The sequence below is a fragment of the Cupressus sempervirens genome, chromosome 9, assembly GCF_028749045.1.
Source record: "Cupressus sempervirens isolate cs-2001-9-10 chromosome 9, ASM2874904v1, whole genome shotgun sequence".
NCBI classification, from domain to species: domain Eukaryota; kingdom Viridiplantae; phylum Streptophyta; class Pinopsida; order Cupressales; family Cupressaceae; genus Cupressus; species Cupressus sempervirens.
In genome coordinates, this window is record NC_143126.1 from 308,914,530 (window position 1) to 309,058,708 (window position 144,179).

The window sequence follows — 144,179 nt, forward strand, 5'->3', positions numbered from 1 at the left end:
AATACAAGCAAGCTTTGCATGGTATCTATGTATTATAATTCTATCTCCTATTTCACACTTTTATAGTTTTGAGAATAAATGAGCATGTTTTATATTATTCAAGTAGAATTTGATGAATTGTATGTCATTTTAGAAGTTTCTTTTAATTCAAAGAATTAAGTAAATGCTTCTATTAAATGATAGGATCATGTGGGTGTTAGAATCTGATAAGATTAATAACCCAGAAAACTAGTGCAAAGAGTAAATATCTAAACTATGAATGCAAATGATACAAAATCAAAATAGCATCATAGAGTTAGTCTCCAAGAGAGTAATGCAAATGCTGGAAGCAAAATAGCATTAAGAGGATGCAAAAACAAGAGATGCAAATACAAGCCAGGTAGCATGCTTATATAGGCTAGGAAGAGGGAGGAGGTGGCAACACCAACCAATGAGGAGCAACCATCTATCGGACTAAAGATAGCAAAGTATCTTCCCAAGATAGCTAATGGATGCTCACATGTAGGAAGGTGACACCTCACAACCATTCACCTAATAAGACATGCTTTATTAACCTAAGTGAGATTATTAAAAGTGTAGGAAAAACCTAGCAAAATAGGAAAAATTAAAAACAACACTAACACCCCCCCATAAGCGAAGCTTAGGTGGATGCTAACCTAGCAAAGCTATGAAAGAAGGAAAATGGGTCCCGGTAACAAGGCCTGATCAGGTACCCAATACAAGAAAAAGAACTAGATGAAGGAAACTAAGCCTCCAATCTAGGAAATGTCCCAAAGATTGGAGCTACAAACACTGTTAGAAGAAACTGCTGGAACCCCCATTGAAATAGTGCATGAACAAGTAGAGAAGAAAAAGTTTGAAGAGCTGATCAATCGAAGAGGTGACCTCCAAAGGTAGGAATGAATGAGTGTCTATATAGTAGATGAATCATCTCACTGAAATGCATAAGTGCCTAGCCACTGCATCCACCTAGTACATAGGAACAAAAACTAAATACGTAGATCACTCAATCGAACCAAAGAAGCAACAGAGCCAATAGGTGAACCCCCCCATAATGCTAAATAGGAAGAGGGGTGACAAGAACACTGAAATGCAATGCCAAAAACATCTGCAAGAAGAAGAATCAGGAACACCAATAGTGCAATAGAAGTACAAGCACAGGATAAAGGGCGGTGTCACCAACACACTGCATAGGCTAATGTCATGGAAGAAAAATTCACTTGACAAAGGTGGATGAGCACAAAATGGAAAAACATCATGACCCCCCATGGCACTTTATAACTGAGTGCGAGTACAAACAAACACAAGGTGTACAAGATCCCAGATATGCAAAAGAAGGCACTTTATCTCAGTGTGTTTACAGAAAAAGGAATGCAACAGAATAGAAGCATACAATGCTCAGAATTCAAAAAGAAAAGTGAGCCAAAAGAACAGAAGAAGAGATTCTAGGACCTGTAGAATCCAAGTAATCTACCAGAGTGTGAAAGTGAAAAACTTGAAGGAGAAAGAACCTAGAGCAGAATCTGGATAAAATACCTTTGCAATAGAATAACTCATAGAACCACCTTTCCAACGATATCTAGTGAGCCTAGAAAAGAGTCTGAATGAGCGAGATATGGCTCTCGAAAGGCAAAATAGAACATCTAGCTTTGACTACCAAAATAGGAAACCAGACTGTAGCAAAAATCAAAAAAACCTATACCATCATCTCTGCCTCAGAACCAACTTTCTGACGCATTTTTTGGATCGAAAAAATACGTCCATATGCTCAAGTTACGGAAGAAAAATTGATAGGGCCTCCTCATGAAGAGCATATGCTAAAAGTGAAACTTGGGCAAAATAATCAAAGAAACAAATAGCACCACTGCGATCTACTCAAAAAATCATGCACTTTCAAAACAAGAATTGCCTTGATATGAGGTCGTATGAGAAAGTTTTGATCCTCTGAAGTTTCCAAAATGAGAACTGTGTACAGTCATGGCTGAGAATCTACAATTTCTGAAGAATTCATGCATTAAATCAAAAAACAACTCCACTAGTGGATAGAGCACAAAAAAATAACCAAGTTCATAATAAGAATCATCAAAATTGGAGTCCGTATGAGCAAGAATGAGACATTTGAAAACTGCATTCAAATTTGTGACTACCAGTGGAGAGGGGTATGGCTGTAGCCTTTCATGCTTGATTCTGAAAAATATACACCTTGCATGCAAAATCTAAAAGATACCCAAATGGTTTTTCGGGGCTGTGAACAAAACCCAAAAAACATTTTTCTTTTTGATGTACAGAAGATGTTGTTGTAGTGTAAATTGGACGCCTTTAAAAGTAAAAAATGGCTCCAAAAATTAAAAAGTGACCCCAGCAACCAAAATATGACATGCAAATGCTAGATCAGCTTCCTAAGTCCATCAATGGTATGCTAAAACCTACAATACTGATTGAAAACTTCAAATATACAAGTTGGTTGTCAGATTTGAGATTGAAACTCCAGAGAAAAATCGTTTTTGTCAAAACTTTTTTGATTCTCAGGATCATTCAAAGATGCAAGAGAAGAGCATACTTCATTTTTCAAAAAACTACAATAAAGTTTATTAGCCCCCCGAATCTCTCAAATAAGGAAACTAAAATCTACTCTTGCACATAGAAAAGCTCTGATACCATGTTAGAATATGATAAGATTAATAACCCATAAAACTAGTGCAAAGAATAAATATCTAAACTATGAATGCAAATGATACAAAATCAAAATAGCATCATAGAGTTAGTTTCCAAGAGAGTAATGCAAATGCTGGAAGCAAAATAGCATTAAAAGGATGCAAAAACAAGAGATGCAAATACAAGCCAGGTAGCATGCTTATATAGGCTAGGAAGAGGGAGGAGGTGGCAACACCAACCAATGAGGAGCAACCATCTATCGAACTAAAGATAGCAAAGTATCTTCCCAAGATAGCTAATGGATGCTCACATGTAGGAAGGTGACACCTCACAACCATTCACCTAATAAGACATGCTTTATTAACCTAAGTGAGATTATTAAAAGTGTAGAAAAAACCTAGCAAAATAGGAAAAATAAAAAACTACACTAATAGTGGGATATGAAAGGTATTTGATAAGAATAGGATTTGAGGATTTATAGATGATACATTTAATTTCAATTCAATTAAATGGATCTAAAAGATAACTGATATGACTCTATTTTGATAATGGATTAAGGCACTTGTCTTTAGGTTGAAGAATTCAAGCAATATTAATCTTGTCTTAGAATGAACACATTTTTTAATTAAAGTCATAATGGAATATAAAGTTTGTCATTAATTATTGCAAAAATCTATCAAGTTAATTATTAGCTCCAATTGACTTGTAATTTTTTTTGTAATTTTCAAGAATTTTTCAAGACCAAATCTACTGTGAAGGATCTATATTACAAAGTATTATTCTTAACTGGTTGTCAGATCCTTAGGTTAACTTGGCTTGGTTTAGTAGAAACTAATGTGTAGCAAGCCTTATGGCTTTGTTAAGTTGGTTATATGTCTAAATAGGTTGTACTAGTCATGAGAAGTAGCTAAGCCCTAAGTAGTATACTATTTATTATAGGGTAAAAGTACAAAGTTGTGTCGCCTTTCAGGTTGACTTATTGGAATGAATAAATTTGAGAATTTTTATCTAAGAATTAAAACAATTAAAACATATGATCTAGATAAATTAATTATAACTAAATTATATATGGTCTCACACATTTCCAATTGGAAATGTCTATTAAATGCATGTTTAATAGTAGTTTACATCCAATTACTAAAGAAATAAAATTATTTCAGAAAATAGACATTTCAATAACTCTTACCACTTTTTTATGATATATTTTTAATAACATATAAACAACATTTTATAGATCTCAAAGTCAATAATATCATCATATAGAATTTATGGTGTTTTAATTATATATAGTATATTTTAATTAAATAGTTCTACAAGTATTTTAACACTTGAAAAGATGTTAGTTTTGAGAAAGAAAAAAAAAATTATATTAAAAAAATTCAAAAATCATATGAAGTTCTAGAGGAGATAGTCCTCTTCTAGAATGTATAATTTTTCTTTTGGTTAGAATAGATTTGTTTTGAAAAATTTGGTGGGAGGTGAAAACTATCAATTTCAAGTGAGTTAAAATTTGAATCATTATAAAATATAAAATTTAGGTCTAAAGCCACCTTTTAATTTTTAGTGTTCTACCTATATATTTTATCTATAAAGTAAACTAATATCAAAGGGAAATAAGTTTATTTCAATATAGTTTTGTGGTGGGAACAAGACCCCCAATTTTCAACATTTTTCAGCAACTAAAAAACTATCATTAATAATTAGAAAAATATATCAATTCTTATTCCAAATAATTATTAAAAATTATTATCCTAAACTCCATCCATTTCTACACATTTCACTAGTTTATTTCATTTTCAAATTCTAAATAATACTACTAGTTTTAAGTCATTGAATGTGAACAATTATACTTTTTCTAGCCTTTTCCTTTATAAAAGGGTGATACAAGTTTGTGCTTTGACCCTATTTCCCTAGTTTTAAGTGCAAATATTTTAAGTCAAAACCCAATACTGTAACGCCCCGCTCGGGAACCCAAGAGAATTAAACCTAACATGTTACAATGTTTACTGAACTATTTTTTTTTTTTGAAGTTTAAACAACATCAAGATAACATTAATGCGGAAGCAATAAGAACATACATATCAAATACACATTTGCAATTACAGATACAGTTTCAATTCCTCAAGGATTCCTTTACGTTGAGTCACATTTAATAATTTTAAATTAATTAGTTTAAGTTCCAAGTACAATGTCTCAAGATCATAAAGAAATAATAGATACATAATCACATAAGCAAATGCATAAGTATAAACAATACAATGAAAGTACATCCAATCAATAACATCCACTGCACATGTCGCAGGGTATGTGAGAAAAGATACAATACATCAGAATACATGATAACATATATACATCATCTGAAAAGAAGTCTCTGTGATAAGAAATAAGAATGATAAAGGTACATCTTCTGCAACAAACATCCAACAGCTAGCAATGTGAAGGGGAACCCAAATGGTAAGAAGACACTACCTCCCGACCGCGTGGTTACCTAGTCAGGCTTCCACTCCCACCGTGCAGGGAAGATAATGAACGATCCACATACGGCTAATCAAACGTAAAAAATTCCTAGGCAAGGTACCCCTAATAGCCAAAACTACCTCAAAGGTAACACATCCTACTCAAGAAGATAAAATAATTCAAAAGTAAAAACACTCAATCCAATACCGACACCACATAACCAAACATCATACACAAACCAAGTATAAACCAAATACCAAGATCATAAGATAAAGTCAATGAAAGATAATCATCTCAAGTCAAAAGCCACATGTCAAAAGTACATCATCCATGAATCCCCAATCATCATCAATGAAAATAAATAACCATAATAAACACATCCAACAATAAGTACACCACCAATAATAAGTACACCACTAGAGATACACAAAATCTATAGAGGAGACTCAGGCTACATACTAGGGAGTGTCATCACATGGCTGCTTGAGTTACCCTGGACTGATCTCTAAATAGACCCCGGACCCTCAAGCGTTGAGTTACCCTGGACTGGTTACTCTGAACCCTAGACCCTCAACATCACACATATGAAAAACTAGAAAGCCCTCTTCAAGAAGACAAAGCACTCATCTCATTACCATCCTTAGTCTATACAAGCACTCAAGGCATGCGTAGATCAAAAATCTCTAACTTGTCTTTTTAGTGTGTTTCCCCCCAAAAGTTTTAATTACTAGATTATCACTTATTACATAACTTGCATTAGGTTACCCTGGCACTGACCACTTTGGGTCCCAGACCCCTATGCAAGCCACTCCCAAAGTCATGTCCCTAGACAACCTCTCCTAAGCACATAATCCACAGTTGTTTTCCATACCACAACACTCATAAAGATCAAACTCGGTTCCTTAACAGGCAACCTGATAATAAGAAGGTTCTCCCACCTAAGTACACATAATTTCTCCACAAGATAAACCTCATAAATATAATCTCCAATATGAATCACAAAACACATCACAACATCTAGTCCCATAAATAGTATACAAGAAATTTCACAAAACCTCTGGTGTACATCCTAGACTGGTCAACACCTACTCGACTCCAAAATCTGAATGCATAGATATTACAAACAAACAATACAGTTCATAGTTGGGTTTGATTTGAAAAGACATAATAGAGTTAAAAATAATATTTTCAATTTGCATTTCAATGAATGTTTAAGTGTATAAGATTCTCAGTTTATCCCACCCAATAACCCATTCAACTATTCGACTCAAATATATAAAGTTACGCTCATGATAAAAGTCAATTTTCCTAAAAGCATAGTCTGAGTGTGCCCATTTATATCTTCAAGTTATAAAAGTAACACTTAACTAATTTTAATCAAATCATGATCATTAACAATAATAAATAAGTTTACACATTCGTTCAATAGCTCTTGATATTAATAATCCTTAATTAGATCCAATTTAATTAAGTCAATTATTAATTTTATTTTATTTTTAAAACATCTTTCAATTATTAATAATTAATTAATTTATTAATAAAAATTAATGATAATATAATTTTAAATTTTAATAATTAAAGTTTTATGTAATTTACATTTAATAATTTAAAAGTTTAATACTATTAAAATTTTAATAACCCTAAATTATAATAAAAATACAATTTAAAATAAATTTATATATATATATATATATATATATATATATATATATATATATATATATATATATATATATATATATATATATATATATATATATATATATATATATATATATATATATATATTAATGCGTTTTAAGCCCGCCGACTTTTAACACCGGCTGCAGCCTTAACTCTGCGGTAGCTTCTATCGTAGCAGGCTGCTGCCGCAGCAATCACTGCTGCGACAGCAACAGACTGCCGCATACGGAGGACACGGGGGTAGGGGGTGGGTAAAACCCGCCCCTCCCTAGATTTTTTTTATATAATTTTTTTTTTTATAATAATTAAATCGCCAACTTCAGCGATAGATCTTTTCAAATTATTATATTTGAAAAATTTAACAACTATTTTTATAATTTGATAATTTCCTATTTCATTAAAATTTATGATATCCATTTCAAACAAACTTTACAATAAAAATATATATATATATATATAATAACATTTACATTATTAGTCTGATAGGAAAACTAAGTTTGACCATTCAAATTTCTAATTCAAATTTTCTTTTTATTTCAAACTTTTTTCCAATTAATTTTTGTTCTTAGAATCTATTGAAAAAGGACGTTTATCTTTTAAATCTCAATCTTGATTTCAATGTCCTATGGATTCTCATATTTAACTAATTTCTGATTCAAATACCATCCTCAAAAATAAACTCAACGAAGTATTCATCTAAGCCATGTACAGATATTTCTCAAACAAGAACAATATTGTATACCAGAAAAACAACACATGCAAAAGACACGGAGCAAACAGAAACTTGAAGAGTGAAACCCACTATACAGTCAAGCCACGAGATCCTACTTGGATCTGATGCTAACCTCTGACAACTAGATGAAAATTCCTACTGCAAGCAAAATCTTTCAACCTACGTACAATTCTTTTCTTTCCAAACCCTTCGAGTTGCTCTCCATAAACCTGTGTGTGCCCTAAAAACCTGTGTTCCTAATAATGACCCGAAAACCCCTAATATAGAATCTAATTACCTTTTAGGGTTTCTGTCTCCACAACTCTAAAATTATAATTATTTTATTTAATTCATTCTTTCATGCACAATTAATTCGTATTTAATTAAAATATTATTTTATTATTCCTTCATGCACTTTAAGTGAATTATTAAATCACTTTATTTAATCTTTCCACTAGACTTTACTTTAATAAATTTGTAACTTTAATCTCATGCGCACTTTATTAAAATATCTTAATCATGTGCACATATTTTATCTTTTAATTAATTTCTTATATTTTAAACTCATTCATGCGAACTTAAATCTTTTTCATAATTTAATATCTTTCTCCTTTTAATATAGTTTTGAACGTTTAATTTGATAAATATTTATTAACTTAAATAACAATAATATTTAGCATTTATTTAAAAATGAAATCTAAATATATTATTATTAAATTAAATAAATATTATCATGTTCTAAATTTAATCTTATAGCTTTTATCTTCGAATTCAATTCTTTTTATTTAATTAATTTCTCAATTAATTAAATATAATTAAATATTCAAAAAGTCATAATAATTTTCACTAAATTAAATCATTAATTTAATCTTTTAATTAGACTTAATTAACAGAAAATTCATCAAAGACTCACAAAACAACATACGCACAAAAATACTAACGGGTTTTAAAAAGGTAGACAGTCTGTTACGATTCCTCCTTGTAGGACAAGTATTATAGGCTTATGGCTAGGATTGGACCTGATCATTATCTTCCCATTCTCACCATTTGAGTATTTGTAATAGGGCATGCTCATCCTGGCAATTCAGGGAAGTCGATGCCCGGTACCTGCATCCTACATAAAAGACGAGCATGTACATGCATATAATTATATCTAAACTAAACAGGCAATGGCAGGGAGTGGTTCATCGTGTAGATCTTGACTAGCAGGTGACTACGACTCCCTCCCTTAACCACATCAAACACTTCAGACAGAAAGATAAAATAAACATGCGCACCATACACATGCAAGTATGGGGTAAGTATCATCAAATGCATACATATAATAATGCATCTCTATCAATACAACATAATCATCATTAAAGACATCATGTTAACATTTTTATAAAAAGAAACCACATTTACTAACTAGGAATCATCAAAACATCATTAACAACACATGAATGAAATCAACTAAGCAATAATAACTAATACATTTGTAATCAAAGTCATGAAATAATATCATAATATTACAAATCTAGTATCTCTAAAACTAATCAAAGCATAAAATCAACCTAAAAGAATTTGACAATGATAACAGAAATGCGATCTAGGGGCAAGCACTACAAATACCTTGTATGCCATGATCCATTGCATTCCATTTTTCATATCAAAATAAAGATCCTTTGACATATAGTGTACTTTATGAAATCAAAAATTCTTAACCTCATACTAACTAGTCCTCATCTCATCCCCTCTGTCTTCTAAATCCATCTCTTCCAAAAACAACATGATCTAGTACTCAGATACACCAAAAGAATCCTCATCTAACATTCCTACATATGTAATTTGTTGTGGGTTTGTCTCTTTGTCGTTAATAAATTAACCTATCATATGTATTTTTCAGTCAATTTCTTAAGGGGGAGCCCATATATACCACCCCTATTGGGACATGCTTTTATGATTTTTTCATCAGTTATTCTTTGACACATTACTCTAAATTGCATTGTATCAAAGAGGGAAAAATGTAGATGCTCAAAATGGTTTGCATTTACTATTTAATCGCATTTTCTTACTAGCATGTCCCATTTTATCATTTTACTAATATTGATCTTTTGGCCAGCTTGATTATCATTCAATCATATTTCAACATTATCCTTCATCATTTGCACCACTTTTTAAATCACCTACAGATCATTTCATAATCAGTTCTTATGTTATCTAAACAATTTAGAACTGACTCTAAACCATTTCAACATCATCATAATCTCATCTAATCAATCCTAAACCATTTCACTATCATTGTAATCCTTTCTAATCAACCCAAAATTGTCCCTAATCAACCCTAAACCATCCCAATCAACCCTAAACCAATATGAAAATATCAAATTTCCCTAAATAATTGTCATTTATCCAACCCTAACCATTTTCATGTCCCTCAATTCCTTGAAAATTTATCAAACCTATCAAATCTAATCTTAGGATTTTCATTTCCATTGGTGCTAGCTCAAACTATCAGTTTCATCATTGGATCATCGACATTGTCGAGTCCCTCAATATCATATTGTGACCCTATCCAATCAATTTAATAACATTGATGATGCCTATTGATGTTATTACGATAAATATTATCAATCAACTTCAATCTTGTGGCATTTACAATGTCTGTTAAATGTCACATGCCCTTAATCCATGTCATATGTCCTTGGCATGTTATCAATCTTAATCACTCAAACAATTTGATGATGGATTTGATCTACCCACCATCATCCTAATTGATTTGATTTGCGTGATCATCACATTTTATGAAATGGTTAATCTGACATGTATTTCATCAAATTGGAAAGTCATTTACTACTTTTTCCTATAGGATTAGTTAACCTATAATATATTCCTAATAATTTCAACCATTTTTCATCTAGCTTTACTAATTATTCTTATTAACCAATTTACTCTATTAATTAATATTTATAATTAATTGGTTCATCTTTGCAAACTATGGGAGTTCTCAAACTCCTAAACCCTATTTCTAATTTTGAATTTAGTAATTTCTATTTGTGTGGAATTATGAATTTTTAATTCAAATATTGCACCTAGTCTTTCCACATGGCCATAATATGTCATAGATCCTCTCTTTACAGTTGACTAATATGTATCATATTTGACGTAAATTATTCCTTGCGGATGGCTATAATAAGAGACATTCATCATAGAGTATTTTCTACAAGTGGTTTTGATGTGTCTTGAGCTTGTCATAGATTCTCTTCCACTTTTAGCCATGTTGACTTGTATGTGTCATAAAATCCTATATGTAGAATATTGTACCATATTTTTCATAGATTGTTGAAGGAATATTGTGCCAATTTACACACTTGAATTGATAAATGTCCATGAGCTCCTCATTCATGTCTAACCTTTTAAATTTTGGCTATAAATTGAGCCATCTTGCACTCATTTTTTGTCTTCAATTCATATCCTTAACAACCCATCTTTAAGGATATCAGTGAGGATATCCCAAGAGACTCAGTTGTTTGGAATGGTTTCTTAAAAGCTAGGGACTTGTCTAATTCTAAAGTCTCCTAGAAGCTGGTTAATGGGGAGAATATTATGTTCTGGTCTGACTGCTGGCTTTCTTAGGGCCCCCTCATAAATAACCCCATCTATGGAGTATGGGCTAATGATTGCATCAACCTTTTTGGGCACAAAGTCAGCAATTACAGGATCGAATAAGGATGGAAGGACCTTTCCATTATCTCAGAGGACCTCAAACCAATCATGATCATGCTTAATTCCTTATCCCTTGGCAACAATAAGGATGAATTGGTTTGGAGGGATAACACCAATGGGCTCTATTCGATCACCTCTGGGTACTCTACTTTATGGAGCTTAAAAGTGTCTCCCCCTTGGTTGAGGGTCTAGCTCTCGAGCCTAATGCCAAAAATCAACATGCTTTTTTGGTTGGCTCTTTAGGAAAAGACTCTCACCTAGGAAAATCTCATTAAAAGAGGTCATATCATGCCTAGCAGATGTGTTTTGTCAAAGAAGAGTCAAAGACAGGTAATCATTTGTTCATTTTATGCTCTTACTCCATGACAGTTTGGGGCTTCCTCACCTAGGATCTTGGCCATAGTTGGTGCTTTCCTTCCAACCTTTTGGACTTTTTCTATCAATGGCATGGCATGTTAAATGGGTCTACCTTGTAGGAAATTAGCTCCTAGCTCCTACCCCATTTTTGTTGGAGCATATGGAAGGAGAGAAAGAATCGGATTTTCAGAGATATAGAGGAGCCAACTTTAGTTGTTGGAAGGAAGATCTTCAGTAACATAAAGGATAATTTTTTCGTGAGGAAGGGGGGAGTTTTTGAGATAGGAGGTAGGAAAAAGGAGAAGGTAAAAGATAAAGTGAGGAAAAAATAGGAAGCCAAGTGGCTTCTCCCCCCTGAAGGTTGGCACAAAGCCAACTCCGATAGAACCTTCAAAGGCAACCCTAGATCCTTGGGTAGTGGAGGTGTGGTAAGGAATGCTAATGAAGATAGTATTGCAGCTTTTTCTCTCCCATTGGGTTTCCAAACAAATCATTTTGCGAAAGCCAATGCAGCGTGCAATGTTGTAAAACTGCCTTTTGAAATAGGGGTCACCAATTTATGGCTTGAAGGGGACTCGAATAACATTATAATCCATCTTGGATGATTGCAAATCTTATTGATGCGACTAGAGAGACCCTTGCCAAATTTAAAAAATTCCACATCACCCATACTTTCTAGGAAGCAAACCCGGTTGCGGATAGGTTTGCAAATATAGGGGTCAGTACAGACCAAAAAATGACTTGGCTTCTCGAAACTTGTTTACCAGCAGACGTTAAAAGTCTGATCGACTTGGATAAAATCCAAGGAAGTATAGATGAAATCAAGTTTTAATTATGAATATGAAAGGGTTAAGAAATAAGGGTACTTTTCATAATAGAAGCATGGGAAATCGTAAATGCAGTAATCCTTTATTGATTAATTGCCATGCTTTGTGGGTTATCTATCACAATCATTTCAGGGGCAACATCATGGTTATTTTTCTCTATTCTTTGCTTAGTCTCGGTGGTCCATTTTAGTCACAAAGTGAAGAGCACATGAGTAAAGTGGGTGTGCAGTGTGCAGAAATGGTGGGCGAGAGATGTAGAAAGGAGCCTGTGGGGGACTTTGAGAAATGGAGAAGTAGGCCAAAAGTGTGGGAAAAGCTTAAAGAGGGTGGGGTTATCAATTATATCATGAAGCTACATGGTTTTGATTAGGAGCTGACCAAAAGTATGGTGGGGTCCTAGAAGGATGGCAGGGTTAAGGTGAATGGTATCTACTTTCGAATAACGGAAGAGTTGATTGCAGCTATCACCAAAATCCCTATCGAGGGTTTTAAATTCTTCAAGGATAAGAAGCTCTTTGCCAATTCAATTAGGTACTTTGTGGAGAGTGAGAAGGAATTGAAGGCGTTGAAAAAGATTGACACCTACTATGTCCTCGACTCCATGAAGAAGCGATGGAGGTATGTTCTGAAAGCTGTTATTGAGTACATTACATTGGACCCTAGGTTTGATAGAGCCCGAACCCACCACTTTGACATTTTGAATCATTTCCAGAATAAAGCCAAAATTTACTTCCCTTATTATCTATTAACCTCAATGAGCAAGGTGGTGGACAACTTAAAAAAGAAGCCCATTGCAAACTCGGCTCTGCACGAGGGGCTATTGTTGCTTATCCATGAGCATTTCAAAGCTCAGACTATAAGCATCACCCCCCCTTAGATAGAGAATGTGGAGTATGGAAGTTCTAGTTACTCCTCTAACTTAGATAAAATTCAGAGCCCTCTGAGAAAGGTGGGATCTCTTCTTTGGGGAAATCAGTGACTTACCATGCTAAAAAAATCCCCCTCCCCCATAACCCCAAGCAAAAAAATCCCTAGGGATCTCAGATAGAAGCCTGCTAAGAAGGCTGAGGAGGGATATAGTTATGATGAGGAGGAACCAAAGCCTAAGGAGGTGGTTAAGGAGATGTAGGAGGAAATTAAGGAGGAAAGTGGAAGGAAGAAACGCAAGAGGGAGAGTTTGGAGGTAGTGTACTCTCAATTTGAGGAGGCATCAGTGCTGCCCCTTCCTCCTATCCATCTCCATCCTAAGGAGCAGAAAGAGGAGAAAGCTGGGTATGCAGAAGGGGAAGTGTAGACCAATGATAGGAGGAAAGCATGGATCAACTTCAATGTCAAGACTTCCAAGATGGGCATCTTGAGGGAGGCCATGAATCCCCAAATCCTTGTGGATAATCAAGAAGAGCAGCAGATGGAAGAACTAATTGATCTAGTGATTGTGGCTATTTCGAATAGAGCCAAGGAGACACGGATGAACCTCTTAAATAATACTCACAATAGTATGATTGATAATTTTAGATCAATCAAATGGCTTTTCCACAACCTTAAGGAGGTTAAAGATCATGTGAAACATATTGAGGCAACAAGGAAAGGGATGGATGCCAACATGAGGATGAATTTGGCTAATAGGCTTAGTCTAGCAAAAAAAAGGATACACAACCTAGAAAACTACAATCACAACCTTGTGAATCAAATGTTCTCCTTGTTAAGCTCCATTAACAACAACATTAGTTCTCTCATGGACTGGATCAAAGATAGAGAAATGCATGAAGACTAGGATGGAAAAGACAGGGATGAGGCCAAAACAAAGGATGACTCTGCTAAGGACAACTCCATTCCTGATCAAGACCAGGGGAATCAAAGGGCACAACAAATGGAAATGGAGGAGAATCAACTGGCCTTTGAGGCTGCTCAGGTTATGCATGATCTAGAGCAAAAGAATGAGGAATAACTCTCACCTATTCTTTTGTTTATCATTGTCTTTTGGCTTTTTGTTCTGGCTTTAGGTCATGGCTTTGCTTGTTTTTTTCCTATTCTATTCTTAGAACTCTTTCCTTTGGCTGGGCTTAATGCTTATTATCAGCCTATGAACTTAAAAAATTTTGGCTAGGCTTTCACGCTTATTATCAGCCTATTTTCTAGTCCTACAAATAGAACCCTCACTAAGAACCTTAGGTTAGAAGCCATCATTTTATTCCTAAAAGTATTATTATCTTTGTTCAAGGATTGATCCTTGTGGACTACCCGAGTAACCTAAAGATGTTACATTCACCATTTGTACTCCATTGTACACAAAAATGGATGGGGTGTCTTTGGACCTGAGGGCCACTCTCTCTCCAATATGGGAAAAGGTTTTGAGATTAGTCATGTCTTTTAGGTAGAAATTTATTGGCATGTTACAGTATGAGAAGACAATACCTAATATGATACCTAGGGTTTAGCTTACTTCCATGACTGGCACATATTACTTGGATTTGGACCAACTAACAAGGAAATGATGCCTTCTACACTTTAGGTTCTCCTAACCAAGGTGGGGTTATGTTAGATTATGGTGAATGATCAGGAAAGTATTGTACATACTTCATAAATTTTTTGGGTCGTGGCCGACATGGTAGTCGACATATTATGGCCAACATATGGCTGACATGTTATAACCCTAAAACAATTTAATACTTGTATAAAAGGGTTTAGGGTTGGGTATTTTTAATTATGTTCTGATGTGAAATTGGTTCTTGTGGTGGTATTGAGCTGTAAGGGATTACAGATTGTAATCAGGTTGTAATCACTGGATTGTAATAAGATTAGACTTACTGTTTGGTGGACATAGCCCAGGGATTGGGTGAACCATGTTACATCCTGGTGCCTTGTGTTCATTTTTGTGTGATCTATTATTTTATTTTATTGGTTATATTTTCATGTAGTTTTTATTTCTGTCCGTGGTTTATCCTAACAAGTGGTATCAGAGTCTAGTTGTCTTTTAGTTATCCTCTGCAGGAAAGTCTCACGGTTAAGTGGGAGTCTCACGGTTGAGTGGGAGCGATGGTAGATGAGGGTAAGCTGAGGGTTGACAGGTTTAATGGGTAGAACTTCCAGTTATGGAAGATGAAAATGGAAGACTATCTATATCAGAAGGATTTATGAAAGTCGTTGGAAGGCAAAGCAAAGAATAAGGGAACTATGTCAGAGGCTGAATGGGATTCTTTGGATAGAAAGGCACTTAGAAGCATTCGGTTATGCTTGGCACCATCGGTGGCATTTAATATTACAAAAGAAAAGATGACAGAAGATTTGATGAAAACCCTAGTGACACTGTATGAAAAGCCCTCCGCTTCAAACAAGGTATTTCTCATGAAGTATTTATTTAATATGAAAATGGTAGAAGGTGGATCTATTGCAGATCATTTAAATGAGTTTAATACTATTACTAGTCAGTTATCTTCTGTGGGTATCAATTTTGATGAAGAAATTAGGGCTCTCTTGATTTTGTGTTCTTTGCCTGAAAACTGGAATGGCTTGGTAATGGTGGTGAGTAATTCTATTCTTGGATCTAGTACCCTAAAATATGATGATGTGATTAGTGTTTTTTTGAGTGAGGAAACTCATAGGAAATCCTCAGGTGGATCTACATCAGGAAGTGCTTTGAATGTACAAAGCAAGGACAGAATGACTAAAAGAGGAAGTAACTCTAGAAATCATGGGAAATCAAGAGGAAAGTCAAAGGGGAAGAGGTCTCAATCGAGAGGACCAAATGATTACAGATACTGTGGGAAATCAGCGCACAAAAAGAAAGATTGCTGGAATCGAAAGAAAAATGAAGGAGATAAATCAGATGGAGACAATGAGGCAAATGTGGTAGTAACAAATCCGAAGAGGATGCTTTTCTTCTGTCTTTAGAGAGTGTTGATGATTCATGGGTTTTAGATTTTGGTGCTTCATTTCATGCTACACCTCATAGAGGTTATTTCATTGATTATGTCCAAGGGGATTTTGGGCTTGTTTATTTGGGGGATAATGAACCCTGTCAGATTGTTGGAAAGGGAAAAATTAAGATTAAGTTGCAGAATGGGAATCATTGGCTACTACATGAGGTAAGACATGTTCCAAAACTAAGTAAGAATTTAATTTCAGTAGGGCAACTCGGTGATGAGGGTTGCATAGTTACTTTTAATGATAAAAATTGGAAGGTTTCAAAAGGTTCCCTTGTAGTAGAAAAAGGTGTGAAAGTAGGCACCTTATATCTTTGTACAGGTCATATTGTTCCTACTACTTTGATTGTTTCAGAGAAAAATGAATGTTCAGGAACAATTGCTACAGTTGAGCAGGGAGAACAAATAGCTGCTATAGATTTTGATACAGTGTTGTGGCACAATAGACTTGGGCACATGAGTGAGAACGATATGAATGTACTTCATTCAAAGAAAGTTTTACTAGCTCTAAAATGTGTGAATATGGATTTCTGTGAAAGTTGTCTGTATGGAAAACAAAAGAGAGTGAGTTTTCTAAAGACCGGGAAGGAAAACAAAAAGGAGAAATTAGAGCTTGTGCATATAGATGTATGGGGACCAGCTCAGGTATCTTCCCTTGGTGACTTTCATTATTATGTTACATTTATTGATGATGCAACTAGAAAAGTATGGGTTTATTTTCTTAGACAAAAATCTGATGTATTTCAAACTTTTAAGAAATGGAAATGCTTGGTTGAAAATGAGACTGGTAAGAAATTAAAATGTCTCAGATCTGATAATGGTGGTGAGTATTGCAGTCATGAATTTGAAGATTATTTCTCTGCTAATGGTATTCGTAGACAAAAAACTATTCCAAGGACTCCACAGGAAAATGGAGTGGCTGAACGCATGAACAGGACTATAATGGAGTGCGCAAGGAGCATGAGGTTGCATGCTGGGTTGCCCTTACACATGTGGGAAGAGGTTGTCAATACTGTAGTATATTTGATTAATAGAGGTCCCTCTACTCCTTTGGGTTGTGGTATTCCAAAGGAAGCATGGACTGGTAAGAAGGTGAGTTATTCTTTTCTCAAGACCTTCGATTGTGAAGCTTTTGCTCATATAGACTCTGAAAATAGAACCAAGCTAGAAGCTAAATCAAAGAAATGTGTCTTTGTTGGATATGGAATTAATGAATTTGGTTATAGACTTTGGGATTTTGAAAATCTTAAAATTGTTAGAAGTCAAGATGTCATATTCAATGAGAAAGTGTTGTACAAAGATCTGTTGCAGCAACATGAGAAGAAAGAAGATGATTATGTAGTGTTGGATGATACTCTAAATGCTGATGTTCCATCCATTCCTCATGATGTGCAAAAACTGCAACAAAAAATACCACACACACCAGTAAATGTTAGATGGTCAATGAGGCAAATTACACCTCCACAAAGGTTTTCTCCCTCTTTGTGTTCTATTTTACTTACTGATGCTAGTGAACCTAAAAGTTATGATGAAGCTGTGTAGGTGGATACTAAGATTCAGTGGGAGTCTGCAATGAAAGATGAAATGGACTCTTTGCTGAAAAATTAGGCATGGGATTTGTGCAAGTTGCTTGCAGGTAAAAAGGCTTTATAGAGTAAGTGGTATCAAAGCCTAGTTGTCTTTCAGTTATCCTTTACAAGAAAGTCTCACGGTTAAGTGGGAGTCTCACGGTTGAGTGGGAGCGATGGCAAACGAGGGTAAGCTGCGGGTTGAGAGGTTTAATGGGAAAAACTTCCTGTTAGGGAAGATGCAAATGGAAGACTATCTATATCAAAAGGATTTATGGAAGCCATTGGAAGGCAAAGCCAAGAATCAGGGATTGGGTGAACCATGTTAAATCTTGGTGCCTTGTGTTCATTTCTATGTAATCTATTATTTTTTGTTATTGGTTATATTTGCATGTAGTTTTTATTTGAGAAAAACACCCAAAAAGTGTTTACACTTTGGGGGCTCTACTACTGATTTACAGGGCTATGTTGACTTGGATTTGGCTAGGGATATTGATACCAAGTGGAGTACTATAGGTTATGTCTTTACTTTTGGTGCGGCATCCGTGAGCTGGGTTTCCAGGTTACAGAAGATTAATGCTCTATCCACTATAGAGGCAGAGTATGTTGTTGCTACAAAGGCAGCCAAGGAGATGATATGGCTTCAGTTCTTCTTGGAAGAATTGGGACATCCTCAGAAGGATAATTATTTGTTCACAGATAGTCAGAGTGCAATTCATCTTGCTAAGAATTCAGCTCTGTATTCTAAGACTAAACACATACAGTTGCGGTACCATTTCATTCGGTCAATTTTGGAGGATGGATAGTTAAAGTTGGAGAAGATACATACCAATGACAATCTAGTAGATATGTTGATCAAGGTTGTAACATGCGAGAAGTTGAAATCCTCTTCAGCTTCAATTGGTCTTTTAGACTGAACATGCATAAAAGAATAGTAGAGTCCAGGGTGGTTTGATCTAGTGGGAGTCCCATGTGGTAGTATTATCGGTACAGGATCCACCTCCAAGTGGGAGATTGTTGTTTAGTGTGGAGCCTGATCAGTCCCCAAGTGGGAGATTGTTAGATTATGGTGACTGATCAAGAAATTACTGTACATACTTCATAAATAGTATGTAGCCATGGCTGACATGGTAGCTGACATATTATGGCTGACATATGGCCACCATGTTATAACCCTAAAGCAGTTTAATACTTGTATAAAAGGGTTTAGGGTTGGGTATTTTTCATTATGTTGTGATGTGAAATTGATTCTTGCAGCAGTATTGAGCTGTAAGGGATTATGGATTGGTATTAGGTTGAAATCACTAGATTGTAATAAGATCAAACTTGTTGTTTGGTGGACGCAGCCCAGGGATTGGATGAACCGCGTTAAATCTTGGTGCCTTGTGTTCATTTTTGTGTGATCTATTATTTTCTGTTATTGCTTATATTTGCATGTAGTTTTTATTTCTATCCGTGGTTTATCCTAACAGGTTAACCTAGGGATTTCTACCATTTCTAAACACTATCACACTACAAATCCCTTATTAAAGATTTGGTTTCTAAGACTTCTTGAAATTGCAATTGATAACAAACTTACATTAGCCAACTAAAACCTATTAAAATTCTTCAATAATTGATGATTAACATTGAACTTCAATGCAATAAAAATTGCAAATTGATTTTGATTTAAAATGAATAATTCAATGAAAATTATGACTATCTTGCTTGATTTTCAAATCTTGACCAATGCCTTAATCCATTGTTACGATAAAGTCATGTCAATGAAATAGATCTATTTAATTAACATGCAATTAAATGTATCATTTTTTGAACCCTAAATCCCATACTTATAATCTCCCTTCCACACATCAATAACCCTATCAATTCATAGAAACATTTACTTAATTCATTGATTTTAAAGCATAAATGAAGTAATATACAACTCATTCTAATTTTATTCAAATAAAATGATCTTTTTTAATCTACTATTAAAGTCATAGACATAAAATGGAGAAAAAAATAAGAAAGTATAGATATCCTACAACTGCTCTTTGTAATAATTTTCTTGAGAATGATAAATATCTTGGATATATGACTCGAAATATAACAATAAACAAAAACCAATCTTTCATTCAACTTCTAAAATTCTAAGAACACAAGCTAGAATATCAACACTAAGCATAAACCATGGACCCACCCAAAATGATATTATCATCAAAAAATGACTCAAAATTTGAAACCTCACTCCACATCTTGGAAATCCTTTTATAGAATAAGGATTGCAACAAACTTTAGATGGGATGACACATATAAACACATGATTCTGCAAGTAGATATGGAGAAAGATAAAATATTCTCCTTACAACAAAATTCTTTGCACTTGAAAAAAAAAAGGAGAAGAAATAGTCTAAAATCTAATATTTGGAATGAAATATTCAGGTACAATCTTGATTTGTTCCATGGGTATATCCATAGCATAATACAATGAGAAAATAACTTGATATGATTTTTTGATCGCTTTATTTTTTCTCTTCTACATCCATCAGTCATCATCTAACTACTTCTCATGGGGAAGGCTTTAATCTCTACAATTACTTCCTACAATAGATTTCTCTTCTTATGGGTCATTTAGTGCCCCTGTCTACTTCCAAATCACCAACGTATTTGTCCCATCTAGAATCTATGATGGCTCTTGACTCTGTTATAAACTTATTAATGACAATTTCCACCTTGTAAAGAGAATCAATCAACTCGCTGAAGGCCACTTCATTAACATCTCCATCAAAAAAAATTGTCACTCTTCCAAGTGTTAGAATTTGATTAAATAAATTTAACCACTCATGCAAATCCTTTAACTTATTGTCATTACCTATAATTGATGGGACAAATTAATCAATTCCTTTCATCATTATTTTTATGTTTCTCTTAATAATTTTCAATTTTCCATTGAAAAATCTAATCAACTCTTTCACAAGTTGTAGCTCATCTTTCGCTGTGAATATCTTATCTAGAAAATCTATCTTCTTAGGCATTAAAATGATCATTTTTTCAAAGAATTATATGTATGGTCCCGATTGGTTGAAAACTTGTGATAACCATGTTAATACTTCTTGACAAGTGTACTCAACATTTTGTAATGAAATAAAAATACTATGTGCCTGCTGAGAAACTCCCCTTAAGAAACCTATCCAGTAATTTACCATATCTTTCAATACATTTATTTTTGATTGATTATTTTTTTGACAATTTTCAATTTCCATTGATACACTTTGAGGCTCAGGATCTATTTGTACTTTTAATATTTTAATTGTTTCTTCTTCAGTCACATTTTTTGGCTCTTCAACTCTCACTTCAGCTTTAGCTTTCTCAATGGCTCTGAGTTTCTCCTTTAATGATGCAACTTATCTTTCCAAACCCTATGTTCTTGCCTCTAGCTCCTTTTATTCTTTGTTCCTACATATAGCTCTTTCTGAGCTCTTGTTCATAGAGCTTCCTTGCATCAGTGTAATCTCTAAAGGTTTGAGCTAGTCTCATTTCAATCTGGTCAACCTTGGCTTCATTCATAAATAAAAAGTATGTAAGAGTACTTGAAATATCTTCACCTATGGTACTATCTAGTGTCTACACTATTGCAATCCCCAATGTTTTATTTTCATATCCATTAACTTTGGTGTAGTTATTTCAGGTGCTATGGTCCATACAACCAAATTTTTTGAATCTATATTGAATCTTGTTTCGCTCTACAACCCTTCAGCAATAAATGCCTCATAATTTATTGATTTTTCCTACCTCCTAATTTGATCTAGCACAAAGGCCTTTTGTAGATCCCAACCAAGTACTAGAATCATACCACTTCTTTATACAAGAACTTTGGCTTTAACAAGGGTCATCTACTAACTTTTAGGGTCATAAGCCAATAACTTTTTATTGCCAACTTTCATTCTATCCCTTGTGAATTTTTATTTGCTGGCACTCCTTGAAATTTTGTTTAGATTGCTTGTCAAAGTTTGGAATTCAAAAGTGTTTAAAAGTGTGAATGCATGGAAGATTTTGAAGATCTAATGATGCAGTAAGGAAGCAAATCAGAAGGATAAGTAGAATATCCTTGTGGAGTTGAAAAGATATATTTGATCAAGAAAGATCAAGTACAAACTAGAATTGAGATCTATAATTAAGAATTCAATTGCATCAAAAATTAGGTCATCTAATTGTTACTCTCTAACCATTGTAGCAATGATCTAAATCTCTTAACAAAGTTGGCTTAACAATTATTTTTAAATCCACTAATAAGGCAGCACTTCTATTGAATTGTCTAAAGACCTCTAACAAGGACACTCCTAATAGGGTCAAACCTAACAGTGTTCTTTGTAACCTTTAATAGGATTGGCTCTTAATAGGGATCACTTTAGAAGAGTGAAAATAGTAACTAGTTGCAGTTGGTGGCTTTTCCCAAATTGGGTTTCCACATTAAATCTTGGTGTCAAATGTGTTCATGCTATTTTCTTGTATGTATTTGCAACTAAGCTAAAGTAATGGTAACCATAGATAACATCTTAAGATTTGCAAGATAAGTAATTATCAAGAAAATATAGTGTTTACTGAGTTACAACATTTCTTTGGTTGCCGAGCTTTAGTAGTATTTAGTTCTCAGAGTTTATTTTTTATTGACATCTAAGGGATCTACAATTTATTTGTGTATTAACTAATTCACCCCTCCCCTCTTAGTTATTCCTCTTATATTTCCAACACTATGATCTCCCCTCCATACACATGAGTTATTGTGTTAATCCTAATTCTAGATCCTAAGATTATAATCAATTTAGCCTACCTCCTAAATTGTTATGCTAAACTTGCTTATATACTACATTGTGTGTTTTAAGTTGTTGATCATACATATTATAGAATGGTTTGGATGAACAATGTGAAGTACATTAATCAATAAAAAAGAGAAATTGATCATTTTTATTCAAATTACATACAAGAACCAAATCAATACACTTTTATTGAAATATGTTTTAGAACTATTTTATAAGGTACAAATTTTCAAATTTTAGAAAGTGGTTGATACAATGCATTCAAATACCAAAAAAGTCATGGCATCTCCTAATACACTATTTGAATAAACACATTTCATGAATAGAAAATTTTTGCAGAGATAAGGGGTAAATCCTTCATTTCTCGAATGGAAGGTCGTTGACCTAAATTTTGAAGAATATTTTAGCCCACACCTCCATCTTTGAATAGACCTACAAAATGTAAAGAGGGGGATTTAGTTCATACGAACTAAGAAATTGAAACCATTCCAAATATCTCTACACTACTTAGTGTTCTTACAACATGATCATTTAGATAAATGCATTAAAAGGTGCAGAAGGCAAGAGAAATATCTGAAAGCAAAGTAGGCTTTATACTAATAAATTTGTTTCATGTGCAAACATACGTATAAAGTTTAAGGTTGTTGAAGGATCATGCATAAGATACATGCATGAATCCTTTCAACTGAGTCATATACGGGTGAAGACCTTCGGAAAAATATTGAGGGGGTATGGATAAATTATAGGCATGGGGCCTTCTAGTTGAACCATAGTAGAAGATTGAAGAAACTGAGGAAATCATAGAAGAGACATGCATAAATTAAAAGTGTGTAGCCTTATGGTTAAATTAAGAAGAGGCAAAGGCTAAAGATAATGAGCATATTTTCAAAGGGACATACACAAGTTTTAGGTATGAAAACTTTCAATTGAATCATAGAGAAATTGAAGATATATTATTGAAAGGGAGGTTAGTGAAGGGACATAGCATTACAACTTTGAAACCTTTTTGGCATACTATATTTTACATTTCAAATAAGGCCAAAACAAAACAAAAAACAAAAAAAAAAAAAAAAAACAAAAAAATTTAGAAAAAGATTTCAACAAAGGTAAGGGATATACATTAATCACAATTGTTGAAGGGACATGACTTCTTGGCATGGAACCTTCAAGCTTTACAAGTTCATCGCAAAGTAATGTCAAATTTTAGATAGAAGGGTTTCAAATGTCATTCATAAAGGTTTAGCTTCTTTAAAAGGCTACAAGTGCATTCATAAAATCCCTACTACATAGAAAGGTACATCATTCGTAACTTTAGATGATGTTTATTTCAGGTTTCAATAGAAAATATTGCATGATATTATGAGGTTTATTCGAACAAAATAATTGATTTATTATTATTCACACTAGAAAAATGTAATTAATATTAATAAATTGATGAAGAATAAATCAATTTGTTAATGTTAAGCTAAGTGTAATATAAAATAAAGGAGATTGATTTATTGAGGGCTATGTTCAGTTGCTATTTTTAGGCTCACAGATTAGACTCATGACTTTGGAGTCAATTATGGAGGATTTTTTGGTATTTTTAGAGTCTTCTTAGACTTGTCTACATGCGTATTTTGTCAAGGCATAGTTTGGAGTGCATGTGGTGTGTTTTTGGAGTAGTTATGGCCATTTATAGTTGTAGTTTATTTTGGAAGGCCTTTTTAGGCATATTTTACATGTTTTTTAGTAGATTGACATATGATATTTTTGGCTTATTTTTCACATTTGACCCAGGGTTTGTACATGATTTTAAGGAGATAAAGGTAGATTTGCAGTTGGCTATCAATTAGGTTGGTGTTTGAGGGAGATTTGATGGGTTTTTTGATAGATTAGAGTAGTTTTGAGACACTTTTTCCATGCATATTTCTAACATCCAAGTTATCACTTTGAGCTCTATTTATTATACATTCACCTCATTAAGAGGAACTCTTCTTTCTTGCTTGTACATTTTTCACATTGCAAATTTTTGAGTTGATTGTAGGAGCATTTTGTGGCAAATATTTTTTTAGCATTAATTATACAAATTCATCAGTTCCTTCTTACTCATTCTTGTTTGCAATATTGTGGGTTCTTTTCTTTTATATTGTGTTAATCCTTCATTCAAGATATACCTCTTATTACATGTTACAATCTTGATACTTGTAATTGCAAGTAGTTTTTTGTGTCTTTATTCTTTTGCAAAAAATTGGTAAAGCTTAGGTTTTCCTTTCAAAATAAAAGATATTGGGTCCTTGCATAGAAATACTTTTGTAATTGCACGCTTGTCTAGGTATTGTGAATCATTCATATTATAGATCATTTGTATTGATTTATTTAAAGTTACATACAAATCATTGGTGTATCGCCTCATTTAGGTTTAGTATTCATTATTTTCATTTACTATTCATCCCTTTTCTCACATACAATTAAGTTTTTAGGTGATCACTATTTAGGAACCAACTGAATCTAGAGATTCATCTCTTGTCTTAGGATAGCCCACCACTCAAGAGAGTTTCCATTTTTCAATAGGATAACTAGATATTTCATCTTACTAAAGGAACAATCCTAATTGACAACAATTTTTGGCATGCCCAGTGGGACCCAGACTACTTCATAGTTTTCTAAATTACAAGATTTTACTCTTTTTTTGGTGTGAACAATAGTACTCCATCCTTTTTGAAGGTTTGGTTCATATATAGTTGTAGTTTTAGTGATTCTTTTAATAAGGATAACTCCCACAAGATCAAACATAGAAGGATTCATATATCAAGAATTCCAGCTAGGTGGAAGAGGAAATCAATCAACAAGAGGAGGAAGAACATCGCAGGCTGCAAGAGGAAGGTCTGCTTCATTATTTGAATCAAATTTCCCTACTTTTGAAAATCCTATATTCAAGAATAAGTCTACAAATTTGGAGGAACCTAAGGTAATTATTGAAGATATTAGTTTTCCTGAAGATTTGAGTGTTCTTGATAATTCCAGATCTAAATTGCACATTTTTGAGGAACTACCAACGGATCAATTTTCTTTAGTAGCATCCATAAGAAGTACTCTAGCTATTGTTCAATGTCTAAAAATATATCAAAAAAAGGTACATTAGTGTAACCAACCTTTGTTACCAATTTTAGTGCAACAACAAGTATCACTAGTTCATCAAATGGACCAAAATTTTCTAGTTGTAGCTTTTAATGTTGGAAGCCCTTTATAAGTTGCTACTCATCATGATATTCTACCATCAACTTTAAAAAGTCTACAATATTTTACTGGTAAAAATATGTTTCAATAGTTGAACATATTAGAGATATAGCCACTCTTTATGGATTGCATCAATTTCACCATGAGGATGTAGCCTTAAAGTTGTTAGCAACTTCTCTTAAAGGTAAAACATTAATTTGGTTATGAAGTTTAGTAGTAAATTCAATTTCCACATGGGATGCATTAGGAACCCTTTTGATTAGCAAGTTTGACAATAAATTTGATAATCTTTTGTTGGTTGGGCAACTAACTAGTATCAAAAGGCATCTTAATGAGCATATTTCTAATTTTAATTTTTGTTTTAAACAAACTTGGGATAGAATTCTAGCATCTGCTAAACCTTCTAATGATTATGCATACTTATTTTATTTGAAGGCTTTTAACAATGATATTTTAGTTATGATACAATCTATGGGAGGGCATACTTTTCTTGATGCATTTGATATACTTGTTAGAGCTAAAAACAACTTGATATAAGTTGATAAGCTACCTCATAGGTCTCTAATGCCTTAGTTTATAGAAATACAACTAGTTGTACCAGTTGTTATACCACCATTAGCTATCATTCCACCTATGCCAGCATTACCAACATTTAATGTGCAAGTTATAAAAGAAGAACATGTTGGTACAACTCCTATTAGAGAGCTAAAAGAGAAAAATTTAGACTTAATAGAGAAAAGAGGCAATATGATGTGAACTTTGCAAAACTATATCCCTTATTGCATGTTAGAATCTTGATACTTGTAATTCTGAGTGATTGTTTGTGCCTTTATTATTTTTCAAAAAACTAGTAAAGCTTAGGTTTTCCTTTCAAAACAAAAGATTTTGGATCCTTTCATAGAATTTATTTTTTAATTGCATGCTTGTTTGGGTATTATGAATCATTCGCATTATAGACAATTTGTATTGATTTAATTAAAGTTACATACAAATCATTGGTGTATCACCTAATTTAGATTTAGTATTCATTGGTTTCATTCACATCTCATTCCTTTTCCTACTTATAATGAAGTGTTTAGGTGATAACTATTTAGGAACCGACCAGATCCAAAGATTCATCTCTCAATTTACAACAACCCACCACCTAAGAGAGTTTCCATGTTTCAATAGGATAGCTAGATCTTTTATCTTGTTAAAGACACAATCTTGATTGACAAAAAAAATAAACAAGTGATTTTCCATTGAACTAAAATCCCCTTGGTTTGGTAAGTGGCTTTTCACCATACCAATTCACCTTAAGTGAAGTAATACGACTTTTGTATTATGAATCTTTATATTCATGGAACCAAAAGTTTTAATTATTTTTTATTATCAAATTTATTGAAAATATTATTGTTATGATCATTGGTTGTGCTTAATTTCCTTCATGTGGTGCCAACATTCAGATTTTTGTATCTATTTCATTGGAATTGCTTCAAACTTGCTTCCTTATTGCTTTAACAACTATTTATTGAGTAGCTACCTCCTCTTTGAAACCATAAGTGAATGACAATTAGAGAAGTAGGTTATGATTGAATTATAGGCTCAGAAAGTGAATTAAAGGATCTCATTGATATTTCATTCATGTTCTATGACTTAGGTGATCTTCACAGAAGGCTTAAATCTTAGTCCACCCACCTGATTACCCAATAATTTAAAGAAAGTGGATTGGTGAGTTTTCCACAGCTATGTAGGCTCTAGAGCTAGTGAGGAAATGCATCAAGATATATAATCTAGAAATAAAGAATATCATGCTTCCTGATTAGTCTATCCTACTCTCAATAAATAAGTCCTTGATGCAATTTAATTTCAACATACCACTAAAGGAAGGGTACTATGATATTTATTTTCACTCCTCTATATCTATGTTTAATGAAAATAAAACCTTGAGAAGAGAGGATATGCAGAGAACCCGGTTCCAAACACTTCATTCCAAGAAGAGAAAAATACCAAAAACTTTATTTGGAGCCAATTTGAAAAGAGAGATCGTTGACATCCTACTATTGAGATTCAAAGGAAAGGAAGAAATTATAGTTTTCATTGAGCATCACTTCTTCTTTGTGCAAGCCATACATTTTGAGGGACTACAAATTGATTGGGCTAAGATCATATGTGGTGAGCTTGCCTCATGGTTGAATTTGGCTAGGGGATTTAAGAAGTTTTATATGTCCTCATATTTAATCTACACCTTAGCCACACATCACCTATGGTGGGGCCTTGCCAACATTGAGGACTACAATGAGAATACAAGGGTGTATGAGTTTTACCCACACCTTCAATTGCAATAGAATTTTTAGGAGTACATGAAAGTGAATGATTCCTACACTATGATATTGTGCCAAGAATTACAAGGCTATCCTGAACAAAGATTCTCACCATAAGCTATTTTAGATATAGTCCAGTTTAAATGCTCTTTCACCTAATTCTTGAGTTTCTCCTACCTACAGATTAGTGGTTTTGATGGTTTTCCCAAAAGGATTCCTAGGTACCTTGAGGAAAAGCTTGTTCTTGTTGAATTGTGTTGACAAATACTAGAAGTGAACACCCTATGTTCAAATGTAAAGAAGATAGTTGGGATCTCCTTCCTAGTAGTGGCTAGACCCTATTTTTGTGCTTCTATATCCAATGCTCAAAATCTAGTTAAAATTTTTTAGAGTAAGATCAAGTTGGTTGATTATGAGGTACTCAGACCTCAATAAGACCTAACAGACTTCATGGGAGATCATTTGAAGCTAGAATATGCACACAGAAATGTTCTAGACATTGAAGATTTTTGGGCTGAATGTCACAATGAATACCAAACCTAGGAGAGGTATTGGTCTAAGCTCACAATTGATGAAATTAAGTTCTATAATGATTCTATTAATTTTTCTAATTTTGTAGATGATGGATCCTATATGCATCCTTCATCCTTTGAGTGGAGATCCTAATGGACAAGATCATTAAAAGGATGGGAAAATAGGTGGGCTAGACCATAGCAAAAAATAAAATAAGGAGAAATACAAGCTCTACTAGTGGAGACACTTCCAAAGCTACTCAATCAACTATAGCTACCTCCACCAATTCCACCACTTTAACATTTGTGGACCCAATCCAATCCATTGGCCAAGACAGAGATCAATCTCTAGATAAGAATGTTTATATTTTCCCTACTTGTGGAGGAGGATCTCTCTCAAACATAAGAAAAGTTGGGGATAAGGGGAAAGATAAAGAGAAGGAGCAAGATAGATTAGTGGCCAAGCATTTCTCCTCTATCCAAGTCATCAATCATAATGGTGACACAGATCCCACGGATGGTCAAGAGATAGATGTTTCTTAGTAGGGTAACACCTTGGCCCTCTTAGTTACTAATGTGACTTCCTTCCCCAAGAGTACTTAGAGCAAGTAGACACCCCCAGTGGCAAGGAAGCTTTTTGATCCCATAATTCTTCAATTAGAGATCAATGTCCTCTCAATTGAGTCATGGTTGGAAGAGACCATTGACCAAAAAAAGAGAAGATACGAGGAAGTTTCCCCATCCAAGGACCTCATCATGCAAGAAAACTCCTCTTATCCACAATTGTAGAAGATGAAGAAGTAGAAGTCTATAGCATCATTGACCACTAATCCCTCAATTGGTCACATGTTAAAGGAGATAACAAAGCCTTAGGAGGGAAAGTTCCATGAACTCACTACCAATGACTTTTAGATTAGAATGGTTGACATTGGTATTCCTATGCATGATTCTATGGTTAATATATGGAAGTCTACCAATGAAAATATAGAGGAAAAACTAGAGGAGTTGAGGGAAGAAAAAAAGGTACTAAAGGCCTCAAACAAAGGATTGGTGGATTATATTAGAACTACACTTGGAAGCACTTCAACTAAGAAATTTGATCCAAATACAAAAGAGAACAAGAACTTTCTTTTGAAGTTGGAACAAGAAAGGAAATTTGGTCAAATTAGTCAATCATCGATAGATCAAATGAAGACTCAAGGTCCACAATTATCAAGAATTTGGGAAATCTCCTATTAGATGTGGACAAGCTAATAGAGGCAGTGTCTAGTAATCAAATCACCATACACAAAAAATATGATAGATTGACAAAGTAATTGGCATTGTTCCAAGAGGTGATCAATATGAATAATAACATTGCCATCACCAATGGGATCCTCAAATCAGGTCAAGAGCCATTTTTTCATTGGAAGCAATCTTTAGAGTTCAAAGTGGAAATCTCTATAAGATCTACAAACAAGCTTAAAGATGTACATAATCTAATGTAGAACGTCATGGAGAAGATTTTTGCATACTTAAAAGTGTTACACATAGAATCATATGTATCCAGTAATGGTTGATTAGTGGACATTGAGAAAATGAAAGCCAAATTCCTAGCTTTTTTTGGTGAGGCAATTGATCTAGTCAGCTTTCAATTGTCAAAGATCTAGGAGCTTTCATTAGTAGATTCCATCTTGAGACTACCATAAAAAATGTTCTAATCAAAGATTACTAGAGTGGATGAATTGATAGAGATGCACAACTACTCAAATATTTGAGCTTATAATATCATAATCCTATGTGTTAATGAATTAGATAAAGTAATACATGCAATGAAAGCTTATAAAAATAAGGCTTTCACCCCAAAGAAAACATGATTCTCTTATATTCTATTAGACATTTATCGCTCTTTGTTCTTTCTCAATTCTCTTTTGTACCCATTTTTGGAATTTTTTGAGCAAGTTTAGACTTTGTAACGGATGATGACCTAGTCCAATCTTATTGTTAGCTTCCTCCATTCAGAGATTCTCTACAATGCAATCCTCAAATGTAACTAACCATTTTGAAGAGGCCTATATTTGTAACTTTTTGAAAAATTGATAAGACAGACAAATAATTTTGTGGGAAAACCACTATAGCCAAGACTACAATGTGTGACCACAAGTTTAAATTTTAAATTTTCCATTCATTTAGTTACTATATAATGCTTGGGGTGAATTTTTTGTAACTGAAAACTGAAATATTGCAAGTAAACTTTATTTTATTTCTTTTATCTAAGTTGATTGTAAGCTTTGTTTTCCTCAGCATAAGTATTATAATTTTCCCTTATGTTGTGTATGATAGTTAATGTGTAGTTTATTGATTCTATAAGAGGTCTAGGATTTGATTAATTAAGTAGCTGAAAGAGGAAAATCCAGGTATTATCAAATATTAGTTAATTCAGCAATCTGGGGATTTCCCAATTAGTCATTCTTTCTCTTCTCATATTGTTGTAGGTAGTCTTACATGTTTTTAGTCATACATCCGAGTTAAAATAGGTTGCATACTAGGTGTTAGTCTTCATTTTAATATTTTCTTGGATTGTCTGTAGTGTTAAACAATCTGGTTGTTGGCCTCTTCTACTCTCTGGTTAAAAACATATGCATAAGACTTAGAAATAAATTCATTTCAAATCTAGCATTTAAAAGGGATACGTACCTTTCAATTTAGGGGTCTTTGATAGATTACTAGACTGACCCATTATGTTGTTAGCTTCTTCTTTTTTTCATTTCATATTGGGCACACTAAGAATCAAGGTGAAAATTGTAGAATTAAGGAAGACAAACTATTTTCACCAACACTTTTCAACAAGATCATTTTTTTTTCCTCTAATTCCCCTAGCTTGAGAGTTAGTGTCAACTCATTATGTTTGAAATTTTATAAGAAACTCTTAAATTCTACAAACTTGATGAATTCACCATCTTCAATAAATTTCTTAGCTTGGATGATTCTATCACTTGCAAGTCAGTTAGAGAATTCTCTGTTGCTACCACTATATCTTGTAAGTAATTTTTCCTCATGTCAACAAAATATTGGATCCTTCCTGGTATCAATTGTATAGTCCTCTCATTCATGTTATTGGGCATCTAGATAACCCTTTGTCTTTTTTGTTCCTTTTCTACCCATGAAGATCTTTCAGGTTCATCTTTCATCACTTTGAGGACAACATCTAGCTTTGCAAAATCAGGATTTACTCTCCCCTCTTCACCCTTAGGCTCTTGTGGAATTTGTGACATGATGTGGGCATAATTCTCAAGTTGTTTATAGAATCTATCAATAAATGATATTTCTATATAAACACCCTTGAAGTCTAGGTTTTTTCTCTTCAGCTCTACTTTCACCCTTAATATATCCTCATACTTTCTCAATCTTTCATCAGCTTCCCCTTAAACTACAATGTTTCTAATAAAATATTCCTATGGAAACTCCTTGCTATTTGGCACTACAACATTTGGATTTGTTTTACGATGGCAATCTATCATAATTGTGATGTATACTCATTGTAATGCCCTGCCTAGAGATCCTTAGAACAAGTATAAATAAAAGACAAATTTTTTTTTTAAAAACAAGTATGAATGCACATGACATACAACATACAAGGATCCCAAAGATCACAACAAAAGACTAAACAAACATCTAATCACCAATGGATCTCTAAATGCCACTACTAACCAAAAATGACAAACCACAAAAGATCGTAAACAATTTTGAATCCAAAACCAAGGGATTCAAGAACATTGCAGAGGGTAGTCAAATCACCTCTTAAGAACTTTCAAAAAATTAAAAAGTGCCCATTGTCCACATGGATAGGTTTTTCCCAAGACTTTGGTGATACTTTCATTCAATACTATGTGATACTTTCCAATATCATATGACCTTTCTCAAGAGGTCGTGTGATACTTTTAGGGTCAAGGCAACATTTCTCAAAAGGCTCTATGATACTTTATAAGTATCATATGATGGTTCCTCAAAGGCTGTGTGATACTTTTGAGTATTGCATGATATTCTTCCTTTAGGCCTATGATGCTTTCTAGTATTGCATGATACTTATTCTATGGGTATGTGATACTTTATAAATATTATAGAGTGTTGCAGCACTATCACCAAGGAAATGCAAGAACTATAGAGTGTTGCAGCACTATAACCAAGGAAATGCAAAAACATTCAAACAAACATTCAAAAAAGTATAAAGAGAGTAAGAACCTTAAAATTAGGGAGTACCAATTCCACAAGTTGAGGTTTCGACATCCGAATGTAAAAACAAGAAGATGGAACACATCTAACCATCACAGTATAAGAAAAACTTATTTAAGGTAACACCACAATGATAAAAATTGAACATAACAAATCTCATGTGTGGTTCCTCCCAACTGTAATATCGTCATGAGACCTCAAAGGTCTTAGCCATCCCCCATGCATAACATCCCACACTACCAACTAGATAGTCAGAGTTGTCTTATGAGGATGATACTACTAAACTATAATAAAATCATAAGAATAAGGAAATCTAACATGCTAACCAACAAGAAATAGATACTCCAACAAAGAAAATAACATCATCTAATCATATGCTAAACATTATAATAAGGGAATGTGCCAAATAAATTAACATCATCTAAACATGATATCCAAGCATTCCAATGAAAGCATAAATCACAAAAAACCATACATTGAAACCCAAAGTATCAAGTGAAAACATCAAGCAATAGTCATATTGGAATGATAGACCATCTCTGTACACCGAACCCCAATAGTGGTGAAGGTATCTATGCCTCCCAGCTATGTGAGACCATAGGTCCACTTTTGACATGTTAATGGAAATAACAATCCAACTACAAAAACACATAAAGAAAATGTCCATGGCTAACACTCACGCCAGATAGTAAGATGACTAAAACTAAGATCATGAGACAATGCAAGTACTACATGTCCTAGTCAGACACTCAATGGATACTATTTAGGGGCTAACAACATGGACAGTTACTTGGCATCATAAATCCCAAGCTCAAATCATGTGGCTCAACTCCCTAATAGAAGGCTTTTTTACTAAACATTTTATTATCTTAAGTTTTATTACTACCTAGTATTTTATTTAGTTATCACTTACTTAAAACTTATGCATGCCAACCCTAAGGAAATAGTCATTGGGCTATGAAAATAGAAGTGCCCTCCATGGTAATACCCTTCCCTACCCATGTTCATGCAATGATGAGTTCTGATAGGCATGCATATTCCCAACCCAACCCAAAATGATCATAAATCCAAGAAATACCACCAAAGATTAGGCCTTGCAAGTCACCCAACAAATGCACGCACATGTTCTTGTGTGTGGCACACCACCATCACAAAGATCATAACACAAGGATTGGGTGAGAATACAAGCACAACATAATACTCAATTGAATAATAGTTTGGGAGGACAACTATGGCATGCATCCCAATGCAACACAAAAATGCAACAATGGTCTTTCTAACATCCCATGGATGATCCAAGTCCACAACCAACATCATGCCAAGAAAACCCAATAAAATAGGGTGACACACAAATTGAGGTAAAAAATCCAAAATTGGAAGACTTAAAAAAGAAAACCTATTTGGTCTTATGGCACAAAAGCCACAAAAATCTACTAAAATTTAGGTTTGGACATCGTATGCAAAAATGGCCATCATAATGGTGTGAAACCCCAAACCCTCTTCCAAAAAATTGGGAAAACATTAATACCTAACCAACTAGGTGGAACTAGAAAACATGATTGTAGGGGAACACTAGTTCTCATCCTCCTAACAAATAGCTACTAGAAACGTTACTAGAAATGGAGCTTAAACACAAAAATTGGATAGCCCTTCCTGGCAACAAAAGGGGTAGAAATAGGAACCAACACGATAAAATAAATAACTCAAAAACTTTTGAAAATCATTGCAACAAAATTTCTCCCTAAGCTAGATCCAATGAGGCTAATCTCGCGAAGATACCACACCATAGCTCTCACAATGAACATAAACACAATCCTCTAGAAGAGGATTTTAGAAAAAGCTCTCAAATTCTCAATTTCAAAAAGTGAGAAGTGAGGAATTAATTTCCTCTTTCAATAATTATTCATTTTTTTAGTGAATAATCCATTAGGGTAAATAACCAGCCCACCTAGTTAAACCCCAAAACAACCCAAATGATAATAGGCTATTCCAAGTAATTGGAATTCATCTATGGAAAAACTGCCAGAAATTAAAATTTATAAAAATTAAAGCCCAAAAAACCCAATAGCATAGAACTTTCATTAACAACATTCATGACAATGCAAACCTCTAAATGTGCATACACATTCACAGGTATAATCACATAATGTAGATGAGTCCAAATTTATTAAATCACTAGAAGGTTTAATTTAAACATTTAAATAAGATACATTGACCACACAGGGATGACATTGGTAAAAATATGAATAGCTTAATCACCAACTCCATGTGCCAATGCCAAAAATATAAATCTTGCACACTGAAACACATGATCAAGTGCAATTTCATAACCAAGACAAAGCAGTAAATGCATTAAATACCTAATTTAACCATTTATTCAATTACACTAAAATAATCTATTTATATCACTCATCTTAACATAAATTATAACAAAGAAAGATTTAAGTAAATCACCATACATTAAATTCAACATATAACATAAGCAGAGATACGTCCAAAAACCAGATAACTAGATATCATCACAAAAGATACTGTCATCTCAAAATGGAATTATCATGCAAATATGATCAATTGAATAGCATAATGACACAAGAAGAAAGGGAAAACTAGGGCCAAAGGAACATTCAACTATCCAAACCACCATGCAAGAGATAACACAATGGAAACACAACACAAAGAACAAAATTAGAGGAGCAGGAAGAAGGGAAAAAACTTTTATTGATTCATCTAAAATTATGATACATGCCCATCTATAAGGCCTTCTAGGTTATGGTAAGATACAAAATATATTCAAATCCATAATCTAGCTTCAAATTTGGATTTTGAGACACATATGATTCCAACTTTTTGATATCCTCTAAGTTCTACCCAAAGCTCAATCCTAAATCTCCTTAGATACTTGTGCAGCCATAGGTTGGCCTATCACAAAATTAAACCTTATATTAAATGCATGAAAAACCATAAGTTAGCTCACATCAAATATTAACTACAAATACCAAAATTAAATATGCATAAGGTCAACCCAAACTAGAACCAAACATAGAAAATTCGGTCATAGAAGGAGTAAGAAAATGTTGAAACTCAGCATCAACATGTTCACTCAGTACATGAAGGAATAATTTGTCAACACAAGATTGCTATAGTAACTCAACACCCACTAGAGCTATAGTAACTCAACATCCACTAGAGCTACAGTAACTGGGCATCCACTAAAGCTATAGTAACTCAACATCCACTAGAACTATAGTAACTCTTCATCCACTAGAGCTATAGTACCTTGACATCTATTAGAGCTATAATAACTCGACATCCATTAGAGCTATAGTAACTCAACATCCATTAGATCTACATTAACTTGACATCCACTAAACAACTCGATAGCCATAGAAAATTAGAGACCACTAGCACTTGACTCCAACATGTAGGATGGACAAAGGTGAGCAAGATAAAAAGATAACCCAGGATGTTCCTGCATCAAACAACCAAGGTTGAAAGAAATGATTCTCGAGAATCATTGATCATTGAGATGTCACAATCTGAGCTAAATCCAACTCAGATTGAAAAATTCATGAAGCATCTTCAATAGGTCTATTGGATTGTGTAATTTCTTTCATGTTACAAAAATGTCATATAAGTTAGCAGTCAGTGTCTACCGATTTTAGTTGGTCAACAAAGAAAATTTTAGAGTCTATCGACCATTCCTGGAAATTACTCTATGGAATCAGGTTCTACTGAACTCACTTGGGCGTCAAAATATTTTATGGTAGAAGTTAGTGTTAATTGAGCTTGTAAGGTTAATGAAGTAAAGTCAATGTTTATCGAGTTCACTCGATCTCCAAAGGATTTTGTAGAGTTTGCAGTGTTAACCAAGCTTCAATTGGTTAACATTGGAAATCAGCTCTAGAACAATGTTTACCAAGCAGGGTCGGCCAATGAAGGATTTTATTATTTTGGGAAATAAAGTTTAATTATCTCATGTAATGATTGTAGCTAATTGATGTAATGATTATTGGTGATTATAACTTGTAAATGAGCTGACTTAACAATCTAAAATGTATATATATGAAAGGTCAAGTTGTGAATTCAAAAGTGTAATGAGCGAACATGCAAGTGTATTGATTGAAAAAGAAAGTGTGAGCAAATTTTGAAGGATGGTCAGATATCCTTGAGGAGTAGCAAAGATTTATTCAATCAGAGAGAATCTATTGGAGAAAAATAGAGATATGTATCATCAATTCAGTTGTATCTCATTCAGGTCTATTCATTTTTATTTCTTAACCATTATAGCAGTGATTTCAAAATCTCTTGGCAGAGTTGGTCTAATAGCCATTTTGTAAATCCTCTAACAAGGTGACAATTCTATTGAATTTTTCTAAAGTCCTCTACCAAGGCCATTCCTAGTAGGGTGATTAAATCCTCTAACAAGGTCACACCTAACAATGTGTATTGTAACCTTTAACTAGGTTGGCTCCTAATAGGGCTCACTTCAAAAGAGTGAAAAATCAGTAGCTAGTTACTTGGTGGTTTTTCCCATATTGGGTTTCCACATTAAATCTGGTGTCTCATGTGTTCATGTTATTTCTTTTATGGTTGCATGTTAATCACCATGAATGCTTAAAGATCAGTAATAAGTTAACGTAAACTGCATCTACCGAGTTACAACATTTTTTTGTATGTTTACCAAGTGACAGCAGCAACTAGTTTTATAAGACATCTAAGGGATCTGTGGATTTGTTTTTGTGGTAACTGATTCACCCCCTCCCCCCCCCACCCCTTGCCTTCAATTACTTCATCTCTATTTCCAACAATTGGTATCATAGCTCTTGGTGCTTGCAAGAAAGGTTTCAAGGACCTAAGCTAAAGATGAGATGTCTTACAAGAGGGAAATTCCAAGGCTTAACAGGGATAACTTTTCAACATGGCAGGAACTAATGAGACGTCATCTAGCTGCCATTGGAGATACAAGATTTAAATACCTTGATGAAGAATATATAACTCCTTTTGGTACATTATCTATTAATGAAATTGCTAAGAAAAAGACTCATAACACCATGATGATAGACATTGCATTTGCTCTAAGCTATGAAGAATTTGATGATATCAAGAACTACAAAACTACCTTTTCTATGTGGAATAATCTAAAAGATATCTATGGAGGTCATGACAATGTGAGGAAAGCCAAAGTAGAAAGCCTAAGAGGAAAATTTGATTAAATGAGAATGAGAGAGGATGAAAACATTGCCAAATATGTTGAGAGAGCCAAAGCAAGTGTTAGTGCTATCAAAGCTTCTAGAGGAGACATCAAAGAGGAAATAGTTGCAAGTAAAGTTCTTAGAACATTGATTCCCATTTTTGCAATTAGAGTATTAACAATTCAAGCAAGAAGATGTGAAGCAAATCATAAGATAAATTTAGAGGCCATAGTAGGAAGATTGACTGCATTTGAGTTAGATAACTATGACAATTATGTCTCAACTTCCAAGAACATTGAATGAGCATTTGAAGCCAAGCTCTCACAAAAAGAAAAAGGGAAGAAAATAAAGGAATCTTAGTCAGAAAGTGAAGAAGAATCAGTGCAAAGTTTTGACAGTGATCTTGAAGTAGTTGAAGCTCTACTTATAAAGAAATATTCTAGAGGTAAAGGAAAATATGAAGGTAAAGTTCCCCTAATCTATTTTTCATGTGAGGAAATTGGTCATATTGCAGCCAGGTGCCTAAACAAGAAAAGAAAGGATGAGAAAAAATGTCATAAGTGCAATGGCAAGAAAGATTTCAAATCATTCAAGGATAAAGGTAAGAAAATATGTTTTATGGCTAAAGATTTTGACAATAGTGAAGATGAAATAGTTTACATGTTTTGTGAAAGATGAATCTGATGATGACAAGGAAGATACGGTGGAACTTATCTCTCATGTAAGCAAAAATGATACATGGATCATAGACAATGGTTGTTCTCATCATATGACTGGTGACAAAACTAAGTTTGAACATTTTGAAGACTATGATGGTGGTAGTGTAAGGTTTGGAAATAATGAACCTTGTTGCATAAAAGGAAGAGGTTGAATCTCATTAACCAAAGAACTTGTATGTGATAATACCTATTGCGTTAAAGGACTAAAACATAATCTATTGAGTGTGGCATAGCTAATCAATATTGGATTCAAGGTGGAATTCATGCATGGAAAGGCAAGACTATTGGATGAAAAAAGGAAAGTTGATTGGATCAGGCATACAAACAAAAGGTAACTTGTTTTATCTTGAACTTGGTGAGTGCTCATGTTTTATTGCTCAAGTTGAAGAAAGTTGGTTATGGCACAAAAGGTTATGTCATGTGAATTTTGATAACATGGTAAAGATAAGCAAATTCAGGAAAGTAAGAGGCATTCCTAGTATAAAGAAACCTAACGTTGGTCTATGTAAGAATTGTTAGATTGGTAAGATGGAAAAGACTAGCTTTAAAAGTAAAAACTATTAGTTTGAAGATATTTTGGAAATTGTGCATACTAATTTGTGTAGACCCATTGGAATTAAGAGCTATACCAGAGAAAAGTTCTTCATTCTTTTTGTTGATAACTACTCTATAATGATGACTATTATGTATCTAAGAGAGAATTTAGAAGCATTTGAGAAATCCAAATGGTATTTGGCCAGAGTAGAAAAGGAAACATGGAAATGACTAAAATGTTTGAGATCGGACAGAGGTGGTGAATTCATCTCCCATGAATTTAATAACTTTTGCATTAAAAGAGGAATCAAAAGACAGGTATCAGTTTCTGGAACTCCTAAACAAAATGGCATAGCTAAAAGGAGAAATAGATCTATCATAGATTGTGCAAGGACTCTAATGATTGAAAAAAATAAAATTTAAAATACTAGAAGGAAGCTATCAGCACTGTAGTTCATACCTTGAATTGGGTATAGCTAAAGAAGGACTCATTCAAAATCCCCTATGAATTATGGTATGGCTATAAACCTAATGTAAGTTACCTGAAAGTATTTGGAAGTAAATGTTACATTTTGAAAGAATCTAGAAAAGGAAAATTTGATGTGAAGGGTGATGAAGGCATATTTTTGGGATATTCTTGCAAGAGTAAGGCATATAGTTATTTGAATTTGCCTACTCACAAAATCATAGAAAGTGCACATGTGAAAGTTGCCGAGTTTGTAGAAAAGACTGAAGAAGAAAACAAAAAAGAACTAGAAGATTACAGGAGATTTGTTTTCATTGAACCTGATATATTTCTAGATACATTTGTTAATCAAGTAACTTCTACTCTTGAGTCTTCAGTCATCGAGTTGCAAGAAGTTCCAACTAAGTCACAAGGACCCAAGTCATAGTCTGAAGCTACCAAGCCAATGTCTACCAAGTTGAAGCAGCCAGAACCTAAAGTTGAAATGGAAGAAGACAAAAATGCAATTCACTCAAGAGGCAAGGAACTTTTATTGGCCAATTATGTCAGAAGACATTATGCACCAAATCAAATTATTGGAGACAAATCTGAAGGTACGATGACAAGAAGTAAGCTAAAAGGCATATGTTTACTTAATGATTTTGAACCTAGAAATGTCAAAGATGCACTAAAAAATGAAAGTTGGATTGAGGCTATGAATGAAGAGATAGAGCAAATAGAGAAGAACAAAATATGGACTCTTGTACCTAAGCCTAAAGATAAAAATGTGATTGGAACAAAGTGGGTATTCATAAATAAGTTGAAAGAAGATGGTAAGGTATCAAGAAACCAAGATAGATTGGTGTGTAAAAGCTACTCTCAAGAAGAAGGAATTGATTATGGAGAGACCTGTTCTCTTGTTGCAAGATTGGAAGGTGTTAAGACCTTACTTGCATATGATGCATACAAAAGATTTAAAGTATATCAGATGGATGTCAAATCAGCATTTCTTAATGGTATTCTTGATGAAAAAGTCTACATTGAGCAACCTAAAAGTTTTTTTGATCCAAACAAGAAGGACATGGTCTGCAAATTACACAAAGCATTGTATGGTTTGAAACAAGCTCCTAGAGCATGGTATGAAAGATTGCATAACTATCTTATTCAGATTGATTTTTATAGAACTAATGATAACAGTAGGTTGTACATCAAGTAAGGACCAAATAACAAGATTGTTTTGGTAGAAATATTTGTGGATGATACTCTATTTACAGGAAATGATGATCTATGCAAAGAGTTTTTAGAACAAATGAACAAGGAATTTGAAATGTGTATGTTTTGAGAAATTAAGTTCTTTGTTGGTCTTCATATACAAAAGAGCAAGAATGATATCTACATTACTCAGTTTAAATAAATCAAGGAGATACTCAAGAAGTTTGGTATGGAAGATTGTAAACCAATTGGAACACCAATGTGTACTAGATTAAAGCTTACAAAAGATGATAAATCAAAAGATGTAGATTAGACCTTGTATAGATCAATGATTAGAAAGTTACAATATGTGGTTCATACAAGACCTAATATTGCTGTTGTAGTTCGTATTGTAGCAAGATTTTCAAAAAAATCAAGAGAAAATCATATGATGGAAATCAAAAGGATCTTGAGATACTTGAAAGGAACTGAAAATTATGGCTTGTGGTATAAATTTGGAGGAAATTTGGACTTGAAAATGTTTACTAATACTGATTGGGTAGGAAACATTGATGAAAAAAAAAGTACAAGTGGAGGTGCATTCTTTCTTGGCAATAGATTGGTATCTTGGACAAGTAAAAAGAAAAATTGCACATACCAATCTACAACTGAAGTAGTGTATGTTGCAGTAGTAGTGAATTGTTCTAATATTGTTTGGTTTAAGTAGTTATTGGAAGGCATGGAGGTTCAGATCAAAGAACCAATTGTCATGTTTTGTGATAATACAAGTGCAATTAACATATCTAAAAATTTAGTGATGCATTCCAAAACCAAGCATGTTTCTATAAAATATCATTTTGTCAGAGAATTGGTGTAGGATAAGGAGATCAAATTGGAATATATCCATACAAAAGAATAGATTTCTGACATATTTACCAAGCCATTACCTAAGGATGCATTCTTGTATCTAAGAGGTAAGTTAGGGGTCATTCCCCTATCTAAAGCTCACTAAAATTAAAGTTTTAGAGATGCATCAACAAGAACCAACTTGAAGATATATCAGTTGATGTAGCATAGTTATGGGAACATTGCATATGAATCAATACTTAAGGTACATTGTTACTCATTTGGTATGTGTTGTCCTTGGCATGTCTTGTCAAAGAGGGAGTGTTTACTATCAAATCTTTTTGAAATTTGAATTTGTATGAGGGAGGTATTACTATTTGAAGAAGAAGCTATGTAATTCCTTCATAGAGGGAGATTACTACATTAGAAAAATTTGTGGCATAAAATCTAAGAGGGAGAAATTTTCTATCAGAAAAAGACTTGTTTTCAAATTTTATTTTGCTATGACATGTTGTGTTGCCATCAATTCCAAAGAGGGAAATTGTTGGATTATGTGTTTTCTTTGATGTTACACAAATGTCATATCAGTTATCAGTCAATGTCTACCAAGTTCAGTTGTTCAGCAAAGCAAATTTTAGAGTTTACTGAGCATTCCTGGAAATTACTCTATGGAAATAGTTTCTACTGAGCTCACTCAGGCATCAAAAGATTTTATGGTAGAAGTCAATATTAACCAAGCTTGTAAGGTTAATGAAGGAAAGTAAATTTTTACTAATTTCACTTAGTCTCCAAAGGATTTTGCAGAGTTCGTAGTGTTAACTGAGCTTCAGCTAGTTAACATTGTAAGTCAGCTCTGGAATAGTGTTTACCGAGTAGGGTTGATCAATGAAGGATTTCATTATTTTGAGAAATAAAGTTTAATTATCCCATGTAATGATTGTAGCCAACTGATGTAATGATTATTGGTGATTGTAACTTGTAAATGAGCCAACTTGACAATCTAAAAGGTATATTGATTGAAAAAGAAAGTGTGAGCAAATTTTGAGGGATGGTCATATATCCTTGAGGAGCAGCAAAGATTTATTCAATCAAAGAGGATCTATTGGAGTAGAATAGAGATTTGTATCAGCAATTCAATTGCATCTTATTTAGGTCTATTCATTGTTACTTTCTCACCATTGTAGCAATGATTTCAAAATTTCTTAATAGAGTTGGTCTAATAGCCATTTTGTAAATCCTCTAACAAGGTGACAATTCTATTGAATTGTTCTAAAGTCCTCTAGCAAGGCCACTCCTAGCAGGGTGATTAAACCCTCTAACAAGGTCACACCTAACACTGTGTATTGTAACCTCTAACCAAGTTGGCTCCTAATAGGGCTAATTTCAGAAGAGTGAAAAATTAGTAGCTAGTTACTTGGTAGTTTTTCCCATATTGGGTTTCCACATTAAATTTGGTGTCTCATTTGTTCATCTTATTTATTTTATGGTTGCATGTTAATCACTATGAATGCTTAAAGATTAGTAGTAAGTTAACATACACTACATCTACCAAGTTATAGCATTTTTCTTTACGTTTACTGAGTGACAGTAGTAACTAGTTTTATAAGACATCTAAGGGACCTATGGATTTGTTTTTGTGTTAACTGATTCACACCCCCTCTCAGTTACTCCATCCCTATTTCCAACAAGGTCTATTCTTCCACTTCACCAAATGTTCCTTGTAACATTTTCCTCTTGTGCTCTTTCTAATTTTCTAATCCGATATCTATTCAACTTCTTCAATCTACTTCTTAGGATAATCTTATGATACAACAAATTCATCATCTGACTCATGATACTTATATAAATCAGCAATATTCAATATAGGAGATATATCCATGTGATCAGGTAACTCAACTTCATAAGCATTACCACTATCAAACTTCTTCATGATCTTACAAGGTCCAAACTTCTTCATCTTTAGCTTACTATATGTTCCAACAAGAAATCTTCCTTTCTTCATATGAACCATCACCTCATCACCAACTTTAGAATCATGATATCTTCTAGACTTATCAACATTCTCCTTAGAGTTCTAATTACCTTGCTCCAACCTCAACTTCACTTCCTTATGCAAAGACTACATAAAATCAAAAAATTCTTCCCCTATAGCACTTCTATTTTATTTACCAATAACACCTCTCAAATCTAATATACCTCTAGGCTACATTCTAGTAACAATCTCAAAAGGTGTTTTCCCTATACTGAGATACTCATATTCATAGAATTATTATATGCAAAGTCATCTTGTGCCAATACCATCTCCCAATTACTTGGCTTATCTCCAACTAAACATCTCAACAAGTTACCCAAGCTTCTATTCACAACATTTGTCTATCCATCCTTTTGTGGATGGAACGTAGAGCTAAACTTCAACTCAATACCCATCTTCTTCTACAAAGTCTTCCAAAAATAACCTCCAAGCTTATTGTCTCTGTTAGAAATAATGCTTCTTGGTAATCCATGCAATCTCACAATCTCTTTGAAGAAAACTTCAGCAACATGCTCAACATCTGATGTCTTCTTACATTGTATTGAATGAGCCATCTTAGAAAATCTATCCACAATAACAAGTATAGAATCATACATCTTCACTATTTAAGAAAATCCAAGAACAAAATCCATAGGTAAAAGCACAAACATGTGTCATGCTTTTTTAAAGGAAATGGCTAACAAAAGTATAAATGTTCACCTTCAATGACATAAAATTTGTATTATTATTTTGAATTTGGAAATGAAGTAAACTAATGAAATGTGTAGAAATGGATGAATTTTAGGATTATAACTTTTAAGAATTATTTTGAATAAGAATTGATATATTTCCCTTATTTTTAAAGATAATTTTTTAGGATCTAAAAAATGCTAAAAATTAGGGGTCTAGTTCCCACCACAAAACTATATGCAAATAAACCTATTTCCCTTTGATCTCAGACTATGTTATACATAACATATATATCTAGACCAATCAAAAATAAAAATTGGCTTTAGAACTATATTTTCTCTTTTATATGGATTGAAATTTCAACTCACCTAAAATTGATAGTTTTCATCTCTGACCACATTTTTCAAAACAAATCTATTCTAATTAGGAGAGAAATTATACATTCTAGAAGAGGACTCTCTCCTCTAGAATGTCATATAATTTTTAGATTTTTTTGATATGATTTAATTTATTTATTTTTCTCAAAATTGACATCATTTTGAGTGTTAAAATATATGGTTGTGGGATTTTTCAATTTCAATATACTACATCAAATTAAAACACTATAAACTCTACATGAGAATATTCTTGACTCTGAGCTCTATAAAATGGTGTTTATATGTTATTAAAAAAAATCATAAAAAATAGTAAGATTTATTGAAATGCCACTTTTCTTGAATGATTTTATTTCTTTAGTAATTGGATACAAACTAGTATAAAACATGCATTTTATAGACATTTTCAATTGGAAAAGTGTGAGACCATATATAACTTAACTAGAATGAATTTATCTAGACCATATGTTTTTAAAAAATTGAATTTTAGATGGAAATACTCAAATTCAATCATTCTGACAAGTTAGACTGAAAGGTGACACAACTTTGTACATTTACCCCCATAGTGATGTCACCCCAAGGTTTCCCAAGAATAGTAATAGGTGTATACAAACTAGTATTTTGAGTTACTCCTTTTTCAAATTGACAAACTACACAACTCTTCAAAAAAATTTGGAGATCCTTATACATCTGTGGCCAATAATGCTTATCCTTTGTAAACTCAATGTCTTATCAATTCCAAAGTTTCCAGCTAATCCACTGCTATGCTTTTCCTTAATCAAATTCAACCTTATAGAACTTCTAGGAATACACAACTGAATACCTTTAAACAACATACTTTATTGAATAAAATATTCATCATACTTACTTATGTGATCTATTAGATTTTCTGCCTTGCACTCTCTCCACACCTCAAAAAAATGAGGGTCAGTATCATACAACTCTTTCATTTCATCAAAACAAGGAACTTTAACCTTCATCTCAATCAATAAAGAATGTCTTCTGCTTAATACATCAGCACCTCGGTTAGTAACTCCACTCTTATACTTAATGAAAAATGTTGAATTTTGCACATACTCAATGTTGGCAATATGACCAATCAATAAAATAATGTGAGATATATGGTTATCATTTATGGAAACATATGTTTTGTAGTTTAGTTATTATTATTTGTGAAGAAAAATTGTTTAAGTATTGGATTGTGTTACAGTAGTGTGACAAGATTTGTTGATAGAAAAATATTCCCTTGGAATATTCTCTTTTGTAGTTAACCATAGATACATGATGTCATCCTAATGATGCATACCAATGTGCATGTCCATACGAGCAACCTAGTTCAAGTTATGAAGGTAATATTGATGCAATTATCTCATAATGTAGAATAGAGCATGTCAGAAATGTGAGCCAACTAAGGAAGAATTTAATAATATGTTTGACATAAGTAAAAAATTCAATTCTAAAGTAAGAATGTGGATGCAGTGAGATACTATGTGATGTGAAGTAATGTTATGAGATGGGAGATTTGATGCAAATTAATATATGTGTAGTTACCTCTTGTATGAGAAACTAGTGATCGAGTATTGTATGTATATCTATTCTCTTGAAGAACTCAATTATATAGTTGCATGTTAGGGTAGTGGGCTCTTCTTGCAAACATTTATATAATATTTACCAACTCCTAATAGGGTTGAAGCAACTCCTAAAAGAGTTGAGGCTTCTAACAAGGCCTATTCTCCTAACAGGGACTCGAGACACTATACATTCTTCATAGACTCCTAACAAGGTCAATATCCTTAACCGGATCTTTTATATAGTGAATCATCTTGTGGGTTTCATCCCCACCAAGGTTTTCCCTTGGCCATGGTTTCCCTAGTTAAAAAAAATGGTGTTATGAGCTCTCTCTATGTATGGTTATTTTTACTATTCAGGATTGTTGGTTTATTTTCTTATGCATGTGGAAAAGTAATTAATAATATTTAGTTGTGGGAAAAAAGATTGAAAATATTGATTCACCCCGCCCCCCCACCCTCTTAGTATTATCTATTTCTAACAATTGGTATTAGAGCCAAGTTATTTAGAAGTAGCTTAATAGCTTGAGTAAGATTCCTATGGATATGGAATAGTTGAAGAAGAATCTTGAAGAAGTTCTTAAACAAATTGATCTCCTTACTAATTAAAGAGATAGCCTAAAAGATAGGTATAAAGATGCAAAATCTTACATTGGTGAACTAAAGGACAAGATAGATGATTTGAAGCAAAAAGAACCTAGTGAGAAAACCAATGATAATGATATTGAAGTACTAAAGAAAGAAAATGAGATCTTGAAACATGAGTTAAAAATAGTTGAACTTAAGTGAATTCTTAAGAAAAATGGAGGAAAGAATGACTCTGAAATAAAAGTTGAAAATACAAATCTAAGATCACAGTTAAGCAAGGTAACATCTAAATTGTAATCTATCAAGTTGGAGCATGCAGAATTAGAGAAATACAACACTATTGTGAAAGTTGAATTGGTGCAAACCAAACAAAAACTTGAAAAATTATATACCAACAATGAAAAGATTGAAGAACAAATATCCATATAGAGACCTTGTTATGACAACTGGACTTGGATTCTTTCTTGGACAATCAGCCAAGAAATCAATTCAAAGAAAAGAACCTAATACTCCTAAAGTAAAAAAGGATCTAAACATAAGAAAAATAGATGATACATCTAAAGACAAGGAGAATGTTACTCACTTTGAGAAATCTAAAGAATCTGATCAAGATGAGGATAATAGAAGAAAAGAATCTCATGCCAAGTGTAATGAACTTGAACATACTAGAAACGATTGTAAAGGAAAGTCTTTTAAACCTATTTCAAATTTTTATTTTCATAATTGTCATGGATATGGACATCATGCAGTAGATTGTAAGAAACCTAAATTTGATTATGATGATGCAAATAGTAAAATATTTTGGAACACTAACCATGAAGGAAATAGAAGAAGATCTCCCAACAATGAAAGTGGAGAAAGAAGACAATTTTTTTGTTACAGATGCAAAAATCTTGGACACATTGCAAGGAATTGTAGAGCACCTGATATCCAACAGAATGAACAAAAAAGGAATGTTCCTATATGCTAGTTATGTAATAACTTTGGACACACAACATAGTTTTGTAGAATGGATAGAAGAAACCTTAATAGGAATAAGAGTTACAGAAGAAATGAAGGAACTGTTTGAAGAATTTAAGGAAACATTTGTAAAGGAAAAAGAACCTAAAAGCTCTCATATAGTTCTAGAATAAGCACACCCTAATGCACCTAATAAGACAATAAAGTCACTCATTGTTTGTGACCCATCCTACCTGAATTAAGCATTCTTAGTAAAATAGCATGTCAATTAATAATAACTGATGTTAGAAAGAATATCACAGGGTGTGCAGTTAATAGCATATACTAGACATTGAAAGGAATCTGCAGTAAAGTGTTCATTGCTTAATATGATCAATATAAGGATATGTACAAAAAAAACATTGACAGTATATTAAACTATTGGTAGATATACATTTAATGGGAAGTATAGATTGTGAAAGATTTAAAGGATGCAAAATGATTTATGAACATCATTTTCTTGTGTGAAATCTTAAGTGCGAGATTGAAGAGAGATTTGAAGTGTTGAAGAAGTTTGGAGATCTACAAAATAGCTGAAAAACCCTAAAACACTAAATAAGGTATTTTCTAAATTTTTTGAGTATATTTTCAGAAATGGAAAGACAAGAAGTGTTTAATATAAGCAATAAACCTAGATATAACTTCAAGAAACACCCATTTGTTTCTCTGCTTGATGACCCTATTGGAGAATTTTTGCAAGTACTAAAAAATATACTTCATGTCAAGGATATAAGAGGTTATATTCATTGTAAAATTGAAAGCATATAAGATACAAAGATCCATAAGGAATTGGAGAAAATGGACAACAATGATTTGTCACTAAAACCAGAACATGCATACCTAGAACAACTTAATCTAGTTAAGCACATGTTCTATATGGACTTTAATAATCATGAATGGACAAGAATAATTCTTATCATAGTTCATGATGACCTTCTACAGTTGGGAGATTCAATTATATGCATCAACAATGACCTAATTCACAAGGTCATAGGTTTAAGCAATGAAGGATGCAATCCTGTCAACATAAAGAATGTGTGCAAATTAGTTGAAACCAATTTTAGCATAAGTTTTGATGGTAGAAACATGAAGATCAATACCATTCAAGATGATTGAGTAAGACTTATTAGTAAAATCTTGGGGTATAAGTTCAACCATGGATCTAGAATAGATTCAGTCCCTACTGACACATATATTCTTATACATAGAAAAGAAGCTTCCTGGTATTTCAAATTGTGATGGAAGTGAGTGCGCAATGCAGGCTATCACTTGTGCATATAGAACTAAACCAAAAATAGTCAAAGATAATGATATTCACAAAATAATGAAATCATTCCAACCAGAAATGAAGAAAAGGTACATGATACCTCTTGCACTAGTAGAAAAGTATAAGGATTAACTATGTTTTATGGTAGAAATAGATTTCACATACATGGAGGCAGTAGTTCCTCGAGTAAAGTTCATTGAACCTATGGCAAATGAAATGAGTGAGGAACTAATTAAAGGGTATGCATAGATAATCCTATACTCTAAAGTTGATTCTAAATGTCCTAGATGGGTGGCATATAGTAAGAATATGAGAGAAGTCAAAACAAGATAGATAATTAAGGACTCCAAGAAGGTAGAAAAAGTGATAGATTCTATCTTGAAGCAATCAAGAATGTCAAGAAAGGAATTTGAAGAGGTGAAATGGATAGCATTGGAAATGAAGGCCAATGGTCAATCTAAACTATTGACCCCTACACCTATTGTAGTGGTTGGACATACTAAAGAGGTCACAGTTGCACAGACAAGTGTGCAAGCACCTATAGTGCGATATGCAGTAGTTTCATAGTAGCAACCTTAGAGGCATCCAAAGAATATAGAAGAAGAATCAACACCAAGTAAGTCCACAAGGATTGAGAAGGCCAAAAACCCTCCTAAGAAAAGAGTCAAGAAACTACAAGTGGACCAAGAAAGAGGAGAAGAACCTTGCAAATCTGTTCTTCTAAATCTGAAGAAGAGACTAGTGACAGACTAGTAGAACTAGTGGATCAGGAAGAGAAGACTTCAATAGGAAGAAAAGCATGGAAACTCAATGTAGAAAATCTTAACATGAAAATTATTAATGATAATAATTTTATGCAATTGAATAAGTACTATGGCTTGTATAACAATATGGATAGAAGACAACTAGGGAATGTTGTAGTTACAAATATGATCCTAAAAGATAAAATGTTTGATAGCATAAGAGGTCAAATACTTGAAGACTTGTACAATAGAATTTTAAATAGAAAAAGTAGAGTAATTGAGGAAGATAAGAAAATAAGAATAAATATTGTGAAAAAGTTGTGTATAATAAATAATGAGGAAGAGATAACAAAAATTCTTAAAGGAATAGCACCATTATTGAGGAATAAGAAGAGATCCATTCTCCTCATGGGAGGAAATTATGAAGAAGTGAATGTGAAAAATTATAAGGCTATAGTTACTTACATATCTACTATGTCTAAGAAGAGTGTGTAGCTAGAGAAGGAAATCCCTATGCCTAAGGAGTCTAAGAAGAGTACACAGTCAAAGGAGACAAGTCCTACTATAGTATTAGTTATTCCACCTCATAATTCTGAGCAACCAACTGAAACATCAATTCTAAGTGATTCACCACATATTACCATTGGCAGTGAATCTATGAAAGAAGATAACACCAATGTGACATTGGATAGAACTAAGGACCCAATTAAATATTTTTCTTCTAGCATTGATGGCAATATTGTTGATTACAAAAGCTCATCTGATGAAGAAATAAAACATGAGCATAAGGAAGAAGATGTACCTTCTGAAAAGAAATTTGAATCTAGCATTAAATCAGCTACCACAAGTGTGCCTACAACTATAGAAGCAATATTTCCATCTTCACCACCTATACAAGCACCAATGGTCACAATAGCAGCAGTATAGTTAGATGAAGAGGATGAGGCACAAAATCTTGCATCTTCTTTAAGTAAATTTCTTGAAAAGAAGAAATCTATCAAGTCTATTGAGAAGAATTTAACTTTAGTTTTTGATAGATTGGAGAAGATAGTAAGCTTTGTTGACACACCTATGAATATTCAACAAAGAGCAGTAATTTTATGCAAAACCTTTGATAATGAGTTTACTATGCTTACCAATGTTGCTACAATTTAAGTATAGATTGAGCATGATGGTAAACTTCTTAACAATATGTGTACAAATATAAGATATGATATAGAAATATTAAACATATTCATTAAGGCATTAAGGCAGAGTATGGAGCAAGGGAAGCAAATATATGCTAAGTGCAACATGTCATACCTTCACCTTCATATTTTTGATGAGAAAATCAAAGAGAAGGTAACTAAGCTTTAGATGCTCACTGATAACTTTCTGAAATAGAATTAGAAGTTACAAACCATTGAGCATACAATGCAAGCACTTCATGATAGCATCTGTGATATACAAGCAAAAAAGAAGAAAGTTCTAAAAATATTTACTCTTTTAAGGGACCATTTATCCCCACATATTACATTGTTACAAAATTATTCAGAGGAATGCTTGGTAGCCAAGTCATCATATGACAAGTTTGTGGCTACAGATTTTAATGCAACAAAGTTAGTTGCATATGCTCTATGTGCACTAATTAGTTTATCTGATGCACTAAGAGATAGTTGGAAGAAACACCTTGTGTAGTTAAAAACTAACTTCAATGATTTTTTCTCCATCTTTTGATGCAATTTCCAAATTTTGAGAAGATTTCTCTTTTTACTGACACCTTTGTCATTGATGTCAAAGGGAGAGAAATAAATAAAATTGTAATTGCAATTGTAATCATAAGTTATATAATTGTATCTTGAAGTATAGTTGTAATATTTTCCTCAAGAAAACTGTGTAATTAGAGCTATAAGGGATGTAATCTTTCTCAAAACATGAATACAATGTTTTTGTTGTGTTATGGTTATTTACTTTGATTGATATGACAGCATGTTTGGGACTTAGCCAATTTTCCCAAAATGTTTCCATCAATGCCAAAGGGGGAGACTTTTGACAATATGACCAATAAATAAAATAAGGTGAGATATGTGGTTGTCATTTATGGCAACATAAGTTTTGTAGTTTAGTTATGATTATTTGTGAAGGAAAATTGTCGAAGTATTGGACAATGTTACAACAGCATGAAAAGATTTTTTGATAGCAAAATATTCCCTTGGAATATTCTCTTGTGTAGTTAACCATAGATGAATGACATCATCCTAATGATGCATATTAGTGTGCATGTTTTTATGAGCAACCTAGTTCAAGTTATGAAGGTAATACTGATGCAATTATCTCATAGTGCAGAACAGAGCATGTTAGCAAAATGACTTGTATGACTTGTAGAATTGTTTTGGTTACTAAATCTTGATGAGCCAACTTTAAGGATGATATGTGAGCCACCTAAGGAAGAATTTATTAATATTTTTGATATAAGTAAAGAACTTCAATTGTGAAGTTAGAATGTGAATGCAATGAGATACTATGTGATGCAAAGTAATGTTATTGGATATGAGATATGATGCAAATTAATATATGAATAGTTACATATTGTATAAAGAACTAACAATCAAAGGAATTGTGAAGTACAACAGGTGATCTAGTATTATATGTATATCTATTCTCTTGAAGAACTCAATTGTATAGCTGCATCTCAGGGCAGTCGGTTCTTCTTGCACACATTTGTATATGACTTACCACTCCTAATAGGGTTGAGGCTTCTAACAAGGGCTAGTCTCCTAATAGGAACTTTAGATACTATACATTCTTCACAGACTCCTAACAGGGTCAATATTCTTAACCGAATCCTTTATATAGTGAAACATCTTGTGGGTTTCATCACCATTGCGCTTTTCCCTTGGCTAGGGTTTCCCTAGTTAAAAAAATATGGTGTTATGAGCTCTCTCTATGTATGGTTATTTTTAGCATTTAGAATTGTTGGTTTATTTTCTCTTACATGTGGCAAAGTAATTAATAATATTCAATTATGGGAAAAAAGATTGAAAATACTGATTCAGCCCCCCCCCCCCCACCCCCCCCTTAGTATTATCTATTTCTAATACTCAACCCACTTCATATGTATTTGATTCAATTTATGTTGACTTTGCAAGTATTGTAAAGCTTTATGACTAGTATACAATACAAATTCCTTAGGAATCAAATAATGCCTTCACTTCTTCAATGCTTGAACAATAGCATAATACTCTTGATCATATACATAATACTTCCTATTAACATCATTCCACTTTTAACTAAAGAAAGAAACAAGTTTACCTTCTTGACTTAATATGGATCCTATTGCACTACCACTTGTATCACACTAAACTTGAAATAAATTATTGAAATCAGGCAAAGCCAATATAGGTAACTCAACAACCTTTTGTTTCAAAGTCTCAAAACTATTATTAGTTCCATGTGTACATTTGAATTCCTTTTTATCTCCTCTCATTTTCTTAGTCATGGAATTACAAATAGAACTGAAATTCCTTATAAACTTCATGTAAAAACTAGAAAAACCATGAAATGATTATACCTCACCCACAATCTTAGGTGTAGGCCATTCCAAAATTATTTTTACCTTCTCAGGATCCATCTTCAATCCATTAGTTGAAATGACAAATCCCAAATACACAATCTCCTCTTGCATAAAATAACATTTTTCAAATTAATCATCAACTTCTCATCTTTCAATCTTTGTATTACTTGTTTAACATGCTCAAGATGTTCTTCCTTAGTCTTATTGAATATCAAAATGTCATCCAAATAAACAATCACAAACTTACCCAAAAATATTTTCAAAACTTCATTTATCAAACTCATCAAAGTACTAGGTGCATTAGTCAAACCAAAAGGCATAACCAACCATTCCTACAAATCTTCTTTTGTCTTAAAAGTAGTCTTCCATTCATCACCTTCTATGATTCTAATCTGATGATAACCACTCTTCAAATCAATCTTGGCAAAATACTTCGCTCCACTCAAATAATCCATTATGTCATCAATCCTTAGCATAGGAAACCTATATTTCACTATGATCTTGTTAATAGCTCTAGAGTCAATACACATTCTCCATTCCCCATTATTTTTAGGTGCTAATACAATAGGTACAACATATGGACTCAAAATTTCTCTGATCAAACCTTTCTATAATAATTCATGCACTTGTATGTTAAGTTCTTCATTCTCTATAGGTATCAATCAATAAGGTGCTTTGTTCAGAAAACTAGCTCCAGGAATCAATTCCATACAATGACTTATGCTTCTCATTGGAGGCAAACCATTAGGTGCATCTTCTATAATAATATCCTTGTATTCATTCTACAAATTTTCAATCTCTATTGGTACTCTGTTAATATTATCAGTTTTTGCTACTCAATCACCACTATTTTTCTGTCACTTGGTTAATACTGGTACAACATGGATTCCTAGAAATTATAGCAATACATATTAGATTCATCTTCATTTCCTTTTCAAATTACTTTCTATTAACCAAGCAAATTCTTATAGTTGTAACCTCATTTGAACTTTCAATCAAAGGCAACAATATTTGCTTTCTCTTATTCACCCAAAGAATATATTGATTCAATCTTCCATTGTGTACAACATATATATCATATTGCCATAGTCTACCCAAAAAAATATGACAAGAGTACATAGTCATAATATCATGCAAAAATTCATCAAAGTAATGTCCAATCTTGAACTTCACAAGGCATTGCTCACTTACCAATATCTTATGCTCATCTTTGATCCATGAAACATGATAGGGTTTAGGATGCTTCAGCCTTTGCAAGTATAGCTTTGTAACCAACTCTTCAGATGCCAAATTTGTAGATCTTCTACTATCAATGATCACCTTGCAATATTTTTCATCCATCTTACATCTGGTCTTGAAAAGGCTTCTCCTTATGACAGGTTCCTCATCACTTTCCTTATTCCATAAGGTTCTTTTCACCATCAAATTTTCTCTAGCCTTAGGTCCACTTGGTGAACTCTCATCATCTCCTTGAATCACAACATTTCTATTACCTTTCCTACTTTTAGTGAATCTAAACACAAAGGATCTATGTCCCTTTTTAACACATCTGAAACAATTACCATGAAAACCATCTCTAGAATAAGAGTTACCTCTTCCTCGATAAGAATTAGTACCTCCTTAGAAAGAATTACCACCTTATCATTCAGTCTTGTTCTTGTCATCACCTTTTCATTCAAATTTTCTCTTTTCTTGTATACAACTATCTGATCTATCACCTTTACCATAAGATCTTGCTCTACCTCTTTGGAATCTACCACCTCTACCTCTTTGTCTTTGCTCATGCTTCTTTATCAAGATCTCCTCAGCTTTCAAGGCATATTGGTATGCTTCCTCCATAGTTTCCATTTTAAAAAATTGATGTGATCTTGAATTCTAGATCTTAATCCATTTATGTACCTTAAAATATTCTCAACATCATCATCCACATGTCTAGATCCAACCTATAGAATTCTTCAATATACTCATTTACACTCATGTATTTTTGTCTCAAATTTTGCATCTTTATCAACAAGCTAACTTGGTAATCAACAAGAAGCAAGTTTTTCTTCACCTTGTTCACCATTTTCACCCAAGATATAAGCTTCTCCTTTCCTCTCCTTTTTCTATCAGTTTGTAAATGATCCCACCATAGTGAGGCATTACCCTTCAACCTTGTAACTTCAATTTTCACCATCTTATTATCAGAAGTGTTTTCATACTCAAAGAACTTCTCCATGTTAGAGATCTAATCCAACATAGCATTAGTATCCAATTTTCCATCATAAGGAACAACTTCTACAATGGGCTTTGAATTTTCCTGAGACAACACTCTCAATAACCTTGCTTCATCTTGGTCTTATTCAAGTTTTGGATTAGGGTTTGGGGCTACCACTTTATCATTACTTACATTATCAAGATGTGCTCCTCTCCTCTAGGCTATCTCTAAAACATCTAAGTTAGCTGAAATTTCTCTCAATGTCTTAATATTACATTATCAACATTTCCTCTACCTCAAACCATCTTTAGAAATCAAGTTCTTGCAAGATCATAACTCTCTGCAAGCTATAGGTCAAATTTAAATATTTTCTACCCTACAAAAAAATTTTGTTAGGGTTCTACACGATCCAAACTTCACAAGGATGAACCTTTTCTCCAATACCACCTGACACAAGGAGGAAGGGAAAACTAGGACCAAATGCACACTCAATTATCTGAACCACCATGCAAGAGTGAACACAGTGGAAAAACAACATAAAGAACAAAACCAAAGGAGGAATAAGAAGAGAAAACACTTTTATTGATTCATCTAATAATCAACATACATGCCCAATTGTAAGACCTTCTAGGTTATGACCAGATACAAAATACATTCTAATCCATGATCCAACTTCAAATTTAGATTTCTAGACATATATGCTTCCAACTTTTCAAAATCCTCTAAGTTCTACCTTAAACTCAATCCTAGACCTCGTTAAATAGTCATGTGGCCACAGGTCAGCCTATCATAAAATTAAACATTACAATAAATGCATGCATAGCCACAAGTCGGCTCACATCAAATACTAACTACCAATACCAAAATTAAATAGATGCAAGGTCAGCCCAAACTAAAACCAGAAATAAACAGCTTAGTCAAAGAAGAACTAAGAAAATGCTACTGTAACTTGGCACCCACTAGAGCTACACTAACTCATAATCCACTAAATCTATAGTAACTCGGCATCCACTAGAACTATAGTAAGTTGACATCCACTAGATCTATAGTAAGTTGACATCCACTAGAGCTACAATAACTTTTCATCCATTAGAGCTATAGTATCTTGGCATCCATTAGAGCTATAGTAACTTGACATCTATTAGAGTTGCGGTAACTTGGCATCCACTGAATAACTTAGCTACTATAGAAGATTGGAAACCACTAGCACTAGACTCCAACATGAAAAATGAACAAAGGTGAGGATAAAAATGAAACCTAAGATGCTCCTACATCACACAGTAATCTAACATCAATGATATTGAAATTGAAGTATAACATCCAACCCTTAGGTCATCTCAAATGGAAAAAAATAACATGAGTACAAGTATCTCTTGGAGAAAAATAACAAGGTTCAAACTACAAACATGAGAGGCACTATATCCTCCCCACTAGCATTAGATTTCTCCTAGATGCTTGTAAAAGGATACAGGTACAAATCTCTCAGTCATTTAGCATCTTCCCAAGTAGTAGAGGTCTCATCGCTCGGGTCCCATTGGACACTTGCTTGATCTATGTCCTGACCTCTCAAAGTTAGTCTTCAACATTGAATGATATGCATGGGCTCCAAATAAAGTTTTTCATCCTCCACATGCAAGGCATCCCACTCAAGAAAATGAATCACATCAAGAATATATTGTCTCAAAATATAAACATGGAAAACATCATGGATATATGATAGGCTAGGTGGAAATGCTAGTCAATAAGAAATAGGATTGATCTTGTCAAAGATCAAAAATGGGGCACCAACTTCGAACCTTTCCCATAATGGATGTGGCTCTCCCTCATATGCACTCTCAAAAACACCCTATCACCAACAAAAAAGTGATGATCCAACCTATGGGCATCTACATACTTCTTCTGCCTATCCTGAGCAGTAACCAAATGCTCTCTAATATGAACAACTTGCTACTCCATAACCTAAAGTGTATCTTGACCTAAAAGAATTTGGTCCTCCAAATGATCCCAACTCAAAGGGGTATGGTACTATCTACCATACAAGGCCTAAAAAGGTGACATGCAAAGTGAACTATTATACCTCTTGTTATATGCAAACTCAACAAGGTATAAGTAATCCTCCCATTTCACCTATCTATCCATCACATACATGTGAAGCATATCCTCTAAAACTTAGTTCACTATCTCAATCTCATCATTAGTCTCTTTGTGATAATTGAAACTAAAATTGAGCTACACACCCAAATCATATTGGAGAGATGTCCACAATGCTATAGTAAACACTAGGTCTCTATCCAAAATAATCTAATGAGGAATCCCATGCAAACAAAAAGTATCTTCAAAGAAAACATGTGCTACAAAATAAGTTGTGTAGGATCATGTCATTATGATGATAAAGGAAAATAATGTGATAAAATCAATAGATATCATATCCCATTTCCACTCTAGAATGGCATGCGGTTGCAGAAGACCTATTGGATGTTGATGCTCTGCCTTCACTCTCTGGCACTTGAGACATCAAGAAAAAAAATTAGAAAAATCATGCCTCATCCCTGCCCAATAATATAACTATTTAATATTGCCATGCATCTTCACAATGACAGAATGTGTGGAATATGGTGCATGATGTGCTTCTGACAAAACCAAGGTTCAGAGATCACTAGACACTGGTACATAGATACACCCCAAGTGTTATAGTACTCCATGAGACTCAAGAACATAGCCTAGTAACCTCCCCTCAATGGTATGTCTAGACTCAACCTTTGCCTTCACCTCTCAATACCAAGTGTCACCAGGAAAAGCCTCCAAGATATAGGCTCTCAATTCCATTCCCAATGACAACACTAATATCTCATGTCACCTCTTACTAAAGGCATCCATGATGATATTCTCTTTCTCTTTAATTTAGTGAACATCAAACTTATATTTACATAGGAATTCCATCCAGTGACATTGTCATGCATTTAGGTTTGGTTGAGTAAAGATATACTAAAAGCTCCTATGATCACTATGAAACTCAAAGAAAATGTCTCCAATGAACAAGAGCATGCACCATGGTTACAAGTTCTAAATCATGAGTGGGGTAGTTAAGCTCATGTTCTTTGATTTTTCTAGACTTATATGCAATCACTCAACCATCCTGCATCAATACTGCACCCACAGTTTCCAATGAAGCATCTATGCAAACCATGAAATCACCTCTAGGATTAGGCACTACAAGGACTGGTGCATAGGTTAAACACTTCTTAAGAGAATTAAATGTTGACTCACATTGGTTTAACCAAATATACTTATTCCATTTCCATTGAAGAGAAGTGATGGGATTAGCCACTCATGAGAAATCCTTCACAAAATGATGATAGTAACCCACCAATCCCATAAAACTACAAACCTTAGAAGTAGTAGTGGGTTTCGGCCAATCCATGATTGCTCAAGTTTTCTCTAGATCTAGCACAATACCATCAGGTATGATGATATGCCCCAAATACTTTACCTCAGACTAGAAGAATCCACATTTACCCAAGTTTCCATACAACTGATGGTCTCTCAAGCACTGCAATACCTAGCATGAATGGACCTCATGTTCCTCGATTGTCTTCAAATAGATCAATATGTCATCCAAGAATACAATGACACACTGATTGAGGTATGTGTGAAATACTCCATTCATTAGGCTCTAGAACACTGGTGGATTATTGGTTAACCTAAAGGGTATAATCATTAACTTATAATGCCCATATCATGTATGAAACATTGTCCAATGAATGTCAACTTCTTGAATATGAAGTTGATAATATCCTAATGTAAGATTAATCTTTGAGAACACTTGTGCTCCCTTCATCTAATTGAACAAGTCATCTATCCTCAATAAGGGGTATTAGTTCTTCACCACCACCTTATTTAACCGTTGGTAGTCAATGCATTAACATAATGATCCATCCTTCTTCTTTACAAAGATGAGTGGTGCACAACATGGGGATACACTAGGAAAAATATGGCCCTTGGACAAAAATTCCTCCAATTGCAATCTAAAGCTCACTCAAATCTAGAGTAGTCATGTGGTAAGGAGCTCGTGAAATTGGCTCTACTCTTGGTATGAGATGAATCCAAAAAAAAAATTCAAGCATGAAAGCTGATGATATTACTATGGGGAAGTATTGTAGATATGTTACTATGATGATATGTTACATTCATGACTTAGTTTGTCATTGATATCAACATAGAAATTTTCTATGGTATTTGATAGGAGAACATAAGAAAGATCAAGTTGGTATGGATGGCTAGTTGAGTATTATAACTGTCCAAGGTTATGTGAGATACTTCTAAGTATATTTTAGAATTATTTAATTTCAAAAGATGAAATGGTAAGTCTAAAAGAAGCTATGTAAGTTTTGGTGATGTTTGTTTTGAGATAGAGTTTACAGAGGCATGTTCTGGTATACTTGTTATGTCTCTTAGTAGAGTTGATATTATAAGAATCAAGGTTGAAGACATAAATAAAACATGCTAGTGATGATGTGGCTATGTTCATTAGTTATAATATTGCATCTATGGAAATTTATTCAAGTTGCAAGGTGGAAGGTTATCACTAAGTGTAACGTGATCTTAATGTGGTCCTATAACAATTAATTTACAAGGTTTAACAGCCAACTTAGGGAAATTTTTTATGCACTTGGCATAAAGGAAAGACATTTTCCTTTATCATGGCATGGATATGGATGGATTTAGATAATATTTGTAAGTAGTAGTAAGAGCAGAATGTCAAGTTGAGAAGAGTAGGGTGGAAGTGAAGGAAACTTTGTTACCTAGGTTTTGTTGGGTGATCTGAGGTTTGTGACCTAGTTTACAAGGTTTTACAATGATTGGTTTGGTTGAAATAACTAAGGAAAGAAGAACATAATAATAAATTACTTTTTAAAGTAAATTGCATGTTTGGTCAGTGGGCTCATCTTGCATACATTATACTACAACTCCTAACATGGATTCAAAATCTCCTCACAAGGACTCCATGTACTAAATTTTGTAATAGACTCCTAATAGGGTTCATCCTCTAACAAGGAATATTTATATTTATATTAGTACATCATCTTGTGGGTATTATTCCCACTAGGGTTTTCACTCTAATCAATGGTTTCCCTAGTTAATATATCTAGTGTAATTTTCTATGTGCATCTTATTATGGTTTTTGTTTACTTTGGTTGAACGGTTGAGTTTTTTTAGAGAAAAAAATGTTTTAATAATCAGATAATTGATTCACTCCCCACACCCCCCCACCCCACTAAGTTATCTTGGTGGACTAGTGTTTCTAACAATTGGTATCAGAGCGTCAGGTCCTTGAAGATAAAGTTTAACAATTTTGGGAGATCCATGGCAATAATGTTCAAAAAAGATTATCCAAAGTTTGATGCAACCAATTATGATAGCTAGAAAGAAAAAATGAACATAGAATTTTTGTGTATGGGTCTAGGGTATTGGATCTTGACAAAATCAATGAAGATAATCATTGTTGAAAAGGATTTGGAAACTTGTACTAAGGCAAAAAGAGATCTTTTTATGTACAACATGAGAGCTAGAGAAGCAATATTGATTGTACTTCCTAAAATTGAATATAATTAGGTAAAATCACTTGCTATCTCACATTTGATTTGGAAAGCTTTGGAAACTATTTTTGAAGATGATGCACATTCTAAGAAATTGAGGCTACAAACTTGGATTTGTGCATTTCAAGCATCTAAAATGATAGAAGATGAATCTGTAAGAACATATATAGGTAGGATATTAGAAATTTTTGTAGGTATTAAATCTTAAGGAAGAATTAAGGAAGATGATGAGGTCATATGGAAGATATTAAACACTCTAACACCACCATTTAAGTCAGTAGTTTAGATGATATAGTTGTTGATATCTTGTACCAAAGATTTCAAAAAGGAGACATTGCTTGGAAGACTTGAAGTAGTTGAGAATGAGCTTAGATAGTCTAGAGAGTTGACTAGAATAGAGATATCCTTTAGTGCATTGAACATTTAACTTAATTTATCAAGAAGCACAAGTGCTAGAGGAGATCTTTCTAGTAGCAGTAGATCTGAGGAGGACATAAAGATTGAAGGAGTATCCCTCCTAGTAAGAAGAGAAAAAGGAGGTAAGAACATCTTTAAATGTTGGACTTGTGATAAATATGGTCATTATTCATCTTAGTGTCCTCAAAGAGAGAAAAAGTATAAAGGAAATTACAAGCTTAGAAAAGATAGAGAGTGTTTGTATGCAAATGAAGATAATGATTTTGATGAACAAGAATTAAGTGCTAGTGATGTTGAAATTGGATTTGTGGTAATTAAAGAAGAAAGTCCAGAGAAATTAGCTTTGGTGTCATAGGTTGAGAAGAAATCTGATTGGATAATTGATAGTAGTTGTCCACATCATATGACTAGTGATATGAACAAGTTTCTTGACTTCAAAAGTTAGGATGGAGGCATTATCAAAGTTGGAAAAAATGCAGCATGCCAAGTTAAAGGTATTGATCTATAACTCTTGATGGTAAAACTAATACTAAGGATGTATACTTTTTTGATGGTTTAAAGGACAATATTTCAAGTTTAGGACAACTAGTAGACAAAGGTTATTAGTTATAGTTCACAGAGAAGACATGCATGATCAAAGACAAAGATGGAAAGGTAATTGGAATAGGAGCCAGATCTAGAGGTAATGTATTTCAGTTGAATCCTACTAAAATCACATGTTTAGTTGCAAAGGTAGAGAACAGTTGGTTATGGCATAAGAGATTTTGTCATATAAACTTTGACAGTATTATGAAGACTAGTAATATGTTTGCAGTTAGAGATTTCCCAAAGATTATAAAGCCAACTAATAGGATTTTCAAGGAGTATGTTTTGGCAAAGCATAACATAACTTCTTTCCCCTACAAGAAGTTTACCACTATAGTAAATTTGGAGATTGTACACACAAATCTCAGTGGTCCTACAAAGACTTGAGGATTCTATGGTGAAAGTTATTTTATGATTCTAGTTGATGACTTTTCTAGAATGATGTGGGTTGCATTTCTTATAGAGAAATCTAACGCATTTGATAAGTTTGAGATATTCAAGAATAGAGTTGAGAATAAATTTGGTATGAAGATTAAATTTTTAATATTAGATAGAGGAGGATAATTTACCTCAAATGAGTTTAACGTATTTTATGAAGAAAATAGAATCAAAAGGTTGTTGTCAACTTCGTGAACCCCTGAACAGAATGGCATTGCAAAGAGAAGGAACATGTCAATTATAGAAGTTGCAAGAGCTATGTTAGCTGAGAATGATGTATCCAATACATTTTGGAGAGAAGTTTTGAATATAGCTATCTTCACTATGAATAAAGTGCAAGTTAGGAAAGACACAAACAAGACCCTTTATGAACTGTGGTTTGGTCACTCACCTATAGTTAAGTATTTAAGAATTTTTAGAAATAAGTGTTATATCAAAAGACATGATGATATTGGTAAGTTTGATGCTAGAAGTGATGAAGGTATGTTTCTTGGTTATTCATTGAAAAGAAAGGCTTATAGATGTTATAATTAGAGAACTAAGACTATTATGGAAAGTGCAATTGTAAGAATTGATGACAAATTTAGGATACAAGAAAGAATAGTTGACTACAATTCAAATGATGATGTTGTTACTAAGCCAAGGAATGATGAGGTATTTCTTAAGACCAACAAAGATTTTTAGAATGAAGGAGTGCCAAGGTAGGAACAAAGCTTAGAACCTTCAACATAATGAAGAGTTGAGATAGAAACTCCTACTTCAAGAAATAATATGATAAAGAATCACCCATTTGAATAGATCATCATAAGAAAAGATAAAGGTTTGATGATAAGAAGAAGAGTCAATGAAGAACTATGTTTGATATCTTATGTTGAACCCAAGAATGTAGATGAAGCATGCAAAGATGATTTTTGGAAATAAGCTATGAAAGAGGAATTGGATTAGATAGTAAAGAATGAGACATGGGAATTGGTTCCCAAACCAGTAGACAAATATGTGATAGGAACAAAATGGGTATTTAGGAACAAGATCAATGATCAAGATGAAGTTGTAAGGAACATGGCAAGCTTGGTATGTAAAGGTTACTCACAATAAGAAGGGATAGACTATGAGGAGACTCATGCTCCAATGGATAGAATATAAGTAGTAAGATTATTCTTTGCCTGTGAAGCATAGAAGAAGTTCAAAGTGTGTTAGATGGATATCAAGTCAACATTTATAAATGGAGAACTTGAAGAAGAAGTGTGCATTGAGTAGCCTGAAGGATGTCCTTTGACAAATGACAAGGACATAGTATACAGACTAAAGAAAGCATTGTATGGCTTCAAGCAAGCACCAAGAACCTGGTATGCAAGGTTGGACAACCATTTGACAAAGCTTGGATATAGAAAAGTTATGGCAGAAAATAATCTATATTGTAAAGAAATTGATGATGGTTTGATGATTTTGGTAATATTTATTGATGATATCATATTTAGAGGAAATGATGAAGAAATTGAGAAGTTTGCAGAAGATATGAAGAAATAATTTGAGATGAGTATGATAGGAGACATGAAATATTTTATAGGATTACAAATTTTATAGAATAAGGAAGGAATCTTTATTTATTAGACTAAGTGCTTGAAGGATTTATTTAAAAGGTTTGGTTTGAAAAAATGGAAATAAGTTATCTACAAAGGATGAGACATGTACTATTGAGCAGAAAAAGTATAGATCTATGATTGGAGGATTAGAACATCTGACTGACACAAGGCTAGACATAGAAAATACATTTTGAATTGTTCCAAGATTCCAAGCTGATCCCAAAGAAGCACATTATGCAGTAGTCAAAAGGATATTTAGATATCTAAAGGGAACATCTAAGTTTGGATTATGGGATGAAAGATCTAATGATTTCACTCTAAGTTCCTATACTAATGTAGATTGGGTAGGCAATATGGATGCAAGAAAGAGCACTCGTGGTGGAGCCTTCTTTCTTAGAGGTAGATTGGTTTCTTGGTTTAAAAAGAAGTAGGATTATACATCACAAAGCACAACAAAAGCATAATATGTTGCAACAAAAAATGATTGCAATCAAGTCATTTAGATAAAGTAGATGTTGAATGATATAGGGATAGAAATTAGTAAACCTGTTGTTATACATTGTGACAACACAAGCACAATAAATATGTCTAAGAATCCAATGTTGCATTCTAAGACCAAGCACATTTCTATTAAGTATCCTATGTAGAGAAGAAAATTTGTAGAAAAGAAAATTAGACTGGAATATGTGAGCACTAAAGAGTAGATTGCAGATATATTCACTAAGCCTCTTCCCAAAGAAACTTTTGAGTATTTGCAAGGTATGCTTGAGGTTATGCCCCTTCCTACATCAGAGTAGAAGATGCAATAGTGCATCAGTTGAGTGTAATAGAGCACCATTTTTTTCTAGACTGAATGTTAATGCTTCCTATATGGAGGAGTATATGCAATGGATAGAGTCATCTAGGACTTTTGTTGGCATTATTTTTGAATAGTGTCTTTTGACACTTCAGCTAGTAAGAATTAGTTGTTGTAGAGTTTGATGTACTAAAGTTGGTTGCTAAAACCTTTGACATTGATGTCAATGGGGGAGAGGGTAAAAGCACAGATCTGTGTCATCATTTATGATACCAAAACTTGTTTTGGTCAAATCTCATTCCTCTATCAAAACTCAATTTTTTTCAAAAACTAAAAGTACCTTTTTATAGATCTCAGATTCAATATCGTCATTACATAAATTTTTGATTTTTTTGATTAGTTATAATATGTTATAATCTCAAAATATTATAACTCAATATTTCAACATTTCATAAGATGCTCCGCCAAAAAAGGAAAAAAAATAGTAAATCATATAAAAAAAATTTTAAAATTATGTTTATCTATAGAGGAGAGAATCCTCTTCACAAATATGTAAATTTTTTTCAAGAAGGTATAGATTTGATAGGGAAGTTTTGACGGGAGGAAAAAACTATTGGATTCTAATAAGGTCAAACTTGAGTACTTATAATAAAGAAAATATACATGAAAATAATAATTTCTTTTTTGGCTCACTAGCTATACATGTCATCTATAAGATATTTTCAAATTAGAACAAAAAAAGATGATTTGCATATACTTTTTTGATGGGAACTACACACTATATTTTTTACAATTAAAAAATGGATAAAATTATAAAAATTATAGGGATAAAATTCATCCAATTCTACACATTTTGTTTATTTACATCATCTTCATATTTTAAACACAAATACTATTTTTTTTTCATTAAAGTTGAGATGTCACATTCTGATATCTCATTTCTTTATAAAAGGTGACACGTGTTTGTGCATTTACCCAAGAAGTATTGCATGAAAAACATTATTTTGGGGAGAAAAAAACAACATGAACAACATGATAGTTTGAAAAGTTTAGGAGTACAACATGAAATGATAGTTTGACAAAAAGCACATTGAGATATATGAATGAGGGAGAATGATTGATGAAGAGGATTTGAAAAAAAGATGAACAATCTTTTCTTATTATTCTTGGAACTAGATGTTTTTCATCTATGTTGTCATTAAAGCCAAAGGGGGAGATTTTTGGAGGCATGAATGTTGATGATGTTCCAATGGGGGAGTATTGTAGATATGTTACTATGATATGTTACATTCATGACTGAGTTTGTCATTGATGTCAATATAGTAATTTTCTATGGTATCTGACAAAAGAACAATAGAAAGATGAAGTTCATATGGATAGCTAATTGAGTATCTAGTATATGTAGTTAACATTAGAAGATTAAATGATAAGTTTGAAAGAAGTTATGTAAGTTTTGGTGATGTCTTTTCTGAGATAGAGTTTATAGAGGCATGTTCTAGAAAACTTGTTATATCTCTTAGCAGAGTTTATATTATAAGAATTGAGGTTGAGGAAATAAAGAAGACATGTTGGTGATGACATGGATAAGTTTTCTAGTCATAATATCACATGCATATAAATTTATTCAAGTTTCAAGGTGAAAGATTTATGTTATCACTAAGTGTAACATGTTCTTAATGTGGTCCTATAATAAGTAATTGAGAAGGTCTAATAGCCAACTTAGGGAACTATTTTATGGACTTGGTATAAAGGAAGGATTTGTTCCTTTAACATGGCATAGATATGGATGGATGTAGATGATATTTGTAAGAAATAGTAATAGCAAAATGCGAAGTTGAGCAGAGCAGAGCGGAAGTGAAGGAAACTTCATTTCCAAGGTTTTGCTAGGTGACCTGACGTTTCATATTTGGATATGATTTTGTGACCTAGTTAACAAGGTCTAAAAATGATTGGTTTAGTTGAAAAAACAAAGGAAAGAAGAACATAATAGTAAATTACTTGTTTGAGTAGTGAGCTCTTCTTGTAGTTGAAATTGCATGTTTGGATAGTGGGCTCATCTTGCATACATTATAGTATAACTCCTAAAAGGGTTGGAATCTGCTCATAGGGATTCAAAGTCTCCTAATAGGGACTCAATGTACTAAATGTTGTAATAGAATCTTAAGAGGGTCCATCCTCTAACAAGGAATATTTATATTAGTACATCATCTTGTGGGCATCATTCCCATCGAGGTTTTCCTCTGATCAAGGGTTTTCATAGTTAATATATCTATTGTAATTGTCTATGTGCATCTTATTGTGGTTGTTGTTTACTTTGATTGAATGGTTAAGTATTTTTAAATAAGATAAATGTTTTAATACTCAAATAATTGACTTACACCCCCCTCTTAGTTATCTCGGTGGACTATTATTTCTAACAAAATTAATGTCATGTTGCAGTGGTATACTAAGTATCTCATTAGGAAACACATTTGCATACTCACAAAGGACTGGGTGATCATCAAGTGTCACCATACAACTCTCAGCTTCATTAAGATCACTGATAGAAAAAAAAAACAACTAACATCCCTTTTGCACACTCCACTTCAGCTGATTAGCTGAGATCATCTAAAGTGAGACTAGTTTTTGGAATCCTAATAGTTCCACCTATCCACCTCTATCATCGACACACTATATCAGCTTATGGTGACAATCTATATTTTCCTAATTGGTGGCTAACCAATCCATACCCAACACAATATCATACAATCCTAGAGGTAGGATGTGAAGATCCACTATGGTGGTTAAGGTACCAAACTTCAAACTAAAACCACTAACCATAGAGTCTACCACAAATTTGGATCCTATGGCTAACTCAACTTACCACCCATCAACCTAATGTGTTGGCACTATCCAACATTTTTGAACAAGAGATGGAGAAATAAAAGAATCTAAAGCACCTAAGTCTAATAACACTAAACATGAAATATCATGTAACGTATTTGTAGCCTCAACTATGGTAGTTTGATGCTTAGCTTAATGGTTATCAACCACTACAAAGACTCGATGACTCCTTTCTCCATCTACCACAATAGGCTCCACTCTAGCTACACCTCTACCTGATCCTATAGGTGGTTTAATAGGACAACCCAATGCTTTATGTCTAGGCTGGCCACAAGAATAACAATTTCTCACAAAATTGGAACTTGTTCCATGACCATCTTTAGTATTACTAGAATATGATTGACTACCCTTGCTAGAGTTCTACTACCTACTCTCAAGAGGGTGATCTACTAAGCCTTTTGACCATGGCTCTAGTCATCTCCTTTCTTCCTTGAGGTACTTGAAGATTGCCCACCCTTTGACCGAAACCCATTTCAACTCTTGTGATGGTATCCACTCTAAGAGAGTACTAACTAGGCTTGGCCCTTTTTTGAGGACTAAGTAAACTGAGTATCCTACTCTAAATTTTGTGCACTCTAGTTCTGAGAACCTAATTTTCTACCAAAACCCCTAGCCACATTTCTCTCAACAATTCTTGCCTTCTCCATAGTAAGTGAAAGCATCCTTAACTAGTGAATATAGACATCTCCAATGATAGATTTCCTAAGGCCACTAACAAAATGTTGAGTGAAGAATACTTAATCATGTCAATAACTTGAATACTACCTTGACCCAAGGAAATACTTCTCATACTTGTTCACCATCATAGTCCCCTACTTGAGCTCATGAAACTCATCAGTATAGGTCTCATAGTATTGTGGAGAAATGAATATCTCCCTAAACCTCTCCTCAACGATCTCCCAAGTGAGACTTGCCACATTAATATGGGCCTTCTCACTCTCCATATCCCACCAAATAGAACTATGTTCTCTCAACTATGTGATAGCACAATAGGCCTTCACATTGCTTCTGTAAGGTAGTAAGGAGAAGAGATACCCCATATCTAATAACTAGGTCTCAGCCTTGAGGCATATCCTATGGCTATTAAATAGTAGTGGTTTGGACCTCTGAAGTTCCCACATCATCTCCACCTGAGTGACATCATCATCATCCCAACAATGGCCCTCCATTGGTGCATTCTTTGACAAGGTTGTGTACAAGAACGTTCATGCTCACAATCACATTTCTCTTCTCTATGCTCAAACCTATGGGAATCTCCATGATGAGATTCCTCTTCTAGACCATTGTCACATATGTTTTCCTCTACACAAGGTCCCAAATGAGCTAGAATCTCTTGTAGCACCAACATCAATGTTCCAAAGACAACCTATTCATTATTACCATGTTCTCCCTCCCCATACTAATTTTTGTCTTCATGGTTATTCTATCGATTACGATCTTGACCACTAGGCCTATGTACAAGTGGCATCATTATGGAAGCAACAAGATATGGCCAAAATCATACATCACAAGCATAAAGTCAAGAGCATGAACCACAATGAGATATCAAAATAATAACACAGAGATCCCAATATTGCAACATGGGCTTTAACTCTAAATGTAATGCCCCACCTAGAGATCCTCAAAAAAAGGATAAATTAAAGAAAAGATATATATAATTTTAAATAAGTATGAATGCACACAACATACAACATAAAAAAATTGCAAAGAACACAACAAAAGACTAAAAAAATCCAATCACCAATGGGTCTCCAAATGCCACTATTGACCAAAAATAACAAACCATGGAAGAACACAGATGATTTTGAATCCAAAACATTTTCAATTCAAAATCAAAAACCAATGGATTCAAGAACATCCTAGAGAGTAGTCAGATCACCTCTAGAAAACTCTTGGACAAACCAAAAAGTTCTTGTTGTCCACATGGACAGGTTTTTCCCAAGACTTTTGTGACACTCTCATGCAAAATTGTGCGATACTTTCTAGTATCATATGACCTTTCTCAAGAGGTCATGAGATACTTTCAGGGTCTAGGTGAAACTTCTCTTAAGGAAGTCTTATACTTTATAACTACCGTACAATGGTTTCTCAAAGGGTGTGTGATATTTTCAATTATTGCATGATAATCTTCCTTTAGGCATGCGATACTTTCAGGTATCACACAATACTTCTTCTATGCATAGATAATACTTTATAAATATCAACCAGTGTTGGAGCACTATCAGCTAAGAAATGCAATAAAACTCCAATGAACATTTAGAAAATTACAAAAAGAGTAAGAACATCCACATTGGGAGTACCAGATCCACAAGTCAAGACTTGGACACTCAAACGCAAAAGAAGGAAGATGGAATAGATCATAGTATAAGAAAACATACTAAAGGTAACACTGCAATAAACAAAAATGAATATAATAAATTTCATGCATGGTTTCTCCCAACCATAATAGCATAATGAGACCTCGAAGGTCCTAGCCATCCCCCATGTGTAACATCCCAAATTGTCAACTAGATAGTCGGAGTTGTCTTATGAGGATGTCACTACTAAAGTATAATAACATCATAAGAACAAAGAAATCTAACATGCTAAATAGTAAGCAATAGATACTCCAACTAAGGAAATAACATCATCTAACCATATGCTAAAATCATAATAAGGGAATGTGTCAAATAAACTAACATCATCTAACCATAATATCCAAGCATTCTAGTGAAAACATAAATCACAAGAAAGCATACTCTAGAACCAAAAGTATCAAGTGAAAACATGAAGCAAAGGTCACACTAGAATAATATACCATCTTTGTATACTGGTCTCCGATAGTGATGAAGGTAGCTATGCCTCCCAACCACATGAGACTTGTAGGTCCACTCCCACTATGTTGATGAAGATAATGATCCAATCACAACCACACAAAAAGTAAATGTCCATGGCTAAAAAGCATACCACAAAGATGAATAAAACCAAGATCATGATACAATGCAGGTACTATAGGTCCTAATCAAACACTCAATGGATACCATGTAAGAGCTAACAACATGGAGAGTTTATTGGCATCATAAAGCCCAAGCTTAGACACCATATGCAAAAAAATCAATCATAAAAGTACAAAACCCCAAACCCTCTTCCTAAAAACTCAAAAAATGTTCATACAAAACTAAATTGGCATAGCCAACAAACAAAAATAGAGGGGAACAATAGTTCTTAGCCTCCTAACAAATAATTACTAGAAACATAACCAGAAATAGAGCTAAAACAAGAGAATAGGAGAGCTCTACCTGGCAACAAAAGGGGCAAAAATAGGAATCAATAAAATAAAATAAATAACCCATAGAAGCTACCAAAAATCATGACAAGACAAGGTCTCCCCATGTTGGATCCAATGAGACTGATCTCACGAAGATCCTATTGGTTTTTCAAAATGTCATGTTTCAATAACCTAATGTTAGGAATATAATACATCTAGGGGCAGCTAATTCCCATACTCAATGCATTTATTCAGACACCAAGGCCAACTATAAGCCTATACTCTCCTTCTTCTTATTTAGGTTGTGCAAGACCTAGATAGGTGGACCTAAGATTCTTTATATGGTACTAGTGTTAAAGCATATAACTAAATCTATATAACAAATAAAAACCCCTGAATCTTCTATGTTTATGCAAACACTCATGGACATGAAATAACTAATAACATGAGACATGAATCTGATAAACTAAGTGAGGGAAACTTCTTTTCAACTCTTCAACATAAAGGGAAAAGACTTTGATTAATGATTTTGATTATCATCAAGAACCCAGTTATGAACAATAAAACATGGAGTCTCCAAGCTAATTAGTCCCTTATCCATTGGGCATAAATTAAGTTAAAACATACACATGGATACTCAAGATATACTCATATACTCAAACATCTAATCTATCTATCTACCTTGCAAATAGGCATCTATTTTCAAAACAAAATTCGTACTTATCATGTCCTCCCATGATCCGTATAATTCTATTAAAGTATATCAAGCAATTTAATTGAGCCCTTGACACAATAGAAAAACATGCAATGGCATATAGCTTCAAAGCCAAGATGCAAGTGGACAATATGCACCTTATGCATAAATGAATATAAAATTACAAACCCATTAAGATGGAGACAAATTTTAGACTAAAACTTTCAATAATGCTTTCTATTAATTTCCTTGAAATCAATACACCAAATGTATGAAAGACTCATAATATACACAAAAGATGACTATATAACATAAATGCTCAAAGAGAAATAAAAATGTTGTTCACAACAGAGAAAATACTAAATGAATTGTATCATAGCAATGGAAACACTTATCAAACTAGAAACATCCTTGTGGTATCACAGTTGTGAAAGTGTCCAAAAGACTAGAACCAACTATGGTATCATAGTAGCTAGGAAGACTCCTAACCCAAAAAAATGGAACCCTTTCCTCCTCATCCTAAAAATCCTTATAAAGGATTACAACAAGCTTTAGATGAGAGGGCACTTATCAAAAATCTACTAGAAATAGAGATATTTCAATTTGCTACATTGCAAATATTCTTTGCATCCAGAAAAATAGAAGTAGTTGCAAAGTTGGCATGAGTAATTTATTGTAGGAGCCCTGAACTTAATTTGGTTTGTCTTCTACTACCTTTGATCATGAAATTATTCATCTACCTTCACTAGCATAGCCTTAATATTTGCAACTTTCTTCAATATATTTACTTCTTTCGTGGTGGTCATTCAGTGAATTTGATCTTATCTAATTTTCCCTATAGCTTTACTCTTCCTGAAAATATGATCTCCATAAAAACTATATAGCTAGAATATTTCATAATCCTTCTTGGCTATATTTCCTTACTCAAACTCTACAATATTCTTGAAATCCAATGTTTTTTCCACCTCAAGTCAAAATTTAGTTGAGTACTTAGCAAGAGCCACATGTCATCATTTGATAGGATGGACTTGCTACCTCGTCACTTTTCTACAACATTGCAACTTTCATTCCTTGTTGACCATATTGACCTGCGAACTTGTGAACTTTTCATTCTAATTATTTATCATGCCTTTGCATTAGTTTATGCCTTTACCATTCTAACTACTATGACCATGTGAAATAGCTCATTCTTAGCTATTCATGGCTGCACAAACTTTCTTGCCTTAACTATTATGTTTTCTTGTGACATCGCAATCATCTCCTTTTCCTTTGTTTGCTACTTCACTATGGTTTAGAGCGTAACCCTTTTCATGCCTATGATGTTGCACTAGTTGCTATTCTTAACTTGTTCTTTATTGCTCACAACATTGCCACTTGATCTCTTAACTGCTTCACTTGACATGTGATGTTACACTCAATGTTTTATCATAAGCTCTTAACTTATCAATTTTTCTTTTCAATTGTCTTTGATGAAAAAAAATTGAATGAGTATAGTCTTCCTTTTTTGATCATATATTCCTCTAAAATGTGACCCCACCATCTCCTTTGACTTTTCATCTTTCCTGGAGTGTGTTGCATGTCATCTTTTGATTTGTCCATCTCAGATAGGAATCTTGGGCACATCATGCCACATGGTCAATCACTGCATCCTCGCTAGCTTAACTTGTGACTACTCATTTACTCCTATGAGCACATGATCACCTATATTTTTCTACTTCACAACTCAAGCCCAAGGTTGGCCTTAACTCCATCCAATCATGTGAAGTAGCTAGAACATAACTATAGCTCTAAACCATGGTCAATATTAATCCTGTATGATAATGTGATAAACTTGAACCTTAACCACTATGATTAACCCTTTCACTTAGTCATAACTCAAAATTCATTAACTACCAACCTACCCATGAAGTTGTGATGGTCTTGAATTAATTGTCAAGATACCTATACACATGATCACAACTTAAACTATTATTTCATTTCAAACCCTACAACAGTGTGATGAACATTTATGCTAACTATCAAATGTGTTTTGCTGGTTCACAGCTAGAAACTTTCTTCATGGCTCAGTTGTGCAACCACACAATAGCCCTTTCTTAACCTCTTTCCAAGTCATGGTCTAAAGACTAGATATCTTTTTTAACCACTCAACCTAGTGAACAAACACCTTTAATTTCTTGATAACTATCTTTGCCAAGTCACAGTTCATCCTATATAACATAAATTTCTTGCCATGATCATGTGACTCAAGCTTGATTGAGCTTCTAACCAATTTTGTGAAGTTGTAGTTATCCATCAAGATTTATCTTGTAAGGTCCCAACCATGTGAACATAAGCATTTACTTAGTTGCTATAACAATTCATTGTATCTTTCTTATTCAAGTGACTACATGACTATGGCTTCACTAACCACTTCACTCAATTGTGGTGTAAAGATGGCTTACACATTTAACCTGCATAACTCAATGATCAAAGGAATTTCAACTACTTCACTGAGTCATACCCATTGATGCTATAGTCTGATGAGAAGCTTCAACCATGTGATCAACTTTGGTCACCATGTTGCATACTTGAATATCTTATGAGATAACATCAAGATGAAAAAATGTTAAATAAAGATATGATCCTTTGAACTATTTGAAAATTTTAAAAGCTCAAAAGGGGCATGGACTTAAAATAAGGGTTTCTTTAGCTAGGGAAAAACAATTTTATGAAACTTCAAGGAAACCCTAAGTGCCAAGAATGGGCCACTTTTATTAGGTTTTAGGGTTTTTGCCATAGGATTAAACATATTACAACAATACCCTAGCTACACATCACAATTAAATATGTACCTGACATCAAAACTTTCTTTGAATAGCTTATTGAAAAATGGAAACCTACTCTAACTTAATAAGATGATGGCCCCAAGACACCAAAACTTCTCAAAACTTCTTACCTATGTTAAATACTTGATTTTCATTTACAACTCCTTGTGGTAAGTTGTAAGTATCACTTCCATCAATTTCACCACATACATCTAAATTTCTCATTAGTAGATTATGTTAAACAAAATCATTTTCATAATGCATGTAAAAACTTGAATCATTCCCTTCATCTTGCTCCCTATGAAAATGCATATCAGTATGCTCTTGAATACAAAAATCAAATTGAGAGTTTTAATATCAAACCTCATGCATGCTATTAGCTAGAAACACAAAGTACTCATACTCTTCTTCATTTAAAAAGTCATATACATAATATATTTGCATCTCACCTTGTGTACCTAGATGTGAAGAGTATGTGAAATCTGATCCCTTCTCACTTGTAGTCTCACTACTCATTCAATCAAAGTTATCATTTTCTAGAACCCCTTCACACTGAAAAAATTGATTAGTCACCAAATTTGAAAAACTATCTTGAAAATGTTGATCTAAAAATTTTTGATCATAATCATAGTTGTCATCTAACAAACTATTAGAGGGAATCTTAAACTTATCATTACAAGTTTTATTAGCATACCAAGGAAATCCACATTCAAATTGATAACCCCCAATTTTTTCCTCTCCATAGCTTATTGTAACATTAGCAATATGAGAAAGATTGAATCTATGTGAAATTTCCCTTCAATAAAATTCCCCATATCTAACAAGTCATCATGTGCATAGACATTTGAGGTACTATCATATACACATCCAAAATCTGACAAAGATTGTTCTAATTCTCTATGTCTTTCTAGATCAAATATTGGGGATTTGACTTCATTAAATGAAGAAATATTATAAGGGAAAATATAAGAATCCTTAGAAGCAATTACATATTTTTCAAAATCATGACCTAACAAAGGTAAAATTCATTAGGGTTCAAGAAGATTTCCTCCTCTCTGTTGTGATTATTTTCTAGATGACATGAAGAGCTTACAACAGTAGAACCATTAGTATGACAATCTGAAAAATCAAAATCATCACTACACTCATTTTCATCATGGTAAGAATTACCTCTACTATTGTTATACATTTCTTCAACTTCATATACACTTTCACAAGATTCATTTTTAGTTAATTTGAATCCATCTCTTCTCACTCAGAAAAAAGATTATCATTATTTACAGATTCACTACCTTCATTATTATCTCGACTTTCAGTACATTTACCATTTCCATTAGAATCTATAACATGAACTCTATTGTTATACAAAGTACTCGCCACATTCTTGATGTATTCCTCAACTTTTAAAACCTTTTGTAATCTTAAATGTGTTGGCCAATTAACTAAATCAAGCATAAAAATATCTAGGAAAACAATATGACATGAAGATTCCTTAGGTCTTAAAGAAATATGCAGCTCCATGATTTCCAATTTAAACTTCATATAAACTTCAAAATCATTTTGACTTGGTATACTTCCTACTACATTTCTTATGAAACTAACCATCTTATTGTGGAGTTCCTCTTTCAACATGGCAATATAATTAACCACAGTTTCATAACTTTTAGAACTTGATAGACTAACCTTATATCTAAGATCTAACTCCATTTTGAAATAAAACTTTTACATCTTTTCTTAGTGCTGAAATTCACCGAATAGAGGCAATCATTTCTTTTCATTTTCACTTTCATGAAAGAGAAACTCATGAAAAGTAAAATACCTTAAGTGCTAATGCATGAAACTTCATCTGTTAATCTTGGCATGTGCAAACTTAACTTATTCACACCATTGATCAAAACTATGTAGAGTCACCACCTCCTTGAAGAGGACAAATGAAATCACTTCTTAAAACAACATATGCAATACAACACTTAAAAACCTTTAGATCAAGAATCATCACTTCTTTTCCAAGAAACTGTCAAAAGCTTCAAACCTGCCCATACAAATTGAAAGTCCTTCAAAATATAACATGAAATCAACTAGGTTACACTAGTATAGAGATATAGAGTCACCACTCACAAACATGAGAAATAAAACATAATTTTTCACTTGACAAATATGAACTAGACTTTCAATTGTAGGAAAAATGTAAATCATCAAACCACTCCTATAGATTTACAATCTTGAAAAAGAGAACAAACTCTATTGTTCATTCTTGACTCTGAACACTATAGCACTTTGAAGATAATTCTTAGCTGAACTAATTGATGATGAATCACTAGTATACTACAATTTTTGTTCAACTCTCAAAATATTATTGTCCTTGATAAAACATTACTAGGAGACATGAATCTTCAACATGACTTTGCTACTGATAACAAACTTTGAACATGCCTTTCTTATAACCATATTGAAACACCTTTTAGCTTCTATACTTCCCTAGTAGAGTGGCCACTTTTTTGGTGACTCAGATGGGAAAAACCATTCTTAAAACCAAAACTAAAATATTCTCTTTAAACTAGAGATTCTTGTGCTTTTAACAAGACTTATTAGCATCTTATCCCTAGCAGAGTCACCATTTTATTGGTGTTTCAAAATGTCATGTTTCAAAAACCTAGCGATAGGAATAGAATATGTCTAGAGGTAGCTAATTTCCATACTCAATGCACCTATTTAGACACTAGGGCCAACTATAATGCTACACTCTCCTTTGTCTTCATCGGGCTCTGCAAGACCTAAGTGAGTGGACCTTGGATTCTTTATATGGTACAAGTGTCAAAGCATATAACTAAATCTAAATAAAAGATAAAAACCCTTGAATATTCTATGTTTATGCAAAAATTCATGGACATGAATTAGCTAATAACAAGACACGTGAATCTGATAAACTAAGTCAGGGAAACTTCTTTTCAACTCTTCAACATAAAGGGAAAAGAATTTGATTAATGATGTTGATTATTAGCAAGAACCAAGTTATGAACCAAAAAAAATACAATCTCTAAGCTAATCATCCCCTTATCCATTGGGCATAAACTACATCAAAATATACACATATATACCCAAGATATACTCATATACTCATATATCTTATCTATCTATCTACCTTGCAAATAGATATCTATTTCCAAAATGAAACTCATACTTATTAGATCCTCCCATGATCCATGGAATTCTATCAATGCCTATCAAGAAATTTACTCGAGCCCTTGACCCAATAGCAAAATATGCAATGGCATGCAACTTCAAAGCCAAGTTGCAACTAGACAATATGCACCTTATGCATATATCAACAAAATTTACAAACCCATAAAGATGGAGATGAATTTCAAATTGAAACTTTCAATAATGAATCTCACCTATCTAGGGACTACAAGATGATCAATGGGAAAAATATACCTATTTCAACATGGAATATGAAGGATTAAATGTTCTTAAATGATACAGGATAACATTCATTAACACAATGCTAGGACCTACAAAATGGTCCTCACTCTTCGGAGTTAAACTCTCTAGTAAGTCCTCCTTCCCGCCCGTTAAAACTATTCAAAATTTGGTGATTGGTTCTTGTGTGATAGCCATCTTGGATGAGATTGTGCATCACAATATTCAGACTATGGCTTCTACTTTGGTTGGAAAATTTCTGGGGCCTAGACCGAGCATTGATGAATTTAGGCAACTCATAAAAAGTAAATGGGCTCTCAAGGACCAGGTCTTGGTAACGGCTATGGTGAAAGGCTTTATGTCTTTCAATTTCACTTGCTTGGAAGACCTTGCTAGCATTCTGAGTGAAGGCCATTGGGCCATGGGTCATTCTTCCCTTGTGCTCCAGAAATGGTCCTCTGGCATGAGCTTGAACGATTCTTTTTTTGCCCAAGCTCCAATGTGGGTAAGACTGCCAGAACTGCCACTTCAATATTGGAATGAGGACATATTTGGGGGTATAGCCAGGACCTTTGGGGAACTTCTCTCAATGGATCTGATCACTGCTTCTAAGTGTCGACTAAATTTTGCACACATCTACATTGGGGTGAGAGATGGAACAGACATGCCTGAGTTCATTTAACTTCACTCCAAACTTGGAGTGCACAACCAAAATATCATCTATGAAATGATCCCCTTTGCGTGCTTCCTTGGTCTGAAGGCTAGTCATAAAGCCCACCAGTGCCCCAATGAGGCAAAGAAGAAGATCATGAAACCAGTCATCCCTGATCAAACCAAGAAACTTGCTACACGCCCTTCTGGTAAGGGAAAGATGAAGATGCTATGGAGGTGCAAAACTTATGTGGCACAAGGGAGAAAGGTTGTTAGCCTAAAAGAAATAGCAGTGAAGGACACTACTCAGAAGGATCCCCCCAAGGAAAATGTTGTCTCCCCCCCCCCTTGAATAGGGCCCTATATTGGAAAAATCAATCTCAGACCCATTGGAGGTCCCTAAGGTGCAGGTAAGCTCTCCCTCTTGTCTAAGGGTCCCATTGTGGAATAGAATCTCCCTTTGGAAACTATAGTACAATTTTCTCTCGCAGAAGTCCCTATTTTGGGAGCTATAGTGTTGAATCGCCTGGAATGAGAATCCCTAGCCCGAGATGAGGATACCCAAGCTAAGTGTCTTCCCCTTGAGAACACTCTTTCTCTGGGGGTCATCACTGGAAAGGGGGGAGATTCTTTAGCCCCTATAGGAATTGAGGCCAAGCTTCATCTCCTCATTAAGAACACTAATTCATCTCAGCTTGCCCTATGGGAAGATAGGTTAGATAACAATGCAACGAATAGCCTTGATGAGTGGTGCATGGTCAAGAAGAAAAAGAAGAACCAAAAGAAAATTCCCCCCCCCCCCTTTCTCCTACTTCAACCAGAAGTAGGGTTAAAGCTGATATTAGGTCACCCCCCAAGGGAGTAGGAAGAAAGAACTTAAATCAGATTCTGCAAGAAGAAACAAGAAGGAACCTGGCAGATGGAAGCCAAAGGTCCATCAAGGATTTCTTAGGAAGTAAGAAATGAAAGTTATCTCATGGAACATAAGGGGCCTTAATGGGGCTCACAAACAGGAACTCATTAGAAATATGATTAGAGACCAAACACCTGACTTTCTGTTGTTATAGGAAACTAAGATGAAAAGTGACCTGGTAAGTAGGATATCTTTCAGTAAAAATTTTTGCTATGAAGCTTCTGATTCGGATGGAGCTTCAGTTGGTGTCCTAACCTTGTATAACACCAGAGTTTTCAAGTTAACTACTCTTTACAGCTCTACCAATGCTCTTCTTTGTAAGGTTTTTCACATCCAAAGCAATGAATCTTGGCTAATCCTTAACCTGTATGCCCCCAATACCAAGAAAGAAAGGAACTGCTTCTGGTCTAAGCTCCTTGGAATCTTATCTAATTGTAACTTGAATAAAGGGATTATAATGGGGGACTTCAACTTGCCTCTTTTTGATGCAGACAAAAGGTGGGGTCATGCCCCGAATCAGGATAGAAAATGCGACCTTGCTTCGTTCATTCAAAATTTGTCTTTCCCTAATTTGGACCTTCAAGGTGGCAGCTTCACTTGGTCTAACAGAAGAATTGGGAGTGATAGTATCCAGGTTCATCTTGATAGAGCCCTCATCTCCCCCGAATGGCTCCTCTCCCACTCCTGTAGATTATCTCTCCTCCCCAAGGTGGGCTCTGATCATTCCCCGATTTCTCTTTCTGCCTCCCCCCTTTCCAGTAACAAGGCCTTCCCTTTCTGCTTTGAGAAAATGTGGCTCTCACACCCTGCGCTGGAAGATAATATATCCCATTGGTGGAGCATTGAGGTTGAAGGCACTTCAATGTACAGAGTTGCCCAAAAGCTGAAAAATGTGAAAAGAAACATCAAATCATGGAATAGAACTGATTTTGGCCACATCTTCCAGGAGAAAGACAAGGTTTCTAATTAGCTCTCTTCTATTTAGGATGAAATCCAACATTCAGGATGAAATCCAACATTCAGGATACAATGAACATAATAGCCAGCAAGAAAAGGCCATCCTTTCGTATCTACACAACATCATATGTAAGGAAGAGCTCTTCTAGAAACAAAGATCAAGAGTCAGTTGGTTGGAGGAAGGAGACCGCAATACTAGATTTTTTCACCTGACCACCCTTAAGCATCGAGCTCATAATAAAATATCCAACATTGTAAAGGGCCAGGTTCAGATTACCAATGAGGATGAAATTGAGAAGGAAGCTGTCTGCTACTTCTCATCTCTCCTCTCTGTTGGTCCTTCCCTCTCTGGGTCTGATCAAGAGGAAATCCTAGTGACCATTCCCCTAATTCTTCAAGATTACCACAACTCCATGCTGAAGGCAATCCCCTCCTTGGAGGAAATCCATCAAGCCCTTTTCTCTCTCCCAGGGGATAAAGCTCATGGCTTTGATGGTTTCCCTACTTTCTTCTTTCAGATCTTTTTGAATGTTGTGAAAAAGGATGTGGTTAAAGTGGTTCAGGAGTTCTTTGGAGCCAAGAATTTTCTTAAAGAACTTAATGCTACTTTTCTGGTTCTCATCCCTAAAATCTCGAGTGCTGATTCTCTAGATAAATTCAGGCCCATTAGCCTCTGTAATTCCTTCTATAAGATCATTGCCAAGGTTCTCACTTCCAGGCTCCTTAGAGTTCTCCCTCTGATTATCTCTCCTTAGCAAACCGGCTTTGTCCCTGGCAGGCAGATCCTTGATTCAATTATTTTGGTTCATGAGGTCATCCACTCTCTTGAGGCAGGCAAAAAGGAACGATTCCTTCTAAATTTGGACCTATCAAAAGCTTATGATAGGGTTGACTGGAAGTTTCTCTTTGCTATTCTTTGTGCCTTTGGCCTTGATGATCAGGTTTGCAAACTCATCTCTCAGCTTGTGTCTTCACCCTCTTTGTCTGTTCTGGTCAATGGCCACCCCTCTCCTTTCTTCTCCCCTCTAGGGGTCTAAGGCAAGGAGACCCCATCTCTCCATTCCTGTTTGTTATCATGGCAAAATGCCTTGGCAGACTCATTCAGAAGAAGATTAGGGACAGGTGTTTAGTGGGTTTGAGGCCTTCTTTGGGTCCATCCTCTTTCACTCATCAGCAATTTGTGGATGACATGATTTTGGGGGGTAAAGCTTCAGTTTGGGAGGCTAGGAACTTCAATAGCATTCTTAATTCCTACACCAGGGATTCTGGCCAAGCTATTAACTTAGACAAGAGCTCTGTCTTCTTCCTCAACACTCCTCTGGAGAGGCAGAGGAAAATTGCTCAAATTCTGGGTTGTGGCATTGGGTCCCTACCAACGACTTATCTTGGGCTTCCTCTAGGCTCCAAACCCCCAGACTCCTTTTGGACAAGCATTATCAACAAATTCAACAAGAAACTTGCTGGCTAGAAAGGGGCCACCCTCAGTCAGGCAGGTAAATGTACCTTGGTTAACTTGATTCTCCAAAACCTCCCCACCTATGCCCTTAATCTCTTTGGGATCCTGGTTAAGTTTGTAGACAGAATGGAGAGAATTTAGAGGGACTTTCTATCGATTGGAACTAATGACCACAAGAGATACCACCTGGTAGCCTGGGACCAAGTTTGCTTGCCCAAAAGCCAGGGAGGTCTTGGAATCAAGAAAATTTCTCACCTCAATCAATCCCTCTTAGCTAAACTCCCTTGGTGCATCTTCCAAGGCATAGGGGTTTAGAGGGACATTTTGGCTGAGAAGTACCTAGGAGGCATGTCTCTCTCCTCCATTTTCCAGGGGGCCAAGTTGCCATTGGGTTCTTACACTTGGAAAGGTATTTTGAAGGCCCTTCCCCTTGCCAAATCCAGGGCCAAATGGAAAGCTAGAATGGGAGACAAAATCCTTTTTTGGCAGGACAGCTGGCTTTTTCAGGAACTTCTCAATAACCATCCTTCATTTGGTAGGTGGGCTGATCAGGCAATAGGCAGATATGGTATGCTGGTTAGGAACTATAGAAATAGGAATGATTGGCACAATTTGGTGGAACTTTCGCAGGATCTCAAGCCTTTGATGGCCTCTTTGAATGCTATTAACATCAACCAGATAGGTGATGCCTTAGTCTGGGGAGACTCTTCTGGAGGCCATTATACTGTAGCCTCAAGCTATCTTTCCCTTATGGGAACAGGGGAGAAACCTATTTGGGCCAAGGCTTGGATCCCTAGATTAATGCCCAAAATCAACATTTTCTGTTGGCTCCTCTTGCAAGATAAGATCCTTACCCTGGATAATTTAACCAAAAGAGGCCAAATTATTCCCAACAAATGTTTCCTCTATAAAATTGACCTATAAACAGTTAAACACATTTTCATTCACTACCCCTTTTCCTTTAGAGTGTCGAGTCTTCTGACTTCCAATATGAACTCCTACTAGTGCCCACCTGCCAGCATCCAAAATTTCTTCATTCAATGGAGAAGCATCCACAAAGGCCTGGAATCCCAAATTTTGAGTTCCTAGATTATCCTACACTTTTTCTGGGGAATATGGAAGGAGCAGAACAACAGGATATTCAGAGACAGAGAAAATCCTAAGGGTATTATGGAAGAGAAAATTGACAGCCTCATGAAAGAGAACTATGCCACAACTAGAGATGGAAACATAAAGGATGGAGGGAAAATTAAGACTAGGAAAGAAGATAGGAACAAAAGAAGAAAGATAGCTTCTTGGTCCTTCCCCCTCAAAAACTTGCATAAAGCCAATTTTGATGGTGCGGCTAAGGGGAACCCGGGTCCCGTCAGATGCGGTGGAATCATAAGAAATAGCTTCGAAGGGGGAATTGCTGCTATCTCCTCCCCTATTGGTCACCAAACCAACCTTCTAGCTGAAGCCAGTGTGGCCAGACTCACTATTAAGCTGGCCCTAGACTCAGGGATCGAACAATTGTGGCTTGAAGGTGACTCCCTAAATATAATTAATTATATTTTCAGAGTAACCAAACCATCATGGACCATTGAAAGAATAATTTAGGATCTAAAAATGGACTTGAGCAAATTTAAAAATTACTATGTCAGCCATGTCTACCATTAAGCTAACGTGGTTGCTGACTGGTTCACTGACGCAGCAGTCACATTCAATTCGGTGATGACATGGGGAAACAATAATCATTTTCTGGTGGCAGCTATTGAGCTCATCCGAAAGGAGAAAATTCAAGGTACCAACTCAAAATCTTTTTATGATGATGACACATGCTAAATCATGTTTTAAAAAGGGAATCAAAAGGAGTTATGCAGAACCCCCATCATTTCATAATAACGTGTATGGATTACACGAGCAGAAGAAAGCCAGAGTTAAACCCAAAAACATGTGCATTAAAGCTCTCATCCTTAGCGATTTGTCCATCTTTGAGCTCTACAATTTTTGTTCAGGGTTTAGGGTTAGAGTGGCATATAATCACTATGGTGGGAGAAAGGATTAAAAGAGAGCCATGGGGAGAAATAGAGAGCTGGAAAGAAAAAGGGAAGGTTTGGAAAAAACTCCAGAAGGGTGGCATAACCAACTTCATGGAGAGGCTCCATGGCTTCGACGTGGGGGTTACCAAGATAATGGTTGAAACTTGGCACAATAGAAAGGTAATAATTGATGGTTTCTCCCACAAAATCATTGAGGGTCTCATTGCGGAGGTGACAAGCTTCTCCTAGGAAGGCATCAACTTCTTCAGGGATAAGAAGATGTCTACCAATGCTGTCAACGCTTTCGTCAAGAATGACAAGGAGAAAAGTAAATTGGTAAAGATTGATACCTTCTACGACATAGAGTCCATTAAGAAGTTCTAAGGGCTTGTTTTGAGGATCATCATAGAGTATGTCACTCTGGAGCCCAGGTTTGATAGAGTCAGAACCCATCGTTTTGTTCTGCTTAATCATTTTAGACATAAAATGAAAATCTCCTTTCCTTTCTATATTTTTACTTCTATGACTAAAAATATAGAGAGTTACAAAAAATGTCCTATCAAGAATCTTTCCCTAAATGAAGGTCTTTTGCTCCTCATTTTTGAGTTTTTGAAAACCCAAACAAGAGTCAAGCCCATTGGGGCTTCGGGAGGCTCCTCGGAGGACACTGCTAGCTCTGAATCAAGGGAAGTGTGAGTAGTGAAATCTATCAAATCTAAAACCCCAAAAGTCAAACCCTCTCCCTACTTCCCTAGCAAGAAGATCCCCAGATGCCCTCCCCCTAATCCCCCTACCCCTAATCCTAAGGAGTCTAGTGAGGAGTCAGATACGGAGTCGAAGGAAGTGAATTTGGTGGCAGAGAAGGAAAGTGAGTTGGAAGACAACAAGGAAAAAGATAATGACAAGAAGGAGGTGACCCCCTTGGTAACCCAGGATAACCCCAAGAAAAGAAAATTGGACCAAACTCCTACCCATGATCATCTCAGCGACAACGCTGATTTGCCCCCCAGCCCCACTGCGCCCACCTCCCCCCTAGAGATCCCCATTTCACCCCTAGAAGAGATGATATAAATTATGGTTGAAAAGGGAGGGGAGGCCATTAGGAAAAATAAGAGAAGATCCTGGAAAAATTTCAATATGGATAGTGTTAGTTTGGGCATTGTAAGAGAAACTGCTAAAATCCAGGTGTTGGGGGATCTCGACTATAGCACCCACTATGACGAGCTCCTTGACCTGACCCTTCTGGTTCTCTCTAACAATTCTTGTGAAATGGGTTTCAAATTCCTCAACAATGCAAAGAATAGCTTGATTGACAATTTCTGCTCCATTAAGTGACTTTTTCAAGAAATTGAGACTTTGAAGGACAGGTCCAACCAGACCAACAACAACGGGGAAGTCAAGGATCATGAGGCTAGATGCAGTAAAGACTAGGTGGGTAGCCAGGAAAAAGATAGAAGCAAGGACCCCAGTGATAATCAGGAGGACAGAATCACCCGGCTCCAGTAGAAGGTCCAAAGGCTGGATTTCGTACACCAGGTTCTGACTAAATAGATTGTGGATACCCTCCATACCTTGAATGAGAACATTGTTAATCTGGGGGACTATCTGACCAATGCTGGTCTTGTGGGGAACATAGAGTAGAGTACAGAGAATGGAACCAGCCAAGAGGATCCTCAGAAAGAGACTAGAATCTAGGAAAGCCAGGGGGACCAGATGCATTTCCCCCTTGTGACCCAGGAGGAGGAAGCCATCCAGAATGAAAGCGACGCTGCAGAAATCCTACAGGAAATGGAGAAGAAGGGGCACTAGTCTACCTGCGAGGCTCTATTCCTGGCCTTTGCTTCCCTGGTTTCAGGCCTTTTTGTTTCTAGCCTTTTGAGGCTATTTTTGTTTTTTCTGACTTTTATGCTTTTAAGTTGTTTATTGCTGTAAAACTTTGGGTTTCAGGATCCTTGTAAAACCTGTTTTCCAAATCAAAAACATTCATTAACACATAAGATTCATTAGAATAGTAAGATTTTAACTTGTGAATGATAGAGCTTAGCCAAATAGATTAACTCTAAATAATTAACTTTGTGGCTCACCTCTCGAGGTGTATTCCAAGACCTAATACAAAGTGTGTCAATGTTTGCACCAAGTTCATAAGCCTATATATCACAAGAAGCATTAAATCATTTTTAAATGTATTTTTTGAGCTTTTACAAGAGAGAATGATATCTCTGACAGAATTAAAAGTTACACAATATAGATTACTTGCTAAACAACATGCAACATATTTAGTAGAGTTTGATGTTTAATAGTTTTTAAAATCATAATTTCAAATAAATACACATTATTGTAGCCTTATGAGATGATAAATATAAAGGAAAATTGATGTACAATAGTGCTACATGAAAATTTGTTTCAATTTTCCTTTGATAAGAGAAAGGATACTTGGTATAATAAAATGCAGAATGTGAGGATTCAAAAACCATTATGTTCGTCATCTACACACAAAAGAAATGCAATCCATTAAAAGTGGAGATTTATATCTCCACTTTTGAACCATATGGATTTTAATAGAGTTCAAAACCTTTTTTGAGGCTAATTAGCATTAGGCAGAGAGGATGGGAGTTTTTAATCTAAGTGATTCAAGTAAAAGGTGTAAATAGCTAAACTGTTCACAAACTCTGCACTTGGCTTCTTCTAAGCCTTACCAAACACTTCATTAGTGTCCCTTAGAACCTTCAATGGGCTAGAGATGTGGTGTGCAGTCTTCTTCCACTACCACTTTCACCCTTCAATTTCTCCTCTACCTTCTACACGCAAAACAAGTTTCAAAAGAAGACTAGACAATGGGCTTTAATCATCATATTTGGCTTGAACAACAAGATTGCATAGGGAGACCTAATTGGGGGCATTTTCTAGTAGCCCTATTTCATTTTTTTCTTCCTACAAATCATAAATCCTCTAATCAACCCCACAAAAAAACTTTGGAATCTTCAAAAGGTCATTGAACTCTAACAAACTTCAAAGCATTGGAGCTGGGTTTGTTCATCTTATTATTGTCTCTTTGCCAAGAACATGGAGATTCTTAGCCTAATGAGCTCCAAAAGCTTTCAAGAAGGTGGGTGGAACAAGAACAAAATTCAAAACCTTAAACTCCATCTTGCACCACTTCTTCATGCCAAGTTTGATCATTCTACACTATAGGGTTTAGAAGGGAGAGCTCATTTTGTGTACAAACCCTAGCTCAGCCTATGTTAAACAGTTAACCAAAATTTTATGAAAATATAACTACCATGACCAAAATACCCTAATACATCATCCATAGGTTTAAAAAAACTATCTATAATTAAACATGTATATCCTATGAGAAAAAAAAAAGAATAATTAGATGTTTACAATACTCACTATAATGAACAATGCACAGAGTTTCCCACCAAAACTTGAAAAAATCTTTATTGATTTATCTCTTGTACTTCAAAAACCAATTCTTGGTTGGAATACATCATAGTATAGGTCAGGTGAATGGGCCCTTTGCCTTCTTTCTTGTTTAATTGAGCATTGATGAAGGGTGCTCCCCTTAATACCATTAAACCATAATAGAAATAAAGAAACAACAACAAATCTAAGAACAAAATATCGACTTCTTATTTGCACCACAAATGTAGAATTAAAAAATTCACAAGTACAATATGCTAACCCACATGGGTGCCTTTATTATAGTAATCTACAAGACTAAGCTACGAACTACCACCTAGAGTTCTTATAGACAATGTTTGGGCCTTTCTTAAATATGTAATTTTATGCTACCCGAGAAGGTTCTAGACATTGAAACCTAATACCTAGGGCCGACATACCCTAACAATACATATAGAGTCAGCCAAATACATCTTTGACAATTATTTTAGAAATTTTGGGTATCCCAACTTCGGAAGGCCATAACTCTCAAACCTTTGCTTTGATTAGCTATTATAACCACTTTTTAGAAATGAAAGATCTTGATCTACAGATTTGAAATGGTGCAAGTGCCCTTATGTCAAGTTTTAACACCTCATCTAGCCATTCTAAGGCCTCCAATGGTGAACTTAAAAATTTTTCTACAAATTTTTCCACCAAAAATCCACAATAACTTCTCCAATACTTAAGTTGGAGCAATGAATTTTTTATGGTAGGCTTATAACTCTAAAATGAATCTTCATGTCTAAAATGAGAACATTCAAAGCTTGTATGAAAAACTTACTAAAAGTAGCAAGTCCCCATAAATAGTAAACACCCTTTCTACTAAACCTTATTAAAATAGAAAAGACTAAAAAGAAAATATTTTTGGGTGATGCAAGATTGCTCTTACACCTAGGATGGTCCTGCATTAGACACCCAAGGTAATTTGAGAAGTGACTCTATCACATCTTAGGTGTTTAAAGGAAAACCAAGATGGTTGACCTCCTCCCTTGCTATCCATGATGAATCCTCTATTAGTCTTCCTTTCCATTTGACCAAATATTCCTCATAAGTTCTTTCCTTGTACTTTAGCCAACATGACTATCCAGTATCTCCTCAATCTCCCTCCTTGATCTCCTTTCTAGTTCAACTAGCTACTAGAATACTCCACTCCTCTTTTGTAACTTCATCTCCATCACCTCCTTTATTATACTCTATCAAATATAAAATGTTAAATACTAGTGAAATATTCAATTCAGTAGGCAACTTCTTCATCTTTAGCTTATTATATGTACCTACTGGAAAATGATCCTTTCTCAAATGAACCATGACTTAATCTCCAATATGAAATTACTTATACCTCCCTTTTATATATGCCTTACCCTTGTACTATGTAGTCATCCTTATAATGTTCTTCCTCACCTCCTCATGGATATTCTTCAAATTTTTAGCAAATTCTTTTGCTTTTGCACTATTTATCTCTCCTTTATCCAACTACCTCAATTCAGAAGCATTTCTGGGACTACTCCCATATACAATTTGGAATGGTGATTTAGTAGTACTCCTATTAATAGAATTATTATATGAAAATTCTACCTATGGTAAAATCATATCCCATCCTTTTGGCTTGTCTCTAACCAAACATCTTAGTAAATTTCCCAAACTCCTATTCACAATTTTTGTTTATCCATCAATCTATGGATGATGCGATGAGCTAAAATTTAACCATCTCTTCAATTTCTTAAATAATGTATGCCAAAAATACCCAGCAAATTTGGTATCTCAATCTAAAACTATACTCTTTGGCAGACCATGTAGTCTCAACACTTCTTTGAAAAACAACTCTACTACATAAACAACATCACTAGCCTTCTTGCAAGGAATAAAATGTGCCATCTTTGAAAACTTGTCAACCACCACAAAAATAGAATCATGTCCACACTACGTCCTTGATAATGCAAGAAAAAAATCCATGCTGACATCCTCTGATGACTTCTCTAGTATTGGTAATGGTTGATACAATCCTATATTCTGCATCACTCCTTTTTCCATCTGGTATACTCTTCAAATCTATATAAACTTCTTCACATTTTGTTGTAATTATGGCTAGTAATAATTCTCAGCAACCAAAGCTATGGTTTTATCTCTACCAAAATATCTAGCCAATCCTCCACTATGCTTCTTTTTGATGAGATTCTCTCTCATTAAAATTCTAAAAATGCACAACTAGCTTCCTTTGAACAACATACTATCCTGGATTATGAAATCCAACCACTTTGTCCCATCAAGTGTAACAGGTTTTCTACAAGCCTTCCATGCTTCACCAAAATTAGGATCATCTTGATACAAAGTACTGAGTTCCTTGAACCCAACCACTTCAATCTACATTTTTGTAAGGAAACATTGTCTTTTGCTAAGTGCATTTGCAACTTTGTTAGACTTCCCACTCCTGTGTTTCAAAACAAATGCATAATTCTACAAAAACTCAACCCACTTCAAATGTCTTTGGTTTAATTTTCCTTTACTATTCAAATATTTCAAAGCTTGATGATCAATATACAAAACAAACTCCTTAAGAAGAAGATAGTTTCACTACTTCTTCAATGCTTGAACTATAGCATCAAATTATTAATCATACACAAAATATTTTCTTTTTGCATCATTCAACTTCTCACTAAAATAAGCAATAGGTCTACCTTCTTAGCTCAAAATAGCTCCTATTACAGTACCATTAGCATCACAATATACTTGAAACACTTTGTTACAATTAGGAAGTGCTAAAATGGGTTGTTCAATAACTTTCTGTTTCAACAGATTAAAGCTCTTATCTAATCCTGCAATCTACTTAAATTTTTATCTATCCCCTCTCATTGTTTTAGTCAAAGGTCCAAAAATACTATTAAAACCTCTTATGAAATTTCAATAAAAACTAGCCAGTCCAAAAAAAGATCTTACTTCTATCACACTCCTTGGAGTAGGCCATTCAAGGATAGCCTTCACTTTCCTTGGGTACAATTTTGGACCTTCTACTAAAACTACAAATCCTAGGTACACCAACTGCTTTACAAAACTACACTTCTTCAAGTTTTTCAACAACTTTTCTTCCCTCAACTTATCAAACACCTTGCAAATATGAATCAAATTTTCCTTCAATTTCTTACTAAAGATCAAAATATCATCTAGGTAAACAATGATAGACTCACCCAGAAACTCCTTCAGTACCTCATTCATGAGCCTCTTGAAAGTGTTTGGTGCTTTGGTTAGCCAAAAAGTCATGACTAACCATTCGTACAATCCTTCCATTATCTTGAAATTTGTCTTCCACTCATCACCTTCTCTAATAAGAATTTTTTGGTATCTATATGCACCCTAAAATGGTCATCTAGACTATGGGCCCCCATTATTCAATTTATCAAATTTTCTAAATCAATGCATTGCAATATTTTATTAAATTAATTCAAATAAATTTCTCTGATCAAATTGTAATTAGTGCAATTATTTAAACATTTTCTAAGGTTTGATCATTTTATCCTAAGTTTTATTTAATTAAAAAAAACCTCTCTTTTAATTAAATAATTAATCCACATTTAATTAATTAAGAGAAAAGCCCCTCTTTTAATTTAATTAAATATTTCCTATTTAATTAAAAGAACTTGCTCCCTTCTAATTAAATAAAATTCCACTTGAAAAAGGAAATAAAATAAATAAATAATTAAATAAATAATTTTTTTCCTCTACACTTAAATGCACATATCTCTGAGTGTGATTCCTCTTTTTTCCTCTTTCCACTTTCTTCTCAAACACTCCACTTTTCTCATTGGTAGAATTTTGTCTCATATAGATCAAACTCTATTATCCCATATTGTTTGTGAGAACCATCCCACCTCCACATTTTCCTTTATAAGGAGCCCTCTCCTTCTCATTTTCAGATACAAAGAGATTTATAGCAATATAGAGAAACATATAGAGAAACATAGAAAAAGATATATAGAGAGAGAGAGAGATATAGTGAAATATAGAGGAAGATTTTATTGTTATGCTACAAGTTTGGAGAGAGATTTTGGAGAAGAAGTTTTAGAATTAGGGTTTAGACATTAGAGGTTCATTGTAACTTCTCTCTTCTTTTCTTATTCTTTCTTGCATCCATGGATTCCATCATTAGGTTTCATCCTTGCATTTTCATATTATCTTAGAGTAATATTTGTTTTCATAGATTAATATGGAATTGCTATTTCTTTTCATAGCTAAGATTTACCTTTCTTGCATTGCTTCGCATTGTTATTATTTATATTAGCTTGTATCTTCATTCGCATTCATATTTTGATCTTTCAATCTCTCATTTTATGGTGTACTTGCATGGGCACAAACTAGGTCAAATTGAGGGCCTCCATTACAAACCCTTGCACTCCATGAACAGAGAGCTATGAGCTACCATTTGAGACCTCATTCTTTATAAATCTTGTATATAATGACTCATAGAAGTGTGTCAATAATTGAGAACACTTTTTTGGCACCCACCATGGAGCAACCTGCCTTTACTAGCTGGTTTTAGATTTTTTGGAGTTAACCCTCTTATATGGATTTGTTTGGAGACAAAAAATCCTAGATCTTAAAGATTTGATAATATCTCCAAAATGGAGTGGTTTTTTGGTCTAATTTTTTTTGTAGGTTGTTACATGTCCAAGAAGTTTTAGTGAAATTTTTAGATTTTTCTTAGTTATTTTCTATTTTTTATAATTTTTTCTTGATTTTTCATGAAAAATCATTTTAGGGCACAAATTAGCAATTTTTTTAGAAAATTCTACATTTTTAGAATGGTCTTTGAATTTTAAATAGGGTTGGTTCTTTGTATTTTAATTTTAGAGATCATATTAAGGCTCAATAATTCAATTTTTAAAAACTAGTTTGTTTTGATAAAATGGCTCCCTAGGGCACAAATGAAAAGATCCTTTCAAAATTCTTACATTTTTCAAAAGCTCTCTAATTTTTTATAGATTTCTCTTTTCTGCATTTAGGTTTTTGGGTATAAATTCATGGCATATATATCCAATCTTCTTGACTAGGTTAAAAATCATTATTAACTTGCACTTTATTTGCACAAACTTCAATGCATAATGTGAGCTTTCATTTGGGTTATTTTCTAGTTATTATCACTTTCAAAAATCAAATTTTCAGATCTAACCCTAGTTTTTCATGAGTTGGATATATATTGCATATCTTGTGTTTGCTTGTTTTTCTTGTTGCTTTGGTTGTTGCGAGCGAGCTTTCAAGCATAAAAGAAAGGTACGATAGAGAAAATAGGCATTGCAAAGATTACTAGGTATTTTTCTAGATCTCTAAAACATTTGGATTTTGAAATGAAATGAACCCTCTCATGTTTTTGCATTTAGTGCTTTTACATGCTTTCATAGATTCCAACTTCATTTTGTTCTCTAAAATTGGTTCTAGATTTGCTTTCATTAATATGTGTTTCATATAGTAATTAGGCCCTATAAACATGATTTGTGGAGTTCTTGAGGGAATTTTCTTGGTTCTCTTACCTTACATGTGAATCTCTTCTTGAAGATACATCCCCTTGTAGGTAGGGAAGGATATTTGTTATTATCTCACTATTTCACTTGAGTTTTTCCTCAACATCCATTAGTACCTTCTCTTTTCAGATTGGTGGTGTTTGTTGTTGGCTTTTCCAAAAAAAAATTGAGGTGATTTTGAATTAGCATGTCAAATAATCTTGTTTTCTATGTTTGGGTAAGGTGAAGAGGCTAGTGGAGTATCTTATATTCCCTTATGGGCACATCAAAAACTTGGAACCCTTGAATCTAAACAAAGCCCCCATGTGGTACAACTTTGTGAATCTTCCTTGATTAGAGAGAGTTAACCATAGTAGATATTTCCTTTATTGGGGCAACCACATAGATGGAACCTCAAGTAGTAATAGACATTTGTGTTATGGTAGTAGCAACCGCTATATAAATATTCTTGTGGGCAAAACCTCATAGGTGTAGTCTTTTTTTTCTATTTTTAGATCTCCTTAGTATCTTCATTTGATTAAATTTTCAAAATATGTCAAAACCCTATGCACTAGGATTAGATTTTGCCCACTCTAGATTGCAAAAGCTACATAATTTAATATTATTAAGAAGCATAGCGCTACCAAATTTTCTTTTCTAGGACTATGTACGTGATTGGAAAAGATTTTGAGAACATATATAGTGGTGGTTCTAGGGATTAGACTAATATTATAATTCTATTCTTGTTCATGTGCAAGGTTTCTTTGTTCCTTGCTTATTGTTTGAATATGTTTGCTTGAAATTTTTTATTGTTGTCTTGCGTGTCTAGTTCATGATTCAAAATTTATCACACATAGTTAGATATTTAAAATGAATAAAATCTAAGTTCCTGAGTCTAGACTTTATGACCAAATTGTTTTACTATCTTGACATTTCCAGTCTGCCTAGGTTGATCCAGTTCAAATTAGGCTACTTACCCGATTGTTAGAAGATTTTTTGCACCTTGGATTATTGTGCTTTGACCCCTTGAATTAATGATCTTTGATTTCACAAGTAACCTTGTTTGGAGTAGGTGAGTTAGAAACTATCATTTTTGAGAAAGATATACTTTTGGATTTTTTGATATTATGCTTGGAGAGTCTTACTAATCTCTTGTCCATCCACTTCCACAAAAAATATATTTTAATTATTTATAATTTGGGTAAATCAACCTCATATTCTATATGTGCTAGGGTATTCACCCAAAGTTGTGGGCACCTCTGTGGCAGTGTTGGTTTATGCCTATTGCAAAATTATATCTTATCACATCTCTTTTGGACAAGTGAGTACTTTAACTATCCTATTTTGGCACCAATATTTCTTAGGGTTATCCTATCACCTAGTACCTTCTCTTTCATTCCAATTACAACAAAATATCAAGTAGATCAAGGAAAGAAACCTCAAGTCATCTTTAAACAATTAACTTTAGTTCAAAATTGTCAAAGACGTAAGGGAAAAGAACCTATGTTTGTTCAATCATCTGAGAATATTCCAAAAGCTTTGTTTGACCCTAGTAGTGACCTTATTGAGTTGAGTACACCCTTCACATCACCTCACTCAGATATGGATATGGAATTTACAATGGCTCCACAAAAGAAGAATGAAAGTGGTGAATACTATGTTGACATTTTGAGTGGTAATCCCATTCATGAAAATAGACCAACCTCACCCTATATTAAGGAGAGATTTTTGGATACACACCAAAGGGATGAGAAAGGTAATAATTATACCTATGAAGAAGAGAAATCCCAATATTATGATCAAATTAGTGAGCGTTCTAGCACTTGTGTGAATCTAAACTTTACTAGTAACTAGATTAGATATTCAAGACCATGTCCACCACTCATGACACCTTTAGGTTATGTGAGTGATAAACTCAAATTAATTCAACATGAGAGAAAAGACCTTTTAGAAGAACAAGCTAAGAAGGAAGAACAACTTATATGCCTAGAGGAAGAAAGGCAAGTTATGATTGAGATATAAAGGAAACCTTGTCAAGAATCACAAGACCTTCTTGTGGCTCCAAAACTTGAAAATAAATTCAGAAAGTGCACATTGGTGGTGGAAACGACTCTCCTCCATCCACCCCTCCTAAGACTCCATGCAGTGGAAGACACTCAAGAACACCTTCATGATCTCCTAGCCCTAGAGGAGGGAGAGCTTCAAGACATGATTATTATAGGAGACCAACAGCTCCTAGAGTTTCAAGAAAACCTTCACAAAAAGCTCATCATGGTTCACAATATGGAGGTGGTAGCTCAAGCTTTGACTACATATCTTATGTTTTCATGGCTATGCAATGAGACCCACATTTTTAGGAACATATGGAAGCATATATGGACCAAAACAAAGATGCATGCTTTCAATGTTTAATCAACAAGGGTGCTAAGGTCCCCTACAAATTTGATGTAGACAAAAAGATTCAAAAGCATGATCCCTCTATGAAAGAAGAAATTGATCAATTAAAGAAACAACTGAAGAAAATATCAGCACCCAAGAGTTCTTTTTTACTTAATTCAGTTTGTCCTAATCCTTTTGATAAGAGTGTTGACTTGAAAGATTTCCTAGAAAAATTAAGATCCCATAACATGACAAATATGATGGAAATGGGGATCAAAATGATCATGTGTGTTAGTTCTATACTATGAGTTTTGAGTTCCATCATGAGGACTCATACCTTATGAGATTATTTCCAAGGAGTCTTAAGGGTTAAGCAATGGAATGGTTTACCAATATAACTCCTCCTATTAAGACATTCCCTAAGTTAATTCAGAGATGTGTTCAACACTTCGCATGCAATCTTTCACAGTCTGTCTTGCTATTGGACTTATGTCACACAAAGAAAATTCAAGGAGAATCCTTTGTTACTTTCTTGCAAAGATGGAGACAATAGTGCTCTTGTTATTCTAGAAATATTCATAAGAAAAGAAAGATTGAAATCCTCATTAGTAACATGGTTCCTGAGTTGAAGTATGAAGTTAAGAAGATGGTGTTTTAGTTCTTTGATACCATGGTTGAAGCCACATTTAGAATTGACGATGTTTTGAGAGAGCAAGGTATTTTGACAAAAAATGGAAACAACAAAAATAATTGTCAGAATAACAAAAATAAAAAGGATAAAGGAAAGAACACATATTAGAATAAGAACAAACAAGTAGTTAATGATGGAGTTGTGCATTCCTAAGCCTAAAAACCAAGTTGTTCTCCATTTTTCTAGTGCCAATCAACAAAGCAACAAGCCAAAATATTGAGAAAGGCCTAGAGGAGAGAAACATAACTTTACACAATTGGGTGAGTCATATACAGAGATATTCACGAAGCTCCTTGCTCATAATCTTGTGTTCCCTTATGATGCCACAAAGTTCTACATACCTAAATTTAAGCCACGGTGGTGGGATGAGAAGGCCTATTGCAAACTTCACAATGGCATTGGACATGATATTGAAAACTATGGGAAATTTAAGCATATTGTTCAAGAGTGTATTAAGAATGGAAAACTTGAAATAGATGGATTAAATACCAATTTTGATCACACAACATTCAAAGAGCCTTTGTCCAAGTATGAGAAAGGGGAAGCTTCCCAACCTAAGAATAACAAGACTGCAATCAATTACACTTATGAAAATGTATAAAATATTATCAATATGTTGTTAGGATTAAACCATAGATAGAAATAATAATTACATGCAAATCTAAACAATATCAAAAAATAATAGATCACATATAAAAGAACACAAGACACCAAGATTTAACATGGTTCACCCAATCCCTGGGCTACATCCACCAAATAGCAAGTCCAATATTATTACGATCTAGTGATTACAACCTAATTACAATATGTAATCCCTTACAGATCAATACCACTGCAAGAACCAATTTTTGTATCACCACACTAAAATAATCCCTAACCCTAAGCCCTTTTATACAAGTATTTTTACCACTTTAGGTTTATAATTAATAATTACATGTTAGCCCAAAATCTTAATAAAATAGGGCCCAAATTTTTTTTCATACTAATGCCACAAGCCCCAAAGAATTTATGAAGTATGTATAGTGCTTTCCTAATCATTCACCACAAACTAACAATCTCCCACTTGGGGACTGATCAGAATCCACACTAGACAACAATCTCCCACTTGGAGACTAATCTTGTAGCAATATCACTACCACATGGGTCTCCCACTAGATCAAACCACCTTGGACTTTGTTTTTCTTTTATTCATATTTAGTCTAGAACATCAATTGAAGCTGAAGAGAAGTTCAACTTCTCCCACGTTACTACCTTTGTAAACATATCTACTAGATTGTCATTTGTATGTATCTTATCTAGCTTTAGCTGTCCATCCTCCAAAGCTGACCGAATGAAATGGTACTACAACTGTATGTGTTTGGTCTTTGAATGTAGAGCTGAATTCTTTACAAGATGAATGGCACTCTGACTATCTATAAAAAAATAATTATCCTTTTGAAGGTGTCCCAATTCTTCCAAAAAGAAATGAAGCCATATCATCTCCTTGGCTGCCTTTGTAGCAGCAACATACTCTGCCACTGTATTAGATAAAGCATTAACCTTCTATAACTTAGAAACCTAGCTCATAGCTGTCCCACCAATAGTAAATCCATAACCTATAGTACTCTACCTTGTATCAACATCCCATGCCAAATCTAAGCCAACATAGCCCTATAAATTAATAGTAGAGCCCTCAAAGTGTAACCACTTATTGGATATTCCTCTCAAATATCTAGGAATCCACTTGACTACATTCCAATGCTCAATTCCTGGATGACTCATATACCTACTAATGATTCACACTGTATGTGCAATATCTATCCTAGTACATACCATAGCATACATCAAGCTTCCTATAGTTGAGTTATAGGGTACCTTGCACATCTTATCCTCCTCTTCTTGTGTCTTGGGATGCATCTCCTTAGTCAACTACAAATGATCAGGTAAAGGTGTGCTGACAACTTTAGCATTCTCCTTAGAGAAATGTTGCAACACCTTCTCAACATAATTAGCCTGAGATAGTGTCAATTTTATATTCTTCTTATCTCTACAAATCTTTATACCAAGGATTTGTTTTGCTACCCCAAAATTCTTCATAAAAAATGCATGTACTAATTAGCATTTCAGCCCCTTAATATGATCCATGTTAGACCTAGCTACAAGAATATCATCAACATATAAACATAAAATAATGTAGCTATCATCATCCAACCTCTTAAAATAAAAACAATGATCTGAATGACACCTATGGTATCCATGGTCATGCATAAAACTATCAAATTTCAAATACCATTACTAGGGTGCTTTCTTCAAGCCATATAAACTTTTCTTCAATTTGCACACTAAGTTCTCTTTATCTTTGACTTCAAATCCCTTTGGTTGAGCCATATATATCTCTTCATCCAAATCACCATGAAGAAAGGTTGTTTTAACATCAAGCTACTCTAAATGAAAATCTTCAGTAGCCACAATATTTGAAATAGTACAGATAGAAGTCATTTTAACAACAGAAGAAAATATCTCATCAAAATCAATGCCCTTTTTCTATGCAAATACTTTTACAACTAACCTGGGTTTAAATCTTTTCTTACCTCCATCATCTTCTTTTAACTATAAACCCACTTATTCTGTAAAGTTCTTTTACCTCTAGTAAACTTGCATAAATCCCATGTCTTATTCTTCAACAAAGAGTTCATTTCATCTTTCATTGCAGACTCTTGCACTTCTTCATCATAACATTTAGGTTCACTAGTATCAGTAAGTAAATTGAATACAAAAAAGGAGAAAATCTTTCTGGAGGTTTAATTTTCATTGTTGACTATCTAACATTCACTAGTGTGTGGGGTATTTATTGTTGTGGTTGTTTCACATCATGAGGAATGGTTGAAACATCATCTTTTGGAGTATCATCTAGCACTACATAATCATCTTCTTTCTTCTCATGTTGCTGCAATAGATCTGTGTACTATAGTTTCTCATTGAATATGACATCCCTATTAGGATAGAATATGACATCATTGGCTACTGCATGAGGTAAGACACATTCAAAAATCATAGACAGAAATGACAATTACATGCAAATCTAAACAATATCAGAAAATAATAGATCACACAAAAAAGAACACAAGACACCAAGATTTAACATGGTTCATCCAATCCCTAGGCTACGTCCACCAAACAACAAGTCCAATATTATTATGATCTAGTGATTTCAACCTAATTACAATCCATAATCCCTTACATCTCAATACCGCTACAAGAACCAATTTTTGTATCACCACACTGAAAAAATCCCTAACCCTAAGCCCTTTTACACAAGTATTTTTACTGCTTTAGGGTTATAATTAATAATTACATGTCGGCCCAAAATCTTGATAAAATAGGGCCCAAAATTATTATTTTTGGGGGTGATCCCCTGAGCCCCAAAGAATTTATGATGTACAGTACTTTCCTTATCAGTCACCACAAACTAACATATGCTTGAGGTTGTAGAAGAAAGTGTCAACATGATGGAAGATAAAGATCCTAGTGCTTATGATTTAAATTTGAGCTCTCCTATCCTTAGTAAAAAACTTGTTTTGGTGCTAAGGGGTGCTTACTCTAGAGAGTCATCTCAAGGTCCCCTTGTCATTAGAGGATCCAATTCAAACCACTCAAGTAAACCTAAGAAAGTGTCTTCCCAAAGTCTCAATTTTGTTACGCGAAGTCAAGGTCCCCTTGTCATCAAAGGACCTAGTTCAAACCAACCAAGTAAGCTAAAATAAGTGCAATCCAAGTATGTTCCTTCAAAACTAGTGGTTAATCCTAGGTCAAATTATAATCTTGTTGATCAATTGCAAAGAACCCTTCCTCAAATTTCAATCTTTGAGCTTTTAGATTTATCTTTGAGAAACAAACAAGTCCTTGATGATGCTTTGTGCAAGGTGAATGCCCCCAAAATCTTAGATGTCGATCAATTCTAGAACATAGTTAATCATATTGTTGGCCCTCATTATCTTTCATTTTTAGAGCAAGATGATAAATCTTTGAGCCATCCGCACAACCTTGACCTTCATATTGAGGTCATGATCCCTAGAACATGTGTTAGATGTGTGTCGATGGGGGTGTTGGGCTTAATATTTGTTCTTTCAGTCTTTTAAAGAAATTAGGTTATTCTAAACACATTATTGATACCAAAAGGAAGATTATTATCAAAGTCTATAATAAGGTAGAAATAATTTCAAAGGGGTTGGTCATCCTTCTCATTAGGATTGGTCCTATTGAAAAAAGATATTTTATTCCAAATAGTTGATGCTAGACCCGTTGCGTTTAATATTTTACTTGGTAGACCATGGTTTCATGATATGCAAGTAGTGCCTTCTACCTATCATCAATGTGTTAATTTTTCTTACAATAGAAAAAATATTTGTATACCTGGGGATAATACTTTATCTATTAACCCAATTTCAGGAAGTACTCATCTTCCCCGCAATAGAGAAGCTAATGATTTTGATGCAACATTAGCTGAATGTAAAGACAAGTTCAAATCCATAGACCTTGGCATGGGGGGATATCAACTCAACTCCCTTGCAACATTACTAGTCTCACCTAGGTCTTATGGTAAAACTTCACAAGAGATGAAATATTTATCTTCAACTATGACATTATTTGACACATTTGAATAGTCATCAATGCCTATTCAAGATGAGAAAGAAGATGTGGTTATTAGAGATTAGATTTATAGAGAAGAGAAGTATATGCACAATGAGAACTTCACTCCCTCTCCTAAAGTTTATGGAAGAGGGTATACTTTTGTCAAGAAGATTGGCTATCTAAAACATGGTCCTCTTAGTAATAGATTGGATGCTAGAGCCGAACCCCTTGATCATGGTCCTTTCGGATGCAAGTCTAAGAAGCTGGTTGGCCTAGGATATGCAAATCAAAATAAGAATGTTTCTCCTATTCTTGATAAGTTGGATAGTGACGAAGAAAAAGAGTACATACCTAATTTAGAAAATCAGAAAGATATGTGTGAATATTGGGTCCCTTCTACTAATCTCCTTTAGGGATATTCAAATAGTCCAATAGCTCATGAGATAGTTGCAAATTTACAACAAGAGAGTGTGACCTGTGATGATATTAAGGCTTCCACATCCAGGCATCCCAAGCCTTCATGGTGTAAGCATCATATTCAAGATTCAAAAATAGATTCCAATAAGTATGAATGAGACTCCCTCTCAGAGCCTTCTATAGTTGATATGGATATTGATGTTGTTCATAAATATAGTTCTCGACCCCAGTTAGTCGATGATTCATGTCATGTCCCCTAATTAGGGTAATATAGGTGAACAAAATAAAATAGTTTTAATTATTATAAATAAATACATATATTAAATTATTAGAGTAATATTATTATAATTTCATGGTGAATAAATAAAATTATAAATATTTGTTTAAATGATATAATATATTATGAAAGAATAAATAATAATATATTATTGATATAATAATATGTTACTAAGATAATAAATGATAAAATAATAATGTCAAAATTAATATTAATAAATAAAACAATAGCAATAACATTATAGTAAAATTTATTATCATATTATGATACTACATTAATCTGAGAATTTATTATCATATTATATGTTATTGCTATTGTTTTATTTATTAATATTAATTTTGACCCTATTATTTTATCAGTTGTTACCTTGGTAACATGTTATTATTATATCAATAATATATTATTAATTATTCTTTAATAATATATTATATCATTTAAACATATTTTTTATAATTGTATTTATTCATCGTGAAATTATAATAATATTACTATAATAATTTAATATATTTATTTATTTATAATAATTCAAACTATTTTATTTCATTCACCTATATTACCCTAATTAGGGGACATGACAATTCATGTGTAGGATTAGATGATTTGAACTCACATGTTAAGTTAGTGGATGATTCTTCGCTTGTTAGGACAAATCTCGATTTGGGTAGTGTAGAAAGTTACTTGACATACTCTAACTCTTCAATCACCAAAGATATAATTAACATTCATAACTTGTAACTAGTTATTTATTTATCCCTTGTTCATCTTGATTTGATTGATTGGTTTGAACACAATCACAAACCTAAGCTTTTAATGTTTCAAAATGATTATGAGATAATCTACTATTTGAATGACATTGAACCCATAGTCTTTGCCACTAATAAACTAGCTACCAACATGATAGAGCTAGACATCAAGTACCTTAGTTTCAAAATAAAAAGAATAGAATTTTTGACAGAAAAAACCACTATGTGGCAGTGTCAAAACAAAAAAAAGTAAATAGAAAAGACGTATCGGAGGGTGAAAACCTCTCTAAGGTGCCTAAGGATGAGGTACTTGATCACTCCCTAGTTATTTTCAAGATAGAACTTCAGTACTTATTGAACCAACACAAACAATCAATTTGGGTATGGGTGAAGCTCTGCAAATGGTACATTTGGCTCAGTCTTTGTCCTCACAAGAAAAAGTAGCCTACACTAAGTTCTTACTGTAAGATGATGCACCTATTCAAGTTGATTTCCCAGATGAGCACCTCATGTACTAAAAGAAAATGGAAGATTTTCTTTGATGGATCCTTTATGCAAAATGGTTCCAGATCTGGTGTGTCGTTTGTTTCTCCTCATAGGTACACCATTCCTAAATCTTACAAGTTACTATTTCCATGTAAGAATAACATTGTTGAGTATGAAGATTTAATAAATGGACTTAAGATGGCTATAGAATTGATAATTATAGAATTACACATCTATGGGAATTCACAACTGATAATCAACCAAATCAATGACAATTATTTTTACAAAAAATGAGAAATAGGTACCTTACAAGAAAATGGTTGATTGCTTGAGATGCTACTTCACATTTGACTCATTTCAAAAAATCCCTAGAGTAGAAAACAAAGCAACTGATGCTATGGATACACTTGCTTCACTTCTTCAATTAGAGAAAGATGAATCAAGATTTGAATTCCTAGTGGAAGAGCTATATCATCCTATCTATGATTCCTAATAAAGTCATGTTATTTGTACCCTTGTTGGTCATGAGTCATCCCATTATGGTGTCATTTATTCATACCTTTGTAATGGAATTATACTTGAAACCTTTAACTAATCTAAATTCAAAAACCTTATTCAAAATGCCTCTCACCATTCCCTTATCTCTAGATATTTGTATAGGAGGGATCTAGATGGAACAGTTCTTAGATGCTTAGAAAAGGAAGAATATGATCAAGAATTAGTTTACATCCATGAGGGCATCTATGGGCGACATTCCAATGGTCTTTCCATGACTTGAAGATTTCTTAGGGTAGGGTACTATTGGCCCACAATGCAAATTGATACAGTAGCTTTTGCAAAGTCATGTGAAAAATGTCAAAAACATGGCAACCTAATACATGCTTCAGGTAAGGAACTTATTCTTTCTATCTCTCATTTAGTTGTTTCACTGTTAGGCCTTTGATCTTGTTGGGCAAATATGTCCCAACTCATCATGTGGAAACAAGTTTATTATCACTACTACTGATTACTTCACTAAATGGGTAGAAATTGTCCTACTTTCTATTGATTTGGGCAAGACAATTTCTCTATTTATTTTGAATCATATTATCTACTAATATGGAGTTCCTTTTGAGATTATCACTGACAATGGAATCCAGTTTAAAAATAAGAACCTTAAAAAAGATTGTAATAAATTCAAGATAAAACAACATTGGTCCTCTATTTACTTCTTGCAAGGAAATGGTCAAGCAGAAGCATCAAATAAAACCATTCTCAAAGTCTTACATAGAACTATTCATAAGAATGGTAGAGATTGGCACTTACAAATCAATCCAACATTGTGGGCCTATAGAATGAGTATTTTTGTACTCCTACTAGGGCTACTCCTTTTTCCCTTACATATGGTGTTGAAGTAGTGTTACCTTTAAAGGTTGAGATCCCTTCACTCAGAGTTTCCCCCAAAGGTCTAGTTATAGATGAAGACTACCATGGCATGACACTTCAAGAGTTAGAACTTCCAGATGAGAAACACCAAGCCTCATTTGAACATATGAGGTTCTATCAAAAGTGCATGTCAAAAGAATTCAACAAAAAGGTTCACCCTAGAGAATTCTAGGTGGGAGATCTTCTCCTATATGAAAATCCTAAGAATCAATAGAATAGAGATGAAAAGGGTAAATGTGAACCTAATTGGCTTGAAACTTACATTATTACAACAACTTTTGGGTCTAGTTCCTATTTATTGTCTATAGCAGAGGGAGAGTAGGTCCCTGATCCTATCAATGTCTTGGACCTGAAGAAGTTCTATCCATGATGCTCTTTCTGTCTGTGGTCATCTTTGTACATATTTCTTGATCCTAAAAAAATACAAAGAAATGATATACTATAAAAATTCTAAAAATTGGAAATTGTCCTAAAAAAATGATCAACTTATTAATAAGCACTTTGATGTATCTCCAAAAAAATAATATATATTCCAAAAATAAAATTAAAAAATTAAAAAAAAGGAAAAAAAAATCCAAGTGGTGAAAACTTGGAAATGGGTGCTACTTGAGGCCTTTGCACCCCCATTTCTTAGCACATGTCCTAACACTTGGCCTTTCTCCATCATGCCTTGTCTTTGTTGCCTTGATTTGGAATTGGTCTTTGTCTTGGGGGCATAACAATGTTATCTTTTGTCTCTTCGCTATAGTAGTCTTTAGAAAACCTTGCAAATGGTGTTTTTCAACATCATGCCAACTGTATTTTTAAATACAACCCTTGAAATTGAGTATTTTTCAACACTTATCAGTTTGGTCTTATCCAATTTCGTCATCTGATCTTACCTACTTGCAAGCATTCAATCCTTATCCTCAAAACTCTATATCAATTAACATACATAAAAACACAAACACTTAATGCTTGACTTATGTTATGATATTTTCTTTGTCTGTTGACTATTACTGATTTTCGTTGAGTGTCCTTGTCTGATAAGTCTCTCTGGGATGCATAGCTAGAGGACTTGCGGCATGGGACATGTTTTTATTTTTTTTCTACTTGTGGGTGTGGTCTTGAAACTCTAGAGTGTCTCTTGTTGTCCCCTTGAAACACTTAGGAGATTTGAGGCATTATCCTTAACTATTTTTGCACAACTATTCTTAATGTCATCCTAGCATCTATGCCTTGATGCGAGCATGGTTTTACAACATTAAATTGGGTAAGTGAACGTCAAGGTCATATTGACCTTTATTTCTTTGATACTTATGTTAAAATCTTTCCACATTCCAATATAATATAAATCATATTCATATCTTCATAGTTGTGCTTGTAATTAGTGATGATTGTGCTATTTTTTGATGTCTATTAATAATGGCACAATGATGAAAATAAGCTCTTTTACATTCTCTAATGAATGATGAGCATAAAATCCTATGTTATAGTTACTCTATTGCAAGTTCACCTTTGCATTTTCATGTATCTTGTATTATTAGACTTCATGTTAGTTTGCATTATGAGTTTGAGAGGTTTTTTGCCTCATCTTTATTGTGGACTTTTAATCAACTATGGTCATGTCTTGATCTTCATCTCCTTATCTTCTTTCATGACCTCAATCAAAATTTATATCCTAAATAGTTGATTGATTTTGGGGCATTCTATTTCTTAAGGAAATTTTTCTTTTCTTCTTTTTGTTTCTTTCCATATCTTTCAAATTTCTACCTTCCATTCGCTTTCACCCCACTTCTTTTCTTTTGATTCACCTTTGGGGCATAATATTTCATGCTTGATGATCTACCTTCATTCTGTGATTCTTATATCTTTCATCTTACACCAAGAACTTTATCTTTTGTTTAATTTGATCAAATTTATCAATTTATTGTTTCTCCTCTATCTCATTTTGATTTCAATTGCGAGGGGGTAGTATCTATCAACTTCAATACTTGATTCAATTTTATCAATTTTATTCGCAACTTTTTTAAGTCAAAATTTATTTGTATTCTTTGTTCTAATGTGTTCTTAAATTGACCACACATCAGGGCTATTTTGTGATCCCAAATCAATCTCACACTTTAATTTCTTTCTTTGACTACATGTGTTCCCAAATTGATCACAAATTAGTCAAGGGGCAAATGTATGCACCCTAAAATGGTGGCCTAGACTATGGGTCCCCATTATTCAATTTATCAGACTTCTTGAATCAATTCATTGCAATATTTTATTAAATCAATTCAAATCGATTTCTTTGATCAAACTATAATTAATTCAATTATTTCAACATTTCCTAAGGTTTTATCATTTTATCCTAAGTCTTATTTAATTAAAAGAAAATCTATCTTTTAATTAAATAATTAATCCACATTTAATTATTTAAGAGTAAAACCCCTCTTTTAATTTGATTAAATATTTCATGTTTAATTAAAAGAACTTTCTCCCTTCTAGTTAAATAAAATCCCACTTGAAAAAGGAAATAAAATAAATAAAAATTAAATTATTTTTTTTTCCTCTACACTTAAATGCACATATCTCTAGGTGGGATTCTTTTTTTTTTCTTTTTCCACTTTCTTCTCAAACACTCCACATTTCTCATTGGTGCAATTTTGTCTCACATGGATCAAACTCTATTAGCCCATATTGGTTGTGAGAAGCCTCCCACCTCCACATTTTCCTTTATAAGGAGCCCTCTCCTTCTCATTTTAATATATATATATATATATATATATATATATATATATATAGAGAGAGAGAGAGAGAGAGAGAGAGAGAGAGAAATATAGAGGAATGTTTTATTGTTATGCTATAGGTTTGGAGAGCAATTTTGGAGAAGCAGTTTGAGAATTAAGGTTTGGACATTGGAACTTCATTGCAACTTCTCTCTACTTGTCTTATTCTCTCTTGCATCCATGGTTTCCATCATCAAGTTTCATCCTTGCATTTTCATATTATCTTAGAGTCATATTTGTTTTCATAGATTAATATTGCATTGTTATTTCCTTTTATAGCTAAGATTTCCTTTTCTTGCATTACTTTGCATTGTGATCATTGAGATTAGCTTGTATCTTCATTCACATACATGTTTTGATCTTTTAATCTCTCATTTTATGGTGTACTTGCATGGGCACAAACTAGGTCAAACTGAGGGCCTCCATTACAAACCCTTGCACTCCATGAACAGAAAGCTATGAGCCATCATTCGAGACCTCATTCTTCAGAAATCTTGGATATAATGACTCATAGAAGTGTGTCAACATTTTAGCACATAGTATCAACTCTTCATATCCATCTTTGTGAAATACTCAACCCCACTCAATAGTACATAATATCATCCATCCTTAGTAATGGAAATTTGTACTTGATTGTGATCTTGTTAATAGTGTGAGAATCTATACACATCCTCCATTATCCATTTTTCTTTGGTGCTAATATTGTTGGTGCAACACATGGACTCAAACTCTCTCAAATCAAACCCCTTTTGCAACAACTCATGAACTTGTTTATTCAACTCTTCACTTTCTATTCTTGTCATTCTATGTGCTATCTTGTTTGGTAAACACTAGTACAAAAACAACAATATATTACTAAATAAACTACTAAAAATTGTAGATATGTGACTAATTTTGATCACGTGACCAATGGTAGTTAATTGCCAGACATTTCGCTCCCAACCAAATTTATGACTAAACTATTTTAATCATTGATTAGGTCATTTATTGTTGTTACTTGGTAGTTTATACGGTAGTTTATTTGGTAGTTTTTTGGGTAGTATATATGGTAGTATATTTGGTAGTTGATATGGTAGTATGTATAGTAGTATATTTGGTAGCATATTTGGTAGTTGATTAGGTAGTATATTTAGTAGTTTTTGGGTAAACTTTATGGTAGTATATTTGGTAGTTTATTTGATAGTTTATGTGGTAGTATATTTGATAGTTTATTTGGTAGTTTATTTAATCATAAATTTAGTCATATCAGGGCACGATGGAATTGAACCACCACCCTCCTACTTATAAAGCAGGCGCTCTTCCATTGAGCTAGTACCCTTTAAAGAATAATGCAAAAAATTGACAAATTTATCTTCCCAACATTAGATCTACCATGATCATGGTCATGGTAACATGGTATACTCTTCTCAAAGAATACAAATTTTAGTTATTATGAAAGAAAAAAATTGAAATCTTTATCAATAACAATTAAAAAATTTTAAATTCTTTTGTTCAAGAATTTTAAAATTATATTTCATATCAATTACACTTCTCAGAAAAAGGATACAACTAATTATGCAATTTATGTCAAGAAAATAGACCTTTGTATTAAATAAAAATATCAAACCCTATTAAAAATCACATCTATTAAAAACTATGAAACACAATCAATTGAAAAACTCACTTTTTAGCATATGAAGGTGCCAAAGGATCATATATTTCCTCTTCCTTATGCTCAAGTGCATGTTAAAAGTGTTCATGACACATGATGTTGACATTTATTGAACCTTAGTCTACAAATAACATAAAACACAAGGCATAATTAGAGAAAGAGACAAAAATACATAACAAAAACCAAATAATAAATCTCAAATGTCAATTAGTTGGATATCTAGTACAAGAAAGCTCACACTCTCTAACTACTATGACAATTCCTCTAGAAATGATAAATATTTATTAGAAATATGTTGATGCAAGATTGTTACTTCTTAGATTGCATAAAGTACATACAACATGTAATTCAAGAAGGAAGATAGAAAAAAAAAAAAACATAATTTTAATTAAAATCTGATTGGTATTATTAATCAGATTAGATGTCATGCATGAATACAATAACCAATGATAGATGATATGGATAATGTAAACATTCATCTAGCAAAGACATCATTCGAATGGAGACAAGATTAACTTGAATGTTTGTGTGTCTAGCTTATATATGCAGTGATTCAGCAACATGCTCATCTGAATAATAATGTGCATCTTAATTTGGCATTAGAAGATACACCGAATTGAGAATGGATTTTAGCAATAGTTCTTGGGTAGAGAAAAATGATAAAATATATATGGAAAGACTTATAGTTTTAGATCCCTATAAAAAAATGATTGTATATTAGAGCTTACAAAAACATTGAAAGAAATTGTAATAACTACATGATAAAAAAATGTAAAAGAATATTTAAAGATCAAAGGGCCAATATGGTATAAGCACTAGTAAGTATTGTGATAAATCTTACTTGCCATGTCACTAAGAACATTAGTGACCATCTATAGGTTAGACACAAAAGCCTAAGATGCAAAGGAATATTGTAGCCATATTCAAATATCAACTTGCTATACTAGTGACTCATTTAAATATCTAAAATATCATATGCAATTAAAGAAAGGTTTTGTTACTAAAGCTATTAAGGTTGTGTGACTAAATCAATCAATTCCTTTGTATCAAGTCATGTACCCAATCTTGCATGGTTTTACTACAATGCTATGAACATGCTAGCTTCACCCTCTCCATAATCCATGCAAATGTGGAGGCTTTATTCCATGTGAAAGCTGAGAAAACTACATCCTAACAGCCCCCTAATTACCCTAACCAAGGGTTTTTATACATTTGCACAAAATTTGGGATAATTTTCACTAAAAATCACCAAATGAGCTCATTCAAAGGCTAAAAGGTCTTAGATTTAATTCACTATCATAGACTATATATTTGAAAAGAGTTTGTTAAGAAGGATGATACAATCACTAGATTATTTTTTTGTATAGGTGTTTTGTATCCTTAGTGCTTATTCATAAAATAGTGCAATCATGATGTTTTCACACATGAAAAATCTTATCTCTTTCATGATTGCATATGCAGACTCTTTTTTTAGTTACCATACATTGAATCACTCAAATAAGGGAATGATGTGTAGCTTATCCTCATAGACTAGTCATAAAAGCAAGGTCTCCACAACACATAAAATCTTATCTTGAGTTCTTTGACACAGACTTGTACATAAATAACCTTTCAACAAACTAGTTTGTAAGGCTTCTTAATTCGACCCAACATTTGCCTTCAACTCATACCTTTCTTTCTTAGTGAATAAAGTATTGTAGACTACCTTTACATTTGACTTTTACCTAGGCTATTGTGTACACTAGCCTATTTCATGATAAATATGAATTGGAATATAAAAAGTTTTCGTCTTATGGCTATGTAGCATGTGAATGGTTTTTGCAAATAAGTTGTTCTGTAATTTTAACATAGTTAGAATAAATAAAATGAGGATCACTACACCTATTAATAAAGAACACAATCAAGATTAGAATCTCAAATTAGATCAAAATTAATTTTAGAAACCTCATGTCAATAATATAAAACATGGCTTAAAAATGTTGACATTTATTTTGCTGCATTGTTATTCTTCCTTAGATTATGAAATTTTCTCAGCATTTGGCTTAGAATGTATGATGTTGTCTGCAAGAACAAGAGCCTGTTGGTTTTACTAATGAGAATGTATGATGTGATTAATATAGTCCTATAGGACAAGGTTTGCCAATAAGATTCCTAAGGCTTAATATAGAATGACATAATTTTTAGTCATAGCCAAACTGCATAAATGATCACCCATCTCATGAATTCCAAGAATTTTCCAAATCAATAAAATAGGGTTAATTAAAAACAAGTATATACAGTAGAGTTTTGACATCATTCTTCTACTTATTTTCCTTTTTATGTAAAGAAAATATAATTATTCAATTAGTAGAAACAATGTATAAGTAATGCCAATCATATATAATTACAAGGAGGTTGACAAAATAAAATATTCATGCAAGTTCTAGAAAAATGAGACTAAATAATGTCAACTAATATAATGCAAGATTCCATAAAAAGAAATTGGCACTAATTTTAGGGCAGCACCATTTTTTTTTGTAAATTTTACTTGACTCTAAATTTTCAATTCCACGTGATGAGATATGTTATGGGGCTTTTTTCTGAACTACAATGCCAAGTAAATTTGTGGAGATGAGGGAATAGTGTCAATCCCTACACATACCATGCAATTCATGGGAAACTTCCTTTTTCTATGAATGGGTATTTATTTGTTAGGAAGTTTAAGATCAATTAAGTCATAACATCAAATTTTCCCTCCTTTAGATAGGTGAAAATTTAAATAGATCATCCATCTACTTTCATGGTAAACTATACTTTGTAAGGAAGATTGGTAGAAATATGTTAAACTTTCCAAACACCCACATAATCTTTGAGTTTTCTTTCCATGCCCCCAAAGTCAAACTCTAGATTTTAGGGACACAGTATACTTTCAAGAGTCCTTGAACTTTAATCCTATCTTCAACTTTAGCTTTGAGTTGGAAGTCTTCATCTGATGCTACTATTTCTTGTAAAGCAGTTTCATATACAACTTTATTTCTTTATGTGAGTATTTTTTTCTACAAACTATTATAACATGGGTAGGAGATAAAGGCAAGAACCCAAAAAATTTGAGCTCTAGCTATTATGACCTACAGTTCTTTCAATTTTAAGATCACTGGATTTAGGGCACAAATGAGTGTCACTTTTCAAAAGATAGAAAAATTGTCTTAGTAGAAATAAATGGTATAGGCAAAATGTTCACAAATTAGTATAGTACATTTTGTTTAAACTAGCAATCAGAATAAATGAATAAGAAATAATATAATTTAATACTTTATCACTCACACTGTGTCATCATTTGCAATCTCATTCTGCCTCATGTCACAAATGCACAACTTTAGTATAATATCTCATAACACAAATGAAAGAAAATAAGAAAAAAGAGAGAACGGAGCCATACCTTAAGATCAAAGCTAGGGTTTCAAAAATTATAGGAAAGAGAAGGGAGCCATACCTAGTAAATCTACCTAAAAGATGTGTGCTTAGGCATTTCTTTCTAATCCATAATAAATGTGCTGATCATGAATTGAGAAGGCTCTGAAAGTGCCAGGATTTCCATTTGCTCGAATAATGGATCATATACCCTAATCGCCCGCTCTCTCTGCTTTCTATTATGATCTTTATAAACTTAATGCTCTTAGTTGAAAGATGAGAATCTCCTTAGTCAACCATGATTATATATGAACAAAAAAATTACAGGTGCATTCATTCCAACCCAGTTTACAATTTAGGGCTTTCCGACGACATTGTGACCACTATATATCACTCATCTGCAGGAATAAATAGAAAGACCTATTTTTTAAGGTAAACTTAATGGTTCAATGGTCACCTAAAATGATATAAAACATATAAAAATGTTCAGCCACAATTTTTCTCATCATGTTTTGGTTCTCGAAGCATACATATTGTAAATAGGAAACATTAAACCTAAATGCAAATTTTAGGGCCTAAAATACACTTGTTTGGATGGAAAAGAAAGTGTTATGTGATAATGATGATGACTCAGAATCACGGCTACAAAGGGGAAATAGGGACTCCTGGAACCGGCTGATATGACTCAGAGAAAGGTAGGAAATCTAGGCCAGGCCTATAATTTTATGCTATCCCATCAAAGCAAGTAGATTAGGTGAAATGAACAAGCATTCTTCCTGTGGGTGTTCAGCCCTCCCAAGCCAGTGCAATCCATTCCTCTATCTATGAATCCCCTATATTTTTATTTAACTTAAAGTACTTCACAAATTATTATTGTTAAGAATTTTTTAATTGTTTTTAAACTTTTTTTTTATTTAGGAATAAATTTAAAATTTAAAATTTCTCTTTTAAAATTAAAATAATTTGTTTTGTATATAGTAATTTATGTTTATATATTTATATTTATTCAAATTTATAATAAAATGAAAATAATTAAATAATTAAAATATGTCAAAAACTAATATGTTTATATTTTTTATTACTAGTATTTATGTTTATAGTGTTGTAATTTTTATTATTTTTATTAATCATTATAAATATATAATATAAATTTGACAATAATGATCATTTTGAATTTTAAATTATAAACATTAATTTTATAAACTTGGAAGTAATTATTTTCACAACTTCAATTATAAGACTCAAAAGTGCCCACATTGAAAGACATATCATAAACATGCACAAGATTTATATTTTGTAAGGAACAATAATTTTGCATCCTAGAATTGGATATGGAAACCTATCACTAAACATCTATAAAAAAGGGATCATTCCATAAAAGGATCAACATTTTAGTTTTCTTCTTAAAAATGCTATGTCAAAAGGAATGTGATAAATTTTGACTTATATTTTTAAAGAGAGTGTACAATCATTTATCCTAAATTTTTTATTAAAAGAAACCCATATCAAGAGATGCCAAGCATTGAAATTATTAATATTGACTAGAAAAGTTGTTACCTTTGCACAACATCAAACACACAAAGCTTAAATTTTTCATGGATTAAGGTTGTTTAAGCCAAAATGCAAAGGGAAGTTTTAAAGAAGTTAATACATAGGCATAAGTCTGAAGTTTCACCATTTCATTGAAAGTATTCTCCAAGGTATCTATACATAAGAAAGATCAAGAATTTTCATACAAAAAGAATCCAAAGTGCCAAAGATCTTTGTGAGGCCTCACCCCGACCCATTGTAGCATAGTGATACATTACTATTATTTTGATATTCAGGACTCGAGATGTCGAGACATTATCTGATGCTTAGAACATACTTTATTATTTCATGTTGTGTGATGTTACTTTCAGATATATTTGATGATTGTCATTTAATGTTTCATGTATATGTATGTTGATGAAATCAATAAATGTAGGATTGAGACTTTGATTTAAGAGATTTTAAATGATTAAGAATTAAGCAGGATGAAGAAACCCTTATTGATGTATGTTTTAACTTATTTGAATTTTTGATACATATGCATTTATGTACATGTGATTTTATGGGACTACTCATGTGTGCAATGAGTGTGCAGATATTTAGCCAAGAAACTCTACGGAGGAACAGAACTGGTTAGTGTCGCTTGACACTCGTAAATTGGTTATGTTCTTCATATGCTGATTAGGGTTAGTTGTGTAACCTTTGGACCCAATTTGGTTTAAGGTAGTGTTAGTTTTCTATTTGTTTCTTAATTGAGGTTAGCCACCCTTAATCCAAATTAGTGCTTAATCTACATTTTAGAGTTATTAGTTGGTCCTAATTATTTCCTAGCTTTTGTTTGGCTCTAAACCTTTTTCCTAAGGCTTAAAACATGAAATTTTTATACCCAAAGGGTATGGGTATGGGTTAGGGGTCTTTTCCAACCCCTAAGCCCCTTTTATTGACTTTTGAGGCCACTCAAAAAGTCTCATTTTTCTTTTGTGCGAAAATTGCAAGTGGTTATCTTGAGTTACTTCACCTCATCTCCACTTAGGGTTTAATCATAGTGTAGTTTGAGTTAGGAGTTTCTAGAATTGCAAGTGGTTGGGCGTAGTTATTGAGATCTTGGGTGGTTGAGTTGGAGGCCTATTTAGAGGCCCTTCTTGGACTAGTGGAGTTGTTACCCAATCTCTACATTTAGAGAGGAGTTCTTGAAGATTGAACGAAGGAAGTGGAAACTCTACTCAAATTTGTTCATTTCCATTACCTCTTGTGAAGGTAGGAAATTCTCATGTCCCTTATATAGTTTTAATGTTTGTTTCATGTTCATGCTACTTTTTTGTTGTTTCAATGTTTGTATGTTTGTTGGTATGTTGGGAAGATTGGAAAACCTTGTTATTTTGGTTGTTTTCCTTTCATATTTATGTTCGTAATTTTTAGATTTCTTTTCTTGCATGCGTGTTTTGGTATTACTCACCCTTGGAGAGGGTAGAAGTGACCAATTTTGGGAAAGGTCTGTTTAGTTGGACTCCAACCAATGTAGAGTCTCTTCTCAAGATGAGAAGAGGGAGAAAGGGTAGGGTGTTATGGGCCCCTACCCATCAGCACAAACCTGATATGAGTATGGCATGTTTAAATGATAGAACAGAAGTTCTTGGTTAATAGCCCCGATTGGGCATCTGATTTGGCGTTGTGCTTGACTTCTCCTAGTTGGAAGAATCCACCTTCCCCTAGTGTTGATTCATTGTAGATTTTGTTGTGAAAACCTTGTATAAATATGTTTTTTTTAAATTGTTCTTGGTCATGCTTTTGTTCACTTGATCAGATTCTGTTCCCTCGAAGGTACTAGAAATATGATTTAGAAATTGATATGAATCCCTTGATGAGGGTCATGAAGAAAATCCAATTAAAACTATTGTAATTTAGGATTGAAATCCTATGTAAGTTGTATTTCAAACTTTGTTGGATTGGCAATGAAGTCAGGTTTTCTTCCTGATTCTTTCTCGGTTGAGCCCTTGAATCAGGTTGTTAATAAAATAAGTGATTGAGTAATTTTTGCTTCTCTTGGAATTTTTTTATTTTATTCCATCATAGGAATGTATATCAAAGACAAGATGAGATGAGGATGTTCAATTATGCAAGATTCAATTTGTAAATGTATGGTATCTCTATTAGGTTTGATATGATTTAGTTCATGATTGTTTGTGTTGGAACTAAATTTGCAAGAAATTTGTGTGTAGATACTCCCTTCAAATGAATAAATCATCATCATCCTGATCTCCTTATTTGCTCAATTTCCTTAAGACTAGTTTAGTCACTATGTTATTCCAATTTTGCTCCATCAATTATAATAGATAGTTAAATGAATTTGTAGATGATTATTTCATGTAATGTGGGTATCATTGAAATGCATAGTATTTAGGGATCATAGAAATTATCAACCAGGAATTCATAAGAGATTTATGTAGGTTTTGATGACCTTGCATAGTTGATTTTGTTGAGCATGATACATAATAAGGTGATAAGTTAATATCATTATGAATTAAAAACACCAATCCTATAAAATTCCATAGCAAGACTTAAACCTACAAGAAAGTTTCAAATGAATGAGAAAAAAAAAATAAGGCCTATAGTAGCACATATATCATTCTGGAAATTGTATGGCAAAAACAAAAATGAGTTCATACTATTACAGTCTAATATTATAATGGACCCTCTATAATTTAAAAAAAAACAATACTTTGTAAAAATCTAAATATCCTAAACTACCTAATTGACTTTATTTCCTTCAATGCATTTCATCTTTACATGGACGCATCCTTTCAACTTGCATTTTAAAAGGTTTGTTTGTTTTATATTTTGGATTGTTGATGGGAGGGTGATGTCACCTGTCCCCATCCCATCATCCCATCTCCTTCCTTGGCCAGCATTCACGTCAGTTGTCTTGCATGGAGGTTGAAGTATTAAAGTCATGGCAATCAAGTGATTTTTCCTTAACTTTGAAATCCCCTCCAAATTCTGTTGAGCGCTCACCTTTGGAGTAGCATTGGTTGTTATTATTTAGTGTCTTCCTTATTTAAAATGCAGGCCACGCATTTTTTGGTAGGAGGTCTACCTTAGTGCAACCTCGAGCAGAGCCCTGTCCCAAGTGTAGCTCTTGGGAAGTGCTCATGCCTAGGGGATAGGTCAATTTGACCTTGGGGTAGGTGTTGTAGGGGTAGTTAGGTTAGATTGTGATGGTAGTTAGTTTGTTTCATAGTTTTATTATTAATAAGTTTTAATTAGTAAGTAGATTTAGTATTTAGTTTTAATTAGATTAAATTATAAATTGTTAGAGTTATGTTGTTCAAATTTTATATATGTTTCTTTAGTAATACTAGTTTAATTTCATGTTTTAAATTATAGTTTTAAATTTTATTTAAATTGTAACGTTAAGTTCTATTTAAAGATTAGACACTCATTTTATAATTTGTTAGATAAGTTTTAGATTTTAGAGATGTTAGTATTAAATAGAATCTTGTTAATTTGGTTTTAGTAAATTGATTTATTAAATTAGCGTAGTTTAAGGATAGTTAGCATTAGATGTAAATATTAATGGGTTTAATTAAAGATGGTTAGTCCCATGTATCATATCTTAGTAGACTAATTAACAAATTGTTTAATTAATGATCGATATCAATCTTATAACAAAAGTTTTAATATCTTAATGATGTAATCGTCCTCATGTTATAATCTTAAGACATAATGTAGAGAACCTGTACGTAAAATGTTATCTCAATTATTTCATCTTAGAGCTTTATAATTATTAATTTGGTTATTAAAAATAAATAAAAAATTGTGTATTTGCCCTCGTAGTTTTGGGCATGACATTTTGGTATCAAAGCCCATGTTTCAACACTAGGAACCTTAAACCATTGTGCTTCCTAAACTTAACTCAACTTTTAATTGTGTAGATGCCACCTATTACTCGTAGCCGGCGAGGCAGAGGTCATATGGCTAGGGTTGGTAGAGTGGGATAGGAGGATGGACCACCTCCACCACCACCAAACTCGAACCAGGACATTATTGATGCACTTTAGACTTTGATCAGTGTAGTTCAGCAGAGAGTAGTACCTATAGTTCAGCCAGTTCAGCAGATTCCAGTAGTGGAAGCAGAGGGACCTAGAGGAGGCGGGCCTAGAGTCAGAGAGAGGACTAGGAGTCCCCCACCGAGGTAGTTAGAGGGTCAGGGTGAACACGAGGAAGAGTCCATACACCAGAGAGGACCCCCTTTTGATAGACCTCCTAGACATGTAGGAGACGACATCAGGGAATTGATTCGACTCAGACCACCATTGTTTACTGCTACCACTAAGGGTTCAGTAGAAAAGGCATGGTTCCAGAGCCTATAGCGATGCTTTGGGTTATTCCCTTATGGGAGTAATCTAAAAGCACACCTAACAGTTCATCAATTGAGAGGGGATGCCTCCAACTAGTGGCATCAGGAGGAGATTATTGGTGGAGTGAGGATGGACACCCTCACATGGGAATCTTTCCTAGAAAGATTTCAAGAGAGGTACTTGTCAGAGCATTTCTGACAGAAATAGATTGAGGAGTTCCATTCTCTTTATTAGAGAGGCCTTAGAGTGGCACAGTACAAGAGCAAGTTTCTCGAGCTCCTTCCTTATGTGAAATACATGAAGGATGAGAAACTATGGGTGCATCGCTTTATTATGGGGCTGAATTTCTCTCTTCAGGGACCAATTCGGATGGCATTCCCTACCACCTTTAGACAGGCAGTGGAGATAGGACTAGTTGTTGAGGATACTCGAGGTACGTAGGAGTCATGGGATCGGTCTCAAAACTGAAACTCTTCCTAGCAGAAACCCCCTTGGAAAGGGAATCAGAACTATACAGCAGGGTCCTCTAAGGGCCAGCAGTCTCAATAGCCAAAACCCTAGCAGCAGCAGTAGCCGAAACCTTCTCAGGGTTATCAGGGCTCCAAGCCCAAGCAGTGGCAGTCATAGGGACCTAGGTAGGATTAGAAAGTACAGGCCCCACAGTCACAGTCACTGAAGACTCAGCAGTCTTCTAGGGGTGGATATAGCGGATCTAGCAGGTCAAGAGGCCCATAGCAGTCTGGGTCATAGGGTGCACGATCTTATACTCGCGGACCATGCTACACTTATGGTGGCATGGGTCATATAGCTAGGGAGTTTCTACAGGGATAGGCATCCAGTGGTCAGAGTAGGGCTTTTTCAGAGCCGACAGTTGGTGACCAAGGTAGATCCCATAGAGTTTTTGCAGTGGTTGACAACTGCCAGGCTAAGCATCAAGCCACAGTTATCGAGGCTACAAGTATTATACAGGGCCGTATGGTTGCAATTTTATTTGATTCCAGGGCTACTGACTCTTTCATATCCCCATTTTTCATGGAGCATTGCGGGCTAGTGGCAGTTAGATAGGATGTTAGTTGGGAAGTAGAGTTAGCCTTAGGAGCTAGAGTGTCAGTTAATTCCTTGGTCCGGAGTTGTCAGATGGAGATTGGAGACATGTCCACTAGGACTAATCTACGCATTACCCCTCTAGGCTCATATGATGTTGTTCTTGGCATGGACTAGCTTTATGCCCATAGCGCCAAGATGGATTATCAATAGAAGAGGGTGGAATGTGTGGATGATGATGGTATCTATAGGGAGATCTTTGGAGTGAAGAGGCTAGTGTCCCTTTGTATGATTTTCGCTATGCAGCTTAGACGGTGCATGCAAAATGGTTGTCAGCTATTTTCTATCACTATTAGTGACAGAGAAGAAGATTCAGAGAGGGAGTCATCCCCTGATGATTTTCCAATCCTTCAAGAGTTTGCAGATGTGTTTCCTTCAGAGCTTCCTGGTATGCCTCCACCTCGAGCAATGGATTTTCACATAGACCTAGTGCCAGGAGCCGAGCCAGTTTTGAGAGCACCATACAGGATGACTACTCATGAGCTTAGTGAGCTAAAGGCTCAGTTGGAGGAACTCCTAGAGAAGGGGCTTATTCGACCTAGTGTGTCACCTTGGGGTGCACTGGTGATCTTCGTCAAGAAGAAGGATGGATCACTTAGGTTGTGTATTGATTATCAGCAATTGAACAAGGTGACTATCAACAACTGATATCCTCTTCCCAGAATCGATGACCTCTTTGATCAGTTGTAGAGTGCCTAAGTATTTTCAAAGATTGATCTAAAGTTGGGTTACCATTAGTTGAGGATTGTGGATAGTGATATCCCCAAGACAGCTTTTTGTACTAGGTATGGCCACTATGAGTTCACCGTGGTACCTTTTGGCCTCACGAATGCTCCATCTGTATTCATGAGCCTCATGAATGGAGAATTTCATACATTTTTGGATAAGTTATTGGCTTTGTTTCTTGATGACATTCTAATTTATTCTCATGATGAGAGAGAGCATGAAGAGCACCTAAGACAGGTATTGCAGAGGCTGAGAAAGAATTAGTTGTTTGGCAGCTTGTTGAAGTGTGCATTCTTTAGACCCAAGATACATTATTTGGGTCATGTCATATCAGGTGATGGTGTCTCTGTAGACCCATCAAAGATTAGGGCTATCATGGATTGGCTAGCACCCACTAGTTTTATGTATGTGAGGAGCTTTATGGGGCTAGCAGGATATTATCAACGCTTCATTTTAGGATTCTCTAGATTGGCACACCCCATCACATCTCTTCAAAAAAAGGGGAAGAAGTACGAGTGGACAGAGAAGTGTGGTAGAGCTTTTCAAGAGCTCAAGAGAGCCCTCATGAGTGCCTCGATTCTTGCAGTACCAGATCCTGTTGCAAATTTTGTGGTGTGCACCGATGTATCTTTAGATGGTCTAGGGGCAGTCCTTATGCAGGAAGGGTGACCTATTTCCTTTGATTCTAGGAAGTTGAAGACTCATGAACTCAATTATCCTACTCATGACCTAGAACTAGCGATAGTGGTTCATGCCTTGGTGAGATGGTGACATTTCCTTCTGGGTCATAGATTCGAGCTTCATTCCAATCACCAGAGCTTGCAGTACATATTTTCTCAGCTGAACCTTAATGCTAGGCAAAGAAGGTGGATGGAGTTCCTGTGTGAGTATGATTTTGATGTTCATTGCATCAAGGGAAAGGAGAATGTGGTTACAAATGCCTTAAGTAGAAGGCGCCATGAGCTTTCATTTGTGACTACTTGCACTGACTTGAGAGAATGGATCTTGCAGCACTTACTAGCTGATGAGCTTTATGCAAAAGTTAGTTAGTTAGTACATTCTCAGAGACCCTTGGAAGGGAAGTTTGCAGAGTACTCTTGGAGTCTGATACAGAGCACCTTATGAAGTGCACCCCAGTGTTAAGAAGTTACATGCAAATTTGAGGCAGTTGTATCATTGGCCAAGCATGAGAGTGTAGATTGCTAGCATAGCTGCGAGATGTCTTAAGTGCCAAAGGGTGAAGGTGGAGCACTGTCATCCTGGTGGACTTCTCCAGCTGCATGAGATTGCAGTGTGGAAATGGGGCACTATATCTATGGATTTTATTGTTGGTCTTCCTATGTCATCTTGTCACCATGATGCCATTTTGGTGACAGTTGAGGCATTGACCAAGGTTTCCCATTTCTCACCTGTGTGTACTACATTCATAGCACGAGACATAGCTTAGGTGTTCTTGCGAGACATTGTTAGACTTTATGGTGTTCCTCGTAAGATCATCTCTGATAGAGACTCTTTGTTCACTTCTTTATTTTGGAGAGAGTTGCAGTTGGCTTTGGGCACTAGGCTCAATTTTAGTACAGCGTACCATCCTCATACTGATGGCCAAACTGAGCGAGTGAATCAAGTTTTGGAGGACATGCTACATATGTACGTGATGGATCATCAGGTCAAATGGGAGGAATACCTACATCTTGTCGAGTTTTCCTATAACAATGGGCATCATTCTTCTATAGGTATGCCACCTTATGAGGCTTTGTACAGGAGACCATGTAGGACACCCTTGAGTTGGGATAGGATCGAGGATTGAGTATCTATTGGTCCCCAATTAGTAAAGGAGATGGAGCAGCAGATGACCCTAACTAGACAGCACCTGAGGGAGGCACAGGATAGGTAGAAGAGGTATGCTGATGCGAAGAGGATGGATCGAGAGTATCAGGTTGGTGATAGAGTGTTCTTGAGGATGTGACCACACAAGAGTTTGATTTGATTTGAAAAGGGCTCTAATTTGGCACCCCATTTTGTTGGGTCATTCGAGATCCTTGAGAGGATAGGACCTATTGCATACCATTTAGCTTTTCCACCTAGCCTATCACGTATCCACAATGTGTTTCATATATCAGTGCTTAGAGGATACATTTATGATGAGTCTCATATTATAGATTGGGATGCTTTACATATGGAGTCAGATGGATAGCTAGCACTTGAACCTATCCATATTATTGCCCGACGGACCAGGTTAGGGTCCAATGGGATTGTTATGATGAGGTCACGGCTTCATGGGAGGATTTAGCACAGATGCGATCTCAGTACCCATATCTTTTTTATGAACTCCAAGAGGAAGTTCATGCCTAGTGGGGGAGGATGTGAGGCTTCGCCCCAACCCATCGAAGCATAGTGATACATTACTATTATTTTGATATTCATGACTCGAGATGTCAAGACATTATCTGATGCTTAGAACATACTTTATTATTTCATGTTGTGTGATGTTACTTTAAGATATATTTGATGATTGTCATTTAATGTTTCATGTATATGTATGTTGATGAAATCAGTAAATGTAGGATTGAGACTTTGATTTAAGAGATTTTAAATGATTAAGAATTAAGCAGGATGAAGAAACCCTTATTGATGTATGTTTTAATTTATGTGAATTTTTGATACGTATACATTTATGTACATGTGATTTTACTGGACTACTGATGTGTCCAATGAGTGTGCAAATATTTAGCTGAGAAACCCTACGAAGGAACAGAACTGATCTCCTTGTGCTAATTTTGGAGACCTTGTTGTTCGTAATTCGCGTATTGTCTTGTGAGATATATGTATGTATCTTCTTTGTTAAGTGAATGTTAATGTTCGTAACTATGTTCTGTTAGTGTCGCTTGACACTCGTAAATTGGTTATGTTCTTCGTATGCTAATTAGGGTTAGTTGTGTAACCTTTGGACCCAAGTTGGTTTAAGGTAGTGTTAGTTTGCTATTTGGTTCTTAATCAAGGTTAGCCACCCTTAATCCAAATTAGTGCTTAATCTGCATTTTAGAGTTATTAGTTGGTCCTAATTATTTCCTAGCTTTTGTTTGGCTCCAAACCTTTTTCCTAAGGCTTAAAACATGAAATTTTTATACCCAAAGGGTATGGGTATGAGTTCCCTTGAAGGTACTAGAAATATGATGCAGAAATTGATATGAATCCCTTGATGAGGGTCATGAAGAAAATCCAATTAAAACTGTTGTAATTTAGGATTGAAATCCTAAGTAAGTTGTATTTCAAACTTTGTTGGATTGGCAATGAAGCCGAGTTTTCTTCATGATTCTTTCCCGGCTGAGCCCTGGAATCAGGTTGTTAATAAAATAAGTGATTGAGTAATTTTTGCTTCTCTTGGGATTTTCGTATTTTATTCCGTCATATGAATGTATATCAAAGACAAGATGAAATGAGGATGTTCAATTATGCAAGATTCAATTTGTATTGGTATGGTATATCCATTAGGTTTGATATGATTTAGTTCATGATTGTTTGTGTTGGAAGTAAATTTGCAAGAAATTTGTGTGTAGATACTCCCTTCAAATGAATAAATCATCATCATCCTGATCTCCTTATTTTCTCAATTTCCTTAAGACTAGTTTAGTCACTATGTTATTCCAATTTTTCTCCATCGGTTATAATAGATAGTTAAATGAATTTGCAAATGATTATTTCATGTAATGTGGGTATCATTGAAATGCATAGTATTTAGGGATCATAGAAATTATCAACCAGGAATTCATAAGAGATTTACGTAGGTTTTGATGACCTTGCAATAGTTGATTTTTTTCAGCATGATACATAATAAGGTGATAATTTAATATCATTATGAATTAAAAACACCAATCCTATAAAATTCCATAGCAAGACTTAAACCTACAAGAAAGTTTCAAATGCATGAGAAAAAAAAAATAAGGCCTGTAGTAGCACATATATCATTCTGGAAATTGTATGGCAAAAAAAAAATGAGTTCATACTATTACAGTCTAATATTATAATGGACCCTCTATAATTTTAAAAAAACAATACTTTGTAAAAATCTAAATATCCTAAACTACCTAATTAACTTTATTGCCTTCAATGCATTTCATCTTTACATGGATGCATCTTTTCAACTTGCATTTTAAAAGGTTTGTTTGTTTTATATTTTGGATCGTTGATGGGAGGGTGATGTCACTTGTCCCCATCCCATCATCCGATCTCCTTCCTTGGCCAGCGTTCACGTCAGTTGTCTTGCATGGAGGTTGAAGTATTAAATTCATGGCAACCAAGTGATTTTTCCTTAACTTTGAAATCCCCTCCAAAGTCTGTTGCGCGCTCACCTTTGGAGTAGCATTGGTTGTTATTTTTTAGTGTTTGCCTTATTTAAAATGTAGGTGGCACATTTTTTGGTAGGAGGTCTGCCTTAGTGCGACCTCGGGCAGAGCGTTGTCCCAAGTGCAGTGCTTGGGAAGCGCTCATGCATATGGGATAGGTCGATTTAAACTTAGGGTAGGTGTTGTAGTGGGTAGGTGTTGTAGGGGTAGTTAGGTTAGATTGTGATGGTAGTTAGTTTGTTTCATAGTTTTATTATTAATAAGTTTTAATTAGTAAGTGGATTTAGTATTTAGTTTTAATTAGATTAAATTGTAAATTGTTAGAGTTATGTTGTTTAAATTTTATATATGTTTCTTTAGTAATACTAGTTTAATTTCACGTTTTAAATTATAGTTTTAAATTTTATTTAAATTGTAACGTTAAGTTCTATTTAAAGATTAGACACTCATTTTATAATTGGTTAGATAAGTTTTAGATTTTAGAGATATTAGTATTAAATAGAATCTTGTTAATTTGGTTTTAGTAAATTGATTTATTAAATTAGCGTAGTTTAAGGATAGTTAGCATTAGATGTAAATATTAATGGTTTTAATTAAAGATGGTTAGTCCCATGTATCATATCTTAGTAGACTAATTAACAAATTGTTTATTTAATGATCGATATCAATCTTATAACAAAAGTTTTAATATCTTAACGATGTAATCGTCCTCATGTTATAATCTTAAGACATAATGTAGAGAACCTGTACGTAAAATGTTATCTCAATTATTTCATCTTAGAGATTTATAATTATTAATTTAGTTTGAAAAAAAAAAATTTGTGTATTTGCTCTCATAGTTTTGGGCATGACAATCTTGAGGAAAAATTCATTTCTACAAAAGAGTCTCTAAAAACTATATTATACACATCAATAAATAGGTCGGATCTACCATGAAAATACATTATGCACAAAAATAATTGGAAAAATGTCCTATTAAAATTGAAATTAAAAAATTATTGATTTTTCCCAATCATAGAAAGAGAAAAATTACAGAAGACGCCATCAAAGCTTCCAAACTTTTTCCAATCCATTCTCCTAGTTCTCAAAGATAATGTTCTTCTCTAACCTTTTCTTATTTTGTATTTACATGTCTTTCTAAAACTGAAAATTGAAAATTTATAAGAAACTTTCCATTATTTTTCAATTTCTAAAATCTAAACTTAGTAAACTTTCCTTTATTTTCTAATTTCTAAAATCTTAAGTTAATTATTTATTTATTTATTTCCTTTTTCCTAATTTCTAAAATCTAATATTTTTTTCCTTAGTATTTCTTTCCTATAACTTAAACTCTCTCTAATTTCTTAAACTTTAACTCTTATTTTGTTAGTCTTTAAATTTATTTATTTTTTGAGATTTTTTTCTTAAATGAAAATATACAAAGAAATAAATTATTAACTTTAAAATTAAAATTTTATTATCTTATGTAAATTTCTATTTAAAATATGTCATTTAACTATAGAGTAAAATGATGACTTAATAATTATTAATATAATGAACTATCCTACAAATTTCAATATCCATTATAAAATAATAATTTCTTATTATAAATATTTATCCTATTATTATTTTATTTTACTTAAACATATAATGTGCTTTCTTTAGAACTAATTTATTAAACTAGCAAAGCTATTTACACCATTAACTTCTATTTTTGGAAGTCATGCAATACAACTCTCAAGAATCTTAAATGCAACAACACATTAATGTGGTGTGTATAATCCTCTGATACAATTCATCATCAATTATAGTACCATATAATGATTAGAATATAGTTAGATATGGTGTGTCTCTAGACTTATGCAACTTTCCATCAACTTATTTAGATATTAAGTGGGTTTAAGCTTTATGAATTATGATTAAATTTGAAAGAAAGATGAATACAGGATTAATAATTTATTTAGTCACATTATGTAAATTTTTAATTAAAATATGGAATATAACCATAGAATAAAATAATAACTTAATAACTATTAATATAATGATTTTTCTTGTATTTTCTAATATTCTTAATCAAATAATAATTTCTCATTATAAATATGTATCTTATTATTATTATTATTATATTTTACTTTAACACATAATCAACTTTGTCTCTTATATTTGAAACTAATTTATTAATCTAGCAAAGTTATTTAATTCACTACCTTCCTTTTTTGAAAGTCATGCAGCACAACACAACACAATCTTAAATACAACTTATATACATCAATGTGTTGTGTAGCTTCTCTTATGCAATTTTTCATCAATTAGAGTACCTTATAATGATTGGAATATAGTTAAATATGAAATGCCTTTAGACTTACTAAGTTTTTCATCAACTTATTTGCATATAAGGAGGGTTTAAGCTTTATGAATTATGGTTAAATTTGAAAGAAAATTGAATACATGATTAACAATCATGTATTTAGTCATTGTTATCTATCAAACCAATTATTTTGTTGTTATTTTATTTGATGAGAAAATTAGTCATTTATTTAGCCACTAATACTTGTAAATTGTAAAATATTAGAAGAATTCAATCATTTTTAGTCATCCTAATGTAATGTTATATTATATAAAGATGGTTATTAGACGACATTAATGTGATTAATAAATAGAAATTATACTTTAATATTATAAAATCCTTAATTGATGATTAATCATTTTGATATGTAGACATAAACTTGGAGTTTTCTTTTATGGTGTGCATGGAAATTTTGTTATTATATTCAAGAGGTTCTTCATATATTTTGGGGAGTTCGAGTGCAAATTGGGGTGATTTTGAGTTCATTTCTAGTTAAATATCAGTTGAGAAGATATTTGAGGAGGTTAACTAATAATGATGTATTGATAGGACAAAAACTCCATTTGTAAGTAGTAAGAGTTATAAAAAGGTTAAAGAATGTATTAATATGATTTAATAAAATTATTGATCATTCATTTAGTCAGTTGTTTGGGTGACTAATTATCAATGACCAATTGTTTAATCATTTATTTAATAATTTATCTTTCTCTAACCTTTTGATTTTACTTAATGACCAAAGTAGTCATTTATTTAGTCACTTACACTTATTAATTTAAAAAAATTACTAGAATATGATCACTTTTAGTCGTGTGACTAAACATTTTAGTCTTGTGACTAAATTTTTTAGTCACATAGTCATTTATTTGCCAAAATTTTACTAGTGAAACTAGTTCCTAGAACCAAATCCATCTGATGACTGATCTTCCTCATTGGGGGCAATCCATCAAGTACATTATCTAATACAATATCAGAAAACTCTCCCAACATATTTGCAACTTCTGTAGGTACCTCCTTTACTTCTTATTTACTATCTTTTTGAATTATAGAAAAACACACATGCTCATGCTTCATACCTTTAAGAAACACTTTTCCATCAACAAAACATATTCTGGCAGCACTACTTACCTTTTCTTCTTTCTCCTTCAATGGCTTCAACTTATGCATCACTCCATCCCTAGTCAGAGTGTAGGAATTTTCTTGTCCATTATGTACAACATGCCTATCAAACTACCATAGCCTACCCAAAAACATATGATATATGTCCATAGGTATGATATCACATAATACCTCATCCTGGTAGCTTCCAATCTTGAACTTCATTGAGCATTTCTCATTAGCCATGACCTTGTGGTCATCTTGCATCCAAGCAATATGATATGGACATGGGTGTTTTTGTCTCTTCTACTTGAACTTTGTGACCATCATTTCTTATACTAGATTATCAGTACTTCAACCATCAATAATCACATTACAACCTTTATCTTCACATCTGCACCTCGTGCAAAACAGGCTCCTTCTTTGATCAGGTTCATTCTCACCACTCAGCAAGACTCTTCTGTTAACTAGGACTTCTCCTCTTTTAGCATCTTCAAAATGTGATGATTTGGCATCTTCATCAACATGTGCAACTCTACCCTAGCCTTCTCTTCTTTGATGTATCCTTCCTTGGCATTAGGAACATTCAAATTCTCTATGCCCTTCTTCTCCACAATGAAAACATTTCCCATAGAAGCCTCCTCTTCTAGATCCTTTCCCTCCACTTCTTCCTCTCTAATCTCTATTGTTCTGATCATGGAAATGATTATTTTTTCTCTAGTTTTGACTACTACTTCTAGCCTCATCCTTTTTCTCCTAATCATCATTACAGTCTCCATATGATAATCCACTAGATCTTCCACCATGACTGCTTCCACTATTCTTGTTGTCAAACTTCTTGCTTAGTTTTTCATTAACTCTTAGGGAAAACTAGCATGCCTCCTCAATACTATTCATTCAAACAAGACTCAACTCATCCTAAATACTTGGCCTTAACCCATTAATATAATGGTCCACTTTCTCCTTATTAACTTCTGCATGGCTAGTTCTAATGAGAACTCAGTAGAACTCTTCAGTATACTCTTGGACAGATTTTCTTGCTTGCTTCAACCCTTTCATCTTCTTCAACAGATCAAGCTCATAATCCATGAGAATAAATTGTCACTTTAGTTTAGCTATCATCCAATCCCATCTAGTGATTTTTTCCTTTCCCTTTCTATTTTTCTCCAACTAAGTCTCCTGCCACAAGATCTTTGCATGTCCCTTCAGTTTTGCCTTCATAAACTTGACCCTATCAAGATCCTTAATATCTTCATACTCAAAGTACTCCTCTAGTTCATTGATCCAATCAATTAGCTCCTCTAGGTTAAGATTTCCTAAAAATGTGGGAACCTCAAAATTAGGTCTTTTTCCAATCGTGGAGATGGCCTTAAAAAGCCTTTCTTCCTCTGGGTTTAGAACTACCTCTAGTTTAGCATTTTATTTTTCTTGTTCCTCATCCTCACTTTCATCTCTTACAAGAAGATTTATTCCTCTATGAATTTTTTCTTCTAATGCTTGCTTTTGTCTTTCGAGGGCTCTAAAACCCTTAGGTGTAACACCTACAACTCTTCTACCATGCTCTCTTTGTTGAGGCATTTTTCATGCTTTTGTTGAAACCCTAGTGCAAATTGCCTCACAATCAATGATCTGTCTACATGCTCAGCCCAAACCATGGCCTAGTGTGAACTACCTCACTATCAGTGATCTATCCACACACTCAAAAACTCTAGCTTTAATACCAATTGATGAAGGGTGCTCCCCTTAATACCATTAAACCATAATAGAAACAAAGAACAACAAAAAATGTTAGAACAAAATATGGACTTCTTATTTGCACCACAAATATAGAATTATATAAATCCCTAGTACAATATGTTAACCCACATGGGCACCTTCATTATAGTAATTTGCAAGAATAAGTTGTGAACTACCACCCAGAGTTGTTCTAGACAATGTTTGGCCTTTCTTAAATAGGCAATTTTATGTTGCCCAAGAAGGTTCTAGACATTGAAACTTAATACCTAGGGCTAACAAACCCTAACAATACATATAGAGCCAGCCAAATACATTTTGACAATTATTTTAGAAATTTTAGGGAGCCCAACTTTAGAAGGCCATAACTCTCAAACCATAGTTCTAATTGGCTATTATAACCACTTTTCAAAAATGCCAACTCCTGATCTATAGGCTTTAAAAAATATGTGCATGCCCTTTTGTTGATTTTTTGGATGTCATTCGAGAACTCTAAAGCCTCCAACGGTGAGCCTAAAGATTGTTCTACAAATTTTTCCACTAAAAATCCATAATAACTTCTCTAATACTTAAGCTATAGCAATGAGACTTTCATGGTAGGCTTATAACTCTAAAATAAACCTTCATGTAGAAAATGAGAGCATTCTGAGCTTGTATGACAAACTTACTAAAAATAGCAAGTCCCCATAAATAGTGACCATCGTCTCTACCAGTCCTTGTTAAAATAGAAAATATTGTAAAGAAAATATTTTTGGGTGGTGCAAGATTTCTCTTACACCTAGGATCCTACTGCATCAAGCATCTAAAGGCCATGACCATTGGCCTTCACAAAAAAATGAAAAGAAGAAAAGTTTCTCAACAACAAAGTGTTGCATGACAACTTATCAAACAACCTCTTAACTTAAAAATTCATAGTTTTAGTCATTTCACATGTAAAGGCATATGGATAGTCTCCATTAATAGATTGTGTTATAAATAGTAGGGTACAACCACTAGCAATAGCAAAGGTTGTGAAATCTTGAGCATGAGAATTGACAACGTGATCTAACAAAAATAACCCTACCTGCCTACATGTGCCACTAATAATATTATTTTCTACCAAATGTTCTAGTTGACATGTGTTCAAAATGTAAGTATATACAAGGTACTTAAATGGCTTTCACCTTCTTATATGTACTAGGGTTTTTTAAGGAAAAGAATAATTTAACCCTTGGTTAGTTGAAAACCTCGACAAATATCTAGACCAATAATCAAGAAGTATCCTTCAAAAAATCAAAACTCTCCATGGACTATAAGATAATCAATAGAAAAGATACAAATATTTCAACCTAACATATGAAGGAAACAATGTTCTTAACTGATACATGCAAAAAAAATAACAAAAAAAGGTTATAGACCTATAGAGTGACATCATTTTCCCATCTTCTAGTGCATGTCATTTTTCGCTCGCATCCAGAATAAGGTTCTTCCACTTTAAATCAAGAATGCATGTGCAATTGTGTTCTATATATATGGACAAGAGGTGGATCTAAAAAAATGTACCACATTTACATTTATTTACTAAGTCTATTAATTTTTTTAAATTATACACCATCATGAACATTAGAACTCTAGCTTCTATCACTAAGAGAATTTCCTCAGTAAGCCAAAACATAAAATGTCTTGATTTGCTTGTATGCTAAGGACATTACCCTCACCTATAAAATTCAAAGTCATAATGTTAGTGATAGTCTATAACTTAAAATACCTAATTAAATACTTCTAAAAAAAATGCAAACCTATTGCATTTTTTAGCTCCACCTGATGTCCTATGCACATGAATTGAGATTTCATATTGAACTATGGCCTCCTTCTACATTGCCTGAAATAGTTAGTTGTCATGAAATCATAGGTTAATGATGAGCTTCACTTGGTTTCTAGAATAGTTTAATATTCCCTACTAATAAGGGCAAACCATGTGAAGGTGGAAGCTCATTTGCTCCCCCTCCCCTCCCAACATCTAGATTCCCTATTAACATCTAAAATCCATTCATTCATTCATATATCAATAAAATGTAACATTCCTAAATTATCACATGATAACATTCATTAACACATAAGATTCATTAGAAAATTCACATAAACATTAAAACATAAGATTCATTATAACATTCACATGAACATTCAATAGCACATAATTAAAACATCGAGACATAAAAATCAATCATTATCAAATAAGTTACATAAATGAGAATCATTTCTTTTTTGTCTTTTTGTTTTTTTGGCCTTCCTTATATTGTTGCAGGGGAATATCTATGTCATCATTGACATTTCTTCTCACTTGTAGATGTGATCTCACTATCCTTTGTAAAGATGGGTCCTTGGCAATAACAAATAAAAGGGTTAAACTTTAAAAAAATCAGACTTTAAAGAACATAACTGTAGCACTCTTTACCTTGTCCAACCACATCAACTTTCCCGATGACTTGAACCTCAATAAGCTCATCAAGGACAACCTCTACATCCCCTACAACTACAATACAATATTTTTTCCTAATCCCAACACATATTATAGTTAAATTTGTATTACTATATAAAATTCAATTAAAAAATTTTACTTATATTAATAATTCAAAAATCAAAATTTGAATAGAAAATATATACCTTGAGTACTACAATGCACACCTAGGTAATCCCTATCCATCAAAACTAATTTCCATATAAACTCAATTATAGCTAACCTTTGAGAGATAAATTTTGGTAGTACCTAGGGAGGTTAACGATAGGCACAAACTCTCAAGACTGAAACTCTTGGAGTAAGAACACATCACCCCAATTATGGTCAACATTTATATTTTCTGGTAAGAGGGCTAGCCTCATCAGCCTTTTCAAGATTTCAGGGACCCAAATTAACTAGTGATCTAGTATTCTCATTATTATAGAATTGAAATTATTAAAGAAAGATAATAAATAAAATTAATGGTAATGTCTATTCCATACATGTGTCCATAGTTGTATCAACAGATTTCTATTTTCATCTAATGTATGGTTAATAAAATCTAGGCAGAAGTATCCAACAATGCAGTATAGTATCAAATGCATTAACAATAAATAATGGTGGAACTTGAAGCTCCCCATGTCTCCTCTCTATGCTTCTTCAATTTTTTCTTGCATCTTTTCAAGAATATACCCTACATAATCATATTCTATGTTATGAAAAGGGTTTTGTACATCCAGGGCCATAATATAAATTGTTCCAAACACCACCTCAGAACCATCACTCCTTAATGGATTAGGCATACCATAAATTGTTTTTTGTAAATAATTTTTGAATTCTCCCAAGGGGACTATCTTATCCACCTTCTTTGGACTATCCCCCTTTGATTTGAGGTTGTAAGGAATATGGTGGATCATCACCTTTCCAATGTAGAATCTTTTAGTATTCTTGAATTTCTTCCAAAACTCCTCTATGTCAATTGACACAATCATTTGGCCCTCAAGCCCAAAAGCTTCAATAAATGAAGAATAGTTGAGTGTGAATAGAATAATTCTACAATTTATATGGAATTATTTAGTTGCAGGATTATATGACTTTATTAAGGCTTTAACTAAATCCACATCTACATATATACCTCTAGAAAAATAAGCTTTGCAAGATTCTTCATCCATAGATTTGAAACTAGGACCTTCTCAAATCTATTACTATATAAATATATGAACTCATCCTATTGGTATTAAGGAAAATTTCAACTCTGCACAATGCATATGGATCTCCAAAATCAAGGTCATTTGTTGAGATGGGATTTGATGACTCAAGAAACAATTTCATCCATTCTTTAGTGTACTTGTTAGGTTTTCTTTGTCATGTATTTCCTATCTCTGATGTTGAAGTTTTAGGAACCTTTTTATTCTTGGATTGATACTCTTTTATCTCCTTTTCAAACATCTCCTCTACACTAAATCTCAAACTCTAGAACTTTCTTGTATCACACTCAACAATCTAGTATCTCTACAAATTCAAGAGCTCAATAACTTCTTTCTTCTTAGCAATAGGTAGCCTTTTATTTCTTAGAGAATTTTTTTATGTACATACATACTTCATCAACCTCATTTATTTTATTAACTATCAACATGCATAAGGCTTTCAAATTTGCAACTCAAATATCACTTTTGAAAATGTCAACTTTAATGTATAGTTAAGCACTTTTCAGTTTATCTTTTCAAAGACTCGATTGGGTAAACACCTTGTCCTTTTCCAGCTCAAATAAAGCATACATGTGTTTTATGACAATTTAGAGTTTTTTTATCTAATTCTTTGTTGAAATTGTGACTTTCATAACCCTTTATGAAAAACAATTCAACTCTAAAATATTACACTCAAAAGTTCATCTAAACATCAGTGGTCTCTTGTGTCCTCTTTTATTTTAAGCTATAAAGTTATGCTAGTTGTTTATAAAACTTTTGTGTAGCATCAAAGAATCCTTTTTGCAATCCTTACAATCTTACAATCAACTCTTGGCATGACATCATAAACTTTTATTATATGTCTTGCATCCTTATGTCTTAAAGTCTACCATGAGATTGGAATCCTTAACTATTTATCTCCATGACCATATGCTAATAGTCAACTACTATCTTGTCATATCTCTACAAATTCAATCTCACCTTTTGACTTAACCTCATAACCATAAGCTTAGGAATTCTTGTAGCATTGGCAGTCTCTTTCCTTCACTCTATGATCTTATACTTTACCTTCAATTATAACTACAAAGGCTTTCATATTTCATCTTGTGATTCTATGGTCTCCCTTTGGTCGTATCTCTAGAGATTTTAAAAATCACATGCCTAAAATCTTTACACCTAAATGCCAAACCCTTTCATTATAAGAATATATATGTCTTTATAACTTGGAAACTATGGCTTATGATCTAACACCTTCTCCTTTAGCATATTATCAAAGCATATTAGCTTCCCTTAATGATGAATCTAATGCCTCTCCACTCTTATCATAAGATAGGATATACTCATGAACCTTTGAAAAAGACTTATGATGATACACTCTCAACATAAGCTTAATGTTAGAGAGTAAATTAATGACTATTACACTCCTGCACTTGAACTTTAGGATGCAACTTTAGGGTATATTATAAATCAACCTTTGACTCCACACTTAACTCTAAACCATAAGATCATAAATATGTTATAAATATTTTGAGTTGATCTTACAATTTGTTTCTTATCAAAAGGATCTAGGGTAATATAAAGGTTAACTTATAGGATATTAATTTTTATTATCGAAGCATGGGACATATGATTTTGAATTCATTCATGGCCTTAGGGTTTAAATAAATTTTTAAAAAATTACAAGACATAGGTTTAGCAACCTAGGGTTTCCTCTTGAAACAAGATAATAACATGCTTGAAAACCCTAATTGTAGAACACTATTTTCTTAATTTCCAAAAATTTTGCATAGTGAAAATATAGGCTACTAGCAGCTCTATTGGGGGATAATTGATAATTTTCACCCATGTAAGAATTCAACATTTTTGGGTAAGAAGGCCACATAATTGATGAATTGATAACTTTTTTAGAGAGAAACGCCGAACAAAATCCGGAAAGCACAACATATATACAAGATTCACAAGGCTTACAAATGTACAAAGACCTAAACTATTGTTCATGGAAAAAAAACAAGTATCTTCAACATAACTACTTCTTCAGGAATTGTCCATGAACTAGCAATTCAAAAATAGCTCTTGAAAATTCTTTGATAAAATAAGAATCCTCTCTCCATTTCTCATGAATTAGATATGGACCTAGCCAAATAGGGTAAAATTTCCCATGTTTACCCTTGACTTCCATTTTGGAATTCCATAGTAACACTAAATCTCCTTACTCAAATTTTCTCGCAAGTGTCCTTTTTGCATATAAGTGTTTTACCTGAAATTGCAATTTTTTATTTCTAGCAAAGGCTTCTTTCCTAGTTTCATCTAACTATGGGATATCATCCATCCTAACCTACATTTCATGTATTCTTTCATTATCATATTGGTGGAAAAAACATATACATTCCGCTTAAATTATTTTGGGGCAATTTCGCTTGTATCCCATAAACTAAGTCAAAAGATGCACAACATATTGCTTTCTTGACTATAAACCTATCAGCCCACAATACTAAGGGAAACTTTGAGTCCCAAGACCTCTTGTTTTTATTCAACTAGTAATCTAACATTCTCATTATTATAGCACTAAAATTATTAAATAAAGAGAACAAATCAAAGTAATGGTAATGACTATTATATACATGTGTCCATAGTTGTATCAACAGATTTCCATTTTTATCAAATGCCTAGTCAATAAAATCTAGGCTGAGGTATCCAACATTATAGTACATTATCAGATGCATCAACAATGAATAATGGTGGAACTTGAAGTTCCCAATGTCTCTTCTTTGTTCTTCTTCAATCTATCTTTGCATCTTTTCAAGAATATACTCTACATAATTATGTTTTATGTTATGAAAAGAGTCTTGTACATCTAGGGCCATGATATAAATTGTTCCAAACACCACCTCAAAACCATCACTCCCTAATGGCTTAGGCATACAATAAAATAAAAAATTGGAAGTAATTTTTTAACTTTCCAATGGGGACTATCTTATCCACCTTCTTTGGAGTATCTCCCTTTGATTTGAGGTTATACAGAATATGGAGGATCATCACCTTTCCAATGTAGAAGCTTTTACTATTCTTGAATTTCTTTTGGAACTCATCTATGTTAATTGGCACAATAATTTGGCCCTCAAGCCCAAAAGCTTCAATAAATGAAGAATGGTTGAGTGCAAAAAAAATACTTTTGCAATGTCTATGGAAGGATTTAGTTGTAGGATTGTATGACTTTATTAGGGCTTTAATCAAATCCACATCTACATAGGCCTCTAAAAAAAAAGCTTTGCAAGATTCCTCATCCATGTGTTTGAAACTAAGACATTCTCAAATATATTACTATAGAAAAATATGAACAACTCATACCTATTAGCATCAAGGAAAAATTGTATCTCTACAGAATGAATATGGATCTCTAAAATCATGGTCATTTGTTGAGATGGGATTTGATGACTCAAGGAACAATTTTATTCACTCTCTAGTGTACTTGTTAGGTTTTATTTGTCTTGTATTTCCTATCTTTGATGTTGAGGTTTCAGGAACCTCTATATTCTTGGATTGAACCTCTTCTATCTTTATTTTAGACATCTTCTCTCCACTAAATCTCAAACTCTAGAACTTTCTTGTATCACACTTAGCAATCTAGTATCTCGAAAAATTCAAGATCTTAATAACTTATTTCTTCTTAGCAATAGGTAGCTTTTTATTTCATATATGATGTTTTTATGCACATGCATACTCCATAAACCTCATCTATTTTATTAACTATCAACATGTACAAGGCTTTCAAATCTGCAATGCAAATATCACTTCTAAAAATGTCAACTTTAATTTTTAGTCAAGAACTTTTCAGTTTATCTTTTCAAAGACTTGATTAGGTAAACCCTTTGTCCTTTTCTAGCTCAAAGAAAGAATACATATTTTTTATATGAATTTAGGGTTTCTAGTCTTATCCTTTATTGAAATTATGAATTTTTATAACCCCATATGAGAAAGCAATTCAAACCTCTAATCAGACACTTAGTAGTTCATCTAAACATCAGTGCTCTCTTATGCCCTATTTTATTTTAAGCCTTGAACCTATGCTGGTTGTTTATAACACTTTTGTGTAGCATTAAAGACTCCTTTTTGTACACCTTATGCACTTACAATCAGCCCCAAACACAACATTAGAAACTCTCATTATATGTCTTACATCCTAATGCCTTAGAGTCTACCATGAGATCAAAAGCCTTAACTATTTATCTCCATAACCATATTCTAAGCATCAACTAGTATCTTGTCATATATCTAGAACTTTAATCTCACCTTTTTACTTAACATACCAACCATATACCTACAAATTCTTGTAGCATTGACAATCTCTTTCCTTCACTCTATGATCTTACAGTTTACCTTCAATTGTAACTATAGGGGCTTTCATATTTCATCTTGTGATCTTATGATCTCCCTTTCGTCGTATCTCTAGAGACTTTAAAAATTGCATGCCTAAAATCTTCACACCAAACCCTTTCATTGTAAGATTATATATGTCTTTATAACTTGGAAACTATTTCTTGCGATCTCACACCTTCTTCTTTAGCATATTATCAGAGCATATTTGCTTCCCTTAATGATGCATCTTATGCCTCTCCACTCTTATCATAAGATAGGAAATACTCATTAACCTTTGAAAAAGACTTACGATGATACACTTTCAACATAAGCTTAAGGTCATAGTGTAAAGAAATGACTCTTGCACTCCTAATCTTGACCTTTAGGATACTTTGGAAATCAACCTATGACTCTATGCTTAACTCTAGACTATAAGATCAGAAACATGTTATGAATGTTTTGAGTTGAGCTTACAATTTTCCATTTATCAAATGGATCTAGGGTAATATACAGGTTGACTTATAGGATAGAAATTTTTATTATCAAAGCATGGCATACATGATTTTGAATTCATTCATGGCCTTGGGGATTAAATAAAAATTGGAAAAAATACTAGTCACAAGTTTAGCAACCTAGGGTTTTCTCTTGAAAAAATATAATAACATATATGAAAACCCTAATTGTACAACACTATTTTCTTAATTTCAAAAAAAAATCTTAGTGAAAATATAGGTTACCTGTGGCTCTATCTAGGGATTATGGATAGCTTGCATCCTTGTAAGAATTCAACATTTTTGGGTAAGTAAACCACATACTTGATGAATTGATAACTTTTTCAAAGAGCAACACCCAAAAAAAAAGAGAAAGCACAACATATGTATAGGATTCACAAGGCTAAAAAATGTACAAAGACCTAAACTACTATTCATGGGAAAAAAAACAAGTATCTTCAATAGATTGTTAGTGATTTTATGCCACCCACCCCCCCCCCCCCCACCAAAAAAACTAAATTTTTTGGGTGGTGATAGGTCCAACGGTCAATTTTGACTTATTCAAATTTAAATAATCATGTATGCATGATAGGGATATATAAAAACTTTAGCTTTTTCTTTTTATCCCTAAGTATTGGGCTTATTTATTTTCACATGTTATATAAGTTTGTGCAAGTTCAAGTTTCAACCTTGTGATTCATGCTTTCTTCAAATGATCACAAGAAGGCATGCCTCAGTTATTAAATGATTTGTGAAGGTGCAACATCATCAAATTTGTAGTTGGCACAGACTCATAGCATTTTATCCTAGCATCTAGTTTCAAGTTGCGAGGGTGTGAGCATCATGAGAATCTACAGTTAACCTTCCTCGACTGTTGATTTAGAGAAGATCAACATCTAGCATATTCCTAAATTTTAAAGATGCACAATGTCTAACTATTGAATGGATACAAGAATTAGAAATGTGTCCAAGTGGACCTAATCTTGTTAGTTCCTTGTCCCATCGTCGCAAGCAAAAATCACTTTCATTGAATGAGGACTACTCATCTCAATAAATTATTTTGATCGATTTGATATTCAAGGATTCAAGTTGTGATGTTGTGAAATTCAAACATGTTGTGATCAATTCTAGTGTTTCACATCATCATAGAGGGTTAAACATTACCCTAGGTTAGAGTCACAAAGCGACAATTCCTTTAGTACACAATATTGCTCAGAGTTAAGGCTAATCCAGGGTTCGGGTGGTGATAGAGAAAAGGCCCTTGTTTGTATGGTTGCAAGTATTTATATCTTAACCCTTAGAAAAATCATGATGGCATGATGTGGTTAGATCTACAGTCAGCATGACTTTGTAATTGTTAATGCTAATGTTCAAACTTGAGTTCTAAAGAAGTGAATGTAGTTCGTCATATAGTTTAAAGAAAAATTGCATTTACAAACAACCACAAAGGGACCACATCTTCCTAGCCATTAGATGAAAATATATTAATTCTTAGTTTATATGCACTTTCTAGAGTTACTCAATGTTTAATCAAAGTGGGGAAGTGTTAGACTACCATGTGTCCAAGTGAGACTAGATTCAATTTTAGGGGTCAACTGCATTATTATCCTTTAGTCAAAGCTTTGTGTGTGATGAAGGGATAACCATGGTTTGAGCTATGAAGTGGAGAATGCCTCTTTTGTGCATGTTCACAAGGTTAAAAGCTAGAACCAAAGTTAAGGTCACAAGCATGTGACAGGTGGACACAAGTTAAGGTAGGCTAGGCTCATTTGAATTCTCCTTCATCGCATCATTGCAAAGGTTATTTTCGAAGGAGTTATTAATCAAATAAACTAAGATCAATTGAATCAATCCAATTCCATCTATGAGCTTCAAAGGTTTAAGTTGCAACCCTATGAAAGTCAAATAATGGTCAAATTTAGTTAATCATAGAATCGTAAGTATTTTATAGCATATGGTAGTAAGGTCTACAATGTTATGAGAATGGTTGTGGGTTACAATCTTACGGTAGGCAGAGGATCATGAAGGTGACTTCTAAGGTCTCTAATGTCATGATAATTTTGTTATCATGAGATTGAGGAGACAATATTGGAGACTTCTGATGCTATGAAAGTGAAGCAATCATAAGATCATAAGCTAAAAATGTGTCAGATATATGAGGTAGGTGGCATTTTTTGTTTGGATCTAGGTGTTGATGGAGCTTAGGGATTTTAATGGTCATTTTATTTGACCATATCAACATCTGGTGTATTCCTACATTTTCAAAATTCTCAAACTTTAATTATTGTAGGAATACAAGCTATCAACATGTGGAATGATAGGGCCATCACAAGAACCAAGCAACAATAGATGTCTTTTGATCTTATGATAGACTATTTTTGTGAGATTGTGGAGTAAGGAATGAGGTCTTATAATCTTGTGACAAGGTTGTTGTTCATAGGATCATAAGGGAAAAAAGAGGGGTTTCTGATGTTATGCCAACATTTAAGTAGGTGTGATCATAAGATCGTGAGGAAAAAAAGATACATGTCTGATGCTACAAAGTATTGATGATCGTAAAATTGTAAGACTAGCAAGGTTGTTATAGTTATAATGAGGATTCTTGATGCTAAGATAAGGGTTGATCGTGTAGTCACCATGACCAAGATGATAGTAGAAATCATGAGATCATAAAGAAAACTATTAAGACATCCAAAGCTACGATAAAAGGTTAACCTTAGGCCCATAATTTTCATGAGTTTTAGATCCTATCATATCAATGGTGGGTGTATGTGCACTTTTCAAAGATGCACAAGCTTTAACCAAAGTGGGGAAATGATGATCTACCACATGTCTTAGTGGGCCAAGTTCATGGGGAGGTCCTATTTTCATCATTATTGGAAGCAAAAATATTTCATCAAACTAGGGAGAAAAGATTCAAATGATGATTTCGATTGATTTGAGGTTAAAGGGTTAAGTTGCAATGTTGCCACAAGTCTTAGCTATAGTCAAACTTTAGTGCCTTCACATGTATGAGAATTTTTCACATAACCATGGTTTAGGATATAAAGTCATAAATGCCTTCATCACATATTCACACAAAGTTAAGGGTAACCCAAGATCAAGCTTGTGAAGTGGCAATCAACATTAACTAGTCAAGCCATGTCTTCATCGCATGGTTGTAGGCATTTTATTCCATGTTCAATTTTTGCTATGAAGGGGTAACAAGTATGATATCAGTTTATTTGCACCATCACATTGTTATAAGACTACTAATTCTAAACTATGGCGATGGTGCGAAGAACCAATTACGCTTTGGCCATAGGATCGCAATAGTTAAGGCAATGCAGTAAAGGTAAGTTGCGCTCTAGTGATCTGGCATGAAATGGGTTATTTGTGATTTTGCAATACCAAATAGTTAATGAGTAAAATAGGTTTTCAAACTTCTAAAAAGGTGATGAGCATGGGTCAATAGATATTTGAATATCTAACAAGGTGGAAAATACATTAATATTATTGGGACACATAGTAGGTCTAAGGTTTGGCTTTAGTTGATTTGTTAATTTATCTGACTTGGCATGTCAAGAATGAATAAAAATAACTCAGTCATGGGAATTAGATCCATTTGATCATCTACAACCACTCTTTGGTGTTCTCCATGCCTATTTAATGCATTTTTCTTCCCTCCATTGCCATATCGATTCATCTACCCAATCTAATTGTTTTGGCCACCATTTTCTATCATTCATAACCAGATTTTCACATAAGATTAGATCTTCAGTATGGGAATTTGTATCAAATCATTTTTTTCTCTTATTTACAATCATTGTTCTCTATAACCTTAATGGTATTAGTTGATCTTTTCCTTAGGGAATAAGTTATATTAGATTCTTGAACTACAAAAGAAAATTTTCTAACCCTTCCAAGGGTCGGTATTTTCTCTGATTCTATAGCATTATATTCTATGCTCTACTATTATAATTTCATTTCATCTATGAATGAATATATCCCTTTTTTGTACCTCATTCTCCTATTAATGGAAGTAAAAAAACTTCTTGCCTTTTGTTAGTGTATTGCTTCCATTCTCCAATCTATGTCACAGTATCTATTTGCCTTGAACATTATAGAGTGAAGTCCCTTCCTTGTAACATCTCATTTTGTTCCTAATCTACATTCAGTTGTTGATTTAAAGAAAATGTTGAATCAGTTTATTTTGAGATTTTATTGGTAAATAGTCCATTTTTAGTTGGAGATAAGGCTGAACATTCTATTTTAGTGCATCACCCCTCTAGATTAGATTAGATAGTTTTCTTTCATGCATTCCTTCTCCCTTTTCTCTTCAAGAACTAGTTAGGTGCATCTTGATAGTAAGGAAGCCAACCTTCTCCAAAGAATCAATATCATTCTTCAAGTCCCACAATTTGGAGATTATTTCCATGTTTCACAAGATTTCCTTTAGGTAAAAAATTTAGGCAAGGGTGCAAACTTTTGTGACAATAGTACTTCTTTAGGAATTATCCATGAACTGGAAATTCTAGAATATCTCCTGATAATTCTTTGATAAAATAAGAATCCTCTCCCCATTTCTTATGAATCAAATATGGGCCTAGCCAAATAGGGAAAAATTTCCCATGTTTACCCTTTACTTCTATTCTGGCATTCCATAGAAACACTAAATCTTCTTACTCAAATTTTCTCACAAGTACCCTTTTGTCATACAAGTGTTTTACTACAATTACAATTTTGTATTTCTAGCATAGGCTTCTATCCTAGTTTCATCTAACTATAGGATTTCATCCATCCTAACTTGCATTTTATCTATTATTTAATTATCATATTGCTAGAAAATCATATACATTCTGCTTAAGTTATTTTGGGGCAATCTGGCTTGTATCCCATAAACTAAGTCAAAAGGTAGACAACATATTTATTTCTTGACTATAACCCTATTAGCCCACAATGGTAAGGGAAACTTTGAGTTCCAAGCCCTCTTGTTTTCATTCAATTTCATCTCTATGATCTTTAATAGGCTTTATTGTTGGATTTTGCATGTCCATTCCCTTGGGGATGATATGTAGATGATGTAGATTTGGCAATACCATATTTCTCACAAAAACTTTTGTATTCCTCATATTTAAAACACATAGCAATGTGTGTAATAATATTATTAGGACATCAAAACCTAATAATAATGTTATTTAGAATAAAATCCATTACCAACTAACTTTTTGAACCATTAGTATGAGTATTTTGAACCCATTTTGTAAAATAATCAATGGCTACTAGGATCCATGAATGTCCTTCACTTAATTTGTTTGTAATTTCTCCTATAAATTTAATACCCCATTTTTGGAATGGTCCATGCACACCCACTGGCTTTAATGGTAGGTTACCAAAAAAAATCAACTTACCAGTGAATCTCTAATAGGCATCACATTTCCTTACAAGTTCTTGTGCATCCTTAAACAATCTAGGCCAACAAAATCTAGCTCTAATTACCTTATGAGCTATTTTCTTAGCCATATAATGGCCTCCACATACTCCATTGTGCATTACATTCAGGACTTTTGACAAATGTTTCTCATCATCACATTCATTAATATACCTTCTATATTTCTCCACCATAATTCCCCTTTGACAATCACATATTTTATGGCTTGTAACTTCAATGCCCTCTCCTAGTTATCACTCATTTTTGGTGGATTTTTCATGTATTTCAGGTAATAGATTACATATTTATACCATTCACAATCATCCATATCATACAAGTAAATTTTGCAATCATTATCAAGTTGGTTTATCTGATTTTCTTCCAAATTAGTCTCTGCCATTAATTTTGCATGTCCTAGTCCTCTTACCAACTTAGTAATTTGGATGTCTATATTGCATTCTTGGATGTTGTGGATCCATCTACATCTTCTTCTTGAAACTTATTGTTGAGAGAATATATCTTTTACTATAGCACAAGGAAAAAAATTAGTCATAGTAGCTCCCATAAGATAACACCTAAATGCCTTCATAGATTTTACTAATGCATAGGCCTATTTCTCATTAATTTCATATTTTAACTCTATAACCTGAAGAGATTTTCTAAAGAATGCAACTAGTTACTCAAATCCCTCTTCATTTTTTTGTAACAAAACTGTTGCAACAGTATGAAACAAAGAAAAAGAAAATATAGGCATTGTCTTGGAATAATAAGGATATTTTAAAACAAGGGCATCTTTAATACCTTATTTTATTTTGTGGAAAGTATTAGTTGTCTTACCATCCCACTTAGCCTCAGATCCCTTCTTAAGCATTTTTAAAATGGGTCTAATTACTTCTGAAAAGTTTGTAACAAACCTCCTAAGAAAAAAAATTTGCACAAAGAAGGATTGAATACCTTTTACATTATTAGGTTTTTGAAT

At 33.7% G+C, this 144,179-nt stretch overlaps 2 protein-coding genes across 2 annotated transcripts; both read left to right on the forward strand.

Annotated features, from left to right (window-relative positions):
• The first annotated feature begins 78,542 nt into the window (after window positions 1-78,542).
• LOC149538625 (uncharacterized) lies at window positions 78,543-78,992 on the forward strand. The gene has a single exon (XM_089802484.1). The coding sequence runs from the start codon at window positions 78,543-78,545 to the stop codon at window positions 78,990-78,992; it is 450 nt and encodes a 149-aa protein (XP_089658610.1).
• A 1,339-nt stretch (window positions 78,993-80,331) lies between these two features.
• Window positions 80,332-80,844, forward strand: LOC149538626 (uncharacterized). The gene has a single exon (XM_089802485.1). The coding sequence runs from the start codon at window positions 80,332-80,334 to the stop codon at window positions 80,842-80,844; it is 513 nt and encodes a 170-aa protein (XP_089658611.1).
• Window positions 80,845-144,179: the final 63,335 nt, after the last annotated feature.

Excerpts from the sequence above, each read along its gene's own strand:
- LOC149538626 (XM_089802485.1), top strand. The coding sequence starts at position 80,332 with ATGGGGGACTTCAACTTGCCTCTTTTTGATGCAGACAAAAGGTGGGGT.
- LOC149538625 (XM_089802484.1), top strand. The coding sequence starts at position 78,543 with ATGGCTTCTACTTTGGTTGGAAAATTTCTGGGGCCTAGACCGAGCATT.